We start from the raw sequence: 121,896 nt of genomic DNA, 5'->3' as shown, positions 1-121,896 counted from the left end.
CTTTGGAAATTGTGTGTCTGTGCCTTCCTTTGGCCATCCAGAATGGCTTGATGCTGGTCCCATTGGATGGTGTCATAATCACATGGAAAAATCATCTCTGATTGTTTTTGTCTGATTTTCCAGGACAAAGAAAATTCTCTCTCAGACTCTGAGATGGGAGATGATGAACAAGAGCTATCTCAGGAAATAAGATAATTTTAAACTATTCAGTAGGTTCTATTGAAACCCTACTAATCTCCTTATTTCTTGATACACAGGGGAAGCTAGTTCTTTGGCTTTCTCTGCTCCAGCCTGTAAAACCTTCTCCAAGTGAGATTTGTCCTCCTGGAGCCTCTTAATTTCATTCCTGATTGGTGCAAATTTCTGAATAACTGCCTCTGCCACTATCCCTTTGTAGTGAGCAGTGTCAAAACCAACACACTGGTGCACCACTTCCTTTATGCTGAGTCCTGTTACTGCAGCATGAATGGTCACTAGATTGGAGACACCAGGACGAGAGTCTGGGTCATAGGTCACCTCAGAGGTGAAGTCAGTCACAGCCTTGCGGAATTTCAGAACAATCTCCTCTGGACTGTCTGTGATGTTGAGTGTGCCTAACTTCTGAGGGTCTGACTTGGACATCTTGGCTGTTGGATCCCTGAGAGACTTTATCTTCTTTGTTGTACCTAAAAACACAAACAGATAATGGTTTTCTATTAATGCTTATTTGGCACTTTTCTTAGGTGAATACTACAACCTATGGCAGGTTGCCCTGGCTGTTTGCCCTGCTTTAACAATTACTTTCCCAAGCATTACAAAATACACTCATCCTTGATCTTCATTCTCTCCCACCAAAAGCACCCCAGCCATTCCCCTTTCCCCCCATAATCACCCAAAGAACCTGAACCTAGTTCCCCTTCTCCCCAGTTACCTACTGCTGCTGGGATGATTCCCTGCTATGGCTCTATGCTGATTTCCCTACCAATCCACCTCCTCCTTTAGGTACCTGGTATTGGCGAGGCGAGTAACCCAGGGAGCACAAACTAGAAGTGTGTGAGGGATCCCGTAACAATGGGGAGCTGGGTCAGATCAGACTCCAGATGAGAGTCTCAAAATGACCAGCCTCCTCACCATGAGAAGCTGTCCCACACAAGAAGCCCCTGAAACTCTCCTAGAGCTCCTTAGAAATAGCTCCCTCCCAGGTGTTATCTACTCAAAAACTAGGCAGGGAGAAAACATTGCTTAACTTTTGGCAGGGTGATAGGTGCCTTAGAAATAACTGAGACACATGCATGCATGCGAGACAAGATACCAGTATTATAAAGCACTTGGCAACATTCATCTAGTTACACCACTCCATTAATTCACAGTCTCTTCCCATTATTATTATTATACACAAAATGCAGTATGAGCCATTGATCTAATTACTAGAATCGCATAGCACAGAATCACAGTTGCACAGACATCACAGTATTTGTTCTCAAACTGCTCACAAGACACCGCACCAAGGTTTGTAACACCCAATATTCTCATGGGTGACCTTTCATTTTTAACTGGGGCTTTAAAGTGGAAAGAGGGCTACTAACGATATCCTGGCAGAGTAATCTTTTCTAAGGGGAGAACTCCCTGCTCCTGGGGGATGCACATTCCTCTAGATTATGAACTAATGCAAAGATACCACACTTTTTCTGTACTCAGCTGCTCATGTTTCCTGCCACATGTGCCATTTGCTCTACAGAAAGATTCAGAAATTTTTCATGGCCTCATAATGCAAAAAATGGCTGAACACATTTTCCTCAAAATCTCCTAAGCTTTAAGCTGTGACCAAGAATGGAAAGTTTAGCTCCAATGAAGAGCCTTCTTGAAATTTACAAGCATATGTCAAAGCACCTAATGAACTTTTGTGTGCTATGGCAATGAAGGTAATAAAATAGAAACTGCTTTGCAACTTCAATTACAGCATTTACTACAAGCAAACACTATAGCGTTATGCTGGATGGTGGTCTCTTATTCAACACCTTAACGGGCATCACAAATTGCTCCTTAATTGGCACCATCGAACATATTCTCTCCTCATGAGAGGCCCATGCCTGCAAGAGCAGGGGCTGTAACCAAGCAGGATTGAAAGCAGTAGCAGAGCATTGGGGGGGGGGGGGGGGGGCAGGACTGGAATAGCAGATACTGTACACATTCCTTTCTGGGGGTTTTCAAAGCCCCATATTCATTATATTCTATTAATCAACTTTGCCATCAGTTCAGGGCCGGCTCTAGGATTTTTGCCGCCCAAAGCAAACACAATTTTGGCCGCCCCCCCCCGCCCGTTTTTTAATTACCCCACCCCGCCCCGCCTCAACTCCGCCCCTTCCCCAAATCCCCAGCCCTGCCTCCTCCCCCCAGGCTCTCAAACCTGGGAGGGAGGGGGAGACTCTGAGTGGCTGCGGCGCGGGCGCCGCTTCTCCCCCTCCCTCCAGGCTCTCAAGGCTGGGAGGGAGGGGGAGCAGCGGCGCGCGAAATGGCCGCTCGGGATCTCCCCCTCCCTCCCAGGTTTGAGAGCCTGGGAGGGAGGGGGAGACTCCGAGTGGCCGCGGCGCGGGCGCCGCTTCTCCCCCTCCCTCCCAGGCTCTCAAGCCTGGGAGGGAGGGGGAGCAGCGGCGCGCGAAACAGCTGTTTTGCGGCCGCTTGGGATCTCCCCCTCCCTCCCAGGCAGCAGCAGTGGAGGTGAGCTAGGGCGGCCGCGGCACATTTTTAGGGGCGGCATTCTGGCGCCGGCCATGCCGTCCCTAAAAATGTGCCGCCCCAAGCACCAGCTTGTTTTGCTGGTGCCTAGAGCCGGCCCTGCATCAGTTTGCCCCCTTTCCACAATTGCTCCCACATAGATTTACCTTACCTGTAAGTCAAACCTCAACCCTTAATAACACACTACAATCTAGTATTTAACCACACGTCTCCCTACTCACTTAAAATGGCTTTGGGCACAGGAAAGAAGTTTCCATATTTCTTGTTAAAGTGTTGTGCTATATCTCGAGCCAGTTCCAGGTGCAGGACTTGATCTTCTCCAACAGGAACATGTGTTGACCTTTTAATAAAAGACAGATACAGGAAACTCAGCAAAATTCTCTGGTTCTATTGAAACGTTACCTGAGACTGTCACAGCTCCTGCCATAGTTGAGGGCCAGACGGAGCCAAATGTTCAATCACAGCTAACTCACTCTCTTCTGGGTGAACAAGATTCCATACGGCTCCTGTCTAATACGGTTCTGCTGTGTCTGATGGGATGAAATGCAGATTCAGCAGCAAAAGAACAGCCTTTTACCAAAGTTTGAACGTAAATGGGAAATATACCAGAAAGAGTAACAATACTGGCATGTACAATTGCATTCTGCAAGCATCTCCCACTTTCCATAAGATTTCTACTACCCACTGTCTTCTATTCATTCGTGGATTTTAAGGACAGAAGGGACCGTTTGATCATCTAGTCTGATCTCTTGTATAACACAGGTCATACAAATTTATTCAATTACTGCTGTGTTGAAGCCCAATAACTTGTGTTTGGCTAAAGCATATCTTCCATAATGACATCCAGTCTTGATTTGAAGACTTTAAGAGATGGAGAATCCATCACTTTCCCTGGTGTTATTTTCCAATGATTAATAGCCCTCACTGTTAATCTGTGATTTTTTAGATGAGATATAGACTTGAAATCATGTCCTCTTTTGTTTATTAAAGCTTCCACTGCACTTTTTAAAGAGTTGGTGTATGTTAAACCAAGTCCTGGCCAAATTCTAATTTACATTCTGCGTCTCTAAATACCCAGACAATTTCAATTCAATATGGTATTCTTTACTTATGATCCTAAACTACAGGGGGTCAATCTCTTCACCCCTCTACCCACCAAAGAGTAATCAGGACAAGCTAAAAACTGTTACAGTAGCCCATAGGAAATCACAGTGTCTTACAACACAGAAAAAACAGTTACCTTAATCAATACACTTAAGCAGCCCAAAAGGAACATTTCCATATGCCAAAATGGTTCCAGAATCACAAAGTTATCCCACTGACCCGAAAACATATTGTGTTTCTATAAATGCCTCTGCATGACTTCCTTTCTTTCTGATTTTCTTTTGTTAGTTTTCTTGCTGTCTTTGCTCCTGCTTCTCACATGCTATTTATTTACCTTCTATTAATTTACTTTTTTTTCTTCTCCCTAATCCTCTTTTTCCTCCTAGGTCACTTCAGTTGGTTTTGTTTCTCCCTCGCTTCCTCCCCCTAATTCATTTATTTTGTTTGTGGTATTTTATTTGCTGAATCTTTTCTGCCATTTTTATGTGTTCTTATTTCCGCAGTTAGTTTTGCTTTGTACCATTTCAGCGTCTGCTTTTCCTGCTCTTCCTTCTATGACTGCTGCTCCTTTCCTAATTATCCATTTTCTCTTGCCTCTTGTCCCATTTCCTATAATTTTGAATATAAAAGATCTCTCTTGATAAATATATATCTTTTAATATATGTGCTCTCTCTCTCACACCTCCTTATTTTGTCATCTATTTTCAGTCAGCCAGGACTTAACATGCAAAAATTGAGCTAAAATGAGCACTGATAATCAAAAGTACAGAATCTTATTACACACAGATGGGAAAGATCTAGGTAGTTCAGTCCATCCCAGGGCCCAGTGCAGAATGGTTTCTGATAGTGAAGTTGCCAGTGTTTTGTCCAGTGTTTTGTTTATTAAAATTACTTTAATTGATGGGGCTTCTATTATTCCCCTTGGGGAACTATTCAACTATCAAACAGATCTCAGTTAAGAAGTTTTTTCTAATATTCAAATTACATTTTCCCTTTACTTTTACCCCAATATTCCTAATTATGATACATATAAACTAGCAATATCATCCCTAAGTCTTTTGACATGACTGTTTTCCCTCCCACTGACTCTATGCTATGGATTATTTTACCCGAGATGTATTTTTCAGGCAGAAGCCTTGTTATTCCTGCCTACTCTATATTCCCAAACCCTCCATGCCCTTTTGTATCATTTCTTTGTCCTCACAGGAGTTGACGAACCCACACAACTCAATATAATCTGCAAACATAATGTACTATTTACTCTCCCTTGGAGATTCATTAAGATTTTACATATTACCCGACTTAACTATGCTTCATTCACAGATGCAACCTTCCTCCACATTACTAGCTCTTGATCTCAGTCTCATGAGTCAGCCTAGGAACTAAAATCTCAGCCGTGTATGGGGAGAATAGAGTGTAGAGTGGAACCATCAAGAAGCTGGAGTGAAGTGGTATAGGAGTCAGGCTGCTAGCACTGGGTAAGTGGGCAGGGAGAAGAAGAGGGATTAGGTTTACAAGAGATGTGCGGGAAGAACCAGGAAAAAAAGAATGAGTAACTGAAAGAAGGATATTGTCTACATTTCCTCAGTACAGTAAACTTCTCCTCAGGGATGTAAAAAAGAGTTAAAATGTGAAAAAAAAATGCTACTTCATAGTTTCCCAATTTGCAGAAGACTTCTTCAAATATTGTGCCATATGGCTACATGACATCCTGATGGTGCCAGGCATTACACCTCATGTCAAAGCTGGGACCTCTGCTAATCTTACATCGAAGATAATTGACTAGTATAGAACTATGCTTCTGTAATGGGTCTCAACTTTCTCATGAAGGCAACACATGAGGTTTAGCTTCCCCTTTGTGCAGAGAACTCCTCCCCCATCGACACAGCATAATCTACGCCACAACTTGAAAAAAATGTAAATGAATTTAATAGTGGTGTAAAGTGCCCAACTGAAAGGTCTGGACACTAAATCTCTCTAGCTTCATAGCAGGTCCATCATGGGAAGTAACAACATGAATCAGCCCTGATCTTGAGGATCCACAACTAGTTTAGTCTCTGTGGCCCATTCAGTCAATCAATCCAACGCAACAGCTAAATGGGTCAATTGGTGTTAGTTTTATTGGTGATTTCAGGGACATGCACTAAATTGTTCTGAGGTGACCAACTCTTCTTCTTAGACAATACCATCCAATGGCTTTCTAGTGGCCTGATATTTAACCACTATCAACCTGAGCAAGATTTTAATCAGTGACTGAAAGACTAAAAGGTTTCATCCATTCCCAATCCTCTCAGCTATTCACGCCCCTTGGTATTTAACACGTTGACCCAAAGAACTTTCATCTTACAGCAGTTGAACAGACGTTGCCTGTGGGCTCACATTCTGTCTCTTACTTGTACAGCAGAATATCTGCAGCTTGAAGCACAGGGTATGTGAACAGACCAACGGTTCCTTCATAATTCTGGCTGGCATTCTTTACCTGTTTGCAAAAGAAAGACATAGGGAAATCATCCATTTGGCTAATGATGTCAACGTCTGATTTTGATTTTTTTGGTTTTAAGTTTCAGTTAGTGAGTCTGCTTCATTCACTGACTGTGTCATTCTAGCAAAGAAGCATTCCTAACAGAATTCGTGCTTTTTCAATGCTCAGTGCTACTTACTGCTCATGGATCCATTATTTTCTAGATATATTTATAGATCTCGTCTCATAATATTTGTTCTGTTATTTTACTAGGGAGATATATTAGATGTGTGGGATGGTAACAGCCAAACTCACTCCTTTTTTGTTTTTGTTTGTTGGAAGACTGCTTTGCAGCACTTGTTTTTATACAAAGTCCTGGTACCCTCCAGATTAACCCACCTTTTTGTAAATAGTTATCAAAGGTTCAAAAGTTCAATACCTAATTCCTTTATCACCCTAGATGCATATCATCTGGACCAGCTGGTCTGTAGATGTTCAAGTATCTAGTTTCCTGCTTTTTGTTTTAACTGTAGCTACATTTAAAAAAATCCTTAAAATCTGTCCAGACTTCCTCATATTTTCCTATATCTTTTTCCTCTCCCCTTCGTCCAGATCATACTCTCCTGTCTCCATCTCCAGGCTCTTAAATATGGGGGACCTGATGCCAAGCACCTGCAGCTCCTATTTGTGGGTTTTAAAAGTCCAACCACTTATACTTAGATGCCTAAATATGGCTTTACAAGTCTAACTTGAGAAACTCAGGTTTGAAAAGCTTGGCTTTAATCTAAGTTTTGCATTAACACTATTTGTTGCATTTAAATTTGAATGAGTTTATTTAATTAAGAAGAAAAAACAGGAAGGGGGAAAAAACCACCCACAAACATCTGGAGGTATTTAGCCTGCTCCAGTTGTGAACTCTGCGAACCAAATTGCTCTGGATTATTTTTTTCTTCTCATTGTTTGTCTCTCTCCTGATTCCTTGTAAAACAGTCTTTCAGGTTCGGGGCCCCTTGCCACACCCCAATACAGGTAGCACCATAGGGTCGGCCCAGTCTAGGCCCCAGCCTCTTAGCCCCAACCCCACCCTTGCAGGCCTTCTTACTTGGTTTATGGGTGGGGAAAAGCAAAAGTTCAAACTCAACAGAGAAGCCCCTCCTGGGGTCAGGTCAGTGACACCACCTTACTTCAGGGGTGCCTAGAGAGCAGCTTTACTGGAGTTCTTCCAGCCAGGTAGCCCAATCACTCTCTTCCTGCCAGGCTTGCCTCTGGGGCTCATTGGATTCTTCCCAGAGAGGTGGTGATATCTAAACAGTCAAGTTAAGGCCTCTCTGACCCTCCTATAGTCCTGGGCTGCTGCCAAATCAAGTTCATGGCATTCAGTTTGAGCCGGTCCTGACAGATGGCACCAATAGCATGGCTCTGAGGACCACGCCATGGCAGATGCCACCTGCTCAAAAGTAGTGAAAAATGCCTTGGGGTCACTGGTGGTGCCCATCTTAGACAGCTTCACAGGGATGGGTGTTGAGTTGGGGGGCCCAGGGTTAGTGGCCACCACAGCCCTGGGTGACCCTAGAGGTTGGAGAACTGACAGCATCTGTTGCTCCAGGTTCTGTTGTTGAGGTTGGCGTGTGGCTAATTCCCTTATCAGCTATTGCTGCTGCTGCCCCAGCTGTTGCTGGATTGCAAGCTGTTGAAGCAGCTGCTGCTGTTTTTGTTGTAGGGTGGCCTGGTGCTGCTGGTTTTCTGTGGCGCATTTTAACAGCCATTCCAGATCCATTACAAGGTTGTTTCTGTCAGGATTTTCTCAACCTCAAACTCTCCTCTCCTTTTCCCCACTCCCTGCCCCCTTTTCCTCTCCCTTTCAGCAGAGCTGACCAAGTGCCCGCATTCTTCACCACTTGTAAGAGATTCTTTCTGGGGCACTTCTCTAGCTGGGTCGGGGCCCCTTGCCATGCCTAGTTACCGCCACAGGGTCAGCCCAGTCAAGACCTCAGCCTCTTAGCCCTTGCAGTGGGCCCCATCCTTGCAGACGTCTTACTTTGTTTATGGGTGAAGAAAAGCAAAAGTTCAAAGTCAACAAAGAAGCCCCTCCAGGGGTCAACAATAAAAAAAGGTCAGTGGCACCACCTTACTTCAGGGATGCCTGGGTAGCAGCTTTACTGGAGTCCTTTGGGCTAGATAGCCCAATCATGCTCTCCTTGCCAGGCTTGCTCCTGGGGCTCACTGGACTCTTCCCAGAGCTGGGGGTCTCGGGCATGGTGGAGGTTCCTCCTGCTGCATCAGGAGACTCTCCAGCCGCTCCATTCTCAGGGCTTCCCCCTTGCTGACTGCAGCTTCCTCCTCTGAACACTTTCCGCCCTACCATGCATGGTTGGAAGGGCCAGAGAGGTGGGGCTACCTTAGCACTGAACCTCCCTAGCACCTTCCCTGTCAGTGTGGGGTTTATACACCCCAGCACACTTCTGATTTCTCTTCTTGTTAAAGAAAACACACAGAAATTAAATGCAAAAAATAGTGTTGATGCAATACTAAGAAATTAAGCACATATGTCATGAATGGCAAAAGGGAAGATTTTTCAGAGCATCAATTCAGCCACAGTCATCTTTAGTAATGTTTATTTCTGTATCCCTTTTAAAATGTAAACCTTAATATATTCCATACCATACAACACACAGAATAGCTAACTAATGTTACAGAAGACTTACTTATGGAATTTCCTTACTTGTGACTGCTTGATTTTTTAGCCTTAATGTTGTGTTGTAGTTATTGCATTTTATTATTTTACTAGGCTTGAAATAAGAACTTTAAGCATTTTGATAAATGATTAAAAATACCAGTCTATAATTGAAAACCTTCTTTAACTGCCTCTGTATTCTCTGCTTATACAGGTATGCTACTTTGTAACCTCCCACAGCAGCAGCCTCACTGACTCACAATATACAGTTATGTCTCCTATAGTAATAGCATTGTACGGGGTTGTTTTCTTTCCTCTTCCTGAAGTGACTCCATCACCTTTTAGTAAGAATGACCGGCCCAGTGTTTATGGTCCACAGGCAACAGAAATTTTTACAAGAAGGACAATACTGTTGTTATTAAATTTCCTTAAATCTCCTTTTAGTTTAATATGCTGATCATACAAACCTTACCTTCCACTGCGGAAAGCTTTGTATACGTGGCATACTAGTTAAGCACCCAAGAATCCAACCGAGTTCTGCATGTTCAGGCACCTAAAAAAAAAAAGCCGTAAGAAATCAGAATAGGTTGAATGTATTTTCACCTGCACACATCATTTCAAGAGAAAGTACAGCCAGTAAAGGCTACCAAACCAGAGATTAGTAAGATTAGTTTATTTTTGGCTACCATTTTTTCAGTGAGTTTAGTGCTGGTGAGAAGTAACAGAGAGCCCTGGTGACTGAAGAACCTATATTGATCCATAGTACAAGTACAACTCCTGCAGCAGCAGTACAAGCTTCCCCACCCTACCTGGTCAGCCTGCCCTAACTGACCAAGAAAGAAAACTGTGGAGGTGAGACAGGTTTTTAATTTTCATGTTCATTCAGATCTTGGCCTTTATGCTGAGAATGCCAAGTACCTTGAGGCAGTGGGCTAGGGATTACAGCACAGGACTGTTAGTCAGATCCCCTTGCTTCTAGTCCTAGCTCCAACATTAATTTGCTGTGGGAGTCAAACACATCTCTGTGCTTCAGTTGTCCTGTCTGTAAAATGGGGACACCTAGACCTCTTAAGTATTCTGGATTTTTCTGGAATGTTCTACATTTTGGGTTAATCAGCCTGCCTGTTCTGCAGCACCAAAGGCAGGAGATGTTTTGCAAATGAAAGAGGAAGACTGACTCAAAATATCGATTGACTTAGGGAAGGATGCATGGGGCAGAGAGCCAGGATGCCATATCTAATGTGGGACTACAACCACCAAAATGCCTTCAGGAAATGAAACGATGCACACATTTTAGCATCTGTAAAACTAGATTAGATGATTTTTAGATATATTTTAGATTTTTTTCTTTCCTAATGGTGTGTCTCACTACAGGGCAGAGTTAAGGTTGTTTGGTGCCCTCACATTTCTACACCTTAACGTGTTAAACTTTAACAGGAATCCTAACCTTAATTCTGAATTTCCTGGGTTTATAATGCATGTTTTGGAAATAATTACAACATTGCTGTATTAAAACCCCCCACCATGAATCACTGATGTGTATTCTCAATCTTAACTCCATTTTAACAGTTTTTGTCTGGAGGTAATTTATGAGGTACAATGTGAGGTGCAACAAAGCACAGGTGTTCCACTTCTGGTCATTTGCCACACATTTCAGTTGCCTCTGTCACATGCTGGCAGGTCTGAAGGTTGAGAGGTATGATAATACCTAGGACAGAGGGGTTGAGAAACTTAATGCTTGTGTTTCGATCTAAGAGCTCAGATAAAAAGCATTAAAAAGTGCTTATTAACTAGTGGGACAATTACTAATATCATCTGCAGAAATCATTTTGATGTTGTACATAGACTTGGAAAAGGACCGATTCCATCACTGACTAAATTTAATATCCATCAAATAGCCCTAAGATTGTAATTACTTTTGGTCACTAATGTTATGGTCCACAGCTGAACTGATGACCTGAGGTGAATAGCTCAGGAACTGATTACAATGACATGAAGCCTCCCAGACCTTCTCTTTTTTGATTCCTTCATGTTCATTTGCCTGCCTGGCTTTAGTACACAAGGCAAAGGGTGACAAGATGGCACCAAATGTGTCCTCTATGCAATATGCAATGTAAACTGAGCTGGCTGGAACTGACTTAACCCATGCCTATTTCATTTAGGAGGAATCACCATCTGGTACAAAACAATTTATCGTTTCTTTCTTCTAGTCACAAAGAGGGGATGTTTTTCTGCTGCATTGGTGTTGACAAGGACTCTCTTCCAAAGCAACGGATTTCACGATATGCCTCTGTCATGCCTCCCTCCCACAACCAAGGCTGCATGTGCCTACTGTGCCAGTGGCTTTGACATCCCATGTGTTACTGGAACACTGAGCGATCAGCCATTCTGCAGCCCTAGCTCTAAGTAGTGAGTTACATTCACTTCTAGCCCCCAAAGCCAGATTCACATGAAGCATGGTCCATTATTAATACAAAGTGGTAAGAATACATGCTAGTGTAAAGAAGAAAGGCTGGGGGGGAGGAGGGAGGAAGCGCAAAGGAGCATGGAAGAAACAAAGAAAAACAATCACACAGGGTAAAATAAATAAAAGGCTCATTAACTCATTGTCCCAATACTGCTTAGTATGCTCAGCAGTGATGGATTACAAAGAGCCAGAGCTGCAATCAGTGAAGTCAAGTAGTATCCTTGGAGGAACTTGATTTGTATAAATGGAATTAAATTCATTTAAAATTTTGCAGGAAGTCCTTCTCTATGCTACTAAACAAGGGACCATGGAGTTAATTCATATACAGGAACTCCTCACTTAAAGTCATCCCGGTTAACGTTGTTTCGATGTTAAGTTGCTGATCAATTAGGGAACATGCTCGTTTAAAGTTGTGAAATGCTCCCTTCTAACGTCATTTGGCAGCCGCCTGTTTTGTCCACTGCTTGCAGGAAGAGCAGCCCCTTGCAGCTAGCTGGTGGGTGGTTGGAACCAGGGTGGACCAGCAGCCCCTATCAGCTCCCCGTATCAGCTCCCCACTCCCCTAAGTTCCCTGTGCAGCAGCTGTCCCTCCCCCCACTGCCATGTGCTGCTCCTGCCTTCTGCCTTGGAGCTGCTCCCAGAGACTCCTGCTTGCTGTACCAGGGGAGGGGGGAAGATGGGGGCTAATGTCAGGGTGTCCCCCCTGCTCCTGCACCCCGCTTACCCCATCTTCCATAGAGCAGGGGGGACACACGACCAAGGGAGGGAGCTTCTAGGCAGTAGCTGCGGGTCTCAGGTCTCAGCAAGCTGATTTAATTAACAAGGCAGTGTACTTAAGCCTGGGGTCAGCTACTTAAAGGGGAAATGCGCATTCTTTCTCTCACACACAGGGTGTGTGTCTCTGTCTGCCCTCCCTCCTTTCCTGCTGCCTTGTAGAGTGTTGTGAGAGTTAACCCTTGAGGGCTCAGTCAATTGCTAGTTCATTTAGCAGTAAGGCATTCCCTGGGAAATATCCCACCCTCTGACTCCTCCACCTCAACCAAGCTTCACAATCATCATCACTGTGTACCAGTATTAAATTGTTTGTTTAAAACTTATACTGTGTGTGTGTGTATATATATATATATAATATAGTCTTTTGTCTGGTGAAAAAAATGTCCCTGGAACCTAACCCCCTCATTTACATTAATTCTTATGGGGAAATTGGATTCACTTAACATCGTTTCGCTTAAAGTCACATTTTTCAGGAACATAACTACAACGTTAAGTGAGGAGTTCCTGTTATAGAAAGAAACAGTCAAAAGTAAAAAAGACATGCCCCATCTCTCTATCACTGTCAATTAATTTTCAGTAGCTTTGTATCAAATTTCATAACATTTATCATGCTAATATTAATGAAGAGCAAGACCTTTGACACACAAACAGCTCATTCCACAAAGGGCAATAGCTTCAAAAAACTCTTTGATGAAGGTCCTGTTCTTTCTGAAAGAAGTAACTGAAATGCTGAGGATCCTATCTAAAAACCTGGGAAACTAATACACAAAAACACAGTATTGTGTATCAGTTAAGGCTGTTCTATACATAAAATACTTCACATAAAATCTAGGGCTGTCAAGTGATTTAAAAAATTAATCACGATTAATTGCGCTGTTAATAATAGAATACCATTTATTTAAATATTTTTGGACGTTATCTACATTTTCAAATATATTGATTTCAATTACAACACAGATTGTACAGTGCTCACTTTATATTTATTTTTGATTACAAATATTTGCACTGTAAAAAACGAAATAGTATTTTTCAATTCACTTAATACAAGTACTGTAGTGCAATCTCTTTATCATGAAAGTTGAACTTACAAATGTAGAATTGTGTACAAAAAATAATTGCATTCAAAATAAAACAATGTAAAACTTTAGAGCCTACAAGTCCATTCAGTCCTACTTCTTGTTCACCCAATTGCTCAGACAAACAAGTTTGTTTACATTTGCAGGAGATAATGCTGCCCACTTCTTATTTACAATGTCACCTGAAAGTGAGAACAAGCGTTTGCATGGCACTGTTGTAGCTGGCGTCGCAAGATATTTACTTGCCAGATGCGCAAAAGACTCATATGTCCCTTCATGCTTCAACCACCATTCCAGAGGACATGCGTCCATGCTGAAATGGGTTCTGCTGGATAATGATCCAAAGCAGTGCAGACCGACACATGTTCATTTTAATAATCTGAGTCAGATGCCACCACCAGAAGGTTGATTTTCTTTTTTGGTGGTTCGGGATCTGTAGTTTCCGCATTGGAGTGGTACTCTTTTAAGACTTCTGAAAGCATGCTCAACACCTTGTCCCTCTCAGATTTTGGACGGCACTTCAGATACTTAAACCTTAGGTCAAGTGCGGTAGCTATCTTTAGAAATCTCACATTGGTACCTTCTTTGCATTTTGTCAAATCTGCAGTGAAAGTGTTCTTAAAACAAACAACACGCGCTGGGTCATCATCTGAGACTGCTAGAACATGAAATATATGGCAGAATGCAGGTAAAACAGAGCAGGAGACATACAAATTTTCCAAGGAGTTCAGTCACAAATTTAATTAACAATTTTTTTTTAACGAGCGTCATCACCATGAAAGCATGTCCTCTGGAATGGTGGCAGAAGCTTTAAGGGGTATACGAATGTTTAGCATATCTGGCACGTAAATACCTTGCAATGCTGGCTACAAAAGTGCCATGTGAATGCCTGTTCTCACTTTCAGATGACATTGTAAACAAGAAGCGGGCAGCGTTATCTCCCATAAATGTAAAGAAACCTGTTTGTCTTAGCGATTGGCTGAACAAGAAGTAGGACTGAGTGGATCTGTAGGCGCTAAAGTTTTACATTGTTTGGTTTTTGAATGCAGTTATGTAACAAAAAATAATCTACATCTGTAAATTGCACTTTCACGATAAAGAGATTGCACTACAGTACTTGTATGAGGTGAATTGAAAAATACGATTTCTTTTGTTTATCATTTTTACAGTGCAAATATTTGTAATAAAAATAATATAAAGTGAGCATTTTCTACTTTGTATTCTGTCTTGTAATTGAAATCAACATACTTGAAAATGTAGAAAAACATCCAAAAATATTTAAAAATTTCAATTGGTATTTTATTGTTTAACAGTGTGATTAAAACTACATTTAATCACAATTAACTTTTAAAATCGTGATTAATTTTTTCAGTTAATTGCGTGAGTTAACTGTGATTAATCAACAACGCTAATAAAATCTAAAAATAAAGTGACATGAAAAGTTAAGTCTATCATAACATACATAAGAACGGCCGTACTGGGTCAGACCAAAGGTCCATCTAGCCCAGTATCCTGTCTACCGACAGTGGCCAATGCCAGGTGCCCCCGAGGGAGTGAACCTAACAGGTAATGATCAAGTGATATCTCTTCCGCCATCCATCTCCACCCTCTGACAAACAGAGGCTAGGGACACCATTCCTTACCCATCTTGGCTAATAGCCATTAATGGACTTAACCTCCATGAATTTATCCAGTTCTCTTTTAAACGCTGTTATAGTCCTAGGGTACGTCTACACTACCCGCCGGATCGGTGGGTAGCGATCGATCTATCAGGGATTGATTTATCGCGTGTAGTGTAGACGCGATAAATCGATCCCCGATGCTCTCCCGTCGACTGCTGAACTCCAGCTCGGCGAGAGGCAGAAGCAAAGTCGACGGGGGAGCGGCGGCTGTCGATCCCGCGCCATGAGGACGCAAAGTAAGTGATTCTAAGTTGATTTAAGATACGTCGACTTCAGCTACGCTATTCTCGTAGCTGAAGTTGCGTATCTTAGATCGATCCCCCCCCAGTGTAGACCAGGTCCTAGCCTTCACAACCTCTTCAGGCAAGAAGTTCCACAAGTTGACTGTGCGCTGTGTGAAGAAGAACTTCCTTTTATTTGTTTTAAACCTGCTGCCCATTAATTTCATTTGGTGGCCCTAGTTCTTGTATTATGGGAACAAGTAAATAACTTTTTCTTCTTTACTTTCTCCACATCACTCATGATTTTATATACCTCTATCATATCCCCCCTTAGTCTCTTCTTTTCTAAGGTGAAAAGTCCTAGCCTCTTTAATCTCTCCTCATATGGGACCCTCTCCAAACCCCTAATCATTTTAGTTGCCCTTCTCTGAATCTTTTCTAATGCCATTACATCTTTTTTGAGATGAGGAGACCACATCTGTACGCAGTATTCAAGATGTGGGCGTACCATCGATTTATATAAGATACTCTCCGTCTTATTCTCTATCCCCTTTTTAATGATTTCTAACATCCTGTTTGCTTTTTTGACCGCCGCCGCACATTGCGTGGACATCTTCAGAGAACTATCCACGATGACTCCAAGATCTTTTTCCTGATTCGTTGTAGCTAAATTAGCCCCCATCATATTGTATGTATAGTTGGGGTTATTTTTTCCAATGTGCATTACTTTACATTTATCCACATTAAATTTCATTTGCCATTCTGTTGCCCAATCACTTAGTTTTGTGAGATCTTTTTGAAGTTCTTCACAGTCTGCTTTGGTCTTAACTATCTTGAGCAGTTTAGTATCATCTGCAAACTTTGCCACCTCAGTTTTTACCCATTTCTCCAGATCATTTATGAATAAGTTGAATAGGATTGGTCCTAGGACTGACCCTTGGGGAACACCACTAGTTACCCCTCTCCATTCTGAGAATTTACCTTTTATTCCTACCCTTTGTTCCCTGTCTTTTAACCAGTTCTCAATCCATGAAAAGACCTTCCCTTTCATCCCATGACAACTTAATTTACGTAAGAGCCTTTGGTGACGGACCTTGTCAAAGGCTTTCTGGAAATTTAAGTACACTATGTCCACTGGATTCTCCTCGTCCACATGTTTGTTGACCCCTTCAAAGAACTCTAATAGATTAGTAAAACACGATTTCCCTTTACAGAAACCATGTTGACTTTTGCCCAACAATTTATGTTCTTCTATATGTCTGACAAATTTATTCTTTACTATTGTTTCAACTAATTTGCCCGGTACTGACGTTAGACTTACCGGTCTGTAACTGCCGGGATCACCTCTAGAGCCCTTTTTAAATATTGGCGTTACATTAGCTATCTTCCAGTCATTGGGTACAGAAGCCGATTTAAAGGACAGGTTACAAACCACAGTTAAACATACAGCTTAAGAGAATGTACCACAACCTTAACTCTGCCCCAGCTTGGAAGTCAGATTTCCAGCACTGCCTTCTCCAAACACTTGAGTGAATGCAACTTTACAAAACTGCAGAAAAGGGATCGTGTAGGGACTGAGGGAGTATGGCCTGTTTGTGGTGGAGAGAAGATGGTGGAATTCGGGGAGGAGGTGATGGAAGGTTGGCATCCCATTCTCTGTCACATCATCACCTGACCTGAGCTACTGACAAGGCCCTGTCTATAACTGTAACAGTTAGACAATTTTAATTACAACCTAATTCTTCAAGTGTAAACTATGCATGAGTTAGTTTAACTCTTTCTAAATTTTAAGGAGACCTGGATTCACATCCCAGCTCTGCCACTTTTATTCCTAGGTAATCTCAGGCAAGTCACTTCCTTCCCTGTGCCTCAGTTTTGCCAACTGCAAAATGGGGATAGTAATACTGACCTCCTTTGTAAAATGCTTTGAGAGCCATGGACGAAGCACACTATATAAGAGCTAGGTACTATTATTATTTAAACTTTTTGGAACTCCTTAACCATTTGAAGTATTTCCCCACAATTCTAATTTTACTCTACAAATATGAGTGATTATCTGTTTTGCTTTTTTAAAAAAACAGGCCCGGGGTTGTTTTTTATTTTTGAATAGCAGGCAGCTTGATATGCCCCTTCAACAGAGGAATGGGTCTCTACCTTAACTATGGCTCCATTATTTTGGTAGGATCTGAGAGCAGAGGTCTAGAATCCAAGCCTGCAGGAGCCCTGGATCTCTGACATTGCCTCGTCATCACCAAGTGAGACAGCAAAGCACCATCTCCCTAAACTTGAAGGTTTGGCGCCACAGAATATTTTATCGGAGCACCCAAGGCCTGCGGCCGCCTGAATGGCTCACACCTGCTACTTAAGCCAGGAAGTGATGCGGGTGGGCTGTCCAAGCAACTGTGTAGACTTTCTGCTGCTGCTACACTGGACCCTGCTCTCACGTACCTCCTGCAGTCGTGATCCCAAGTTCCTGATTCATGCTCTGCTCCTGACCTGATCCTCTCGTTCCTAACTCCTGCCTTGCTCTTGCTCCTTGCCTCTCTCTGGTCCCTGTCCTTTCACTTTGCTCCTGACCATCGGCTGTCAGTCCTGGCTCTGCCTTGCAGTTCTGACGTCTGACTCAAACTCTGGCTCAATCCTTTGCTCTGGCATTTGGTATCTAACCCCAGCTCCACTCCTCAGCTTTGACTCCTGGTCCTGACTTTGGCTCAGCCCCCTGGCTTTGGTACTTAGCAGTTGACCCCAACTCTCCCCTGCACTTCTGTTCCCTGACCTGGATACCTGCTCTGCCCACTAGACATGACTCCTGCTCTGACTGCCCACGTCCTGGTTCCTGACACATTTTACATACATGAAACTGACTGGAAAAGCATATGTCTCATCTGCCTCTAGGAGTCAGTCCACATAGAGGACAGCAGCCTAATACTGCTACCAGTTACTCCATCAGTTCAAAGTGATACACATCTGTGCTGGTGATAGAGAGGTTCCTTACCAGTAACTGGCGTTCTTCAAGTGTATTGCACCTGCATATTTGCTATGGAATCTTTCTAGAGAGTAGTGTGTATTGGGGTCAACTGCCTCTCTCTGCCCTTCCCTTGTGGAGGATTCAGAAGTTATTAAAGGGGCAACCAAAGACCCTAACCACAGAATCATAGAATATCAGGGTTGGAAGGGACCTCAGCAGGTCATCTAGTCCAACCCCCTGCTCAAAGCAAGACTAATCCCCAAACAGATTTTTACCCCAATTCCCTAAATGGCCCCCTCAAGGATTGAACTCACAACCCTGGGTTTAACAGGTCAATGCTCAAACCACTGAGCTATCCCTTCCCCCCTTTCAGCTCCTGCCCCTAATTTTGGAATTATTTACCTTTGACTCTGAAGAAGTGAGGGTGGGGGGGAGGAGAGTGAATATAGAGAGGCAGTGCATTCAAAGACCAACAGTTAGTTGTAAGTAGCCTCTTTCCTTACAGTGGCTTCCACATATTCCCACCTGTTGGAGATTAATGAACACTACCCTTCCCCCCATGACCCTGGAATACAGGCTGAGGAGTTCTAAGTGAACAAGGACTCAGAATTGCCAAAGTGAGCATCAGTTCTGGATGGCAGGTCAAGATATATCAGAAGGGACCACAGCTCTGTTCTCCCAGATCAGAATGCAAGGTACAACATTTTATTTAGTTTATTTTTTTGGTGCTTTAAGTACATATAGCGCTTCAAGTACAGTAACTCTTCACTTAATGTTGTAGTTATGTTCCTGAAAAATGCGACTTTAAGCGAAACGATGTTAAGCGAATCCAATTTCCCAATAAGAATTAATGTAAATGGGGGGGGGTTAAGTTCCAGGGAAATTTTTTTTGCCAGACAAAAGGCATTATATACATTTTAAACAATTTTAAACAAGCAATTTAATACAGGTATAAGTTTTAAACAATTTTAAAGAAACAATTTAATACTACAATCATCACTGCTGAGTATGAAGCTTGGTTGAGGTGGTGGAGTCAGAGAGTGGAAGAGGATGGATTGTCCGGCTGCTTCTCTTGCTGTTCTTGCAAGCACAGGCACTGACTTTGCTGGGGGCAGGGGGCTCAACCCTTGGCTCATCCACTCCACCCCTTCCCCCAAGCCCCCACCCTTGACCCGCCTCTTCTCCCCCCGCACCTCCTCCCCCTTTACTTCGCACGCTGCGTCCTTGCTCCTCCCCCGTCCCTCCTGTCTGGGGCAATCAGCTGGCTTGCAGCGTTTAGGAGGCAGGAGGGAGGGGGGAAGAGCGAGGACTTGGCACGCAGGCTCTCCCTCCCTCCTCTCCCTGCCTCCTGCCTGGGGCAATCAGATGCTTTGCGGTGTTCAGGAGGCAGGGGAGGGAGGGGGAGCCTGCGCGCCGAGTCCTCGCTCCTCCCCCCTGCCTCCTAAATGCCGCAAGCCAGCTGATTGCCCCGGTCAGGAGGCGGGGGGAGGAGGGGGAAGGCGCTGATCCGCGGGATCTGCCGGCGGGCGGAAGGTGCTGTGGGGACGGCGGAGGGGGGCGGCATAGGGAGGCTGCCAGCTGTGGAGAAAGCAGGCAGCCAAACAACGTAAGAGTGGAGCATTGCACAACTTTAAATGAGCATGTTCCCTAATTGATCAGCAACGTAACAACGAAATAACGTTAACCGGGACGACTTTAAGTGAGGAGTTACTGTAACAGCTTTTCAAATTCTATGAAAACAGGGCGCCTACGTGGATGTTTCTTTGGATTAGTTGAATACTTTTTAATATATCCAGGTGAATAAACAGCTGACAAGTCTTAAGCATGGGTGTAAAAAAGATTGCAGAAACAGGCTGGTTAGCAGAAACGGAGATGACTTGAGACTGGAAATGGGGATGAGAACACCGACCATATCACACTTATCATATGGACTATTGTTTATAGAGGACTGGCCATTAGGCTGGTATCTCAAAGTCTAGCATGTAGCTACAACTATGAGGAATGTCTTCTTCCCTCCAACAAACTCAAACAAAGCAGACAAGAGCTTGGTGAAACAAGACTCCAACCCCAAATAAAAAGAAATATATGCACTAGAGAGAACACTCCCGGGGCAGCTAAGTGAATATGTCCCCCTTGTGGTATTCACAGCACAACCAAATGTGCTGCTGTAAAAGAAATTCTATAAAAAGATTCCTTGGACACAGGTGTGAAGGGCAAAGCAATTATCTCTAGAAATCTTAGTGGTGCACAGGGCAGCCTTTCCACAAAGTACGGTGTTGCAAGGTGTGTGAGGACTACTGCCCTAAGCATGTGTGGGTGGAAGCTGGAATCATAACCCAGAAAGCTTGATAGAACTCAAAACACAGTTCTGAATGTTCAGAGTATAATAGACAGCAATGTTAAAAGCAAGAGATTTGTTTGGTCAAAGTTTGCTGCTTTTTGATAAGAACCATTAAACTTCCAACAAACTCTCTCAAGCCTGTTGGCAATCCAGAAGTCCAGATGTCAGCCTGAGAAGATGCAGGGGTAGAAGATCCAGTACATTGTTAAGTAATGCTAACAACAGATGGCAGATTTGTCTTCAAACATCCTTCAAGACCTGGTTATGGATACTGACAACATCTTGGCTCTATCCCAAATGATCTGCAGACAGATTTCCTGAACCTATGGAAATCAGATTTCCTGAACCTATGGAAATCAGAGGAAATGCACAGAATTCCCGATTCCAGTCCAAAAAAGGGGACTCTGCTAATGACAATGGGTCTCACTCGACTCTGAAGCAGAACTGGAGATAACAGATGTTCACCCTGGTAATAAAGAGACCTGGTTGGGTCTCCACTTACATAACACATAATATCAGCCAGAGGTAAGACATTTATGCTGTTGTACAAAAATTGCGTTAAAAGAATTTGCCTGGGTATAGGTAAGTTCTGATCAAAAGAGAAAAAGATTCACTAGCTAAACAAACAGATTTCAACTCCAAACCCTTATGTGGAGCTTTTATCTCTTGCAGAATCCATAAACCTCACAAGGGCTGGGAAACAAGGTGAACATCCTATCTAGAAATATTACTGTAGATTGTAAGAAAGGAGGAAGGGAATTCCTTAATAAGCACGTTATCTTCACCTTCAGTATTTGGAATGACTTGATACATAAATAGCTCTGGTGTAATCAGTCTTATGGAGCTACAGGCATAGCCTGAGTAAATGTAGCACCCATTTACACTGTTATGGAACCTGTCTGTGGACCCAAGTCTAGATGAATGCCCTGTTGACTGAGACAGATCAAGTCATGATAGCAGGGTTCTCTCTCTCTCTGGCTCTCATTTATGTGCTTAAAAGGAAAGCATTTAATAGATACTTTCAACGAGGTGGTCTGGTATAGCAGGCTCTGGGTGTTTGTCCCATGAAGAGGCGATACAATGTCAATGTCACCTTATAAAGTAGCAGTTTTCATGTACTGTGTGGCCAAGGAATAGCACTAACAATTCTAAGCAAATTATGTTCTTAAACTCAGCTGAGAATCCCAGATTTATAAATTAAATTCTTTCCCACTGGGCATTGTTACTTACCTAAGCAGTCAGGTTCAGGTAAATTTAAAACAATGTAAGAACATTTCCGAGGCATGTGCACCTGAAACAGATTGTTTGCTAAGCCCAAACAGAGAATGAAAGTCCAAGCTCTTCCTGGCACTGCAGTTAGAATAGGTTCCAGAACAAAAGCACTAGAGATCTGGCATTGGAGGGCCCAATCTGATGATAAAGACCTTCTGTGCCAAAGCAGGAGGGGATGCCAAGATTTCCTTTAAAAAATTCTTTACAATTGTTATTCACTCAAAGACTTGGAAATGTCAATGTACACTTGCTTGTCAAGTTGGTCCAAACAAAGAGATTACCTCAGCCACTTTGTCTCTCTAGTATCCGGGGACTGACAGGGCTATAACAACACTGCATACATAAAAAGACAAGCATGCAGATCCAGTAATCCATCATTGGTAGATACGGAGTGGACTCCAGGACTCAGAAACGAAGCACTGATACAGGTGTTGGGAACTAGATGTCTCCAAGTAATCACAGCCCTGGATGTTTTCAAAGTCATTTTCAGAGCCCATATGTGGCACTGAATGGAGACTCAGGTACTGAAGCTACCTCAACCCAGGCCTGGGAACAGGTTTCCAAGGTTTCAGTGCTGAGGGCGTCTTGGCACTCAAGGGCGCCTCAGATAGGGAATCCAGCTGAAGGGTTTAGGAGCCAATGAAGGCCATTTCAGGTTGTATGCAGAAACCCAGCATGATATGTGAACAGTTAGACTGGTTTCCCCCGGAAGGACTCCCACAAAGGAATTCCTACAGTTTCAGCTTGCAAGCTCTGGGTGTAATGCCTACTTGAGACTAAGGATCTGGCTATGGAAAGACTATGATAGTAGATCCAGATTTAGGGGTGTTGACGCAGTAGGGCTCAAAGGATCAGGAGACTATGGTGCCACCTAGATAAACAGAGTCAATTTCACTCAGCACCAGACTCAGTCTACTGAGATAAGTTTGGGGGCTTGTGAGCCACTTATGCTAAATATAGAACATCACAGTATGTGATTCACCCTGAACCTGTGGTTCTGGATCCTCACCACCGATCTGCTAAACAGCATTGATGGAATCAAAAAAGTCAAAGGTGCGGGACCTTTGGCATCATACTCAGCTGACCGTGACAAATTAGGAACCTTGGTGACACTGACATACAATCTAATACTCTCCTAATAAATGTCACTTCAGAGACTTTCAGCATTAGACCCAGTTGACCTGAGCAAACCCAGGGTCCTGAGTATTGCAGACATGGGACAAACAACAATTTTGACTGGTGCCTTATCCAAGCTAATGGTGCTGAATCTTTGCCAACTATGTTGGTTCAGATGGATCCATGGATCCTATTGTCACCTGAGCTGGGTACAGAACCACTTCAACTAAGGTCGACCTTAGTGCCACTTACAGTGACCCATAAATTGGAACCAGGCCACTTCATTAAGTAGGTCACCAGGTCATGATTTTAGATCCTAAGCACTGAACTCAGTCAGCCTGGATGGATCCAGGGAAGTCTACAGTGTGGGAACCTCAGGAACACACTAGGTCAACCCATAAGGATCCAAGGACCTTACTGCTGGGAAGTCAGTGCCCAGTTAGGTCAACACAGAGTGATCCAGGGACCTTGGCATTGCATTGATGGTGCCAGGCTCACCCAGATAAGACCAGGGAGGCAGACACTGCTTAAGCTGGGCACGGTCACTTAGGCTAGCAATGTCCAGACGAAGTTGATACTGGATTTAGATACTGCCAGATTTAGTTGACTGGGCCTGAGACATACATGCCATGGGTAGGGGTGAGGAAGCCCTCTTGGTCCTGAAGGTGATTCAGATGATACCTGTGCCCAAGAGGTACCATTTTCAATGTGTTCTTCCAATATAAGAAAAACTGCATTAAGAGAAACAAAGAAACTGATGAGCAAAGTGTCACAGGCACTGCTCGATATCTGAGCTTGCTGTACCTTTGGTGGTTAAAAAAGGAAGTGAAGTATAGTTAGGGGCACTCCCCCTTTACAGACTCTGAATCCTCTTCGAACCAAGCGGAAGGAGGGGTAAAGTGGCCCCAATGGACAATGCTCTCTAGAAAGATTTCACAGCTCAACGCCAGGAGGTGATAATCCCAGAAGTGAGAACACACAGAAGTCACTCAGAGAACTAAAAGTTCCAACCTTGCTGACGACCCATGTGGGGGTCAGTAAAATTCCACATGGTGAATTTTTGTCAGTTTTCTCTTCTAAAATGTAACATTACATTTACACACACACGCACGCATGCACACACACACACTCACTAGCAGTTATGTAAGAGATAAGGTTGTAAAATCAAACACTCAAAGTTTAGGAAATGCTAGAATTAAGATTGCATACACGGAATGGGCCCAAATGAAGGCTACAGGGGCAACCTTAATTCTGGCATTTCCTATCCAGAAAATGAAGGAACATGCAGTAAGTGGCCACTTGTGAAAAGTCTGGTCTAAGTGACTTGCCCAGCATCACACAGGAACTCTGTAGCAGAGGTGGGGACAGAATCCAATTCTCCAAGGTGGCATTCAATTGCCTTAATCATGAAACCATCCTTTCTCTCCCTGGAATTCCCTGCCCCATCTAATACACACCTACCAACTTCTTCAACAGATGAAGTAGGGGGTCCCATAGATGCTAGCTTTACTAACTACACAGTTCTGATTCATTCCCCAAGCACCATCCATCCTGTGCTCAGAATGATGCAGGTGTGCTGCAGGCAAAATAGTAATTTAAAGACTATCATAATGCATATGCACAAAGGGGCTGAATTAATGTTGCACAGGCAACCTTAAAATTGGTATTTCCTAACTTCTGAGTGCTTAACTTTGCAATGTTAACTTTTTAAAATGTAGTTTTGTATGAAGTTTCTCAATTAAAAAAAAAAGCAAATTTAAAAACAGAAATTCCATCATGTAGAACTATACTGACTCCCATGTCTATTGACTGGCAGTGTTGGAATCTTTAGGTAAAGTCTACACTTTGAGCTGGGAGTGTGAAGCCCCGCTCAAGGAGACATATTTGGGCTAGCTCAATCAGATCAAGCCTGCTAAAAACAGAGTAGTCATGACCATGCGACTGGTGGGAGGGGCTAGCTGCCCTGAGTACATGCCTAAGGTCTTGAACAGGTACATAGCTGGAGCGGTTAGTCCCTCCTGCCGGTCATGCCGCTGCAGCTACACTCTATTTTTAGCATGCTAGCTGGATCAGAGATAGTGCAAGTATGTTTCCTTGAGCTGGGCATCATACCACCAGCTTGAAGTTTAGACATACCCTCAGATTCACATCACAGACCTCTACCACTCAAGCTCATTCATAGGGTTTAAGGCCATAAGGGACAATTACACCATCTAGTCTGACCCTCCTGTATATCATAGGCCAACAAACTTCACCTACTTAGCCCAATAACTTTTATTTGATGAAAATATAACTTGTATTTGACTAAAGCATATCTTTCAGAAAGGCATCCAGTCTTGATTTGAAGAGATCAGGATATGAGAATCTACCACTTCCCTTGGTAGTTTGTTCCAGTGGCTAATCACTATCACAGTTAAAAAATTATACTTAATTTCTAATTTGAATTTGTCTGGCTTCAGTTTCCAGCTATTGGTTCTTCTTATCTTGCCTTTTTCTGCTAGATGAGGAACCATTTTCTATAACAGAGTAACTGATAGCAGTTGTAGGCTGTTAACTACTATGGGGACCAGCTGGTTTCACAGCTATTTGCTGGACAAGAGAGGAAACATTGGGACTCTGGAATCCTAAATTCTATTCCAGGTTGTGGAGAGGAGTGTGCTCTAGTGACTCTATCCCCACAGCCTACCTCTCACTCCTCTGAATTTGAATCAGGCTGCTTCCTCCTCCACATTGCCTCAGCATCAGCATGGGAAGCCCTGATCACAGGCAAGACAATCTCCTTGCTCTCAGTTCCAGCACCAGGTATCACAGTGGGCCCCAGGAACCAAGAGATACAACCACAGGGAAAGTTCTGCTCAGCCTCTGCAGCAGTGGGCTGGAGCATGCTGAGTGCAGACAATCTTCAGATAGTTTAGATGCCAAACTAAACAAACCTCTATTGAGCATGTATAAATAGTGATTTTCCGAGACTTGTAACTTAGACAGATATGGATGGATTTTCATGGGAATAGCAAAAAGGCACTTCTCTCACCCTCAGTGACAACACCCATCTCCACCACCCCTCCGCCTCATACGCACCCCAAATTTCAAGACTCTGCTCTGAAGCATTAAGGAACTAGTTCTTCTCAACTAAATGGTTGTGAAATTTAACGTTTGCAAAACAACCTATTTTTCCCAAATTGTATTTTCAAGAATGACTGATGCTTAAAATAAAAATAAAAATAAAAATAAAAATCAGGCACCTGGAATGAAAAATTTCAACTCCAATGATTAAAGTTGTGCAAAGTTGTAAGCAACTGAAAAGAGGTTCTTATAAGAGAAAGTGTTTGGCAAAGTTAACTAGAGATGTAACTGTCAGCGCTGCTTATAGCAAAATTCATAAGAGATTACATACGCACAAGGTGATGTAAATTGATCAGAAATTATGGGAAGAGAATGGAGGTTCAAAGGGCATTCTTGCAAATTGCTAAATTTAATAGGAAAGAGAAAAATCTAAGAGTAAAATCTTCTCTAACCTTTCCACAAGTCTTGCAGACTATTTTAACTAGAGTTCAAGCAAGTGCCTGAAGGAGCAGTCAGCAGATGTGTCTGCTGGATGGAGATGAAGAAAAATCAGAAAAAGTCCATACATGGAGCAAAGCAAATGAACATCTTCCAACTCCCAAAGCAGCGCTCAAGGATTTCTTCTGCAATGAGCAAAACCGCAATTTAGGAGATGTCACTGACTGCATGTCAAGTCAACCTACTAGAACATCACTATTAGAAACCCTGACTAGCAGCTATCTAATCTAATCCATTAAATCCTGCATGTCAGCTCCAGCTGCTTTTGTGTCCTGAAGGATATAAATATCAAAAAATATTTCCTGCAGCTTGGCTCAAGAATTTTGAAGACTATCAGTCTTACAAATCCCCTATTTATTGTTTCCCTTAGGAAACTAGCTATCTCTCATTCAGTAGTTTTCACTAAAAAACTAACCACATCCACATGATGAATCCCTCTATTTGGCCACCGAGACCACGCCTTTGCTAAATACATCAAGTTTGTGCTGTCGATCTGTTCTGTATGTCTGTGTGCTCAAGTTCAAGTCTTCCCGTTTCTCTTCTCCCACTCCCACATCTTTCCAAATCTTTCACAAGCCAAAAAAACTTCTTAACACCTCTCAGCAGGTTGAGACTGTCGCCTTCCCCACTCCTAACAGTGATGTAGAGGTTTCATGTCCCCTCACCTTCAATCTTCATTGCATCAAATCAGCACAGCAACACAAGAGTATTTCCTGTTGATCACTGATAAAAGTTATTTCCAGTGCAAACTATTGGACCCTTTCCCTGTGGGGCTCACATTTGGTCTATGTTTAACCTGTTTTCAGACTTTTAAAAACTTCAGTGACATTTACAGCAAACATGGTTACATGTGGATGATCCAAGCACTTCCCTGGAAGTCCAGCATATGTTTCCCTTCTTTCATTCAAAGGAAACTTGTTCTGGTTTGCTGCCCAGTTTGTCCCTCCGTAAAGACAAATGGCTTTTCAGTTGTCTACTCTTCTCTCTACACCTTAGGATTCTGTGATCATTTGCAATTCCCATGCTGCTCTAATAAAGTCACAATACTATATAGGGCCAATTTCACCCTCTTCTTGACATTTGACTTTATTAATAAACTAACAACACTAACAAATTGAGACCCAAACCTTCTCCCAAAGCTTCACTGTTTCTAGAGCTTCTCCTGTGCGACAACTTCTCTCCTAGGGCACGTCTTCACTACCCGCCGAATCGGCGGGCAGCAATCGATCTATTGGGGATCGACTTATCGCGTCTAGTGAAGACGCGATAAAATCGATCCCTGATGGCTCTTCCGTCGACTCCGGAAATCCACCGCGGCAAGAGGCGGAAGCGGAGTCGACGGCGGTGCGGCAGCGGTCGACTCGCTGCTGTCCTCACAGCCAGGTAAGTCGACCTAAAATACGCAACTTCAGCTACGCTATTCACGTAGCTGAAGTTGCGTATCTTAGGTCGACCCCCCCTCTGTAGTGTAGACCTAGCCCTAGACTCTAGCTCTCTTCTACCAGCTGACTGCTACACTCCTCTGATCACTACCCTTGTGGTTTCAGTGGAATGTATGATTTTGTCAGTTAAACCTGGCCAGTTGGAAAATACCTGCCACCTGTGGTGTTGCAGAAGGGCCAACGTCTCCAGCTTTTGGATGGGTTTCAAACCCTTCCATATATCAAGGCTCTCCAGAGGGATTTCTTTCTTACTCTCCCAAATCAATTAAAGGGGCACTTAACGTTCCCTCATCAGCACAACAAATCATATTCACTCCCTTCTCCCTTTTATGGTAAGCCTTCATTCTAGCAACATGTACTGTTTGCACAGCTCCCCTGCCATGGGGGTTCCTTACATCGTAAGTGACCTCATTCACTCTATCAACTCAAAAGGTCCTTCCCAACAATCCTGCATTTTGTTCCTCCTCCCTGGAATCAACATCAATACCAAATCACCTATGTCAAAAGATCTCTCTTCAGCATGCCTGTCATACCGAGCTTTTTGAGTCACCTGATTTCTTTCAAGGTTTTGCTGCACTAAATCCATCATAGCCTTTAAATTCTCTTTAAAATGAATGACATACTCCCCTACAGGCTGTCTTGTCTCCTTTGTACTACCCTCCCAAGAGCCTCAAATCATCCCCTCACATGTCTTCCATAAAGGAGATCAAAGGGGGCAAAGCCCGTAGATTCTTGCGGTACACTTCCGTGTGCAAATAACACATAAGAAAGTAACAAATCCCAGTCTCTCGCTTACCTGATAACATACATCTTCAGCATAGCTTTCAAAGTCCCATTAACTCTTTCCATCAGACCATTCGTTTCTGGATGATGAGAGCAGCCTTTATGAGTCTTACTTCACACAATTTCCATAACTTAAAATTTGCACTGTGGTCTGACAAAATATCTCTGGGAAAACTTACTCTGCTAAAATGCTGAATAGGACAGTGGCCATGGTCTCAGCTTCTATATTAGATAGAGCTGTGCCTTCAGGGTACCTGGTGGCAGAATCCACCACAACAAGAATATATTTCTTTCCAATCCTGGACGCTTTGGACACAGGCCACACAATATCCAGAGACACACTGGCAAACACCACGTTAATGATGGGCAATGGCTGCAAAGGTGCCTTGCAAAGTCTTTTTAACTTCTCATGCTGCTGACATTAGTCACAGCTCTTACAGTAATTTTTTACTGTCTTACACATGTGAGGCCAATAGAAATTCTGTTTAAGTCTCTCACGGGTTCCTTTTACTCCTAAATGTCCAGCTTAAAAAAATCATGGCTTAACTGCAGAAATTCTGTCCTGTATTTATCAGGTACAAGCACCTGCTTGCAAACAGCACACCTCTTTTTTCCTATGGAATCCTCTTGGTACAACAAAACTCCTTAAAGAAAAAAAATCTACCCTTTTCTTTCTCACCTGGCGTATTATTCTGAGTCGCAACCCTCTCCTGGTTCAGGGAAGGATCAGTCTGTTACGCCTCAATAAAGTCCTTTGGAGTCTCCCTTAAATTCACAGCAGACTCTGGCAAAGCAGTGGAATTTTCAAATTCCTCCTCTGAAGACAAACTGCTACTCTCAGCTGACCAAGGACTGAGGGCATTTCCCTCCTGCTCACAGCCCCTCCTGCTGTCCACAGACAAAGCAGGTGTGGTAGAGCTATACTCTTTCTGGCTGCGAGTTATAACATCAACCTGCTTAGACATGGCTAAAATGTTATTACCTATTAAAATATCAGCAGGGAGCAGATTTCTAATACCCACAATATCATCACCCTTAAAATCCTCCCACTCAAGGTGGACCTTAGCCAGAGGCACAGCTACAGAGCATTCAGTCAAAGCTAATATATTTAAACTCTTACCAGAGTGTTTGTCTTTCTCTCTTACCAAACTTTCCTCAACCAAAGTGACTTGGGATGCTGTGTCCCTCCAGCCCTTATAATCTATGCTATTTACCTTAGCATCCCTAATAAATCTTCACTGCCTTCCCAAGACTCAGTCCTTACATAGTTCACTGGGTCATGCACCTTCTCTACTGCTGTCTCTGGTACCATTGTAGAGGCATCACAATAGGGGTTGTGGATCATAGGGTTACATTGAGTTTTGGGCAAGTTGATTTTATATGGCCAGGAGCCCCACAGTGATGGCAGACTACCTGCCTTCCCTTAGGGTAGGGGGTTTTAAAACCTGGGCTCCCCTGGGGTTTCTTATCAACACTGGGTTTGGGTTTACTTCCAATCCCCTCCTCCCTCTTAACTGGGGTGACAGGGAATTTCCCTTCCCCTGGGATTTGCATCCCCCATGGACTCTTGATTCAATATATTCATCAGGAATTTCTATAGTCTATGGAAGGTTTTTTTGTCACAGATGGCTGCCTTTACCTCATCTGTAACTACCCATAACAATTGTTCTTGGGCCATCAGATCGAACAGTTTTTCATAATCACCTTCAGCCCTTACTCCCATTATCCATTTTCTCATAAAATTACACATTTTGTGTATATATTCAACATGAGTGATACTGTCAAACATTTTTAAGATTTCTATACTTCAGTCAATAGGTCTCAGGGGTGATCTTTAATTTTTTCAATACATTTTCTTTAAAATTCTTATACACCATAGCATCCTCCTCTTCCATATAATTAAAAACTTGTCTCACTAGCCCAGTTAATCTGGTGAAGAGGATAGGCATCCACTTATCCTCTGGGATCTTGTGGATTCCACACAGTCTCTCAGAGGCAGGGCCGGCTCTAGGATTTTTGCCGCCCCAAGCAGAAACAATTTTGGCCCCCCCCCCCGTTTTTTTCTTATCCCACCCCCAGCCCCGCCTCAGCTCCGCCCCTTCCCCAAATCCCCAGCCCTGCCTCCTCCCCCCAGGCTCTCAAGCCTAGGAGGGAGGGGGAGAAGCGGCGCTCGCGCCGCGGCCACTCGGAGTCTCTCCCTCCCTCCCAGGCTCTCAAACCTGGGAGGGAGGGTGAGCAGCGGCGCGCGAATCAGCTGTTTCGCGCGCCGCGGCCGCTCAGGATCTCCCCCTCCCTCCCAGGTTATAGCTGTTATTGGGGCACTTACTGTAGTGGATTGAGGTATACCAAATGTTGTAATAGGCACATGTTGGACCCATAGCTCTTGAAAGGTGTGTTGTGGGGGGTGTTGATCATTGCAGGTCAGGGGTTGTTTGAAGGCCAGAAGTGCAGGTTCAGGGAAGATGTCTTTCAGGATGGGGTCCCCAATGAGTATGAGTTGTAATTAACATAAGAACGACCATACTGGGTCAGACCAAAGGTCCATCTAGCCTAGTATCCTGTCTTCCAATAGTGGCCAATGCCAGGTGCTTCAGGGGGAATGAACAGAACAGGTAATCATCAAGTGATCCATCCTATTCCCAATTTCTGGCAAACAGAGGCTAGGGACACCATCCCTGCCCATCCTGGCTAATAGCCATTGATGGATCTATCCTCCATGAATTTATTTGATGATACCCCATATGGATTCCAGTGTGGATGTCAGGGTGATAACTAGGGGTGTGTGGTCAGAGACTGTTTTATTTCTGTATTGAAGCAGATTCTCTCTGGGCATTTGGGTGGCCCGTTCCAGGATGCAATCTACTTTTCTGGTGGAGTGTCATAGGAACTCTTCTATGCAGTTAGTCTCTTTGCTACTGTGGAGGAGGAAGAGGGTGTAATCACTGGCTGAGGGAATTCCTTTTGCTGCTCCAGTACTTTGACCTGCAATGTGTAAGCTTTCATCTGTTTCTGGTATGCCCTCTCCTCAGCTTCTAGCTGTTCCACTTGTCTTCAGTGGGCTTTCTCCTTGACCTGTTTGTTAGCTATGCATCATTAGTAGGCTCTCTCCTCAAGGTAGCCTCCTTCTCACTGGCTTTGACTGATGCTTGGATTGCCTCAGTCTCCCTGATCCGCAACTCTGTCATCATTCTCTCGTGTTTACGTTCTTCCTGGGCTGCCAAGTACTACAATCAGGCCAGTTCCCCAACAATGTCTGGAGTAGCAGGGTCCTTGGATGCCTGGTCAAAACTTATGAGCAAAGCTCTCAGTTCCAGAGTTGGGGCTTTCCTTTTAAAAGATATTCCCCTCTCCATGCATGACTGTTCAAGGTCTTTTGTGACAAGACTATCATATAACAGAGGCCCACTTACTGTGTCTATTCTTTAATCCTTAAAACTCTCAATATCAAGCTTAAACTTTTAACAGCACTGGGTTATGATCTATAAATCCAACTGACCAGTGGCATGTGAATTGGGCCAAGATTACACCAATGTCACACTGTCTGGAGTGGCTCATGAGCGAGAATACGAATCTCAGGGCAGACTGTTAAGAAGCAAGCACAAACCCCAAACTTGTTGTGGGTTCTATACATAGATTTCACCAACCAAGTAACAAGTGCAAACTCGTCAGGCACTACACAGCTGTAGCATGGTGTCAGAGTCCCCTTGGGCATTCCAATCTATCTTGCCTCCCAGAGAAACTTGACTCTGACAGATGGTCACTTAACATCAAAGATCACAAAATAAAATGTGTCTGTGTGGGCAGTCTGGGGTATTTAGGGGTTGGAGTTGTGTAACTGAAGAGATACAAATAAAGTTTCAAAAAAGGGAAAGATTCGAGGGTTTATACATATTTCAGGAGCACCTGCCAGTGCTCCCAATACCCTCAAAAAATTCAAGAGACCTCTAAGAATGTTTTCCATTTTTAGGCTGAACTACAAAGAGGTGTAAGGTTCTGTCAAAGCCTAAAGCCTGAGGCAACATTGACAAAGTTGCTGATAATGCATCTCCATATAATAAACAAATAGAAGAGAAAAATCACTAGTGTATAAAGAAGAACAGAACCATGAACAATAAGCAGCAAGTCAGATTGCTTCTTTTGATTAATTCACAAAAGTTACTGGGTGAGAGGGAATCAATAGTAGTACTATCTGGATTTCAGGAAATTTGATATGGTCTCTCAAATTCTTGCTCTTGAAATTAATACAAGTTAGCTTGAATAAGATCATTGTTAGATGGACAGTAGACTAGCTGAAGGACCAAAAATAAAGAGCAATGTACTGAGTTGGGGAAGATGGCTTGTGGATTGCTACAGGGATTACTTGTTATTACTTAGAAGAGGAAAGAGAAAAAAATTTGCCTAACTTTATAATTTATGTTCATTTAATATTTAGGAGACGCTTGTAGCATTTAAACAAGTGAAAGATCAGAATAATCAGGTGCAGGTAGTGTTTTTTTCCTCGCTCCTCTTTTATAAAAATGCAATAGAATATTTAAAGGAGAAGAGAAGGTTACTCACCCTGTGCAGTAACTGCGGTTCTTTGAGATGGGTGTCCCTGTGGGTGCTTCACTTCAGGTGATGGCGCATCCTGTGCCTTTGATTGGAGAATTTCAGCAGCAGTGCCCATTTGGTCGTGCATGCGCTGTCCCCCTCTCGGGGACACACCATCACCTGAAGTGGAGCACCCACAAGGACATTCCTCGAAGAAGAACTATGAAATTACTCCAAACTGGAATGGCATTTGAATTAATATTGCAATGTGCCCAGGAAATTTGGGGGAGGGGGGGAGGGAGCTGGACTGACAGACATGGATAATAAGAGAAAAAAATCCCTCTCCAGTTTAACCACGACTCTCAGTTCCACCGTGTGGTATAAACTGCTGTGAATATCCTAGGGACGGACAATTATCCGAATTAAAATAACTATTCACATATTTCTTCTTATTAAATATAGTCTTTCTTGGTCATGCCAGTTGAGTATATTTTAATGGATTTAGAAGTTACAAGTTATGTTTCTGAAAATGATCTGTAGTGAAGTAGTTTGTGCTAACATTTAAACTGTCATCTTCTGGCTTCAGAATTGAGACCCCACTGAGATGAATGGGTAAATTCCCACCTTCAGAGTTCTGCTTCAATTTACCTGCGGATTGCAAGAGTGCGTCCAGTTACATTCAAAGGTCTATCACAACCAGAAGGGCTAGAAACTTAATTCTCTTTAGAAACTGCAGATTCAATTCTGCAGAAACTGATGGAGCTCTCAAAGAAGTGGTGCTACGACACCAGTCAGTACCTGCTGAATCCAATCTTTGGATAAAAGTTTTGATTGCTCTTTAGACATCAACCATGCATCCACTTCGACAGCTGGGTAGACAGATCTTTCAGTAGGATATCCTGAGATCTCCGAACAATATTTGGCTTGGGAATAAAGGCAGGATCAGTCCATATAATCATATTGTTTTTACTGTAAGTGCAACAATGGGACTACGTCTAGAGTCACTAGTTTTGAAATTCTTCTAACAAGTGATCACTGTGCAAAAAGGCTGCTTTAATGGAAAAAGAAAATAAGGAAATTGAGCTCAGGTGTCGAAATGATGAAAGGGTTAGGGCTGCAAGGGCAGAGTTAAGGCTCCAGACTTTGAACAAGTTATGAACTGTAGAGATGCTGCCTTTGACAATTTTCTTACAGGGGGAATAGAAAGATATGCCCTGGTCTGTCTCATCCAATTATACTAGCAATTATTAGACAAAGCCCTTCAAGGAACTAGGTTTTATCCCTAATAATCAATTTTGAATACATTATAATAAGTTATTATATTGCTATAATCTGCTCATTTGAACCCCAGTGTATTAATTTTAGTAGTAATTTTAGTAGCCTGGAAAGTAATATATTGGTTGAGTCCTCTTTGGGTGCCATAGCAGTTTCAATGGACATTTTGGAGTACCCTTGCTAGGTCAGTCTTCTCCCTTTAAGCTTTCAAGCTGCTAGACATGTCTTCCTGGCTCACGGAGAAAGATCAGATGCTGGATAAACAACTCTGATCTTATTAAATTCTCATTAGTTCTGATATTAGGACAATAAGGTTTGAAAAAACAGGGGCTCCTTGACTTGTGAGGTGCAATGAGAAGTATATTGGCTTCCTCCTTGATTTTCCAGACTACCATGTTTTGACAAAGCTGAGACATAGCTTTCCCTGGACCACCCTGTCCAGCCTTGTGATTGTTTCTTGGTGTAAAATGGTCTCTCAGCTGGATTCAACAGAACATTTGTAATTTTATTCCCTACTTCATTATTTACATAGCCCATGATGTTGTGTCATCTGACTAGAATGTGACAGGTTAATTGTGTCATCTCACTGGAACATAACAGGTTAATTGGGAATTCTGCATTTTAATGCAAACTAGGACAATGGTCATGAGTTCAAGGCAATTCATACTCATGATTCACTTGAGGGGCGATCATTGTTCTTGTGTAACTGGAGATGAAATGCAGACACAGGCCGGTCTGAGATGCTTGTTCCCATCCAAATAATTGGGAACAGTTTTGTTTTTCTGATTATCTGGGCCTCAAATTTCAGTGCTGAGCAACAACTTCAACTTCAACTTTGTAAGTCAATAAAATAAGTCTGAACAAATTCCATGCTTACACTAGACTGATTGAAAAATAGGTAGAAATTTTCATTAAAATTTTCAAAAATTTGTTTAATCAAAATTCAAAATTCTGATGAAAAATTTCATATAAATTGTGAATTCATAAGTATTTAACCAACTCTATGTGGCACTAAGGAGGGCTTTAGAGTGAGCAGTTGATCTCACATCCTATAGAACAGGAGTTCTCAAACTTTTTCATAGTGTGGACAACATTTTAATAGAGAGATTGTGATTATGGGGAGAGGTGGTCTGCACAGCCACAAAAAAACCTTGGAGCAAGTGTTGATATGGGAAAGTATTTAATATATTTTTAGCTTCTTTAATGCAGTTTAGCAGCTGGAAATAAGGACCAGGCAGCACCACACAATCGGTCACCTTTCTGAGCAAGTGCTCTGTGGATCACAGTTTGGAAACCTGCACTACAGATTTGATCTGTAAAGGAGGGATTAGGAAAGTAATCTTCATTGGCACTAACTTTTCTTGTTCCCCAAAGACAAATGAAGTCAGCTTAGCATTTTTGGTAGAATACCGGACTCTAAAGATTGTGGTAAAATCGCTGGCTGAAGAGCAAAAAAAGTGATGGAGCGGGGTAGACAGGGCAGCACAAAGCTGCAGGAAGGAAGCTGCAGTGGCAGCAGCCTGAAGTAACTGATGTCTTCCCTGAGCTCATCCAGACATCTGAATGCATTTCCTGGTGGGATTCAAAGCCATCCAGAGGAAGACGCTCACTTGCACAGAGTCTTTCAGATTAGGCCAAAGAGAATAAGGGACTGTGAAGAGTCCCGGCAGAGCCTGTCACAACTGGTAAGGAATCCACATTCCAAGAGGCAGTGATGGATTCTGTCCTGGCTTATCAAGAAAGGGCAAAACTGTCCCAGAACAGTCACTTGCTTAGATAGGGATAAATGTGAAAACGTTTCTTATCAAAATTTGGCAGCCACCTCCATGCAGACTTGGGGCTGAGATGAGATTAAAGGGATAGGTCATCCTATCAGCAGCAAGTTAAACACACCATGAACATGAAATTAGGTGTGTACGGGGGAGGAATCTAATGGTATGTGAAGATGGACCTCAGGAACTGAACACAGGAAATCTACCTGCAAAGAAGTGCAGTTTTCTAGGCAGAATCATACTCTCTGAACAGCCTGGGCATCAGCTGTCAAAGTTTGAGTGGAACCTTTCCCAACAGTTTCCCAGACCAGGAAGCAATGGGCGCAGAAGTTGTCTGATGAATGAAAAAAATGACCTGCTTATTATTGATTCAGACATTTGCAGGTCTAGGGTCTATCCTCTGTCAGAGAAGAAGCTAAAACGGAGAGGGACAAGGATGGGAACAGAATTCTATACAACAAACGTCGCTTCTACCCTAGTAAATTGAGGAATTGATCTAGCTCTCTGCAAAAAGTTATAATGGAGAAAGGAGGCGAGGAAAAAAGAGCAGAGACAGGGCTGATATTCTTCAAAAAGTATATGTCAATGGCCAAGAACTTATACTAGGAAAAAATGTTGACCTGAATGTTCCTGTTTGGACTGGGCTGCCCGAGATGGAGTCCATTCTCTAGAAGAGGAGACAGAGGAAAAGGAAGATATGGAAAAGCTCCTTCTGGAGAAGAATCAGGGCAGGGTTTTACAGCTGATTCGGTTGTTATGAGAGAGGGCATTTCTAGGAGTTAGAATTGCTTTACCCCTTAGACAGCTTCTCACCTTTATGAGGAGGGCAGAAATTTTTGTCCCATTAATGGTCTGGATATTCCAAAATCATAGCGAAAGGTAGCAATGCCCCAAGGTGGAAGTGTCTATAGCCCTAGTCACCAAGAATGCCCATCACAACAAGGCACAGAGAAAGCAGGCTCCATCCTTACAAACCGAAGGAGAAACTAGTCCTACAAAGAGCAAAGCGACGGACAGCCTCTTACCTCCCAATTCCTGGTGATAGTTATCTTCTTCCACTTTTATTCTAATGCAGAAAGAGGGGACAGTTGTCTTTCATTTCACGTATACCTCTCACTGGAAGCCCTAACAAAGTTATCAATGACAAAAAATCCATTTTCCACAATTATATTTAATTTAATCTTTCTTATGGCACTTCCATCATATGTGGTATGCATCATTACTACATTACATATCTTTTAGCCTAACAGGAGAAGAATGTTACTGAAAGCATATTTTGAGATGATTTGGTTTTAGGGTAAACAGCACATGACATATTGACACTAAAAGCACATATCAGGGACAACACCATCCTATCCCATACCTTAGACAATGATTCATTGTAATCTAGGGAAGTCATCCAGCCATTAATTTACACCTAGACTCCATGTCAAGACTTATTAACTTGTGTAAATTCTGAAATAAGCACTTTTGTTTTACAGGAATATTTATTACTCCTCTGTGACCTGTTGTTTTCTTATTAAATCCCTTAACTTGGCAAGGCTGTAATTCATAGTACTTGGTTTGTAAATAATGGTGGGACTTTTACTTCTTTCCTTCAGACTCTATTCTAGTGTCTAACAGATTTTATACTAGGAAGTTTTTCTAGATAGCCATCTTAAAAATTTCCTTTGCTTGATTTCAGTCTATCACAGCTAGTTATACCGAACCCCCTTGCACCACCCTAAATAATTATTTGGGATCCTAGATAATTATACATTTAAAATACTTGTAGATTATCATTATGGCTCCTTTTAAGTCACCACTTAGTCAGCCTACATAGATTTTGTTTTTATATAGCAATACCTATATTGGTATTAGGCATACTACCTAACATTCTTACATGCATAAAGCCTAATTTTTAAGTGTCTCAACCCAGCCTCCATTTGTACCCATGTCATTGACACACTATCACTTGTACATGCAAATGATAGAATCTTCATGCACAAAACCTGTTTTCACCAAACCTACCCTTGATTTTCATGTACAAATGAACTGCGTGTGTGTGTTTATGTGCACAAATGGAGCCCACATTTGTAGACCTTAATTTCCTCAAATTAAGCAACATATTTGCCTTAATTTCTTTATAAAAAATCTGTTCACTGCTACTGCACTGACATATTTGTTAATTTTACCCATTCTTGAATTTTATTTCTTCCTTGCTGAGTGAATTTAGTAGTTCAAGTTATCAGATTGAGAACACTAGAATCTGCACAGGTACAGAACGGGCTGTAATGATGATCTTGTCAGTACTATGAATTCTCCTTGTCTTTTTTTGTGACACACTTGTAGTACATCTTGTAACATACACAAAGGTATGACACTAGCTTTACATGACTGCCAAATGCCATTTGTTTTCAGCAAGTCTAAATATTGTTTCAGTTTAAACAATTTAGTGCCAATCTGGATAGCACAAACAACTCAAATACTCTTTCTCTTACTGTCCGTCAGTGTTCCGAAGGCATTTTAAAATCTCCCAGAATCCACTGCTTCTGAGAGCTGTGCTGGCAACTGTAGAATAGGTACTTCTCAAAGAGCACTGCAATCGAAACAGTTTTGAACATCAGTAGCATGGCCATAGGCAAAACTGCAATGGTTCAGAATGTGATTCAGCACGTCCAGATACAGCGAATCATTTGTGCTTCAACTGTCTGTCCCTCTACTTCCATTAGGAATTACTGAGATCACTAGCATAGACAAGCCCTAGATAACAGTGCATTGGTAACTTTGAACATTTTTCCATCAATGGATAATTGAAGCATATTAATACCAAAGGTCAAAGGTACCAGAGTCAATTTAATTGAGGCCAGTCTACTCACTGCATAATGTGAAGAGTCATCGCTGGCAGTAACTTTATGTTTGAGAATGCTTCCTTGTTAATGTTAAATGTTCTTGAAATCCAGAGGTTCCTATTAAGATGCTGACTCTGTACCATGGCTCTGTAATAACAATTAGAATTTTCTTGAATTTGATACCCAAAATGGATGCAAGCTGTTGTGTGTCATTTATAATTTGGCTTAATGATAAATGAAATATAATGGGTAGTTTGTAGTGTATAATCTCTATAGTTACTAAGGCCTGGTCTACACTAGGCGTTTATGTCGAATTTAGCACCGTTACATCGAATTAACCCTGCACCTGTCCACACCACAAAGCTATTTAGTTCGGCATAGAGGTCTCTTAAATTCGACTTCTGTACTCCTCCCCAACGAGGGGAGTAGCGCTAAATTCGACATGGCCATGTCGAATTAGGCTAGGTGTGGATGGAAATCGACGGTAATAGCTCCGGGAGCTATCCCACAGTGCACCACTCTGTTGACGCTCTGGACAGCAGTCCGAGCTCGGATGCTCTGACCAGCCACACAGGAAAAGTCCCGGGAAAATTTGAATTCCTTTTCCTGTCTGGGCAGTTTGAATCTCATTTCCTGTTTGGACATCGTGGCGAGCTCAGCAGCACTGGCAACGATGCAGAGCTCTCCAGCAGAGCTGACCATGCAATCTCAGAATAGAAAGAGGGCCCCAGCATGGACTGATCGGGAAGTCTTGGATCTGATCGCTGTGTGGGGCGATGAGTCCGTGCTTTCCGAGCTGCGATCAAAAAGACGGAATGCAAAGATCTACGAGAAGATCTCTAAAGCCATGGCAGAGAGAGGATACAGCCGGGATGCAACGCAGTGCCGCGTGAAAATCAAGGAGCTGAGACAAGGCTACCAGAAGACCAAAGTGGCAAACGGATGCTCCGGATCCCAGCCACAGACATCCCATTTCTACAAGGCACTGCATTCCATCCTAGGTTCGGCCGCCACCACTACCCCACCACTGACCGTGGACTCTGAGGATGGGATATTGTCAACGGCCGGTTCCTCGGACACGTTAGCGGACGGGGAAGATGAGGAAGGAGATGAGGAGGACGAGGCAGTTGACAGCGCTTACAACGCTGATTTCCCCAACAGCCAGGATCTCTTCATCACCCTTACAGAGATCCCCTACCAACCGTCCCCAGCCGTTAACCCAGACACAGAATCAGGGGAAGGATCAGCCAGTAAGTGTTTTAAACATCTAAACATTTATTTTTAACAGAACAGGAATATTAACAATAACAACAATGGGTTTCTCATGATTAGTGTGCCCTAGGCGCTTAACGTTTCAGTCCTGGGCAGTGCAACTATTGAAAAAAAATCTAACAATGTCCGGTTTTGCATGATTGTTCTGCCCAAGCCGCTCTACCGTTTAGTCCCTGCCAGTGCAGCTACAGTAAAATGCGGTCTATATGTCCGGGGATAGAGCTGAAATCCTCAATGGACATCTCCACGAAGCTCTCCTGGAGGTAATTGGAAAGCCTTTGCATCAGGTTCCTGGGGAGAGCGGCCTTATTGGGTCCTCCGTAATAGCAGACATTTCCGCGCCAGGAGACAAGCAAGTACTCCGGGATCATTGCCCTGCAGAGCATGGCAGCATACGGCCCTGGTCTTTGCAGGCTTTCCCGAAGCATTCTTTCTTTTTCCGTGTCTGAGATCCTCATCAGGGTGATGTCGCTCATGGTGACCTGCTTTGAATTAGGTAGGGGAATGTTAGTATTGGGACTGCTTGCCCGTTCCTTTACAGAACTGTAACCGGCGGTTTACAGCCACGTGGTGGAGGCGGGAGAGGGGCAGCATACAGGGATCTTTCCCTGGGACAGCCGCGAGGGGGTGGGACAGGGGCAGAGTTCATGCTTGCCGGATTGCTGGCAGCAGGGACTGGCATTGTTTTCAATGTGAAAGGAGGCCAGTGCAACTATTAAAGTTTTAAGCAGCCACAAGTCTACGGCTTACCATGTCGGCCTGCTACACAAATTCCGGTGTCCTGCCCCGCTTCTCTGATCTGCACTGCAAGACCCCAGGCACTGAATGCGAAGGCCGAAAATTCGACCTTGTCCTGAGTGCGCATGTGATAGGTGCTGTGCATGGTCTTCTTTACAGAGAAAGACTATGTTCTTTGTTCACAACTATATTTATCTTTCTGAGGAATTCACTCCCTTTTTCCCATTCCCACAGCTGCGACTGTCTCCCAACGTAGCCTGGCATCACACTCCCAGCGGCTAGCGCAGATTAGGCGTAGGAAGAAGAGGACACGGGAGGACATGTTCTCGGAACTTATGGGCTGCCCAGGCAGCACAGCAGACCCAGTGGAGGGAGAACTTGTCCCAAATGCACCGTTCACACATGGAACGGGAGGAGAGGTGGCGGCAGGAAGACCAGCAGGTGACTCAAACGCTGCTTGGACTAATGAGGGAGCAAACGGACACGCTCCGGCGCCTTGTGGATGTTCTGCAGGACCGGAGGCAGGAGGACAGAGCCCCGCTGCAGTCTATCTGTAACCGCCCTCACCCGCCACCAAGTCCCATACCGCCCTCACCCAAAGTCCAAAGAAGGAGGGGCGGCAGAGTCCGTGAAAACTCTCACTCCACCCCTGCAGACTGCTCTACTACTAGAAGGCTCTCATTCCCCAAAATTTGACAAGTCCTTTCCTTCCCGCCTCACCCAAGCCCCCGTCCAAGTTTCACCCCCCAGTTTCATGTGTAGTTGCTAATAAAAAATACGTTTCTGTTAATTACTGTTTCCATCATGTTCTTTAGAGGAGAGTCTGTCTGAAGGGGGGGAAGGGGCTTGGTAATTGGACAGGACAGTCACCTTTACCAGGGTACAGAGGCGGGGGCAGGTTCAGCAGCAGGGCACACACACACTGCAGTCACTAGTTACCCTGGTCAGTCTGGGAGGTGGTTTTAGTGTTCTGTGGGGGGTGGGGGGTGCTCTGTGACTTTGTGGCGGGGGAGGGCAGTTACAGATCTTATGCGGCGGTCCTTATCCTGGATCACAGAGCCACGCAGCAGGGGATCTGTAACCGTCCTACCCCTGCCACAAAGTCACATAGTCCCCCCCCACACAGAGTCCCGAACAGGAGGGGTGGCAGGGTCCGTTGAAACCACCAGTCCACCACTGCGGAGCCTGTCATTCCTGGAGTTTGGAAGCGTCATTTGCATCACTACACTACACCCGCTCCCCACCACAGTCTGCGTTCCAGGTTCAACACTTTCCCACGAAAACAGTAATAAAGAAAACGGTGTTCATTAACAAAATTCAAGTGATTTTATTTTTAAACTTGTGTTGGAAGGGGGGGAACGGGGTATGTAACTGGAGAGGATACTGAACATTTAGTGGGTAAAGAAACGGGGGCAGGTTCAGCTTCTCTGTACACAAACTGAAAAGTCACTGGTTACCCTGCTCACTCAGGAACCTAGCTTTCAAAGCCTCCCGGATGCACAGCGCGTCCCGCTGGGCTCTTCTAATCGCCCGGCTGTCTGGCTGGGCGTAATCAGAAGCCAGGCTACTTGCCTCAACCTCCCACCCCGCCATAAAGGTCTCCCCCTTGCTCTCACAGAGACTGTGGAGCACACAGCAAGCTGCAATAACAATGGGGATATTGGTTTTGCTGAGATCACAGCGAGTCAGTAAGCTTCTCCATCTCCCCTTGAGACGGCCAAAAGCACACTCCACCACCATTCTGCACTTGCTCAGCCGGTAGTTGAAGAGTTCTTTTTCAGTGTCCAGGGCGCCAGTATAGGGCTTCATGAGCCAGGGCATTAGCGGGTAGGCTGGGTCCCCGAGGATGACTATAGGCATCTCCACATCCCCAAGAGTTATTTTGTGGTCCGGGAAGTAAATACCTTCCTGCAGCCGTCTAAATAGACCTGAGTTCCTGAAAACACGAGCGTCATGAACCTTGCCCGGCCATCCGACGTTGATGTTTGTAAAACGTCCCCTATGGTCCACCAGTGCTTGCAGCACCATTGAAAAGTAGCCCTTTCGGTTGATGTACTGGCTGGCCTGGTGGTCCAGTCCCAGGATAGGGATGTGAGTTCCATCTATAGCCCCACCGCAGTTTGGGAATCCCATCGCGGCGAAGCCATCTATGATGGCCTGCGCGTTTCCCAGGGTCACTACCTTTGAGAGCAGTACCTCAACGATTGCATTGGCTACTTGCATCACAACAACCCCCACGGTAGATTTGCCCACGCCAAAGTGGTTCGCGACTGACCGGTAGCTGTCTGGCGTTGCAAGCTTCCAGAGGGCTATGGCCACTCGCTTCTGGACAGTCAGGGCTGCTCGCATCCGGGTGTCATTGTGCTTCAGGGCAGGGGACAGCAACTCACAAAGTTCAAGGAAAGTCCCCTTCCGCATACGAAAGTTTTGCAGCCACTGGGATTCATCCCAGACCTGCAGCACTATGCGGTCCCACCAGTCCGTGCTTGTTTCCCGTGCCCAGAATCGCCGTTCCACAACATCCACATGACCCATTGCCACCGTGATGTCCTCGGCGCTGGGTCCCGTGCTTTCTGACAGGTCTGTGCTACTCTCAGACTTCAGGCCCTCACCGCGGTGCCGTAGCCTCCTCGCCTGATTTATCTGCATCTGCCTCTGGAAAAGGTGGATGATAAGCTGCGAGGCGTTGACAACGGCCACAACTGCAGCGATGGTCGCAGCGGGCTCCATGCTCGCAGTGCTGTGGCGTCCACGCTGTCACTGACCAGAAAAGTGCGCGAACTGATTTCCCGCCGGCGCTTTCAGGGAGGGAGGGCGGGAGTGACGGTTGGATGACGACAGTTACCCAAAACCACCCTCGACACATTTTTTTCCCCAGAAGGCATTGGGGGCTCGACCCAGAATTCCAGTGGGCAGCGGGGACTGCGGTAACTGTGGGATAGCTGCCCACAGTGCACCGCTTCCAATGTCGACGCTTGCCCCGTTAGTGTGGACTCACAAAGTCGAATTACTGTCCTTAGTGTGGACACACACGTTCGACTTTGCAATATCGATTCCACATATTCGATTTAAGTAAAATCGAACTACTCTCGTAGTGTAGACATACCCTAAGAGAACACTAAATACTAAGGGCCTGATCCTGCAAGGTATGGAGCATCCTAAACCCCTAAGGATGGCAAAGGGAGCTCAGGATATTCAGTGTCTCACAGACTGTACTAAGAAATTGCCTTCTCAAGGGACTTTGAAAGAATCAACTTCTGTATTGCTTATGCTGTGCAAGACGCATAAAGCCTTCCACCATCAGCTAGACACTAGGAGCCTTATTCAGACACTCACTGAAGCCAAGGGAATCTTTCCATTACATTCTAAGGCTTGGTTCACATTAGCTCAGACTGGACCACATTAGCTCAGCTTTCAGACTTCTGTGATGTCGTCAACCCAATCCTCAAGTTGCTGCCCAAGTCTTCTAATAAAATGTTAGAAGACAGGACATAATATTCATTTTTAATGTAAATAATACAAACAACTCTAAAAATATTATGAAGTCATCTTTATTATAAAGGAGAAATAAGATAAAAAAAAATGTATCGGTTTAAAATTTCACCTTTATAGCTCTGTAGGTAACATTCTTACACCTGTTTCCAAATTTGGGAGTACGACACGGAGATTCATGTCAAAAATTCATACAATAAAAATGTGAAGGGGAATGTTTTGCAAACAAAATCCCAGTTGCTTTACATTTGAGATCAAGAGAACACTGAACCGGCTTCAAGTTTACACCTAAAGACTGAGAAAAAGGAATGTAAACTGGTGTAGCTTTACTGGCATAGTGTTATTCCTGGGTCACCTACTTATGTCAAGCCTCCTTTGGCCAGAGGCCTCATATGGCTAAGTTGAAATCTTACAGATCTTAGCCTGTATGCCTTGCATTACAGCCTTACCTAATACACACTCATCACTCAAAAATACTTGTCAATACATTGAATTGATAGTTGAATTCATAGTTCTGTGTTAAACCACAGTGTCCCCAGTGAGTGAGTCTGGTTCCTGTGTTGCTACAGTTTTAAAATCAACAGGGTGAAAATCATCCTTAGCAATTCTTTTAAGTTGGGGCACCCTAGGAGTACACGAAGAATGAATACAGTGACCACAAACATGAGGGGGAAAGGAGTCCAGGAGAGCTGGCTGTATTTTAAAGAATCCTTATTGAGGTTGCAGGAACAAACCATCCTGATGTGTAGAAAGAATAGTAAATATGGCAGGCGACCTGCTTGGCTTAACAGTGAAATCCTTGCTGATCTTAAACACAAAAAAGAAGCTTACAAGAAGTGGAAGATTGGACAAATGACCAGGGAGGAGTATAAAAATATTGCTCAGGCATGCAGGAGTGAAATCAGGAAGGCCAAATCACACTTGGAGTTGCAGCTAGCAAGAGATGTTAAGAGTAAGAAGAAGGGTTTCTTCAGGTATGTTAGCAACAAGAAGAAAGTCAAGGAAAGTGTGGGCCCCTTACTGAATGAGGGAGGCAACCTAGTGACAGAGGATGTGGAAAAAGCTAATGTACTCAATGCTTTTTTTGCCTCTGTCTTCACAAACAAGGTCAGCTCCCAGACTACTGCACTGGGCAGCACAGCATGGGGAGGAGTTGACCAGCCCTCTGTGGAGAAAGAAGTGGTTCAGGACTATTTAGAAAAGCTGGACGAGAACAAGTCCATGGGGCTGGATGCACATCATCCGAGGGTGCTAAAGGAGTTGGCAGATGTGATTGCAGAGCCAATGGCCATTATCTTTGAAAACTCCTGGCGATCGGGGGAGGTCCCAGATGACTGGAAAAAGGCTAATGTAGTGCCCATCTTTAAAAAAGGGAAGGAAGAGGATCCGGGGAACTACAGGCCAGTCAGCCTCACCTCAGTCCCTGGAAAAATCATGGAGAAGGTCCTCAAGGAATCAATTCTGAAGCACTTGGAGGAGAGGAAAGTGATCAGGAACAGTCAGCATGAATTCACCAAGGGCAAGTCATGCCTGACTAACCTAATTGCCTTCTATGACGAGATAACTGGCTCTGTGGATGAGGGGAAAGCAGTGGACGTGTTGTTCCTTGACTTTAGCAAAGCTTTTGATATGGTCTCCCACAGTATTCTTGCCAGAAAGTTAAAGAAGTATGGGCTGGATGAATGGACTATAAGGTGGATAGAAAGCTGGCTAGATCGTCGGGCTCAACGGGTAGTAATCAATGGCTCCATGTCTAGTTGGCAGCCGGTATCAAGCGGAGTGCCCCAAGGGTCGGTCCTGGGGCCAGTTTTGTTCAATATCTTCATTAATGATCTAGAGGATGGCGTGGACTGCACCCTCAGCAAGTTTGCAGATGACACTAAACTGGGAGGAGTGGTAGATACACTGGAGGATACAGATAGGATACAGAGGGACCTAGACAAATTAAAGGATTGGGTCAAAAGAAATCTGATGAGGTTCAACAAGGACAAGTGCAGAGTCCTGCACTTAGGACGGAAGAATCCCATGCACTGCTAGAGACTAGGGACCAAATGGCTAGGAAGCAGTTCTGCAGAAAAGGACCTAGGGGTTACAGTGGACGAGAAGCTGGATATGAGTCAGCAGTGTGCCCTTGTTGCCAAGAAGGCTAACGGCATTTGGGGCTGTATAAGTAGGAGCACTGCCAGCAGATCGAGGGATGTGATCATTCCCCTCTATTCGGCATTGGTGAGGCCTTATCTGGAGTACTGTGTCCAGTTTTGGGCCCCACACTACAACAAGGATGTGGAAAAATTTGAAAAAGTCCAGCGGAGGGCAACAAAAATGATTAGGGTCTGGAGCACATGACTTATGAGGAGAGGCTGAGGGAACTGGGATTATTTAGTCTGCAGAAGAGAAGAATGAGGGGGGATTTGATAGCTGCTTTCAATTACCTGAAAGGGGGTTCCGAAGAGGATGGATCTGGACTGTTCTCAGTGGTACCAGATGACAGAACAAGGAGTAACGGTCTCAAGTTGCAGTGGGGGAGGTTTAGGTTGAATATTAGGAAAAACTTTTTCACTAGGAAAAAGTGAAGCACTGGAATTGGTACCGAGAGAGGTGGTGGAATCTCCTTCCTTAGAGGTTTTTAAGGTCAGGCTTGACAAAGCCCTGGCTGGGATGATTTAGTTAGGGACTGGTCCTGCTTTAAGCAGGGAGTTGGACTAGATGACCTCCTGAGGTCTCTTCCAACCCTGATATTCTATGGTTCTATGAAACACAGTTACAATTAAGAAATCTTGTTTGTATTATAAGTTATAAAACTGTAGCTACACAGGAACTGGAATCACTCACTAGGGACACTGGGGTTTAACACAGAACTATCAATTCAATTTAATTAGAGGCTACACTGGCTTCCCAAAAGAACTCAGCTATGATGCATACAATCACTTGGGCAAAATGAAGGCTTGTGACAGACTGGTTTCTGGTCTGTCAACAATTCAAATTTCCTATAAAGGAGAAATACTGGTAAAAAGGAATTATGGGCAAAACATAATACCTGCCTCAAAAAAGAAAATGAGATATCTCTTGGTCAACACCTATGGTCAGGGACAGAAAACATCTGAAGCTATTTAGCATCCCAAACTTATTTCTGATAACAGTCATTCACCCAGGATAGGTCTACACTGGAGGAAATTTTAAACTTGACTTAATTGGCAAACATATACGTACATACTAATGACATTCCACAAAACTGCCTGTGGACTTGTCCAGACTCGCATGTACAAATGTGTTAGCTAACTTGAGCTAGTTAACAGTCAATTAATGAAAGTTAAAAAATGTGTGTAGACAAATTTCCAGAGGATGGTATGCTGTAAATGCGGGTTAAAAAGTTAACTAATAAAAAATAAACACACCAGAAAGAAGAAAAAAAGGAACCTCTGAACAGGTTTACCAAAAGAGGGTAACTAGAGCAGTGGTTCTCAACCAGAGTCCTGGAGGGCTGCGAGCAGGTTTCAGGGGGTCGACCAAGCAGGGACAGCCCCACTGCATGGGTCTGAAGCCTGGGGCCCTGAGCCCTGACACCCAGGGCTGAAGCTGAAGCCTTAGCAATGTAGCTTCGCGGGGACCCCTGTGGCATGGGGCCCCAGGCAACTGCCCTGCTTGCTATCCCCTAACGCTGGCCCTGGCTTTTACATGCAGAAAATAAGTTATTGTGGCACAGGTGGGCCATGGAGTTTTTATAGCTTGTTGGGGGGGATAAAGGGGGGTTCTCAGAAAGAAATAGGTTGAGAATCTCTGAACAAGAGAATGACTAACACACAATGGACATTTAATAGATGGACAATAGTCTCTCTAGGGAGGTGGTTATCTGCATAAATACCTTTGTGAGGGATGCCAGATATTATAAACAGGCAGGCTAGCATGTTTAGGATCAAAAGGACCACAGTTTATCCATATCTATATTAGAAAAGTTGCATCACCAATTTAAATCAATCTAGTTAACTTGGTGCCAGCCCCACTGCACTTAAGCCAGGGTTCAGGCAGATTAAACCATGAGATAATTTCTCAAATAGAAATAAATAGGTTTAGTCAAAAGTTGAACTGGTTTAAGTGCATCTACATTAGAAGTCTTCACTGGGTTACCTAGACAGATTTAAAATCCATTTAGTTAAGCCAGTAGAATTTTCTAATGTAGAGCAGGCCTTAGTAGTCATAGTAGTACTAGTGAAGGAAGGTTATATGAAATCTATCCTACTTGAGAATCTCACTCAAAAGGGCAGGGAATTAAGGAATCCTCTAAGGTTTGTCTTCTGCAGCACTTCTGTTTGACAGATGCTCAAGAAACTCCAGACAAACCATCGACAAGAACCAAGTTCAAGGAGGAGGATAATGAAACCTAGGACTTGTCTACAACTGGTAAAATTCAGACCCTCTATTCAGCACCTCTGTAGCTCCACTGGTGGTTGCAAGAGTGGACTCTGCCCTTCTACACAACAAGCTTCCACTATTGCTACCAAAACTCACTGTTTTTTAATAAGTTTGACTTAAGATCCACAAAGTCCTAGGCTGTTTGGGAAATATATGTATCCCAGGATGGACTTTGTGAACAAATCTTTGACCTTTGCAGAGAGTTAGTGAAGGCAGGAGTTTGGAATCTAACACCGCTAAGAATTTCTAGGACAGTCAGTACAAAAGAATAAAGGACTTGCACATTGCTATGTGTGCTCAGCAAAGTGCATGGGGAACACCAGATAGCCATGTCTGGGAATCAAGTTTTAAATAACTGGGACACTGACCTGTGACTGCTGAAAAAGGAGGCACTTCTCTGGATTGATACCACAGGCGAGGAGAGTGGCAGTGGTATCCAGGATGCTCTGACGGAAGTCTGCTGGCTCCCGTGGTACTGTGAGAGCGTGCAGATCTACAATGCTGTATAACACAGAGTTGTACTCTTCCTGAAGCCTCACCCAGTTCTGGATGGCTCCGAAGTAGTTGCCAAGGTGGAGCTTCCCAGTTGGTTGAATACCAGAGAAAATTCGATCCATGCCACTATTCTGTAATGAAAACATTTAATAATTTATACCATCATTGCTTTTTCACAGCTTCTTTCACTTGTGGCTGTCACTGTTTTTCATACATTGGTTATGCCTCACCTACTCCCCATTTCCTCCTACTCTTCATTTTACAGTGTTTGCTGTCAAACTGGAAGAATGTATGTGATGGAGACCTGCAGGGATCTGTCCTGGGTGTGGTATTATTAAATATTTTCATCACTGACTTCAATAATAGGAGTGGAGAGAACACTTATAAAATTTGCGGATGATACCTAGCTGGGAGGAGTTGCAAGCACTTTGGAGGACAGGATCAAAATTCAAAATGATCTTGACAAATTGGTTAGTTGATCTGAAATCACCAAGATAAAATTCAATAAAGACAATTAGGTACTACACTTATGAAGGAAAAAAATCAAATGCACAAATACAAAATAGGAAAAAAGCAGTAGTACTGCTGAAAAGGATCACTGTAGATCACAAATTGAAGACAAGTCAACAGTGTGATGCAACTGAGAAAAAGACACATAGTTCTGGAACTATAATAGGACTGTCATATGTAAGACATGGGAGGTAAGTGTTCTGCTGTAACTGGCATTAGTCCAGTTTTGGGCACCACACTTTAAGAAAGACATGGATAATAAGCACTGGAATAGTTTATCAAGGGAGGTTGTGGAATCCCCATCATTGTAGGTTTTTAAGAACAAGTTAAACAAACACCTGTCAGGGATGGCCTAGATATATTTGGTACTGCTCAGTGCAGGGGGCTAGCACGAATAGATAAGGTCTTGAGGTATATTTCCAGCCCTAGATGTCTATGATTCTATGATTTCCTCCTGCAAGGTAAGTATAATTGTTACATAAAAGAAAGATATCCTGGCTCATGATTGTCCAGAAACAGTTATTGTGATCAGTCATTAAAACTTCCTATTGTTTACCTCAAATAAATATTGAAATCTAGAATAATTTTAACCAGTCAAATTACATGTAAAACAAATGCACTGGCTGAAATTGAATTCTGAAATGACTACTTTTCAACAGAGGCAAGGGACTACATTTTTGCTCTGGATCTGTAACTTAAATTTTTCTTTTAGCATGTTAATCATATTGATACAGAAGCTTCCTATTGTTTACCTCAAATAAATATTGAAATCTAGAATAATTTTAACCAGTCAAATTACATGTAAAACAAATGCACTGGCTGAAATTGAATTCTGAAATGACTACTTTTCAACAGAGGCAAGGGACTACATTTTTGCTCTGGATCTGTAACTTAAATTTTTCTTTTAGCATGTTAATCATATTGATACAGAAGCTCAGGATGACAGTGAAGGGAATTTCAGACATTTCTCCTCAAAATGTTCAAAGTATCAAAAGAAATTGACTTCTCATTCCAATGAACATAAAAGGTTTATCCCTATTGATGGGAAAATATTGACAGTGGTGTTCTAATAGAAAGATTAAAAAGAGTTAATATATACAGTTTGGTTAAATGACAACTAACATTTTTGGAAAGTTCATTTTCCTCTGTCCCGGCTCTCAGGCTGATCATTCTCTCGGGTACATCTACACTGCAAAAAAACTCCCAGTGGCAGCAAGTCTTAGAGCCCAGGTCTACAGAGATGTTCCCACTCAGGCTGGAGCCTGGGCTCTGACACCCACCCCCATTGCTGAGTTTCAGAGACTGAGTTCCAGCCCAAGCAGAAACATCCACAGTACTATTTTTAGTGCTGTAACGCAAGTCCAAATCTGTAGTCCTGGGCTCTGTAACTTGCTACCACATTTTTTTTTTCTTTTGCACTATAGATGTACCCTCGGAAACTTAAGCTGGCAGGGTTCGATCAATTACCTCCAAACTTACCAGAAAAATTCCTGTGTACTTTGAAAATAATTAAACAATGTTATGTGAAAATACTTTTTGTAAAGTTAAGGGTGTGCAAGTGTAACCCTGCTTTCAATCTTAACTATGGAACTACTACAAAGTTTATTCATAACATAGGAAGTTTACATGTTAAAAGGACATCAACTTAAAAAAATATTTCAAATAGAAGTGTGATTATCTACTACTGTTACAAGTAACATCTAAGATTCCTATAACTAAGATAAGAAAAAAATTCTCCCAGTTTTACTTTGAGGATTTGATGGCATTTTGTTTATAACCGTTTTCATGACTAGTTAGATGGTGAGCTTCCCATTTATGGGAGGTCTTTTTTTTTTTTTTTTTAAATAGGAAAAAAATGTGATTGTAAAACCACAAAAAATAACGGGGATACTCTTGGGCAAGTGTAAAACCTGAAATTATTTTTTTAATTCACTAGCTTTCAAATTGCTGTGTCCCTTTAAAAACTCATTTCTAATCTAGATGGGCATAATGAAATACAAAATTGTAAGTAACATTTCAAATAGGTAGTGTTTTTTTTTTAAATGACCAGCAATTCAAAAGAACATTGTGATGCTGTATAAAGGGGAAGGTGACTATAATACTAATATGGTCACCACTTTTACAAAATTGTGATAATTTTATACAAAGTATGCTTTCTGAGGTATCACTGGAAAAGTTATAATTTGCTGTGTATAAGTATTTTGTTATAATGTGTGTATCAACACTGTGTATGTAGTTATGAAATTTTGGCTATGTGTTTGTAACTCAAACATGTGAGTCTAGGAAACGTCCACAGGTTAGCCCTTCAGGAATAATAAAGGAGCTATAAACAAAAGCCTCTACATGTCATTTCTAAAAACACCTTAAGCAGCACATACCACGCAGAAGGTGGAAGCAAAATTTGCAATTCATAGAAGAACTGTTGGCCCAGCAGGTAGACAGTGGAGCTGTCTGACCCAGCACATAAGCATTGGAGCCATCTGACTCCATGATACAGCCAGGATTTTTCCAGAAGAGGGGTCAAGATATAAAAGGCGAGGACAAAGGCTCCTGACCCCCTCTTTCCCACCACATCTCTGGACTGCTGAAGTCTGACAAAGGAAATTTTGAACAAAGGACTGAGGTCCCCTATGTTATTTGGGTAAACCAGAGACTTATAGGAAACTAGCACATATAACATCCCTGCTAGAATTTTGGATTGACAAACTAAACCCTCTGTAATGTATTTTACCTGATTTAAACCTCTGAAATAACTCTCTTTTCTTTTCTTAGCTAATAAAACTTTAGTTAATTTACTAAAGTAATTGGCTGGCAGCGTTGTCTTGACCTGGTGGTAAGTGACTAGTTCTTTGGAGCCAGAACTTGATGTGTGGTGATTATTCGTTTTAATAACCTTTCATCACAGTAGTCTAGTTTGTCTGTGTGGAGGCTTGAGAGCTAAGGGGACTGTCAGTGGCTTTATGATGAGCTAATAAAGGGAGGATTTGTCTTCACTAACGGGGTATGTCGACCTAAGTTACGTTACTCCAGCTACGTGAATAACGTAGCTGGAGTTGATGTAGCTTAGGTCGACTCACCCCGGTGTCTTCACTGTGCTGCGTCGATGAGAGACGCTCTCCCGTCGACTTACCTTACTCTTCTTGGGGGGCTGGAGTACCGGGGTTGACCAGAGGACACTGCAGTCAATTTAGTGGGTCTTCACTAGACCCAGGAGCAGGCATATGCTGCTGGTTTGGTTAAATCTAACTATAGAACCATTTTGGAAGTGTCTGCCAAGTTTTGACAGTCTGACCTAATATTGGCACTCACAGTTGTGACCCACACTAGACACCAGTGACAACCATAACCGATTTTCTTCCTACTTTGCTAAAAAGATTCTCCTTTGCCTTCAGAATAGACTACCACTCTTCAGGTCAAGTCAATTTTCTTACTTAAAGTTAGAGCAAGCAAATACAGGACTTCTAATGGAGCTTTGTCTGCAATCTTTAACACCTAGTCATAATTAAACTACTATGTACTAGCAGAATCTGTCCCAATTACCATTAAATCAGTTTCCTGGGAGACATGCCAGTAAAACAATTATTCTGATGTTACAGTACACTCTACCCAATTGCACCACTCTAATATTTTATGTTTACACAACACATTTCATCCCAAGACACTTTGCTAAAGCAAAAATAATGTATCAATGGCAAAAAACTATGTTCATGCAGAGTTAATGTTGTGTAGTGGTAAGTAGTCCCCTTGAGGAACGCTGAGCTGAGCAAGGGCAACCTTAACTGAGGTCAGACTAGATAATCATAAGGGTCCCTTCTGGCCTTAGAATCTATGAACTCTGCATTTCCTGGTTTTCCGAAGTTTGAATTTTGCTCAACTCAATGGTCTGCAAGGGGATGACATGCCACCAAGCAACACTGGATTTTTTGGCATTGAATTTCCTAGACATATAGTTGGTAGGAGTTAGTAGTCATTTAGACAGTTGTACATATCATGTCTTACAATTAGCATACTGAGTCAGCCTGTCCTCCCACCCCTCTGGCCCCATCAGCCATGCTTCTGCACACTTCTCCAGCCATGTCATTGACCCAGGCAATGTGTTCCCCCCTCTTACCTGGCCCCTCCCTGACTACTGTGCCATGGCCTCCCCAGCGCAAGCAGGAACCACATCTTCCTGAAGTCTTCACTCTGGGTATATAAATGCTTCTATTGCCCTTCCTTCACCTCTCTTATAACCCAACTCACATGCAATACTTGGAGCAAAGGACAACAGTGTTACAGTGGAATAGTGTTCCTGGTTGTGGCTATTTTTTGCAGGGCTTATATCTGTAGAAGCCCACAATCAAATGACCTCAAATGGGGATCATAAACATTATCTACTCTGCACCTTTGTGAGACACACCAAATTTCAAATAAATCCAAACGAGCATATTGATTTTAGAGGACTTTGAAAGGTTGACCCTTAAACCGATATCATGATGCAACCTTAACAATAGCAGCGATGTTGTACCACTATAATAATGTAGTAGTGCAACACTACTCAGGGGTACCCAGGGTTGTGGGGTTTTGCTACTACCTACCCTTAGCGTGAGGAAACCTTGTTTGAGCCTGCTGTGGGTCAGCTCCCCACCACCACTAGCCTCTGGTAACACAAGCACTGTTTCCATTATGGCCCTGTTTTCATTCATTCAGAAGTTGGCACAATTCTCAGCTATTGAGCTGAAGTTTTCCAGGACTGGTTTCTCTTAAAAGTTGAATTTTTGGTGGGGAATTTTTGTCTTGTAGACTCTTCCTCTCTTATCTGCCATCCCGCAGCTCACATCTCTTCTCCTATTATCAAATCATATGAAGTCCCTGGGGCAATGATCGACAAAGGAACAGGCAGTCTTAACTCTCCCCATGTTAACTAGTTATATTTCTATGTGTTTGGATCATTAATGCAGGACTGCTGTGGCTTTCTAAGTCATACTGTACATAGTTCTGTACCTGGTTTTGTACTGTGTGCATAAGCGAGAGAGAGATGGTATTAGGTTGTGAATGGTGTCCAAGAGACTTGTTTATCTATCTTGTTTAGGAAAGCCTGTATGAATAGGACCGTTAAAACACACATTAGTTACTGTCACAGTTTTTATTTATTAGACAAACATCCTGCCTCAGCGAGGGGAGATGGAGTAGATGACCTCTCAAGGTCCCTTCCAGTCATAAATTTCTGTGATTCTATGATTTTCTCCTGCGAGGCAAGTACAATTCTTACGTGAAATACCAGCTTATGATTGTCCAGAAATGTATGTGATGGAGTCATTAAATGAAATCTGTATGTGTGCACATTGGCATAGTGTGTTCACAGCTGAAGCTCCAGCTGCACTTGGTCTGTGGGCAGTGGAAGAGAGGTGGCTGAATCTGAAGTGGAGTCTAGAATGACTTAACTCCTAATTCCTTGGTTTTTGTGATTTGCACTGATAGATTATGTAGTCTTTACTTCATAGTTAAAGCTGTGTAGGAATTTCCCAGCTTTTTTTTTAAAAAAAGTAGGTCAGTATCAACAGGTATTTATGTTTTCATGTACCCTGGATTATCACTAGCATCACTGGTACATATTAACCTTCAGAGATCTAAAGCTGATATTTGAAGACTAGGAAAGCACCATGGGAGTGGGGATGTTGTTGGTGGAGGCCTGGATTGGTTAGCATGGGTGCACTAGGTAGAAATAGTGGAGGGAGCATGAGAAAAAAGTGGGGCTTGTGGGATGGAAAAGTGGAGGGGAGGGGAGAGAAGCTCTGCTCTGACAAGAAAAAAGAAAGCTGTAACTTGTAACTGGACTCTGCATATTCACACTCATGGGTTGTGCCAGATGCTGGAGCCTAGAGTATGGAACCTCCTCCAAGCAGTGCATGTTACAGCATTTATGTCCCCACTCCTACTTCTCTGCTCCCAAACATCCTGGGGGCAAAGTTATAGAGGGGAGTGTGATGACCTCCTCTGCCTCAGTTCCTTCCATTACTGCATCAGAGAAGGTGTTCATTAGACCTCTGAGGAAGAGGGGAAGATGGGTGGGGAGTGTGACTATGCAGCATTCATTTCTAAGAACTCTGGTTACAAGTTAGTAACCTCCATTTCTTTCAAGTGTCTCCTGCATATTCCTGCTTATGGGATAGTCTGGCAAGCAGCACTCCAACCAGGAGGAGGGACCCTGTTCTAATTAAATAAAGACTGATGTACAGTTCTAACAAACTGTGCATCAGTTCGAGATGTCAGATCTGACATGTAATGTTTTGTGAAACTATGTAGAGTTCCAAGTGGCAGTTTTACATGATTCCTGATCAGACACATCTAAAACACGGTATGGACATGCAATCTAATACCTAGAGGGGGGGGGAGAGTGCTGCTATATATAACTTTTCTGAATACATTGTTCAATCCATCTGGAAATGGTTGAAGATGATACTGCCTGATTCTGATGAGTGTCCACATATGAAATTAACAATTTACTAGATTTGTGAAATTCCTGAGTTCTATTAAGATAATAGGCCAGGGTTCTTTTAGCATCATAGAATCTCAGGGTTGGAAGGGACCTCAGGAGGTCATCTAGTCCAACCCCCTGCTCAAAGCAGGACCAGTCCCCAACTAAATCATCCCAGCCAGAGCTTTGTCAAGCCTGACCTTAAAAACCTCTAAGGAAGAAGATTCCATCACCTCCCTAGGTAACCCATTCCAGTGCTTCACCACCCTCCTAGTGAAAAAGTTTTTCCTAATATCCAACCTAAACCTCCCCACTGCAACTTGAGACCATTACTCCTTGTTCTGTCATCTGGTACCACTGAGAACAATCCAGATCCATCCTTTTCGGAACCCCCTTTCAGGTAACTGAAAGCAGTTATCAAATCCCCCCTCATTCTTCTCTTCTGCAGACTAAATAATCCCAGTTCCCTCAGCCTCTCCTCATAAGTCATGTGCTCCAGACCCTAATCATTTTTGTTGCTCTCCGCTGGACTCTTTCAAATTTTTCCACATCCTTCTTGTAGTGTGGGGCCCAAAACTGGACACAGTACTCCAGATGAGGCCTCACCAATGCCGAATAGAGGGGAATGATCACATCCCTCGATCTGCTGGCAGTGCTCCTACTTATACAGTCCCAAATGCCGTTAGCCTTCTTGGCAACAAGGGCACACTGCTGACTCATATCCAGCTTCTCGTCCACTGTAACCCCTAGGTCCTTTTCTGCAGAACTGCTTCCTAGCCATTTGGTCCCTAGTCTCTAGCAGTGCATGGGATTCTTCCGTCCTAAGTGCAGGACTCTGCACTTGTCCTTGTTGAACCTCATCAGATTTCTTTTGACCCAATCCTTTAATTTGTCTAGGTCCCTCTGTATCCTATCTGTATCCTCCAGTGTATCTACCACTCCTCCCAGTTTAGTGTCATCTGCAAACTTGCTGAGGGTGCAATCTACGCCATCCTCCAGATCATTAATGAAGATATTGAACAAAACCGGCCCCAAATCATGTAAAGTGGATTCCCTAGTTTGGGAAAGAAAACTGGTAGATTTACAGTTTGATTATCATGGAATAATAACACAATTTAGGGTAACAATCTAGGGTATACCCTGAGAACTACCTTGTTTCTATGAAAGATAGTGAAAGAAGGGTGTGCCATAAGGGCAGCAATCCACTAACTTATCTAGCTGAAACTCTAGCAATAACAAAGGCAACCTTAATAGACAAATGAAATAATGAACACGCCACCAAAGGTTCAAGTTTTATCATTACAAGTTTATTAGGCCAGGTCTACACTACAGACCTATATCGGTATAACTATGTTGCTCAGGATGTGAAAAATCCACACCCCTGAGCGATGTAGTTATACTGAAATAACCACACACCACCCCCTGCCGCCCCCGTGTAGACTGCGCTATGTAGACGGGAGAACTTCTCCTGTTGATATAACTATCACCTCTCGGGGAGATGGATTCACTACAGTGAAGGGAGAAGCTCTCTCGCCAGCATAGTAGCGTCTTACTGAAGTGCTACAGGGGCGCAGCTGCACCGGTAGAGCTGTGCCGCTGTAGCACTGTACGTGAGGAGAAGCCCTTAGTTGTGCCAGCCCTAAACTGAGGTCCCATACAGGTACTGGATCTTTCACTGGTAGATATAGATTTGCAAGTCCCTTCAGGAATCTTTTAACTGAACCATGTGTAAATACCAATTTTTTATGTAATTATGGTCTGTCAATATAGCCACTGAAAGACCCTCAGAGGCTTCAAATGTAATAAATACTGTAAAATATATTGAAGAGAAGCCAGTTCTGGTTGCTCTGGTTTGATGCGCATCCAAGTCATAAATCTCAACCATTTAAACTGCTAACATCTACTGATCAATTGTCTTTAAGGATGCAGGGCCAGGAGCCTTGCAGAGAAGGCGGGGGCAAAGCTCCCCGTCACCCAACCATCTGGGGATGAGCTGGAAGAAGGAGACCAGACTAAATACTGCCTCCTCCATCATAGCAGGGCAGAAACCAGTAGAATGTTGCCCTACTGAACCTTCTCAGCCTGAGGATTAATTGAGGGAGAAGCTGGCTAAGGCCCTCCAGAGGATTAAATTACACCCCAGCTCCAAGGAGGAGAGCTTGGGGACTCCTGGCCTAAGGAGAAAAGTAATAACTGCCTGAATTATCCAGCTCCAGGAGGAGGGCTGGTGCTCCTGTTTAAGGAAAAACAAAGCGATTGAAAGGTAACCCAGGAGGGACTGGGAACAGGGCCCAGATCGCTGACTTCAGAGAAGTCCTAAAGGCCAGAATAACCTTTTGTTTATTTGGGACTTTTGTTTGGACTTATTACGCCAAAAATTAATTGAACTCAGAGTGACCCAGCCAGAGGGCCCATGTGAACCATGGGAGAACCAGAAAACCTTGGGGAGGAGGAAACTGAGGCAGGGAGTGCCTGGAGTGCCACATTCAGCCAACAGGGCCGGCATACCCCGTGATACAATGGAAGGGGAGGAAAGCATACACCAGGCCTTTTCTCAAGTGCAGAAGAAACACATTTAATATGGAGTTTCAGGTACTTCCTGACCTGGAAAAGAAGAGTCTATACTTTGTGTTGCGACTTGTTACAACCAGGTCTATATCTGGACAACCCCATATTTTGAAGATCTCATGTATCACTTCCTTCTCTATAGACCAATCATGCAGCTGTACAGCCTCTCTGCTCAGTGGGTCCACCAGGTTGTTTTCCTCTCCTTCAAGGTGCAGGGCTAATGGATAAATCTTGTGCTAAATGCACCAGTCCCCTAGCTTGATTGCTTGACTGCATAATTAAGATGAATGAGCCCCTCTCCCTGCTTGTTCACAAAGTACATGGCAGTTGTATTGTCAGTCACCACCTGAACCAGTTTTCCTTTGATAGAAGCCAGTTAAATTGCCCTCAGCTCCAGTAGATTTATAGGCAGTCTCTTCTCCTGATAGCTCCAATGTCCTTGAACTATCAGGGAATTTAAATAAGCTCCCTAACCATTGCTGGATGCATCCAAAGTGCTTGTCATTTATGAGGTTGCAGGATTGAATAAAATTTCTCTTAGAATATTTATTCCAAGTTCACCATGTCAAGAAATTTAATACATTCGGTGGTATCGCTGGAAATTTCTGCATGCTATCTGAACTGGGTCAGTACTTTAGAGATAGCCACTGCTATAGATTCCTCATTATAAGACAAGCACATGGTGTGTGACACATATCCCCAATGCCTTTAGGCCGATAAGTATTAGGACAAAACAACTGCCTTCTGAGAACACTGTCAAGGTTTAAGTCTGAGAAATCTGTCATCTGGCACAAAAGCCCTACCCTACAGAGAATTTAGGATTGCACCTATGATGGAGTCCTCTGTGTGGTGCATAACTGAGATTTCTTTATATTTATGAAGAGACCCAGGTTCTTTAGTAGAAACATGATATACTGAATTTCTCTGAGGAGTCCCTCGCATGATATTGACTTCAGAAGCCAGTTGTTTAGGTATGGGTAGACAAACAAGCCTTGTATTCTCAAGTGAGCTGCCACAGCAGAGAGGCGTTTCATAAAGACTCTGGGGGCCATAAACAGCCCAAGAGGGAGGACCCTATATTGAAAGTGTCTTTGACCCACCATAAACCAGAGGTACTTGAGGTGAGTTGATCTTATAGCTATGTGAAAATAAGCATCCTTGAGGTAGAGAGCTGCAAACCAATCTAGGAAATAAAAGGGATGTACACAGGTGTCAACAAACAGAAGCAAAATTTTTTGATAAAGGTATTGATCTTAAATCCAGAATAGGTCAAAGTTCACTATCCTTCTTTGGTATGAGAAAGTAATTTGATTAAAAATCCAGGCCCCAGAATTGTTTTGGAAAACTCCTCGATAGCACCTGAGAGCAGTAGAGATTGTACCACCCATAACATCATGTGCTTATGAGAGGAGTCCCAGAACAAGGAAAGGGGATGAGGGGGCCGGATGGAGGCACAGTATTGAATTGAATTGTATACTCTTCTTCTATAATTTCCCATATCCTTTTGGCAAATGTTATTGACATCCATTTGTTGATAAAGCGAGACAGTCCATTTTCTGAATAAGGGGTGGCAAAGAGAATAACAGCTAAAATTGACGGTGGTATCTAAGTCTAGACACAGAAGGACTTAATCCCAGGGACCAAGCAGTAGATTTTGGATCTTCTAGTTTTTCTAGCAGCTCGTTTGTTTATTGCTAAATCGACCATCCCCTTCAAAGAGGAGATCCTCTACTTATACCCTTGTTTCAGCAGGAAGAGTAGATGATTTTAACTAGGCAGGCATTCCTATAATAATAGCCAAGGCTACTGCTCTGGCCAACAAATCAGAAGCATCAAAAAACGCTCTTAGCATATGTTTAGCCATATTCTGTCCCTCTGTCAAAATGGTATAAGCCAACTTAAGTTGGCCCTCAGGAAGTTCAAGGTGGCCACCAGGCCGCACTTAAATAAAGATAACCATCTTTTCCCACAAGTGAAATTGGTAACGGGACATTACTGCCTGATAGTTCACTACTCTAATCCCCAAGAAAGGTGAAGAAAAAAAAACAACAACAAAAAAAGTTCCCTTCCCAAAACATCCAATTAAAACCCTTTTTATCATATGGTGGGAAATGTCCATGTCTACTTCTTCACCTGCTGATAGCCGTTGCTTCCACAAGAAGCAGGACGTGAATGAAAATAAGACAATCCTTCATAGGGAAAGTGGTACAATTTAGCAGCCTTTCTGGAAATTGGTCTACACCAGCTTCTCAGCCCAACATATTTGGCAGGCTGTAGTAACCCATCCAAAATGGGTAAAGAAAACTTGCTCTTTGATGGTGCACTCCATATGTCAAAAACTGGATGTGAAGAGAAAATTAGCACAGCAGGCGGTTTTAGAATTCCTACCATTCTATCCACCAGTCATGAAATTGTACAGCAGTCTCTGAGGGAAAGGAAGCTGAAGTTATTCCCATGTTTTTATCAAATAATCTGCCCCTAATTCTATGTCAAGATGCTGAAAGTTCATCTGTGGGGCTAAGTGTTCCTCCTCCTCAGAGTGTCTGGTACTACCAACTGGGATTGTTCCTTGAAGGCAGGGGAGGTAGACTGATCTTGGAAACTTGAAACCATTCCACAGTCTCCTCCTGGATCCTTATTAGAAGGGAGGTTCTTCTACCACACCGAGGTGATGGCATAAATTCCCTTGCTGAATGCCATGAGGGCCCTGCAGCTCAAGGAGGCCAATCTTACCAATATCCTCCCATCCAGTACTATCTTACAACTAGGAAGTTAGGGAAGTCTAAAGGCATCATATCCTGGATTATATTCCATTCCTGTAGAATAGAAGCTAGGCAGTGCCTCAGGTTGTTTAAGTCTTTCCTGCTTTTTTTCTCTCAATGTGGACGCAACCTTGGATCTGTAGCTGAGACAATTGGAGGCACTATCAAAACTGGAACATCCATATATTCAGGGAATCTGAGGGTGTCTTGGGAAGAGGTAGAGAAGACTTTGGATAAAAGCAAGATATTTCCTCCACTCTACCTCACTTATCAGAGGAACTGATCCCAACAGACATCTCTGAAGAAGCTTTTCTCTTCCTTTCCCTGAAGATAGATCTTGCAGATCAGTAGACCATTCCAGTTGGGGATCCATGTAGCACAGCGGTTCTCAAACTGTGGGTCATGACTCCAAAGTGGGTCGTGACCCCATTTTAATGGGGTTGCCAGGGCTGGCTTAGACTTGTTGGGGTCCGGGGCCGAAGCCAAAGCCCAAGGACTTCAGCCATGGGCAGCAAGGCTCAGATTGGGCTTTGGTCCCCCCGCCTGAGGCAGTGAGGCTCGGGCTTTGGCTTTGCCCCCCCCCACCCCCAGGGCGGCAGGGCTTGGGCGGACTCATGCTTCGGTCCCCTTTCCTGGGGTCGTGTATTAATTTTTATTGTTAGAAGGGGGTCACAGTGCAATGAAGTTTGAGAACCGCTAATGTAGTAAATTTCAGCTACAATCCTAGTTCCAAAGACAGCACTGTTATCTGTTCTGGTCGTGCCTTTGCCATAACCTTCGGATCCATATGAATCACAGGTTCCAGTAACAGAATGTCTTGTTTAATTTTCAGTCTGGGAACTAATACTAATGGCCTGACTGATCTGAAGAGTCTCTCATCTGGGATCTGGCCCTGCTAACAGTGGCTGTTCTTTCCTTAGCCACCTTCCTTGGAATCAGACCACATGGATCTGATGGTCTTACACATGGCCCACCCTTTGATGGATCCAAGGCAGGTGGGTGCTGATGGGACCTGAGGAGCTTTCAGTTTTAACAGATCCCACATCTTGTGTGCCATGCATTCAGCAGGTTCTAGAGTTAGCTCCTATGCCGATTCCTAGTCCACGTAGTCTTAGAGCTGAACCTGAAGCTAACAGCAGTCTCTTCTCTGTGTTCCATGCTCTGAGATGAGTCAGACCCTATAGGCTGTACTGCCAAAGCCTCTCGAATCAAGGGTGCCTGTAGCCTATTTCATCTACACACTCTTTAGAATAAATGTGTAGCAGATGGAACATCTGGATGGACAATATCCTTCATCAAGCTACGAGAGGCACCTTAGATGAGAGTCTGATGCCAGGAACACTGCCAGACACGAGGGATGTCTCTTGAAGCCTGCTCTTCTGTTCTTCAGCTCCGCCATTACAGCTCTGGTGGAACTAAAATTAAAATCACTTTTCTAACAGTAACTAAATTTACTAACATATCAGCCAATAATAACTAGCTTCTAATACACTTTACTACTAACCTAACTAATGGCACTACAAAAAAGCGAGGCTCTGGATCTAGGAGATCCAGAGAAGTTTGCTTCTGTCCCCAGGAGCCGTAGAGCACAGAGAAGCAGAAGTGGCAATAGCATCAGAAAAGCTCCATTGCCAATGCCTTAGCATAAAGACACTGGGCTCACCTCCACAGACTCAGTGCCCTACACCCACAAATCTCTTCACTCCCAGGTTTCCCACTCTTCCCTGCTAACCCCCACTCAACACTTCATGCCTCTCCATGCTACGGTCACTTTGCCTGCTCCCTAGCCCCCCCATCCTCTCGAGCAATGCAGTTAAACTGACCTAACCCCCCTACACTGAAGCACTACAATGGTGCAGCTCCTGTGGCATAGATGACCACTATAGCATTTTAAGTGTAGACATACCCTAAATTAAATACACTTCTACCCCAATATAATGCGACCCGATATAACACGAATTCGGATATAACGCGGTAAAGCAGTGCTCTGGGGGGGCAGGGCTGCGCACTCCGGCGGATCAAAGCAAGTTCAATATAACGCGGTTTCACCTATAATGCGGTAAGATTTTTTGGCTCCCAAGGACAGCGTTATATCAGGGTAGAGGTGTAATTAAAGCATGCAATCGATGCATATCAACCTAGACTTAACTATGGAGTCGCTATTGACCCCTTCATACCACAAATAAATGTGACAGGTCCTTGTGGTATAGATCCTGGAAAATATTGAGATCTTAAAGGGTATATTCCCCATTCAAATACAGATCCTGTGCTATTCATTGGTATAAATATTTGGAGTAAGATTACAGATGAGCTCAAAATTAAATATGGGCTTAATGTTCTAATACACAGCGTAGCACGGGAATAGGCAGCATATGCTTCAAGGAAAAGCCTAAGCATAGCACAATACGGATTGTGGATAGAGTTCATGGATTCATGGCAAATAGCAACACATCTGTGAATGGACAAGATATTGAAAATGGGCTAAAAGTGTAAAAAAAAGTGTTTTTAATTTTGTTTGTATGTACAAATGGTAAATAGCTAATGATACAAGGTTTGCTTAGTACATGAACAATGGTGGAGTCAATGAGAAGATTAAATGGTAGCAACACTATACTGGTTCTGAGTTCAGCAATTATCCAACATAAAATGGGGAAGTTGCAAAAAAGATGCCACAAAGCCAAGCAAGCAGAATAATAAGAATTACACTAGACTGGAACTGGATACAGCACTAGAGAATACATTGCAAGGAACAATCTTACATTGGCTTCCAGCTGAGGGACCAGTTTACTAGAAACCTTTCTTCTTTAACTCCCATGTTCTATCCATTAAGAAAGAAATGTTTCACAAGTAGGGGAAGTATAAAATATTCCATTGTGTTAGCAAATGTCTGTATAAAAACCTTTAAATGCATCCTGGATTCATTGCTACTTCTAAAAAATATACAGAAAACATTGCTTCTTTGGACAGAGTTTATGTTCCTCGTTTGAACACCCTATGTGCAGCTCCTGCCCGAGTCACACTGAACATTGTTGGTAGCTATGTAGGTAGCATAGCAGCATGGCAGGGGAGTCCTGCCTGGTAGTATAAAATCATGGGACTGGAATGTGCTTCAATGGAGTTGTGAGATCAGGGGATAGGAGTTGTGTATTCTAAAGTATAGGGGTGAGAAAATGACAAAACTGAGAGGAGTGAAGACTTCCCAATGGAGCAGAGTGAAAGCCACAAGACACGTGTCCTCAGCCCAGAGGCTCTCTCTCAGGCATCTGTAGTATGTGCAGTGTGAAAGTCTGTTATGTATGCGTTTAAGTCTACATGGTGAGCATGTAAGTCCATAAAGGTTGTGTGTGGCAGATTAATCTATATACAAGTCTACAGAGTGTGTCAGAGGAAAGGGGAACCTGTCAGACAGTTCATTTGCTTTATCACATTTTCCTTCAATAAGGCTTCTGCATTCCATACTACTTATTACTCCATGGCATTCCCAAAGGAAAAAATTCCAAACCTCAGACTTTGGAACTTGCTACTCAACCCAGGTATGGTGATATGTCTCTCCATTTAAATAGAACTGGCACAGAAATGTGGCAAGGTTCAGCTATTCCCTCACCAAATCCTATCTTTCATGAGAAGATGAACAGCTACCCCTCCTGACAAATGCAAAAGCGTATGCCACTGACTTCCATATTTCTTGCTAATAAATTATCATAAGCAGGCTTGCTTTTGATTTCCCCCCCCCAATCTTGATAATTAATATTGATTTTTATTTTTTAATCTTTAACTATTTTTACAGTTGCAGGAATTTAAGGGGGGGTAGGAGTGGGGCAGTGCTGACAGCAGTGCTGCAGGGGGTTCCCAGCACAGTGCAGGGGCTCAAGATCCCAGGGTGCAAGGTGCGGGGAAGGATGCAGTCCTGGCCTGCAGGAACAGAGGCCCTCAGCTAGGCTTGCAAGGAGGAGAAGCCACTGGTCATGGGGGAGGCCACCACACTGCTGAACAGTTCCTGCCTGGGGATGGCCTTCGCACTCCAGGCTGGTGAGTGAGAATGTGGGTCCATGACAGTGAAGCTGTAGAGAGCTCCCTGCATGGCTGAGGGGCCAATGACACCCCATCCCTTCAAGGAGCCATTCAGCAGTGCAGTGGCCTCCCCCGTGGCCAGGGGGTTCCTCCTCCTCCTGGCTGCCCTGGCTGGGGGGTACTCTGCCAGGACTGCAGGCGCCTCCGCGACTTGTGCCTGCAGGGATCAGGTGTCACCGACCATGTAGCTGTGCAGGGAGCCCTCTACAGCCCTGCTGTTACAGCCCCGCTCGCTCACTCCCATGACAGCAGGGCAGCAGAAGGCTCCCTGCATGGCCACAGGGCCAGTGCCACCTGCAAGGTGCGAGGGGCAGGCTTCACTCGGAACAACTATTATCAATGGGTTTTGTTGTTGTTGATTTCAGTGCGTCATCTGAAAATGACATTTACCGACACCTATTGATTTAAATTGAATCCTGCCAAGTCTAATCATAACTAAAACATCTGTGCTTACCTTATTGCTAGGGCCCTACCAAATTCACAGCCATGAAAAATGCAGCATGGACCGTGAAATCTGTTCTCCCCCATGAAATCTGGTGTGGCGTGTGCTTTTACCCTATACTATACAGATTTCATAGGGGGAGACCAGCGTTTCTCAAACTGGGGGTCCTGACCAAAAAGGGAGTTGCAGAGGGGACACAAGATTATTTTAGGGGGATTGCGGTATTACCACCCTTACTTCTGCGTTGCCTTCAGAGTTGGGCGGCCTGAGAGCGGCAGCTGTTGGCCAGGCACCTAGCTCTGAAGGCAGCGCCCCGTCAGCAGTAGTGCAGAAGTACCATAAACTGCCACCCTTACTTCTGTGCTGCTGCCTTCAGAACTGGGCAGCCAGAGAGTGGCAGCTGCTGACAGAAGGCCCAGCTCTGCAGGCAGCAGCACAGAAGCAAGGGTGGCAATACCATACCATGCCATCCATACTTCTGTGCTGCTGCCTTTAGAGCTGGGTGTCTGGAGAGTGGCAGCTGCTGACTGAGGACCCATACCATACCATGCCATCCTTCCTTCTGCGCTGCTGCTGGCAGCAGCTCTGCCTTCAGAGCTGGGCTCCTGGCCAGCAGCTGCCACTCTCCAGCTGCCCAGCTCTGGAGGTTGCACCACCGCCAGCAGTGCAGAAGTAAGGGTAGCAGTACTGCAACCTCTTCCCCCCCACAACTCCTTTTTGGGTCAGGACCCCTACAATTATAACACTGTGACATTTCAGATTTAAATAGCTGAAATCATGAAATTTACAATTTTTAAAATCCTCTGACTGTGAAATTGACCAAGATGGACTGTGAATTTGGTAGGGCCCTACTTATTGCAGGACAACCAAAGCATGGCCCACACCAAATTCTACCGTGTGACTCGTTTTTAGAGTGTTCTTTAGAGACCACCGGCCCCTGCATGTTGCCTTCTTTTTGGCATCGAGACAGAGAACTGCATGTTTCAAGCGGAGTGCCCCAAGGGTCGGTCCTGGGGCCGGTTTTGTTTAATATCTTTATTAATGATCTGGAGGATGGCATGGACTGCACTCTCAGCAAGTTTGCAGATGACACTAAACTGGGAGGCGTGGTAGATACACTAGACTGTAGGGATCGGATACAGAGGGACCTAGACAAATTAGAGGATTGGGCCAAAAAAAACCTGATGGAGGTTCAACAAGGACAAGTGCAGAGTCCTGCACTTAGGACGGAAGAATCCCATGCACTGCTACAGACTAGGGACCGAATGGCTAGTAAGCAGTTCTGCAGAAAAGGACCTAGGGATCACAGTGGACGAGAAGCTGGATATGAGTCAACAGTGTGCTCTTGTTGCCAAGAAGGCTAATGGCATTTTGGGCTGTATAAGTAGGGGCATTGCCAGCAGATTGAGGAACGTGATCGTTCCCCTTTATTCGACATTGGTGAGGCCTCATCTGGAGTACTGTGTCCAGTTTTGGGCCCCACACCACAAGAAGGATGTGGAAAAATTGGAAAGAGTCCAGCGGAGGGCAACAAAAATGATTAGGGGTCTGGAGCACATGACTTATGAGGAGAGGCTGAGGGAACTGGGATTGTTTAGTCTCCAGAATAGAAGAATGAGGGGGGATTTGATAGCTGCTTTCAACTACCTGAAGGGGGGTTCCAAAGAGGATGGAGCTCGGCTGTTCTCAGTGGTGGCAGATGACAGAACAAGGAGTAATGGTCTCATGTTGCAGTGGGGGAGGTCTAGGTTGGATATTAGGAAACACTATTTCACTAGGAGGGTGGTGAAGCACTGGAATGTGTTACCTAGGGAGGTGGTGGAATCTCCTTCCTTGGTGGTTTTTAAGGCCCGGCTTGACAAAGCCCTGGCTGGGATGATTTAGTTGGGAATTGGTCCTGCTTTGAGCACTGGGTTGGACTAGATGACCTCCTGAGGTCCCTTCCAACCCTGATATTCTATGATTCTATGTAGAGACCCAGCTTCTCAAGCGGCTACACGTCCATATTAGAGATGAGGATGCATACAATATCTGGACCTCCTCCTCAGCTACCAAACTTGGTTTCCATAAGAAATCCATCTGTTGAAACTGGAGAATGTAGTGTAATTGCTGGATATGAGGACATAAAATCTGAGTGTCCCCTGCACTATTGCCATAAACTGCGTTTTTTAAACCACAATGGCACTAGCAGTTTGCTTATATTGCTCATTTAGAAGGGTACATTTATATTTACTTCTGCTGGGAGTGTATAAACACACACACTATATATATAGATTCTTCATACCATTATCAAGCTGATTTTGAACACCCACTGCACACCAGGCACTTCAAAGGGCCACTTAATCTGCCTGAACATTTGCAAACAGAGCCCTCTGCCAGAAAAAAAAATTCTGAAAAGGTTGAAGCAAATAAGGCAAGACATTTCCAAGATTTGGGAGTGACGAAAATGAATGGAGTGTTTGACTATGAAAAGTTTCCTCATTTGTTTTTGTCCCTTCATAGATCAAAAGTGGTTTGACCTAGGAAATGGCCAGCCAGCCCCCGCCCACCCCCTATATGTTTTCCTGAGCTGTCCTTAGACATCAAGGAAGAGGGCCTTTTGCTATTTCCAAGGAGTCTGGAGATGGATTATCTATTATAGGGACTAAAACAATTACTTCAAGATAAGGCATGGTCCCCACGTGCCATTCATAATGCACATGAAGAAACTTCCAAGCTCTTGACCAGTGTGGCTGCCTGAAATCCTCATCTAAGTGGCTATGCCATTCAAACTTTAGGATGCTGGCAGACATATGTGCTATGTTCCATGTTCTCTCTAATGCTCCATGCACCATTCAAAATAGCGTGTCATATGCTCCATTAGACGTAAACAGCTGCAGCCAAAGTTTCACAATAAAGTTTCTCTATTGCATTCTATGACTTGCAACTAACTCAAGTTTATTTCAGCAAACTGAAGAAGAGCCCTGTGTAAGCTTGAAAGCTTGTCTCTTTCACCAACAGAAGTTGGTCCAATAAAGAATATTACCTCACCCATCTTGTCTCTCTAATATCTTGGGACTAAAAAGGCTACAACAACACTGCAAACAAGTTTATTTTGTTAATGTCTCTCCAAACTGTACAGATGTCCAAATTAGTATACACAACTTTTAGACATCCCTAACAGATGTCTAAGTGACAGAAACTGCAATAAAATGCATTCAAAAACTAAGAAAACTCTCAGGCAAAAACTTTAATCTTTAAATAAGTTTGTAAATATCTATCTTGTAAGGAAAAGGCTTGACAACATTGTAGTTTTCTCAAATTACAGTAACATTATTAATTTGGAACTTCCGAGTTCAGGTTCCATAAAAAACCCCAAAAAGCAAACAGCAGAAAGCACGGCCATGAAAAGCTAACCATAACTCTGACCTGTATCTCAACCCAGAGAACAACTGAAAGGCAGTAGATAATCCCATCTTCAAAAGCACATTTAATCATTGTCAGTGACTAAAGTTACTGTACTGTTGTTGATTAACTGAGCACTATTGCTGTAGCATATAAACCGAAGTACACCTGTCTTTACATCACTACAGCAAAATACTTCTGCCTTCTTTAAGGCCATGAGCAGTCAGTCACTGGGAAAAAAAATACAGATTTAAATCTTTTGACCAGAGGTGAACACTTTTTAGGAATTATTCTGAATGATATTCTATGTAATTTCAAATATGAGTGCTGTCATACTGCAAAAGTTAGCATAGACACATGGACCAGAGATTTTCAAAGGTGACTATTGATTTGGGGTGCCTCAGTTTGTATGTGCTCATTAAGACACCTTTTCGGGATCTGATTTTCAGCAAGTGCTGTGGATACACCTTCTGACAAATATCAGGCCAATTCATACACCTTCAATGAGCACCCACAAATCGAGGGACCCAAAAATCACTACTCACCTTCGCAACATTTTGACCATGGCTACCATATTTAGGGTTATGAACTTCATAAAGGCGAACCCCAAATGAAGTAGTTTTACACATCGAGATCATAGGGGGATCACATGTATCAAACATGTATTACTGTTCCTCTGCTCCTCAGACAACTTAAGCTATGCACATAAAGTGGATTTAAAGCTCAGTTCCTATCAAAAACCCTCCAGAAATCTATAAGAATATCACCATTATACACTCAACAGAAGGGTGGCAGCAGATAAGAGCAGAGTTAGGGTTATCTGGATGCCCTTAACTGGACATTTCCATTCTTTCCAAATATTTTGTTGTTTTTAGCAAAATCTTAGCTTTGAACAGACAGGCCAACACCTGCTGGGGTTTTGTAAAAACTACCAACGTTCCTGTAAGAGTTTTCTTCTTAAATAATTGAGAAGCATATTGCTTACAACCTTAACTCTACCAAGGCCATAAACAATTTTTTTTTTTGCCTAGAAAGTTTATTTATATACAAGCTTGTAGCCCAGTGGGCCAGCTTACCTCTATTATATTCACTGCTTTGCATTATATTCTGCTTTTTATATTCAGCAATAATGCAAGGAACCTACAGGCTTGTGTCCTGTAAGTCACTGGCTTCAGCAATTAGCATGAGGCTTGAGGCCTATGAACTTTGGCATAGATAAACTTAGGTAACTCATAAGTTTTGGGGAACTGGAAGTAGAGTGTAGGGGGGTATTTTGTCTATAAGGACATCAGCCAAGCACAGCATATGAACTCACACCAGCTTCTGGAAGGTTTTGGACGGAACATCCGACCGCAAGAGTGCCAAGGTAATGAATTGACATATATGTTAATGAGGTGAATTCATAAATACACTAACCCGTAGAAGAAGGACATCTTAACATTGGTAAGGGGAGGAAATACATATAACGAAGAGGGGGAAAACCCCTACTGAATATGCATTAGACATGGTAACGTCAGTGTAACATATTATAAAAGTGGCATCCCAGGGCAGTAGGGGGGAGAGATGTAGCCCTTGGGAGGGGCCAGAATGATGGTCACTGGTGAAGATAAGGAGGGTGACGGTGATGAGGAAGATAATGGCTAACATTTCAGGTTGTCCTGGAAGGGATGGTGTGAGTGTGGATGTTCAGATGTATTTCTGTATTATCTCTATCTATCTTACTGAGTTAAAGTATGGGAGACTTTGCTAAATGTATTATTAAATTATTTATTTGTAAATATAAAAAAGTTCCTACATTGTAAGTGTATCTGTGCACATCGGGGTTCTCAGCTATACAATAATTTTAAAAATACTGGGCCTGATCTTGGGACAAGAACCTGTCAACCCTCAAAGTGATAGCTGGGAATTTTATTCATAATCTAGATTAGGCTACAAACTACATGACAGTGAGAATAAAGGTTTTACTTGGCCACATTATTCGACAGAGACAAACTGATGAGATTATGAAGTTGAACCTGGAGGCTCCAAGTTATTAGTAGCCAAAAGAGGAGGGGATGGGACTTCTAATTTTCAAAACACCTACTAGTGAGATGCAGATATCAAGACCAAGCCCCAAACAGCGTACAAAAGCTTTCTGATAAGAACCCTCCCAGCAGCTGAGCATAAAGACTGGGCTTCTAACCCAACTGCTGCCTGTGGACTTATTTTGCAGGCTGCCTCCAACCCTCATCCATTCACCTGCTATATCTGCCTCTAGCTAGTTTAGTCCTCTCACGAGAAAGTGCATAGTATATATTTCAATCCCTGCAAATAATACAAATGGCTAACTAGAGTTTTTTAAAACTCTCCCAAAAGTTCATCACTGGGCTGAAGTGAAAGCAAGCAGAGTTTCAGCCCTAAGAATGAATGTTACAGAAAATGGAGAGAGTCACAACAGATTGTTATAAGGGAAATTATTTTACAATCCAAACTCAAGTGGATTCTACTCACAAATACTATAGCAGTATGACAATTTGCTATCTTCTCGGAGCAGATCAGGTAAGGATGAGAGTGAGATTAGTAGAATCAGAGCTAATTCTAAACACAGGTGGTGAGCAAGACAGAGAGAACAGGAAGTGGAGAGGGGAATCACTGTTGGCATGTGGTGACGGGAAAGATTGATGGCTTCCCTCTCTAGTTTTCCCCACTGTGTAGGCACGCAGGGGGTGGGGGAAAGGGACTGAGGAGCTGCTGTGCTGGCGACATAACACACCACACAGCCTCCACAGCACTAGCACTGATTAATGGGGCTGGAATGACTCAGGAAACAGAGAAGAATCACTCACAGACTTTTCTCCTTTTTATCGTTATTTTATCCAAGGCAGTTCACATAGCCCTAGTTGTTTCCAACTGAAACATCTTGAAATTTGTCAAAAGAAGAGAAACACATAAGACTGAAAACCAGAGTGTCAGAAGGAAGAAAGAACAATACATAAGTGAATACAGTCAAAAGAAAAGTGCCTGACATTGTAAGTGTCTGATCAAACATAAGTAAGATCTTCCCGAGGGGGTTGGAGAAGAAAAAACAAAACAAAAACTTGCCTCATCTTCAGGGACAGGAGAAATTCTCTGGCTGTAAATATGAACTCTTGTATCTTTAGGGGCTGCACATAATTTTTACTTCCCTTATTAATATTTTGCAAATAAAAAGCTTTTGTTTTCTAAATGATATGCTAGCCTGTTAACCTAGACTTACAACAAAAAAAAAGTCTGAAGCAGTAAGAAAGGTAGGAACTTACCCTACCTCATTAAACCCCTGCAACTGAGGTATACATTTTAAAGCCTAATTGGGACCACTGAAGTGCTATCATCATCAGGTATAGGCATTTCTTTCACTTTCTTTTTAAAAGAAACAGGGAAACCAAGGGCTGGTTTAGACATCAATTTTTTGTGCTGATGTAACTAAATCAATTTAATTACATCAGTGTACACTCCTAATGTAAATATACTTAAACTGGTTTAGCTTAATCTGGTAATCAAAATAAGATAAACTGGTATAAATGCAGTTTAAACTGATTTAAGTGCATTTAGAGTTAGGGGTTTGCATTGATGTAATTAAAGTAAAGACTTATTCCATGCAAGTTTTTGGATATAGACATGCACTAAGAAACTATATTAATGCACTGTCCAAAAACTTAGTTAATGTAGAGGTAAGGTTGTCCAGCAGTGCCTTGTACCCTTCCAAAATGCCAAATGCACCTATACTTGAAACTCTGAAAACCTGGAAAGAAAGATTTAAGATACACAACAGCCCCGCCCCAAACCTGGAGCTGGCAAGTACTGAATGTATGAAGTAAATGGGCCATTTTAAGTGATGTGCTGCGTCACACAGAACTGCATTCTCTTATTCATCTACATACACTGCAACTGCACTTCACTTTGTTACAGACAGCAGTATTGATTAGTGCAGGGATTATTTGCAGAAGGTTGACACAACTAACACTGCAGTAGCAGGAGAGAGAAGTGCCCCCAAAAGGGATCACAGACCCCTCATTTCTGTGCTAATTTATGCGGGTTGTGCAAGCATAGGAGCATAAAATCTATTGTTGCCATGCGGTTCTGTAGCAGTCTGGTAGCATATGTAATAATGCAGACGTTGGTGCAGGTATGTTGCAGAGAGAGCCCTTAGGACAAGGGTCAAAGGATGGTAACCTCTACTAATTTTTGAATGGTTTGTGAAAAGCAGGTGACAGAGTTGAGCAAAAGACAGACGTAGCCTGCTGGTGCCACTAAGCTTGCCCCAGGGGTGAAAGTAAGTCCAGTGACTTACCGGTACGCTGGGGCCAGCTCTGGGTGCCGGAAGGGGCGGAGCCTAGGGTGGAAGGGGCGTGGCTGAGGGAGTCAGAGCCAGAGGCAGCCCCAGCCCCAGCCCCAGCCCACCCTGTAAGGTAAGTGTCCCCACCACCGGGGTAGCAGCAGCAGCCCAGGGCTCTGGGGGCTATTTAAAGGGCCCGGGTCTCCAGCTGTCTCTCCTGCCCCGGTCCTTTAAATAGCTGCAGGAGCCCTGGGGAAGCAGTGGGGCTCCCGCGGCTATTTAAAGGACCGGGGCGGCAGAGACAGCTGGAGACCCGGGCCCTTTAAATAGCCCCTGGAGCCCCCCGCTACCTCTGGGCTCCGGGGGCTATTTAAACGGCCCGGGGCTCCCCTGCTTCTACCACCCCAGCCCTTTAAATAGCTGCGGGAGCCCTGCGGAAGCAGCGGGGCTCCCGCAGCTATTTAAAGGACCGGGGCAGGAGAGACAGCTGGAGACCCGGGCCCTTTAAATAGCCCCTGGAGCCCCCCGCTACCCCTGGGCTCCGGGGGCTATTTAAAGGGCCCAGGGCTCCCCTGCTTCTACCACCCCGGCCCTTTAAATAACCGCCGGAGCCCTGGAGTAGTGGCGGTGGGGCTCCGGCGGCTATTTAAAGGGCCAGGGCAGTAGAAGCAGCAGGAGCCCCGGACTTTTTAAATAGCCCCCAGAGCCCCGCAGCCCTACCCCAGGGCTCCAGCAGTGGGGGTCTAGTGACAATTTAAAGGGCCTAGGGCTCCAGCCCCTGCTGGGAGCCCCAGGCCCTTTAAATTGCCCCCTGGGGAAGCTGGGCCGCCCCGGTACGGCGTACCGGCTTACTTTCACCTCTGGCCTGCCCTAAACACAACTTTTCCCTTAGTGAGGACACGCTCTGACAGTTCCTCCTATCACACTCCCGTGCTGTGTCCTCACAGATATCTGTTAAAGGGGCCGCACTGGGGCATCACACAGAGAATGCACAGTTACTGTTACAGGGCAGGGATGGTACGTACATTAACTCTACATTTCCTGGTTTTCAGAGGTTTAAATATAGGTTCATTTGACATTCTGGAGGGGTACGATGCGCTGGTGGTCAAACTTAACTCTGCACTAAGTTTTTAGTCAGTGAATTCCTCTTGTGTTTTGAAGAAGTGGTGGCAATGAGGGGGATAGAAGGTGGAGTCCTCGGAACACCTCACTGCCACTCAGCTACTGCTCCTAGTCCCTCCAGGGGCCAGGATGAAGGTGGTAACCAATGGGCTTTGAGGAACACATCCACTAACTGAAGACAGAAAGGCAGCGTCAGGGGGAGCCATAATACACTTCAAATACTACAGCAGGGAAATTTTTCCCTTTCCACACGGGAATAATTATACTGATATAGAGCACTTTTACACTAGTATAATTATGTCCACACTATAGGGTTGTACTGTTTTAAACTATACCAATCAATTGAAAACTGCAACTTTCCAGTGTAGACAAAGCCAAAAAAAAAAAAAAAAAGCATTGCTGTGCAAGAAATGAAAATGAGGCTCAATAGATCATGTGATCCGATCCTGTCTTATTCTATCAAGTTTTGGGGAAGAGATTATAAAAACCCATTATAGATAAGAATTGAACACTGACAATTCTGCAACCATTCTGTGTTCTACCTAGACAGAGATGTTCTGGAAGGACATGTGGCTTAGTATTTAGTACTTACAGCCTTGTGCGTACTATCGTTCAGAAATAGAAGAAACCTCCATTTATTTGCACCACATAAGACTGCTGGAAAGAAGTCTGATTTGTTTCCAAAAAGAAAAGTGATTTTAGAAATGAGGAGTAAGCAATACAGAGGCAAGTCTTATTTTCAGAATATGAAAAGACAGTATGTATTTATTACCTTTTAAGAATAATGACCATTGGACATACAAAGGGCAAGTAGCTAATTTATTGGATGCCTCCTTTTTCTGATCTCTGAATTATGTCAAAAATTATTTCATTTATTTGTAAGAAGACTTCCCAGTCTCTTTTTAGGAGAGGGCAACCAAATTCCCAACTGCCTGCTTCCCTCTCAGTGAACTAGCTAGCTAAGTTTTTATATTGCAATCATCACAGTAATATCTAAGTGCCTTACAAACATACAATCTCAATGTCTCCTTCTCTGACCTTCAGATGAAGGGGACTTTTTTTATTTTATAGCACTTTTGGTTCAAGTGTGCAGTTGTATGCTAGCAAGACTGGCCCAAAGGAACACAAACAAGGACAAACAGTATCAAGTCACATTTAGAGTGGCTTTTTAAAAACATGTGTTTTGTGTTTTAACTATTCAATTGTTCATAATACATCTTAAAAACAGACAATAATTTTTTCTATTGGTTATTTTGTTTGGCAATTGCCTGAAGGCTGGAAAGGTTAGCTACTTTTTATATGGCGCCAAAATTAACACAGCTGTTTAAAAACTTTCACTTTGTGGTCTCTGGCTCAAATCTAGCTCAGGTGGAAATGAAAGTTTACACCACCTGATGGCACTCTGAAGTCTGTGTGAGTTGGGAGTCTCAGTGCATTCCCTAGTGGGCAAATGTGCACATCACAAAAAACATAATTGGCCCTTCTTTTCCATATTAGAAAAGTTAAATCAATTTAAATGGATTTAGAATGGAACTAATTAAACCAGTGTGAACCCCTCACATAGACATATTTAAACTGTTTTAACCTTTACTTAATCAACATAGTTTGTGTTGCAACATTACTGAACTAAGATTTAAAAATCTTTTCTAAAGTTGACCAGGCCTAAATACCAACAAACACACCAAAGACTCAAGAAGCTCAATCTAGGTTGGGGTTGAAGCTCCCTAGTGGAGATCAGGCAGATAGGAGGCTTTCACCTTCATTTTCTGTGTTGGACCTATTCTTCAGATAGACAATTCTTCAATCTCTACTTCTGTATATCCAAGAATTTTCACTAATGCTGCATTCACTTAAAACATGGTAAGAAACTACCAATTCAACCTAGCACCCTCTCACATCTAGACACTTAATGTATCAGCATATTTAACAGACACCAACACAACTAACAGTTGGTTTTATGGCTGCTGCAAAAGTGGAAGCCATATTTTCCTTAATGTCGCAGTGACTAAGGGTAGACTTAAAAGAAAACTATTAGTTTACAGGTGAAAATGTGAATTCCATCCTTACCGAGTGCCAGGGTATTTAGCAGTGTGCCACTTAATAGAGTTCTAAGATATTTAAAATCCAGAGGACTCTTCCCATAAGACTAGGGTGGCCAAAGTGCCTCTCATGAAAGCACAGTCTTATTTGTTATTTATCTTAAGCCAAGCAGCATCACATTGTTGGTGTCACTAGGCATAGCTACCAAGTAACTCGGGAGAGTGGAAGGCCAGAAGTGCCGATGAAGCTCTTCTGCTTTGGGTCTAAGTGAGCCACGGTGACTCCATTTTGTGAACTTTCACCTACTTCTATGCTAACTGCTTACATGTTGAAGCAGAAATGTACTGGTCAGCTTTTCTCTAGCAGACAGCTGCTGTTTTGCTCGCACTAACAGAAACGTAATGATAAGACGGGGGAAGACTGCTGCACAGGCCTTGCAAGGTCAAAGATAAGCATGCTAATGGGAAAGTTTCTAACATGCACAATGTGTACCTGCTGTACCTGTTGTCTGGAAGGGAGGGGTAGGAGGGGTAAGAGGGAGTATCAGAACAAAGGCTTGCACAGAAACTGCTTGGAGTATAAAAAGGGAACATTTGCTGGTATGTGCTGCACTTGATTTGAGACATGTGTGCCTATTCAGAGCTCTTGAATAAAGTGGGTTTTGCTTCTCCACACCTGGTGTGATTATTGGCGTGAAGCACACCGGGCAACGAACCTCGCTGTTTGCCTCCTCGGGCCCTTTTGGGCTGGCAACAGTTTTGGCGTCCCTGGGTGGGCTCGAGGCTGAAATTTAGCCTTGCCCGGATCCCTCCTGGCGGCCGATGGATTACGACGACGACCGACACCCAGAGCTCACCGGTGACGTCATCGGGGGCCTCGGCGGAGACGTGGTTTGCTCGACCCCGGAGGGCACAACGGTGCAACGCACTCGGACAGTGGAGAAGCAGCTGCGGGCGACGGTGGGGAACCAGTCCCGTGGATAGGGCGACGGTGCAGAACCAGACCCTTGGATAAGGTAGGAACAGTCCAGTGGGGACTTTACCTGTTTTGACCTGGGGACGCCCAGTGTCTCCCTAGAGTATGGGGCAGGAACAGAGTACAGCTGGCAGGGTACAGTGTACACCCTTAGAATGCATTCTGGGGAACTGGAAAGTGTTTGGATCTGACCAGTTGATTAAAAGTAAATTGAAAAGGTTCTGTACAGTTGATTGGCCTCAGTATCAGCTAGAGTGCCAAGAAAGGTGGCCACCGGAAGGATCACTCAATTACAACACGATCCTTCAGTTGCTTTTGTTTTGTCAGAGAACAGGTAAATGGAATGAACATCTCTATGCGTATACGTTTATGGTGTTAGGAAATAGGACTGATATTTTGCACAAGTGCCATTTGACTCCGACAGACTCGGTAGTAACGGCTGCTAAACCCCAGAACCCTCCTACAGTTGTAATGGCAGAATCGGTGTCCCCTTCGGCTCCTCCACCCCCACAGGCTCCAGAGAGTACCCCCTCGGTGGGATTGTATCCGTTGATTACTGAGAATGTGGTAGCCCGTCCAGGAACACAGGATCGTGCAGCCCAGATTGTGTCAGTGTATTCTCATGTTCCTTTTAACCCTGTACACCTAGCTGCTTTTAAGGCAGAGGCAGGGGAGTTCTCGACGAATCCAAGCAGGTTTATTTCAATCTTTGAAGGGTGTCTGGCTAGCCATAAGCCTGACTGGGATGATTGCAATATACTTATGAGAACCTTGTTGTCTGAAGTGGAGCGGAATCAGGTTATAGCTAAGGCTAGGGAGGAGGCACAGAGAAGGCATTTAAGGTTTAAAAAGGAAAGCTATTGGATACCAGAGGTTGTACCGAGTGGAATCCTCAAAAGTGAGTGTGCTCGTCCTGGTTTGTTGCTTCAAAGCTCTGTATAGAAGTTATGTTACTGGAACGGTGTATGATGGCAATGTGTATGTGTTAATGGTTGGGAAAAGGTGTATGAGTGAAGAGTGGAAGGTTCCTTTGTAAGTTAGAAGAAGCCGAGAAAGGGAGAAGGAAAAAGAACAGAATGAGTTAACAGGAAAATATAGCTCGCAAGCTCAGTCATGCTGGCCCTATCCAAGGACATTGTTCACAGCCAAGACTTGGCTGACAACCAAGAGAAAGGGGGGCCTGAATGTGCCCAAGCAACTATGAGATCTGCAAAATACTGCCAGGCATAATGAGGACCACAGAAGGGTTAAGAAGCAGCTTTGCTGGACAGTATTGGCCCAGGGATTTAAAAATTCCCCCACTCTGTTCGGCCAGGCTCTGGCCAGAGACTTGGAGGAGTGGGACAATGAGGACAAAGCCCTCCTTCTGCAATATGTAGATGATTTGCTAATTGCTGCTGTGGGTCTAATCCCTTGTTTTAAAGCCACTGTGAGTCTCCTGAACTTTATTGGACTCCGAGGATACAGGGTAGCTCGAAGCAAAGCTCAAATTGCACTCCCTGAAGTTCAGTATCTGGGATTTCACATCAGACAGGGAGAAAGCCTCCTTTCTGTCATTTAAGAGGCTATCTGCCAAGTTCCTATCCCTAGTAACCGTAAACGTCTTAGATCATTTTTGGGCATGGCAGGTTTTTTTAGAATATGGATCCCAGAGTTTGGACTGAGGGCTAAACCTCTGTATGAATGTGTTAAGGGAGCGGATCATGACCCCTTTCACTGGTCCCCAGAAGCAGACAGGGCATTTAAAATCTTGAAAAGGAAGCTGATGGAAGCACCAGCTGATGGAAGCAGGTCTGCCAGATCTCTCTAAGCCATTCCAACTGTATGTGCATGAAAGGAAAGGAATAGCCCTGGGAGTGCTTACTCAGTTACTAGGTGCCTGGAAACGTCCCATGGCATATTTCTCTAAGCAACTGGATCAAGTTTCAAAGGGTTGGCCGGCATGTTTGAGGGCGGTCGCAACCACTGCCCTAGTGCTTGGGGAAGCTGAAAAACTGACACTGGGAGGAACTGTGCAAGTGTATATTCCCCATATGGTCCAAGCCCTGCTGGATACTAAGGGTGGTCTCTGGCTCACACAGGCTCGGGTTGCTCGGTACCAAGCGAAACTGTTAGAGAATCCTGAAGTTACCCTGCAAACCTGTCCCTCCCTTAATCCAGCTACCCTGCTACCAGAGACAGAAAAGCAGGAACATGACTGTCTGGAAATCATAGATGCCCACTACTCTAGCCGCCCAGATTTAAAAGATCAGCCACTCCCAAATGCTGACTTGGAATGTATATGGATGGCAGTAGTATTGTTGTGGATGGGCAAAGGAGGGCGGGTTATGCTATTGTGACACTTCATGATACCGTGGAAGCTGAAAGTTTACCTGCTGGGACATCTGCCCAACTTGCTGAACTAGTGGCCCTGACTCGTGCACTCGAGCTGGCAAAAGACAAACGGGTTAATATCTTTACTGACTCAAAGTATGCTTTTGGGGTATTGCATGCTCACGCTGGTTTGTGGAAGCAAAGGGGAATGCTAACAGCCCAAGGTTCTCCGGTTAAGCATGGGTCTCAAATTCTCCAGCTGTTAGAAGCGGTACAACTCCCCTCAGCAGTAGCAGTGGTACATTGCAAAGCCCATCAAAAGGAAGATCAAGATGTAACCAAGGGCAATGCCAGAGCAGACAGGGAAGCCAAGCGTGCTGCTACCCTGAAGTCACCAACAGAGGAGAATGCCCAAATGCATGCCCTCATCCCATCAGTAGGTGAGCTTGCAGCCCCTCAGTACTCCCATGATGACAGAAACCTGGCTGACAGGCTCGGTCTCCAGGAAAAGGAGGGATGGCTTTATTCCACAGAGGGAAAAATCCTCCTGCCCAAGGGCCTGATTCGACCACTGTTGCAGAAACTGCATCAAACCACACACGCAGGCAGAGAGGCTCTTACCCAGCTTATGAATAAATATTTTCTAACCTCTGGACTTAAACCCCTAGTTTGCAGGCATTAGTAGGTGTAGATTTTATATTGGTCCTGGTATAAGTCTCACTGTTCCTTTACTAAATGCCACCGGTTGGCAAACCGGCGCTGCATTCTTTGCCCTTTCCCCACAAGCCACCCTACGGGACCTACAAGGTAACAATGGAAAGGCTAGTTATGGTGAAGCATTCTGGATTTGTGGTAATAGTGCCTATAAATGGCTCCCTCATGGTTGGCATGGTAGCTGTTACAAAGGCTATCTCGCTCCTCCCCTCCGTGTTCTCACCAAGGCTCCCTCAGGTCGCCCTAGGTACTATCGGTCCCTGAGAGCTACCATTGAACCCATCGGAGAAGGAGACAGGTTTGGGATGATATTCCTCCCTTCCTATGGGGTAGGACGGCTAACCCAACTCTACAGAAGACTTTCTAAATTTCTCACTCAGTTTGCCAATGATACCCTGGCCATAGAGAAACACATAAGTTCTGAGCTGTACCAGCTTCGACTGCTGGCTTTGCAGAACCGCCAGGCCCTAGATTATGTGTTAGCTTCACGGGGCAGAGTATGTGCCCTGATTGGAGAAGAATGTTGTACCTATGTCCCGGAGTTTTCACAGGATATTAACAAGCATATCTTGTCAGCCGAACAGGCCTTGAATCAGTGGAAGGCCCAGGAAGGGGACCCCACTATTTTTGATTCCCTTTGGGGTTGGTTACCTAGTCTAGGAGGACTAGGGGGAGGCATTGTTCGCATCTTGCTCACAGGTGTTGTGATATGTTTTGTCCTTTTCCTTTTGCTCGCTTGCTGTAAAGTGCTCATATGTAAGATTTGTACCTCCCATACCCCAAAAGTTCCTTTATATTCTCTCATTGATAATCCTGATTGCATGGAGCTTAATCGCATTTTGTCTTTAGAGTATGAGAAAACTCTGACAAAGGTTTGTTGAGTGTTCTCAAAGGAGGGATTGTTGGTGTCACTAGGCATAGCTACCAGGTAACTCGGGAGAGTGGAAGGCCAGAAGTGCCAATGAAGCTCTTCTGCTCTGGGTCTAAGTGAGCCACGGTGACTCCATTTTGTGAACTTTCACCTACTTCTATGCTAACTGCTTACATGTTGAAGCAGAAATGTACTGGTCAGCTTTTCTCTAGCAGACAGCTGCTGTTTTGCTCGCACTAACAGAAACGTAGTGATAAGACGGGGGAAGACTGCTGCACAGGCCTTGCAAGGTCAAAGATAAGCATGCTAATGGGAAAGTTTCTAACATGTACAATGTGTACCTGCTGTAACTGTTGTCTGGAAGGGAGGGGTAGGAGGGGTAAGAGGGAGTATCAGAACAAAGGCTTGCACAGAAACTGCTTGGAGTATAAAAAGGGAACATTTGCTGGTATGTGCTGCACTTGATTTGAGACATGTTGGTCTCCTAGTGCCTATTCAGAGCTCTTGAATAAAGTGGGTTTTGCTTCTCCACACCTGGTGTGATTATTGGCGTGAAGCACACCGGGCAACGAACCTCGCTGTTTGCCTCCTCGGGCCCTTTTGGGCTGGCAACAACATGATTGGGTCTGTAGTCTTCATGAACCATTCCTCTGCAAGAAAGATGAGAGGCCATTTGCGATCTGCCCTGTTTTATGTAAGTCTGGTGTGGATGGCCTGTAGCAGTAGTGGGCAACCCGCCCGCAGCTCCCGGTGGCCGCGGTTCGCCGTTCCTGGCCAATGGGAGCTGCGGGAAGCGGCAGCCAGCACGTCCCTGCGGCCCACACCACTTCCTGCAGCTCCCATTGGCCGGGAACAGCAAACCGCAGCCACTGGGAGCTGCGGGCGGCCATGCCTGTGGACCAAGACTTTGGAGTGGAGCCCGGAGCTGGAGTGCGGAGCAGCTCTGGAGCAGGGGAGCTGCAGGTTTTTGCCAGGAGCTGGAGTGGAGCCAGAGCACAGCTCCATAGCCCTGCTGCAAACAATGTAAACAAACTGTCTCGCAGCCCACCAGTGGATTACCCTGACGGGCCACAGGTGGCCCGCAGGCTGCCCACCACTGGCCTATAGGTTCATTACAAATTACCAACACAATACTCAGTATGGCAAAGTTTGGGCATCCATCATTAGACTATACCAAGTTTAAGGCCCCAGAGATATTCACAGCCTTCTGTTTAAATGCATGGTTCACTGCAGGAGTCAGGGGGTGGCAGAAGTAGAAGGACAGGAGGGGGCGTGAGGGGAGGTACTAAGACTTGGCAGGCATGGAGGTGGCCCCAAGTTGGGAAGGAGGGTCCCAGGGTTTTCTACCTGCCCCTGGTCCCATTCTAGCCCCTCCATTTCCCGCTCCCTGCAATGATCCCAGGCCCTAGAGCAGCTGGTCCCGCTCTCACCTCTGGTCCCCACCCTTGCTGTGCATGAGTTTACAAGGAGACAAAGCTGACCCCCCACTCCCATCCCTGTTGGTTCTGCTACCCAGGCAGGAATGATCTCATTTAGAGACAATGAGGTTTAACTCCAAGATACGCTTGAATGCGTACGTGAATATTTAGGGGTGGCAAAAGAGAAAAATCATAAATTTTGGCAACTTTGATCTCATTCCAGGATGTCTCATAACCATGTTTTAAAAAAAATTCAATCCCAAAGGGTAGGCACCACTTCTGATTAGCTCTTTGATGCCCAAGACATGTTATTTTCTGGATAGTATCCAGTAAGCCAATGCAAAAATATCATCCCTTCTACTGTATCCAGATGGTAAAAGAGCAAATTCATCAGTTCAAGGTCTACACTTGACTGATGTGAAATGCTGGCTTCTCAGACAACTCTCGGGGTTGGGCAACAAGCAAAATCCTTTGAACAAGTCAAGAAATCACTTGAAGCTTTTTTCTTCTTAACTGAACATGGTAATCAGCTTGTTTAAATCAGTCCTCAGAGGGGATGCAAAACTGAGAATCTGACCACACTGGGTTATTAAAGAGCCTATGGCACTTTTTGTATGGGCCATTAACAACAGCATCCTGGTGAAATTTCAACTCATATTACATCCTGCCTCACTAAATTCCCCCTGCAGTTTCAGCTGGATTCAAAATTCTGCTTCTCTTCATGTCCTAAACTGTTGCACAGTTTTGCTGTGCACTAAAGAATTGATGCCCAATTACATCTCAAGCATGGCAATGATGTTTATGTAGAATAATTACAGGAAGATGCTCAGGCCCCACAGTGATAGACACACCTTTTCAATAGCATCTTAAGGACTACAAGTCCCATTGAAAGTCAGTGGGACTATGGGCTGGTCTGCACAACTTTTGTACAACTATAACAACATGAGTTTAGAAAACAATAATCAAAGCAATGCAACCCCCTAGTTTGGACAGTTACACCAGCAGAAAGGTGCTTTAAGCTCCGTTGTGTAGGCCAGGCCCTAGTTCCATCGACTTTCAATGAGAGTTAGGTTCCTAAGTGACTATGTCACTTTTGAAAATGGGACTTGGGCACTTTTGAAAATTTAAAGTCTAAGAATCTAAGCAGTACATTACAGTTTAAGGTCACAAGGTGCTTTTGGAATTCTTCAGGTTAAAAGGAGCTATACAGAAATATAGGATATTACACAGGAAATCCTCATTTCCTGAATACAGCCTCTCTAGCATGAATTGCTGCATATAAGCAAGATCTCTTCATTAAAACAGATGTCCCCTGAACTGCTAACTTTCCAGTAATGCATCCTTGAGACAGGCTGATAGAGTAATGGCAAAGGTGTATCCCAAATGCCAGCTGTAATTTTCTCTAACTTCCTGGAGGAAAAGACAATGCAACACAGCAATGTGGCATGTTCTCCTGGATTCAAGAAAGCATCTTAAACCCCCCCCCAAATAATAAATGTTCCAAAATTTTCACTTTCTCCTGATTATTAAGTATCTTATAGCCACATTTTTATCCTGAAGAATCCCAAAGTTATCTACAAGCTTAATGTTATACACAAAATATACACAGGAATCACTATGATTCAGCAACCTCTGAAGTGGAACATGGCAGCAGTTTAACTGCTTGGGAAGTAAGTGAACACCAAATCCATATAAGGACCTAAGTTTTGTCTTATTTAGTAGATAGCACCTCCAGCAGCACAGTGTCCTTCCTTCCCCAGTATCACTCCAGCATTGGCTCAATATTGACTCACAAAGTAAGATGGTACTTATCATAAATACCATATGAGGCAGGACATACATATTCTCTGGACTTCTCCAGTCCAATTGCTGACCCATCCCAACAAAGCACATCTTAAAATATGTGATTGGAGCATGGCTTGAGGTGGAGGTACAGCTGCTTATACAGAGTCACATGTTAAAAGGAGTTACAATGAACTGCGTTAGCTCTGGGACAGTCATATGTCAGAAGCTGAAAGTAAGAGTTTCCAGATCATTTGAACTGGAAAATGTGGCAGATTTTGGAGTGCAGACAGACAAGTGCACCAGCCTCTGGAGAGGAGAGTTCAAATCCTATATTAGGCCTGGCGCTCTCACCTTAGATCTTACTGGACAATGGTCCACATCACAAAAGACACTACACTCTCAGAAACCTCCCAGTGCAAATCCTTATGTATGCCAGAATGCATTTGCTGGAACAAGAGGTGTGTACATGGGAAGGGTGCTGAGTATGACAATTATAGATCTTAGTGTCAATTCTAAAATAGTGGGATCTCTGTTTTACGAGGGACACTAAGTGCTACCACTGGACCAGATTAGGCTTGGCAAGCCAGTCAATTGACTGTCCAGTTGAGCATCTATTATTTGACCACAGCCAAATATTGTCAAATACTCCATCAAGAATATCCTGATATAAGCAGTTGCCTCCCTTTTTGATTGCATCATTCTTTCATTTTTTAATCTTAATTTCATTGTGTTACACATTTTTCTGTGTTAAAATAACTCTGTTTCATAAATGTTTTTTGTTACTAGGCATAAGTACACAAGGCTAATCCTACTGGAGACCATAAAGTCTCACTCTTTTTTTGTTACTGTCGTTATTGTTCTAATAAATTAATGCTTTAAAATATTTGACCATTTTTGACATTATTTGACAATATGTGACCAATATGTGATTGGTCAAATGACTAGCTATTTTTGGACTGGTCAAATGCCCAAACCTAGATAGTAGGAGACTCTTCGGGGTGGCAGAAAAAGCCCAGTGTGAAGATTGCATAAAAAGCAAATCATTACCCTCAGTGCGTGAAAACTCCACTCCTGCAAACTGTATAGCCTTTATAGTCTAAACACAAAATGTTGTAACTGATGTGGTTCTACCTCTGCTGCTAATCACCAGGTGCAACAGCATGAAAACTGACCAGAGTACTGTAAGCTGTCCCTGCTGCTATTCTAAGTCCTGTGGGGATCAGTGAAACTAATAAGAATCTGGTCAACTTCATTCTTCTGCTTAGAAAAGCTCAGAGAAACAGCAGCAAGCCTTCGAAGAACTCACAGAAATAGAAGCTGGGGGCTAAGAATAACAGAGAACCCCCCCTCCCCCACCCTTGTGGCAGCCAGTCGGTAATAGTGTGGGACTGGTCAAAGACAGAAAATATTCCTTCTTGCAGCAGAGATTGGGGAGTACTTTCAATCTGGACACCTGTGGTGAATCAAGTATTGATTCTAACAGGTATTAGGTAAATCTTTTAAACTCAACAGAAACAAATGAGGCTCCTGAAGGCTGTTCATTGGCCTGTCTGAAAAGAGGGGAAAGGTGTCAGCCCATTTCCTAGCGAACAGATGCTCAAGTCACTAAAAACCACCATGATCAGCCCTCTTATATGCAACTTCAGCTGAGGTCAAGGGCTAAATGGTCCAAGGAGACTTAACTGACCTCAATCTTCAGGTTTGTCTGAACTTGAGTTACAATAGGAGAACAAAGTCAATTCCACAAGTGTTTGTTCATCTAACCTTGGAGTCCGAGGGTAAACCAACAATTTTGGTGTCCTGCAACAAAGAGCTGTGGAGTGTCTCAACTTGCATTTATAATCATATTTTAGTTAACTTGAGTTAACTAAATTGTCAATTAAATTCAGTGAATACAGGACTACACACTCTACTCTTGACATATCCCAAGAGATGGCTCTCTGAGGGTAGGCCAGTTTGGAGGAAGTTTTCCACTGCCCCATTGTATTTGTCACAGGTCTGGACAAGCTCCCCCTACGGCAGACTTGCCAGAAAGCTGTGAGGAGATCTAAACGCTGAAGCCACATAACATGGGCTCAGGTCCGGCAAGATGAGTTTAGGCACTGTCCCTGCCTTTGGGCCTCTATGCATGCATTCCAGGTGCAGACCTTGCATCTGATGCCATTCTTGGCAATGAGGACCCCACGGTCCAGTTGTTAGGTCCTGAAACTAGTGCCATCTTCCCCAAGGCTCCCCAGCAGCTCTTGCACGTTCCCCAGAATACCTTGTGAGCCTTCTGGTTGTGGGAAGCAAATAGCAAAACACAGTCTTTCTAACTCAGTCACTCTTTACTAAAGAGAAAGCACAATTCATTTAGAAAACAAGCATCCTGAATGAAACGCCCCTTACTCCAGCTCACCCAACCCTTGAGTGTCTCTCTGTTCAGACAACCAGGTCTCTCTCCCCTGCCTCATCTAGGCTCCTGCAGCAGCAGCTCTCTTCAGCTTGGTCTGGTGAAAATAGCTGGAGATGCAGAATAGAGCAGCTCCTGCCCTTTTATAACCTTCCAGTCTCCTGTTGTGTGATGACTCCCCCACCCACATACACTGATCAGCTTCAACAGGTGACCACAGACCTTTATCAGGTGACTTTATTGTCAGGCAACCTCCCCCTGATAAACCAGTTCTCCTGGGTAGCAGCCAGTCTTTTGTGTAGGGTACTTCTATTTGAATAGAAGACCATCAAGGTTTAACCATCCTTCATTGACAGCCTGGGCAACTATCCCTTGAATTCCAGCCCAAGATGGAAGTAAAAGGACAACAGAGAAGGCAAACAAGTTGCACATTCGAAATGGAGTTTGCAGTTTGATAAAGATACATACAGAGAGTTCATAATCTCACACACATCACGCTGATAGATATTGCAACCCCAGGCAGTATCTCTGGGGACCAGTGTTCTAAATGTATGCATGGTTTATGTATGACTACATACTACTCCATGGGGAGGGTTACCACAGCTCCTTCAGGAACTAAAAACGGTGGGGGGGGGGGGAGGGGAGGGGGTGACTAAGGTGAGTCACTGAGACTAAACTACTCTACAGCAGTATCACCCCCTGGAGAGGTTTGCATATATTGGTTCACACTGTGTTTTCCAGAGACTCAAAACAAATAAAGGGCTTTTGGTATAAACAGGCTGAGTTTATACCAAAAGCCTGGGACACAGGGCCTTCTTTCTGACCCAGTAAACAGACAGGACCCTCTGTCCAAGAAGGAGGATCCCCAATCCTTGCGGAAGGGTTGGAAGGACTGTGGCTTACTAGGATTCCGTAAGATTAATGGGATAAACTTTTAGCATGCGTATAGGAACTTCTATTGTTGTTTTATATGTTTTCTCCATAATACTTTTATTCTAAGAATGAATGTATTTGGCTCTGTGAAGGCTGCGTATACACTGCTGTAGCCCCTGGAGAAAGGTTAACGCCAGGTGCTGGAACCCGGTCACATCTGCTGAGAAAATCACAGTGAGGTGCAGAGGGACTGCAAATCTAACTTCCCAGTCTGGAGGGAAAGAGACACAGGTCTCTGTCCATGAGAGGTGACTACTGGAAGCCTGAAACTTTAAATGGATGTCCTCAAGGATGACGGGGTGGAGGGAGTCAGAAGGAGCAGTTAACCTTGAAACGGTGACAATCACAACCTGCTCTGGGGATATTTACAGAGAAATTCAGCATCCGGGACTGTCAGTTTAACATCAGGCTCAACAAAGAGATTCAATTATGGGCTAGAGAGGGAACGAGTGGTAGGACTCTAACCAAGCCCTGCCAAGACACCAGAATGAAGGGGTGTTTCCTATTAAAATGGTCACTAGAGAAGTTAACACTGATCATATGTCATTCTTCATTGTTAACATGCCACTGAGATGAACAGGGTTAGTACATACCTCAAAGACCTTTCATTTCTATGATTCTATAATTTGTCTGAAAAACGAGGCTAGTTCTTGTAACTTACTATTATATGAAAGCTTAAATGCCACAGAACTCAATGAGGCTCTCAGAAGTGTACATTGTACTGCTACATACTGGCTCACTCTGACCTCTGAAAGTGAGAAAAGAGCAGATGTTTAATTCTGGCCTAGACAATGTCCCTAATGCAGTGGTGGGCAACCTGCGGCCCATCAGGGTAATCCGCTGGCAACCCGCCAGTTTGTTTACATTTGCACGGCTGCCCATAGCTCCCATTGGCCGGGAAAGGCGAACCGTGGCCACTGGGAGCTGCGGGCGGCTGTGCAAATGTAAACAAACTGTCTTGTGGCCCCCCAGCGGATTACACTGATGGGCCGCGTGCAGCCCACGGGCCGCAGGCTGCCCACCATTGTCCTAAGGGATATCTGAACGGGATATTCAATCCTTAGAGCAAATGACTGTGAAGCTATCCAATACGCTATATCAGAACAGAAGACTGGTAAGAGAGGCCTAGGAGCAAACCCAGCACTAACAGTTCAAAGGCATAAAATTAGGAGAAGGATAATAGTAATAAAAACGAAAACTGAGGTAGAATATCATGTACAAGCTCTTCTGTGTACAGTCTTTTAAGGAAGCAATGGAAGCCACATTTCAAGTAATTTAAAACTGGACTAGAAAAAAAACATGACAATTACACTGTACTAAACAATCCTGCACTGGCCCCCATGGGATGGTCTGGGATCAAATAGATCTTTGCCACTTCCAACTTCCACCTCACCCAGAAACACTGCATTATCTTCATGTCTCTTCACTCTCAAGAAGAATGAGATAGGCCCCAGTGTAGCGTCCACTACAAATCAACCTTAACTCCACCGTATCACATTCTTCAAACTTTCCATATAATTAAAACTCAGTGCAGTCCTAGGTATAGCCTACATTTTTATTTTTATTTATTTTTAGGATTAGTGGCCTTTTATCTAACATTATTCCTCAGAGGTGAAAAATTCTTGTTCAGCAAGAATCACCCTCTACCGACATAATGCAAATCCACATGGTTTTGATTAAGACATGTTAACATCAATTCTGTTGTTACCAATCTATTTAGCACTGTCACATAACCATGCTCAATCAAGGTCTGACAGTGTTAACGATCCCAGCAGCAGCCACTGACCCATCTACACTAGGGTTCTCAATTTTGCGAATACAAACAGAGCTAAACCAGTATTAGCAATTGTTATAACTATAAAGAGAAGGGTAACAGCCCTCCTGTGTACAATACTATAAAATCCCTCCTGGCCAGAGACACCAAAATCCTTTTACCTGTAAAGGGTTAAGAAGCTCAGGTAACCTGGCTGACACCTGACCCAAAGAACCAATAAGGGGACAAGATACTTTCAAATCTTGGTGGGGGGAAGGCTTTTGTTTGTGCTCTTTGTTTTGGGGGTTGTTCGCTCTTGGAACTAAAAGGGACCAGACATCAATCCATGCTCTCCAAATCTTTCTGAACAAGTCTCTCATATTTCAAACTTGTAACAGCCAGGCAAGGCGTGTTAGGTTTATCTTTGTTTTCTCAACTTGTAAATGTTCCTTTTGCTAGAGTGTTTATCTCTGTTTGCTGTAACTTTGAACTTACAAAGAGCCTCTGGGCTCTTTGAATCTGATTATCCTGTAAAGTTATTTTCCATCCTGATTTTACAGAGATGATTTTTACCTTTCTTTCTTTAATTAAAAGCCTTCTTTTTAAAAACCTGATTGATTTTTCCTTGTTTTAAGTTCCAAGGGGGTTGGATCTGGACTCACCAGGAATTGGTGGGGGGAAAGGAGGGGGAATGGTTAATTTCTCCTTGTTTTAAGATCTAAGGGTTTGGATCGGTGTTCACCAGGCAATTGGTGAAGAAGTCTCTCAAGGCTACCCAGGGAAGGGAGTTAGCACTTGGGAGTGGTGGCAGCAAAACCAGATCTAAGATGATAATTCAGTTTAGAGGTGATCATGCAGGTCCCCCACATCTGTACCCTAAAGTTCAGAGTGGGGAAGGAACCTTGACATGGTGGTAACGGTGGGATTTTAAAGGAACCAAAAGCCAGTAAGATTTTTTTTTCTCCTGTGTAGCTGCTTAGAACGCAGAGCTGGGAAGGTAGATAAATATCTTATCTCTTAGCCTGAAGGCAGAGGTGTTAAGTTTTTTTTAACAAGGGTCTTTGTTAAGAGAAGGTTTCAAGCTGTGAGCAAGCAGCCCGCAAAAGGAATTTACAAGCTGAATTGTTTTTTTTTCTTTCTACCTCTCAGGTATAGCTAGTTAGAAAGTCTCTGTTAGCTAAGCAGCTCTGAGCTGAGTGCACCCCAGTTTCAGTGAACTGCAGAGGGGGTGTGACCCAGCACAGGGAAGCAGGAAAATGACTACCAGTGAGGCTGCAACTAAACTAGAGCTGACCAGACTAGAAGCAGAAGAAAATGAAAAGAAACATCAGAGACTGCTCAAATTAAAAAAACTCGAGAAAGAAGCTGCTGAGAGAGCTATGGAGCAGAAAGGAAAAGAGACGGAGGAGAGGGAAAGAGAGACGGAGGAGAGGGAAAGAGAAAGGAAGCATGAACTGGAGTTGGTAAGGGCTAGGCAGGAAATACCAGCCAACCCTAGCAACCCCTCTCCAGGTACCGCTTCCCATCCCAGAAAATTCCCCACCTACAAGGCAGGCGATGATACTGAGGCCTTCTTAAAATTTTTTGAAAGGGCCTGCCTTGGGTACAGCATCTCTACAGACCAGTACATGGGAGAGCTGAGGCCGCAGCTCAGTGGACCCTTAGCAGAGGTGGCGGCTGAAATGCCTAAAGAACACATGAACAGTTATGAACTTTTTAAAAACAAGGCCAGAATCAGAATAGGGCTAACACCCGAGCATGCCCGTCGGCGGTTCAGAGCCCTAAGGTGGAAACCAGACGTGTCATTTACCCGACATGCCTACGACATTGGGAAAAATTGGGATGCCTGGATATCAGGAGCAAGTGTTAAATCTGCAGAAGAGTTGCCCTTCCTAATGCAAATGGAGCAGTTTTTAGAGGGTGTTCCTGAGGAAATAAAAAGGTACATCCTAGATGGGAAGCCCAAAACTGTAACCGAGGCAGGGGAGAGTGGAGCCAAATGGGTGGAGGTGGCAGAAAAGAAAAAAAACTAGTAGCAGTTGGAGCGAATATCAGAAGGGGCAACCCGAAACAAAACCCTATCACCGGGGGCAACCCAAGGCCCCACCCCAAACGCCTTCTCACCCCACCACACCTGTCTACACCAACCAACCTCGCCCTGGTAATACCTTAGCAGGGCGATGTTTTAAATGTAATGAACTGGAACATATAAAGGCCCACTGCCCCAAGAACCCCAACCGATTACAGTTAATTACACCACAATCACACCAAAGATCCCCAGGCCCAGATGCCTCTCAAATATCCTCGGAGCAAAGGGAAACCTTGAGAGTGGGCGGAAAGAAGGTTATTGCGTGGAGGGACACTGGGGCACAAGTGTCGACTATCCACCAATCCCTAGTGGACCCCAAACTCATCAACCCAGAGGCTCCGGTTACAATTCAACCCTTCATGTCACACTCTTTAACCTTGCCTACAGCCAAGTTGCCTGTCCTATACAAGGGCTGGTCAGGAAAGTGGACTTCTGCAGTCTATGACAATTATCCCATCCACATGCTACTGGGGGAAGACTTGGCCAACCATGTGAAGCTAGCCAAAAGGGTGGGAATGGTCACCCGCAGCCAGGCTAAGCAAGCTTTCACACCCATCCCTGTTCCTGAGCCGTCCACCAGGGCCCCGTCTGTGTTACCAGAGACCCAGACAGAGGTGGTGGAACCGGATCCCCTGCCAACGACTGCAACAGCCGTAGTGGATCCAATCCCAGAAACCCAGCCAAAGCCAGTCCCAGAACCAGAACTGGCAAAGCAACCAGCACCAGAACCATTGCCAGCACTGAGTCCAGCGCTTGCAACCCCATCTACAATTCCAATGCCAGAGGGCACCAGCGAGCCTAAACTGGCAAAAACAGTAGATAATCCTACCCAAGAGGCTCAGCCAGAGCCTGAAATACCACATAGTGCACCAGCGGAGAGCGGTTCACAGTTGACGGAAACAACCCCAGCACCTGCATCGCTTCCAGAGGGACCAAGTCCAAGTCCACAGTCCAAGGAGGAACTGATGTCTCCAGCATCAAGGAAACAGTTCCAGGCCGAGCAGGAAGCAGATAGCCTTCAGAAAGCTTGGGTGGCGGCATGGAGCACCCCACCGCCTCTCAGCTCTTCTAACCGATCCTGGTTGTGATGTAGAACAAGGACTTTTATACAAGGAAACTCTTTCTGGTGGACACCAGGAAGACTGGCATCCTCAAAAACAGTTGGTAGTTCCAACTAAATACCGGGTAAAGCTCTTGAGCTTAGCCCATGATCATCCCGGTGGCCATTCTGGGGTGAAGAGAACCAAAGACCGGTTGGGGAAGTCCTTCAACTGGGAGGGAATGGGCAAGGACATTGATAATTATGTCCGGTCTTGTGAGGTGTGCCAATGAGTGGGAAAGCCCCAAGAGCAGGTCAAAGCCCCTCTCCAGCCACTACCCATAATTGAGATCCCATTTCAGCGAGTAGCTGTGGATATTCTGGGTCCTTTCCCAAAGGAAAGCAGTACATACTGACTTCCATGGATTTTGCTACCCGATGGCCGGAAGCAGTAGCTCTAAGCAACACCAGGGCTAAAAGTGTGTGCCAGGCATTAGCAGACATTTTTGCCAGGGTAGGTTGGCCCTCCGACATCCTTACAGATTCGGGAACTAATTTCCTGAGGGAAGCTCATGGGGTGAATCACTTGGTTGCCACCCCTTACCACCATCAAACCAATGGCCTGGTGGAGAGGTTTAATGGAACTTTGGGGGCCATGATACGTAAATTCATAAATAAACACTCCAATGATTGGGACCTAGTGTTGCAGCAGTTGCTTTTTGCCTACAGGGCTGTACCACATCCCAGTTTAGGGTTTTCACCATTTGAACTTGTGTATGGCCGCGAGGTTAAGGGGCCATTACAGTTGGTGAAGCAGCAATGGGAGGGGTTTACGCCTTCTCCAGGAACTAACATTCTAGACTTTGTAAGCAACCTACAAAGCACCCTCCGACACTCTTTAGCCCTTGCTAAAGAAAACCTAAAGGATGCTCAGGAAGAGCAAAAGGCCTGGTATGATAAACATTCCAGAGAACGGTCCTTCAAAGGAGGAGACCAAGTCATGGTCTTAAAGGCGCTCCAGGCCCATAAAATGAAAGCGTCATGGAAAGGACCATTCACGGTCCAGGAGCGCCTAGAAGCTGTTAACTATCTCATAGCATCCCCCACCTCCAACATAAAGCCTAAGGTATACCATGTTAATTCTCTTAAGCCCTTTTATTCCAGAGAATTAAAGGTTTCCCACTTTACAGCCCAGGGAACAGATGACACGAAGTGGCCTAAAGGTGTCTACTACTGAAGAAAAAAGTGATGGTGGCGTGAAAGAGGTGAACCTCTCCGCGACCCTTGGACGTCTGCAGCAACAGCAGATCAAGGAGCTGTGCACTAGCTTTGCGCCAATGTTCTCAGCCACCCCAGGACGGACCGAACTGGCATACCACTCCATTGACACAGGTAATGCTCACCCAATTAGAACCCCACCCTAACGGGAGTCACCTCATGCCCAAACTGCTATAAAACGGGAGATCCAGGACATGCTACAGATGGGTATAATCCACCCCTCTAAGAGTGCATGGGCATCTCCAGTGGTTCTAGTTCCCAAACCAGATGGGGAAATACGCTGTTGCGTGGACTACCATAAACTAAATGCTGTAACTCGTCCCAACAACTATCCAATGCCACGCACAAATGAGCTATTGGATAAATTGGGACATGCCCAATTCATCTCTACCTTAGACTTAACCAAGGGGTACTGGCAAGTACCACTAGATAAACCCGCCAAAAAAAGGTCAGCCTTCGTCACCCAGGCAGGGGTGTATGAATTTAATGTGCTCCCTTTCGGGCTGCGAAATGCACCTGCCACCTTCCGAAGACTTGTAGATGGTCTCCTAGCAGGATTGGGAGAATCTGCAGTTGCCTACCTCGATGATGTGGCCATTTTTTCTGATTCATGGGCAGAACACCTGGAGCACCTAAGAAAAGTCTTTGAGCGCATAAGGCAGGCAGGACTAACTGTTAAGGCAAAAAAGTGTCAAATAGGCCTAAACAAAGTGACTTACCTTGGACACCAGGTGGGTCAAGAAACTATCAACCCCCTACAGGCCAAAGTGGATGCTATCCAAAAGTGGCCTGTCCCAAAGTCAAAGAAACAGGTCCAATCCTTCTTAGGTTTGGCCGAATATTATAGGCGATTTGTACCACACTACAGCCAAATCGCCGCCCCACTGACAGACCTAACCAAAAAGAAACAGTCAAATGCAGTTCAGTGGACTGATGAGTGTCAAAAGGCCTTTAACCAGCTTAAGGCGACACTCATGTCTGACCCTGTGCTAAGGGCCCCAGACTTTGATCAACCGTTCCTAGTAACCACAGATGCGTCCGAGCGTGATGTGGGAGCAGTTTTAATGCAGGAAAGACCGGATCAAAAATTCCATCCTGTCGTGTTTCTCAGCAAGAAACTGTCTGAGAGGGAAAGCCACTGGTCAATCAGCAAAAGGGAATGCTACGCCATTGTGTACGCGCTGGAAAAGGTACGCCCATACGTTTGGGGACGGCATTTCCAACTACAAACCAACCATGCTGCGCTACAGTGGCTCCATACCACCAAGGGGAATAACAAAAAACTTCTTCGGTGAAGTTTAGCTCTCCAAAATTTTGATTTTGAAATACAACACATTTCAATAGCTTCTAACAAAGTGGCTAATGCACTCTCCCGTGAAAGTTTCCCAAAATCAACTGGTTAAAAATTGTTCTTGGAATGTGGGACATATTGTTAGTTTTTATATAATCAGTAGGATGTCTAAAGGTGCGTGTGTCTTATTAACTCTGTTTTCTCCTAGAGCTCCAGGAAGAAATCACAGCCAGTGTGGAACCGGCTGTCCAACACTATCTATGATTTGGGGGGCGTGTCATGATTGATTTTTCCTTGTTTTAAGATCCAAGGGGGTTGGATCTGGACTCACCAGGAATTGGTGGGGGGAAGGGAGGGGTAATGGTTAATTTCTCCTTGTTTTAAGATCCACGGGTTTGGATCGGTGTTCACCAGGCAATTGGTGAAGAAGTCTCTCAAGGCTACCCAGGGAAGGGAGTTAGCACTTGGGAGTGGTGGCAGCAAAACCAGATCTAAGCTGGTAATTCAGTTTAGAGGTTCTCATGCAGGTCCCCCACATCTGTACCCTAAAGTTCAGAGTGGGGAAGGAACCTTGACAGCAATGGTTGAAATTTTCTAAAAATGTTCCCTAATGTAGAGATATATGAAGTGTAGTTGTGTCTGTCCCAGGATATTAGAGAGACAAGGTGGGTGAGGAAATATCTTTTATTGAACCGACTTCTGTTGGTGAGAGAGACAAGCTTTTGAGCTTACACAGAGCTGTTCTTCAGGTATGGGAAACTTACTCAGGTCTGGTCTACACTACAGACCTATACCTCAAAACAGGGGGTTAGGTCAGTATAACTATGTTGTGAAAAATGCACACCCCTGAGCAACATAGTTATACCAGCCTAATCCACCATGTAAACAGCGCTCTATCAGTGGGAGAAAGGTATCGCATCTTAGGGAGGTGGATTAACTATGTTGACAGAAGAGTGCTCTCCCGTCAGTGTAGGAGTGTCTTCGCTTAAGCCAGCGGTCCCCAAACTTTTGAGAGTCATGCCCCCCTTACCCCTGTCTGCACTCCCTCTGCTCCCCCAGAGCAGGAAGCAGGGCTGCAACTTGAAGGTGTGGGGGGAGAAAGCAGCTGGGGGTGGGGCTGGGAGCAGGGCCGTGGCCAGGGGCGAAGGCTGGGGGCAGGAGCAGAGCCAGAGCCAGGCTGAGGTGGGACCAGAGCAAACCTGGGGGCAGGGAGGGGCTGGGTGGCACTCCCTCCCCCCGTCCCCAGGCCAGCTGTGCCCCACGCATGTTCCTCTCCCCACTTTGGGGACCTCTCACTTAAGCGCTACAGTAATGCAGCTGCGCTGATGCATTTTAAGTGTAGACCTTCCGTCAGAGTGTCTCAGCTAAATACAAGATGTAACAGAGTGTTTAGCATAAGTAGGGCTCAGTGTTTGTCACAGCGGTTGCGGAAGTTACGGATTCCCTGACTTCCTGTGACCTCCGTGACTTCTGCAGCAGCCAGTGTGGCTGATCCCAGGGCCGCCCAAGCAGCTGGCACCGGGACCAGCTGCTCAGGCAGCCCTGGGGACAGCCACACCAATCGGCCGATGCGGCTGGCCCCAGGGACCTATTTCTTCATAACATTTGTAAGCTCTGTCCTGAAAAAGATTTCTTCTACAAGAGGAAGACTGGTAAAACCTTTTAATATTCGTAAAAAAAACCCTCTTATTACACTACATACTTCTGGATAAACTGAATTATTCCCATCCACCCTGATTCACATAACTTTGATGTAAACAGTTTACCAGTTTTCCAACTATTCCATGTCTGGGCTGAGAAGAGGGTTTGCTTTGAAAAGTTCTAAAACTCACATATAAATACAGCAAACTATGGAAAAAAGGTTAGAAAGTCAGGCTCTGGCTCCCCATCACCCTGAGAAAAACTATTACCAAATACTGTCTAGACTAGGATTTCATGGTGTGATGTTAGTGAACATATTTTAAGAGTCTCATTGAGACAAAGTAGTCTTCCTTTAACGTGCTAAATTGGACTAGCTCTCCCTAGTCCGGACAAGGCCAAAGGCTTTGTCTTGACTACGGACAGTGGATGAGTGTAAAGTAGGGTTTAGCTCACACATGTGCCAGCTAAACCTAACTTAAATTTGACTTTTTTTTTCCTTACAGTAAATACAAGGCAACATGACCCTACAGTCGTGCATTGTTGTGATCTGGTAAAGTGGTGCAGGCAGGAGATGCAGAGCAAGGATGCAGTGTAGAGGGCAGGGTAGAGATGTGGCACAATGCTGCAGAAAGGTAGGGCAATACACAGGGGAGGTGCGCTGATGTGGTGCAGAGCAAACAGCAAGGCCGCGATGTGGTGCAGAGGATGGGGCAGTGCAGGGTGGGAACGTGGTGCAGCAGGGCAGAGGGGCAGCGTGGTGCAGAAGGCTGACACGGCGATGCAATGCAGAGGGGCAGAGCTGTGATGAGAGGCTGAGGAAGGACGGAGGGAGTGATGCGGCTCGGTGATGCGCTGGGGGGCGGAGCCCGGGGACAGACGAGGGGTGATGCGCGGCAGAGAGCGGCGGCGCAGGGCAGAGCTGGGAAACGCACCGGCGCCCCTGGCTCCGGCTCCCCGCTCGGGGCGGCTCCAGGGCAGGGAGAGGCCGGGGCGCAGCATGGGGCCGGTGCCCGGGTGGGGTCCCCAGGGCGGGGCGGGGGACGCGCGGGCCCCGCCCAGGAGGGTCAGGGGAGGGGCCCCGGCCCATTACCTGGGTGAGGGTCCCGCGGTGCAGGGCCCGGATCACGCCGCGCGGCGCCGCCATGGCTGGGGGGAGGGGAATAGCGAGCCGGGAGCCTGCGCCTGCGCACGTGGCCTGGCTGACTGCTAGCGCCTGCGCGCCTGGCACCCGCTTCAAGGGGCGGGGCCCGAATATAATCTACCGCCCTGCCCAGGGGCGGGGCCGGCAGCTTCGTCAGAGTCCCCCCACCTCCCAGTGATGCTGCCGCCGGCGCGTGTTGCCTACTCTCTCATTACGTCATCCCAACGTCCCCCAGCCAGGCCCTTCACGCCCCTGCCCGCGGCCCCTGCCAGCGCCTCCCCCAGCAGCGCCCGAGCTCCCCAAGGCATCTGCCCACCCCGTCGCGTGCATAGCTCCTCGTCCCGTCCCACACAGACTCCTGCACGGGGCCATGTCCCTGCACAGAGATGCCGGCTCTCCTCGCGGCTCCAGCCCCAGCCCAAGGGTCAGACCCGCCTGCACAGAGCACCGCCAGAAGCCTGTCACTTCTCCCCCAGCCCCACTGAGAAGGCCACCACCTCTCCCTAACCATCCAGCACGATCTTGCACCCCAGTCCCCTCGCCATGCTCAGGATAACAGAACCAAGAGCAATAAACATCACTGGGGTTATAAATAATAGGTGACTTGTTCCCTGATAGCTTTGTGATCAGATAGCTCAAGATTCATAGATTCTAGGACTGGCAGGGACCTCGAGAGGTCATCAAGTCCAGTCCCCTGCCCTCATGGCAGGACCAAATACTGTCTAGACCATCCCTGATAGACATTTATCTAACCTACTCTTAAATATCTCCAGAGATGGAGATTCCACAACCTCCCTAGGCAATTTATTCCAGTGTTTAACCACCCTGACAGGAACTTTTTCCTAATGTCCAACCTAAACCTCCCTTGCTGCAGTTTAAGCCCATTGCTTCTTGTTCTATCCTTAGAGACTAAGGTGAACAAGTTTTCTCCCTCCTCCTTATGACACCCTTTTAGATACCTGAAAACTGCTATCATGTCCCCTCTCAGTCTTCTCTTTTCCAAACTAAACAAACCCAATTCTTTCAGCCTTCCTTCATAGGTCATGTTCTCAAGACCTTTAATCATTCTTGTTGCTCTTCTCTGGACCCTCTCCAATTTCTCCACATCTTTCTTGAAATGCGGTGCCCAGAACTGGACACAATATTCCAGTTGAGGCCTAACCAGCGCAGAGTAGAGCGGAAGAATGACTTCTCGTGTCTTGCTCACAACACACCTGTTAATACATCCCAGAATCATGTTTGCTTTTTTTGCAACAGCATCACACTGTTGACTCATATTTAGCTTGTGGTCCACTATAACCCCTAGATCCCTTTCTGCTGTACTCCTTCCTAGACAGTCTCTTCCCATTCTGTATGTGTGAAACTGATTTTTCCTTCCTAAGTGGAGCACTTTGCATTTGTCTTTGTTAAACTTCATCCTGTTTACCTCAGACCATTTCTCCAATTTGTCCAGATCATTTTGCATTATGACCCTGTCCTGCAAAGGAGTTGCAATCCCTCCCAGTTTGGTATCATCTGCAAACTTAATAAGCATACTTTCTATGCCAATATCTAAGTCGTTAATGAAGATATTAAACAGAGCCGGTCCCAAAACAGACCCCTGCAGAACCCCACTTGTTATGCCTTTCCAGCAGGATTGGGAACCATTAATAACAACTCTCTGAGTACGGTTATCCAGCCAGTTATGCACCCACCTTATAGTAGCCCCATCTAAATTGTATTTGCCTAGTTTATCAATAATAATATCATGTGAGACCGTATCAAATGCCTTACTAAAGTCTAGGTATACCACATCCACAGCTTCTCCCTTATCCACAAGACTCGTTATCCTATCAAAGAAAGCTATCAGATTGGTTTGACACGATTTGTTCTTTACAAATCCATGCTGGCTATTCCTGCAGATGATTTCCTTAATTACTTGCTCCATTATCTTCCCTGGCACAGAAGTTAAACTAACTGGTCTGTAGTTTCCTGGGTTGTTTTTATTTCCCTTTTTATAGATGGGCACTATATTTGCCCTTTTCCAGTCTTCTGGAATCTCTCCCGTCTCCCATGATTTTCCAAAGATAATAGCTAGAGGCTCAGATACCTCCTCTATTAGCTCCTTGAGTATTCTAGGATGCATTTAATCAGGCCCTGGTGACTTGCAGGCATCTAACTTTTCTAAGTGATTTTTAACTTGTTCTTTTTTTATTTTATCTGCTAATTCTACCCCCTTCCCATTAGCATTCACTATGTTAGGCATTCCTTCAGACTTCTCGGTGAAGACCGAAACAAAGAAGTCATTAAGCATCTCTGCCATTTCCAAGTTTCCTGTTACTGTTTCTCCCTCTTCACTGAGCAGTGGGCCTACCCTGTCTTTGGTCTTCCTCTTGCTTCTAATGTATTGATAAAAAGTCTTCTTGTTTCCCTTTATTCCCGTAGATAGTTTGAGCTCATTTTGTGCCTTTGCCTTTCTAATCTTGCCCCTGCATTCCTGTGTTGTTTGCCTATATTCATCCTTTGTAATCTGTCCTAGATTCCATTTTTTATATGACTCCTTTTTATTTTTTAGATCATGCAAGATCTCGTGGTTAAGCCAAGGTGGTCTTTTGCCACATTTTCTATCTTTCCTAACCAGCGGAATAGCTTGCTTTTGGGCCCTTAATAGTGTCCCTTTGAAAAACTGCGAACTCTCCTCAGTTGTTTTTCCCCTCAGTCTTGATTTCCATGGGACCTTACCTATCAGCTCTCTGAGCTTACCAAAATCCGCCTTCCTGCAATCCATTGTCTCTATTTTGCTGTACTCCCTTCTACCCTTCCTTAGAATTGCAAACTCTATGATTTCATGATCACTTTCACCCAAGCTGCCTTCTACTTTCAAATTCTCAATGAGTTCCTCCCTATTTGTTAAAATCAAGTCTAGAACAGCTTCCCCCCAGTAGCTTTTTCAACCTTCTGAAATAAAAAGTTGTCTGCAATGCAGTCCAAGAATTTGTTGGATAGTCTGTGCCCCACTGTGTTATTTTCCCAACATATATCTGGATAGTTGAAGTCCCCCATCACCACCAAATCTTGGGCTTTGGATGATTTTGTTAGTTGTTTAAAAAAAGCCTCATCCACCTCTTCCACCTGGTTAGGTGGCCTGTAGTAGACTCCTAGCATGACATCACCCTTGTTTTTTACCCCTTTTAGCCTAACCCAGAGACTCTCAACACTTCCGTCTCCTATGTCCATCTCCACCTCAGTCCAATTGTGTACATTTTTAATATATAAGGCAACATCTCCTCCCTTTTCCCCCTGTCTATCCTTCCTGAGCAAGCTGTACCCATCCACACCAACATTCCAATCGTGTATTATCCCACCAAGTTTCAGTGATGCCAACAATGTCATAGTTGTATTTATTTATTAGCACTTCCAGCTCTTCCTGATGAACAGAGATGGCCAGGCTCAGATCCAGGATTGGGAGCCTGCACGGTGCTAAAAGCAGGGGTGGATTATTGCAGGATTTGTGTAATTCAGGCCCAACAATTAGGAAGAGCCAGATGCAACAGTGGATCAATGGCAGAGCAGAAGATGACAGTGTGTAGCACACAGGTGATTCTTCCAGCTGCCTGTCAATTTTTGAGCAAGAAGACTAGCCTACGAGGGTCTCCCAGCATTTTGGTGGCTCCAGCTACTGTTTAGTCCACTTCTGGCTGCAGGAAGTGAATGGCATCACTAATTCAGGAGGGGGCACTCTTCTCTGAGTCAGTACTAACCCCAACGTCCTACTGCAGTACGGTGGGTAATATATTCCAGGCTGTACTAGTATGGGTGGCAGTGGGGGCCTTTGTCAATCCATAATATGCTCCCACAGATGCGAAATATGAAGCATTTCTGCCATTTGATGGAGTTTATAAAGAAACATTAGGTGGAAGCTCAGCTCTTATTTTCAGCCTCAGGTCATCTGCACACATTATGTTTTAGTGCAGGTTAGATCAGATTAGTAGCCTGACCTTAGAACAGAGACATTCAACACACATACAATACTGCTTAAAAGTTAATTTTCACAGAAATACTTCAATTTAGTGTCAAATTGTTGAAAAAATTAATAAATCCTTATGCAGTCTACTTAATTAAAACATTCATGTAATGAAGAGAACAGGTCACTGATGCAGAGTACTCTGGATCACTTGGTAAACTAGGCACAAGCAAATAATATGTGTTTTAATACAGCTAAATGTATACACCTAGGAACAAAGAATGTAGGCTGTATTTACTGCATGGGGGACTCTAGCCTGAGAAGCAGTGACTGAAAAAAAAATGGGGGCATTGGTAACTGAATGTCAGCTCCCAGTGTGATGCTGTGGCCAAAATGGTTATTGCAATCCTTGAATGCATAGACAAGGGAATTTCAAGGAGTAGAGAGGTTATTTTACTCTGTATTTGGCAATGCTACCACCGTTGCAAGGAATACTGTGTCCAGTTCTGGTGTCTACAGTTAAAAAAAAATGTTGATAAATTGGAGAGGGTTCAAAGAAGAGACACGGGAATGGTTAAAGGATTAGAAAACATGCCTTCTAGTGAAAGACTTGAGTTCAAGCTATTTAGCTTAACAAACAGAAGGTTAAGGGGTGACTTGATTACATTCTGTAAGTACCTAAATGGGGAACAAATATTTAATAATGGGCTCTTCAATCTAGCTGAGAACAATATAACATGATCCAATAGCTTGAAGTTGAAGCTAAACAGCTTCAGGCTGGAAATAAGGTGTACATTTTAAAACAGGGACAATAATTAACCATTGGGCTGGCTGGCTAGCCCCACTGGCCCCACACCGCCCAGCTGGAGCGGGGCCAGCCGCACTGCCCGACCAGAGCAGCCCTGGCTAGAGCAGCCCCAGCCGTGCCGGCCGGCCGGCAGGATCAGCCTCAGCTGCTTAATTGGTTAACCATTTAAAAGAAATATTTTTTAATTGTTTAAACAGTTAACTTTTTAAACAGTATTTACATGCCTAATTTGAATAGGGATCTGCCACCTCTGCAATGAGTGCTCTTAGAGTCACTCATTCTTTCTCTGCCCAAATTAATATTTAATTATTCATATAAAGTGGAACAACTTCAGTAGGAGATTGAAGGCACCTATGCTGATGTGGTTGTCCGACTCTGTGGGTTCACCAGTTATCAGTGGCTCACAATCGAGCTGGAAGGGCATATTGAGTGGGGTCCTGCAGGGATCAGTTCTGGGTCCGGTTCTGTTCAATATCTTCATCAATGATTTAGATAATGGCATAGAGAGTATGCTTATAAATTTTGTGGACGATACCAAGCTGGGAGGGGTTGCAAGTGCTTTGGTGAATAGGATTAAAATTCAAAATGATCTGGAGAAATGGTCTGAAGTCCCAACTCGACATATAAAATGATGGAGTCTAAATTAGCTGTTGCCACTCAAAAAAGAGATCTTGGAGTCATTGTGGATAGTTCTCTGAAAACATCCACTCAGTGTGCAGCGGCAGCCAAAAAAGCTATCAGAATGTTGGGAATCATTAAGAAAGGGATAGATAATAAGACAGAAAATATCATTTTGCCTCTATATAAATCCATGGTATGCCCACTTCTTGAATACTGCGTGCAGATGTGGTCGCCCCATCTCAAAAATGGTATATTGGAATTGGAAAAGGTTCAAAAAAGGGCAACGAAAATGATTAGGGGTATGGAACGGCTGCCATATGAGGAGAGATTAATAAGACTGGGACTTTTCAACTTGGAAAAGAGACGACTAAGGGGGGATATGCTAGAGGTCTATAAAATCATGACTAGTGTGGAGAAAGTAAATAAGGAAGTGTTATTTACTCCTTCTCATAACACAAAAACTAGGGGTCACCAAATGAAATTAATAGGGAGCAAGTTTAAAACAAACAAAAGGAAGTATTTTTTCATACAATGCACAGTCAACCTGTGGAACTCCTTGCCAGAGCATGTTGTGAAGGCCAAGACTATAGCAGGGTTCTAAAAAGAACTAGACAAATTCATGGAGGATAGTGTGACGGGTTGGATCACAGAACCCCCCTTGGGAGCTGCCACCCCATGTGCCAAGACTACCTCTACCCCTGCTTTCCCTGCCAGCTCGGGACCCCAGCACCCTGTCTTGCTGAGCCAGACACTCTGTCTGCTCCAACAAAGACCCAGGGTCTGAATTACTTGCCCCAAGGCTGCAGGTTTACCTGAAAGCAGCTAACAGAAGTGTTCTTGTCTTTAACACTCAGATGCCCAACTCCCAATGGGGTCTAAACCCAAATAAATCTGTTTTACCCTGTATAAAGCTTATACAGGGTAAACTCATAAATTGTTCGCCCTCTATAACACAGTTGTTTGTTCCCCCAGGTATTAATACATACTCTGAATTAATTAATAAGTAAAAAGTGATTTTATTAAATACAGAAAGTAGGATTTAAGTGGTTCCATGGCGAAACAGACAGTAATTCACCAAGCAAAATAAAATAAAATATGCAAATCTATGTCTAATCAAACTGAATACAGATAATTTCACCCTCAGAGATGCTTCAGTAAGTTTTTTCCTCAGACTGGACACCTTCCAGGCCTGGGCACAATTCTTTCCCCACTACAGCTCTTGTTCCAGCTCAGGTCGTAGCTAGGGGATTCTTCATGATGGCTCCTCCATTTCCTTTGTTCTCTTCCACCCCTTTATATATCTTTTGCATAAGGCGGGGATCCTTTGTCCCTCTCTGGGTTCCCACCCCCTCCTTCTCAATGGAAAGACACCAGGTTAAAGATGGATTCCAGTTCAGGTGACATGATCACATGTCACTGCAAGACTTCATTGCCCACTTGCCAGCACACATGTATACAGGAAGATTTACAGGTAAAACACACCCATCTGCAGACAATTGTCCTGGTTAATGGGAGTCATCAAGATTCCAAACCACCATTAATGGCCCACACTTTGCATAATTACAATAGGCCCTCAGAGTTATATTTCATATTTCTAGTTTCAGATACAAGAGTGGTACATTTATACAAATAGGATGATCCCACTCAGTAGATTTCAGAGTAGCAGCCGTGTTAGTCTGTATCCGCAAAAATAACAGGAGTACTTGTGGCACCTTAGAGACTAACAAATTTATTAGAGCATAAGCTTTCGTGGGCTACAACCCACTTCTCAGTAGATTATAAGCTTTGTAATGATACCTTACAAGAGACCTTTTGCATGAAGCATATTCCAGTTACATTATATTCACTCATTAGCATATTTTTATAAAACCATATAGACTGCAACGTCACAGATAGGTCCATCAATGGCTATTAGCCAGGATGGGCAGGGATGGTGTCCCTAGCCTCTGTTTGCCAGAAGCTGGGAATGGGCAACGGGATGGATCACTTGATGATTACCTGTTCTGTTCATTCCCTCTGGGGCACTTGGCATTGACTACTGTCGGGAGACAGGATACTGGGCTAGATGGACCTTTGGTCTGACCCAATATGGCCTTTGTTCTTCTTAAGTAAATAGAATGAAATTCAATAAGGACAAATGCAAAGTAAATAGGAGTCTGGTGGCACCTTAAAGACTAGCAGATTTATTTGGGCATAAGCTTTCGTGGGTAAAAAACCACTTCTTCAAATGCAAAGTACTTCTCTTAGGAAGGAACAATTAGTTGCACACATACAAAATGGGAAATGACTGCCTCGGGAGGAGTACTGTGGAAAGGGATCTGGGGTTTATAGTGAATCACAAGCTAAATATGAGTCAGCAGCGTAACACTGTTGCAAAAAAATGAACATCATTCTGAGATGTATCAGCAGGAGTGTTGTGAGCAAGACATGAGAAGTAACACTGCTCTACAGCCAAAATGCTTCTGAAATAAATGTAGTCAAACTTTACTAATTCTGGGTCACTGAGAACGAAAATGATGCTTAAAATTGTTGATTGGCTCTAGTTTTCAAGATATGCTATTGGGTCAGTATATACGACCCTTGACTTGGGAATGGCGGAGGATAAGTGAGTTATAAAGGGAAGGGATCTCAATTTAAACCAGAAATGACTAAAATACATCTTTGACTGGATCTATGAATAAATCTATGACTGGGTTTGGACAGTACTTGCTTTTTAGGCAAAACAATGAATGATGCAATCTGAAGCTGGTATTGCGTCATACATGATATGAATTGCATCATGTTATTCCTAGAAGTCATGGATGATGCAATCATAACGAAGCTTACATCACTCTGCTGAACAAATTGCCCTATATCAGCTCTAGAAATCATACAGTGTCGTGCTCTCTTATTTGTCAGTGTTTGATTTTGTAAAGGGACACATTTCTGTTTAGCCAAAGTGAGCAGAGATGTCTCGTACTTGTGTGACCAGTGCAGATAACTTCTGCTATGTTTGTGGTGAAGTGACTTTTGCATCACAAAAGCGCAGTATAACCACTATGGTTAAGAAAGCCTATCACGTTTATTTTGGCTGCAAAATTGGAGATCAGGACAAGAGGTGGGCCCCACACATATGCTGCAACACTTGTGCAACAAATCTTCGCCAGTGGTTGAACAGGAAAAGGAAATCTATGCCTTTTGCAGTGCCAATGATTTGGAGAGAGCCAACAGATCATACCAGCAATTGTTACTTCTGCATGGTGCCTCCAGTTGGGAAAGGTGTGTCAAAGAAGAAAAAGTGGACTGTGCATTATCCAAATATTCCATCAGCTATACGCCCAGTACCCCACGGAGAAGGACTGCCAGTTCCTGATGCACCAGAATCATTCTCACTTGAGTCAGACGAGGAAGAGGAAGAGGATGAAACTTCTGGTCCTGAACCATCAATGTCACAGGACCCACATTTTCTCCCATCCTCCTCCTCTGAACCACACCTCATAACACAAGGTGAACTGAATGACCTTGTCAGGGATTTGGAACTACCCAAGAGTAAGGCAGAGCTGTTGGGCTCCAGACTACAGCAGTGGAATCTCCTGGCAGGTGATGTTAGGGTTTCCATGTTCCGTGACCGTCAAAAGGATCTTGTCCCATTCTTCTTCATGGAAGGTGATCTTGTAGCCTGCAACAACATCGATGGTGTGATGGCAGCCCTCAACATCGTTCACGATCCAGATGAGTGGAGACTGTTCATTGATTCATCGAAGACGAGTCTTAAAGCTGTTTTACTGCATAATGGCAATGTTTTGCCATCAATTCCAGTTGGTCATGGAGTCCATATGAAGGAAACCTATGACAACATGAAACAACTTTTGAGGTGCATAAACTATGACCAACATCAGTGGCAGCTTTGTGGCGATTTGAAGGTTGTTGCTCTCTTGCTTGGTCTGCAGACTGGATACACAAAGTACTGCTGTTTTCTCTGCGAATGGGATAGTCGTGCAAGAGATTCCCACTACATCAAGAAAGATTGGCCACTCCGACAGTCATTGGAGCCTGGGAGGAAAAGTGTTCAGCATCCACCACTTGTTGAATCAAGGAAGATTTTGTTACCACCCTTACACATCAAGCTGGGTCTGATGAAGAACTTTGTCAAGGCCATTGACAAAACACAAGCAGCTTTCAAGTACCTCCGTGGAAAATTTTCAAGGTTAAGTGAAGCTAAGATAAAGGAAGGTGTCTTTGTTGGTCCTCAGATTCGTGAACTTCTTCGAGATGATGCATTTGACCATGCACTGCGTGGCAAGGAAAAGACGGCCTGGAAAGCCTTCCAGTTAGTGGCAATAAATTTTCTCGGAAACAACAAGGCAGACAACTACAGGTTGTTGGTGGAAAACCTCCTCAAGGCATACAAAAGCCTTGGTTGCAACATGTCACTAAAGATACATTTTTTTGCACTCTCATCTAGATTTTTTTCCACCGAACTGCGGAGCAGTGAGCGACGAGCACGGCGAGCGATTTCACCAGGACATTGCAACAATGGAGAAACGCTATCAGGGCAAATAGAGCCCATCAGTGCTTGCAGACTGTTGCTGGACAGTGACAAGAGATGCTCCATTTAATGAATACAAGAGACAAGCCAAGAAGCGCCGAGTAGACACTGAATAGGACTAAACTATGTACATAATAGTTTTTTGCCTTTTGTTTCATAATAAATTTTATTTATATACAACCCTTTTGCTGATTTTTAAAGTGTTACATAAACAGGACAGGTGAAATATTATCATGTAAAGCAACCATAAACACATGAAAAGACCTAGGTTTACAATTTATGATTAAAACTCTACTATCTACACAATATACATAGACATAAAATGTAAAAACTTAAATAGCTTAGAAACAGTAGCCAATCAGTTGTTTTAATTGTCATATTTGAATTCAGCACATCAAAATACATAATAAATAGCACATTTTATCTCTGAAGCAGACGACTTCTCAAAAATTGTAGACCAGTGTAATTCTTCCGCTCTGCTCCGCGCTGATATGGCCTCAGCTGGAGCATTGTGTCCAGTTCTGGGTGCCACATTTCAGGAAAGATGTGGACAAACTGGAGAAAGTCCAGAGGACAGCAACAAAAAATGATTAAAGGTCTAGAAAACATGACCTATGAGGGAAGTTTGAAAAAATTGGGTTTGTTTGGTCTGGAGAAGAGAAGACTGAGGGGGGACTTGATAACAGTTTTCAAGTACATAAAAGGTGGTTACAAGCAGGAGGGTGAAAAATAGTTCTCCTTAACCTCTGAGGATAGGACAAGAAGCAATGGGCTTAATTGCAGCAAGGGAGATTTAGGTTAGACATTAGGGAAAACTTCCTGTCAGGATAATTAAGCACTGGAATAAATTGCCTAGGAAGGTTGTGGAATCTCCATCATTGGAGGTTTTTAAGAACAGTTTAGACAAACATCTGTCAGAAATGGTCTAGTCTAGTTATTACTTAGTCTTACCTTGAGTGCAGGGGACTGGACTAGATGACCTATTGAAGTCCCTTCCAGTCTACACTTCTATTATCTTTGTACATGTGAATGTTTGAATATGTATTTGAGAGGTATATGTTGAAATAGTTTGCATGTCTTTGGGGGTACAGAGCTTGGGAGCAGGCCTGACCTAAGGAGTTAGGCCTGGTCTACACTAGGCGTTTATGTCGAATTTAGTGCCGTTACATCGAATTAACCCTGCACCCGTCCACACCACGAGGCTATTTAGTTCGACATAGAGGTCTCTTAAATTCGACTTCTGTACTCCTCCCCAACGAGGGGAGTAGCGCTAAATTCGACATGGCCATATCGAATTAGGCTTGGTGTGGATGGAAATCGACGGTAATAGCTCCAGGAGCTATCCCACAGTGCACCACTCTGTTGACGCTCTGGACAGCAGTCCGAGCTCGGATGCTCTGACCAGCCACACAGGAAAAGCCCCGGGAAAATTTGAATTCCTTTTCCTGTCTGGGCAGTTTGAATCTCATTTCCTGTTTGGACATCGTGGCGAGCTCAGCAGCACTGGCAACGATGCAGAGCTCTCCAGCAGAGATGGCCGTGCAATCCCAGAATAGAAAGAGGGCCCCAGCATGGACTGATCGGGAAGTCTTGGATCTCATCGCTGTGTGGGGCGATGAGTCCGTGCTTTCCGAGCTGCGCTCCAAAAGACGGAAGGCAAAGATCTATGAGAAGATCTCTAAAGCCATGGCAGAGAGAGGATACAGCCGGGATGCAACACAGTGCTCTACTACTAGAAGGCTCTCATTCCCCAAAATTTGACAAGTCCTTTCCTGCCCGCCTCACCCAAGCCCCCGTCCAAGTTTCACCCCCCAGTTTCATGTGTGGTTGTTAATAAAAAATACGTTTCTGTTCATTACTGTTTCAGTCATGTTTTTTTGAGGGAGAGTCTGTCTGAAGGGGGGGAAGGGGCTTGGTAATTGGACAGGACAGTCACCTTTAGCAGGGTACAGAGGCGGGGGCAGGTCCAGCAGCAGGGCACATACACAGTGCAGTGACTAGTTACCCTGGTCAGTCTGGGAGGTGGTTTTCATGTTCTGTGCGTGGGGGGGGGGGGGTTGCACTGTGACTTTGTTGCGGGGGAGGGCAGTTACAAATCTTATGCAGCGGTCCTTGTCCTGGATCACAGAGCCACGCAGCAGGGGATCTGTAACCCTCCTCCCCCTGCCATAAAGTCACATAGCCCCCACATACACGCAGTCCCGCTCAGGAGGGCTGGCAGGCTCCGTTGAAACAACCAGTCCGCCACTGCGAATCCTGTCATTCCTGGAGTTTAGAAGGATCATTTGCATCAGTACACTACACCCGCTCCCCACCACAGTCTGTGTCCCAGGTTTCAAACATTCCCACGAAAACAGTAATAAAGACAACGGTGTTCATTAACAAAATAAAACTGATTTTATTTTTTTGGAAGGGGGGGAGGGGGTCTGTAACTGGAGAGGATAGTCAACATTAACTGGGTAAAGAAACGGTCGCAGGTTCAGCTTCTCTGTACAGAAACTTAAAAGTCACTGGTTACCCTGCTCACTGTGGAACCTAGCTTTCAAAGCCTCCCAGATGCACAGCGCGTCCCGCTGGGCTCTTCTAATCGCCCGGCTGTCTGGCTGTGCGTAATCAGATGCCAGGCTATTTGCCTCAACCTCCCACCCCGCCATAAAGGTCTCCCCCTTGCTCTCACAGAGATTGTGGAGCACACAGCAAGCTGCTATAACAATGGGGATATTGGTTTCGCTGAGATCACAGCGAGTCAGTAAGCTTCTCCATCTCCCCTTGAGACGGCCAAAAGCACACTCCACCACCATTCTGCACTTGCTCAGCCGGTAGTTGAAGAGTTCTTTTTCAGTGTCCAGGGCGCCAGTGTAGGGCTTCATGAGCCAGGGCATTAGCGGGTACGCTGGGTCCCCAAGGATCACTGTAGGCATCTCCACATCCCCAAGAGTTATTTTGTGGTCCGGGAAGTAAATACCTTCCTGCAGCCGTCTAAACAGACCAGAGTTCCTGAAGACGCGAGCGTCATGAACCTTGCCCAGCCATCCGACGTTGATGTTTGTAAAACGTCCCCGATGGTCCACCAGTGCTTGCAGCACCATTGAAAAGTAGCCCTTTCTGTTAATGTACTGGCTGGCCTGGTGCTCCGGTCCCAGGATAGGGATGTGAGTTCCATCTATAGCCCCACCGCAGTTTGGGAATCCCATCGCGGCGAAGCCATCTATGATGACCTCCACGTTTCCCAGGGTCACTACCTTTGAGAGCAGTACCTTAACGATTGCGTTGGCTACTTGCATCACAACAACCCCCACGGTAGATTTGCCCACGCCAAACTGGTTCGCGACAGACCGGTAGCTGTCCGGCGTTGCAAGCTTCCAGAGGGCTATGGCCACTCGCTTCTGGACAGTCAGGGCTGCTCGCATCCGGGTGTCATTGCGCTTCAGGGCAGGGGACAGCAACTCACAAAGTTCAAGGAAAGTCCCCTTCCGCATGCGAAAGTTTCGCAGCCACTGGGATTCATCCCAGACCTGCAGCACTATGCGGTCCCACCAGTCCGTGCTTGTTTCCCGTGCCCAGAATCGCCGTTCCACAACATCCACATGACCCATTGTCGCCGTGATGTCCTCGGCGCTGGGTCCCGTGCTTTCTGACAGGCCTGTGCTACTCTCAGACTTCAGGCCCTCACCGCGGTGCCGTAGCCTCCTCGCCTGGTTTATCTGCATCTGCCTCTGGTAAAGGTGGATGATAACCTGCGAGGCGTTGACAACGGCCACAACTGCAGCGATGGTTGCAGCGGGATCCATGCTCACAGTGCTGTGGCGTCCGCGCTGTGACTGACCAGAAAAGTGCGCGAACTGATTTCCCGCCGGCGCTTTCAGGGAGGGAGGGAGGGCGGTAGTGACGGACGGATGACGACAGTTACCCAAAAGCACCCTCGACACATTTTTTTACCCAGAAGGCATTGGCGGCTCGACCCAGAATTCCAATGGGCAGCGGGGACTGCGGGAACTGTGGGATAGCTGCCCACAGTGCACTGCTTCCAATGTCGATGCTTTCCCCGTTAGTGTGGACTCACAAAGTCGAATTACTGTCCTTAGTGTGGACACACACGTTCGACTTTGCAATATCGATTCTACATTTTCGATTTAAGAGAAATCGAACTACCCTCGTAGTGTAGACATACCCTTAGAGCAGGGCTGGAGACTGGCTGAGGAGCTAGGGAGTGGATCAAATAATCATAGCTGTTCCATTAAAAACTTTACACACATAAGAAGAGGAAGCTTTAACAACTGACATTTCTGTTTTGTGCTCAGAGCCTTTCACATGAAGCAGCTTAGTGGTTTGAAAAGAGCTGAGTATCTTGCAGAGACAGTAAATGTGTATTGTGCACAGAAACCAGAGATATTTGCACAGTACTATATGGCACAGTTTGGTAAGGATTATTTTCTCTGAAGTACATGAAAAACAATTGCATTGATAACATAGCAGAAATACATACACCTAAAATCTACTGGAATTTTCTCTCTCTACTATTTTGGGGGAAGGAGATCTTTCCTATAAGTTCTTTTGTATTATCACCCGTTGTGGTGACTCTATTCTTACATTCATTTTGAATCTGTTTTTCCTGTCATGGGTAGATTAAAAACAGAGGAGTGCAGGGTGAAAGTTTTCTATTGCAAACATCTGTGTCTGAAAAAGGATTGTGTTTCCACGTCCTGGAACATCAAGGGGAAAAGCTCTCCCTCCCCAGACACACACCTTTAGTTTGCAGCAATAAGGAGTTTCTAGACCAGGTTGCTTTACTATGGTAAATAAAAAAGCTGAAGTCTGCTATTATTTCCAGTAGTTTGTCCACTCTGAATGTCTGAAGACAGCTCCAATCATATTCAGGGCAGGGCCATGTCTTATTCCATGTCTGCAAAGTGCCTAGCACATTTTTGGATGCCACATAAATAATAATTAATACTTACATTTTCATTTCTCCTGCTTCCCAAATTCAGTTTGTAGCACTATTGCTATTTAGATGTTGATAATATGAATTAGTAATAAGGGGGACAGTGGAAATACCTATCCACTTAAAAATGACATGAAATCCCCAGGCTGAAAAAAAAGGATGCATCAATATCCAAATCAGACAACATGAAGAAAAGTTTTAGTGCTGATCTGATACCTACTTTTATATGCATTTCCAGAATACAAGAGAGGGATGGGAAGGGAAGAAGAGTGTGTGTATATGAGAGAGAACTATCGGGAGGGGAAGCAGATATATACAGTATTTCCTCATGTTATACAGCAGTCTTACAAGAACATGACCCAGAAGTGAAGGGGGGGGGGAATTTAATGGCTGGGATGTCACCTCAACTGCTCTCCCCCTCCCTCCCACACACTTCTTCCTTTTAAAACTTCCAGGTACCAATGTAGCTTAACAAATACAAATATTATCCAAAATAGTTTTCACCAGAGTCACAGACTCCTTCCCACACTGATCCACCGAGATCAAGCAGGCTTTATAATAAATCATTACAGTTCTGACAGCAGACATTTAAACATCATCCTCTCCACATGATCCCCAGTCATCATTCTCTTCTTGGGTGCTGAGAAGGTTCTGTCATGTGGAATGACAATTTCTTTTCTATATGTGCAAAACATCTGCAATGGGCCCTATATTATTTTCTTGGATTAAATTAATATACTCTGCACCATCTGCTTAAATAACTATTCATGGAGTAGAGTTGAAGGATTTTACTCTGAAGAGAGTTACTAGACCTTATCTCCTTTGCTGTTCCTCTTATCTATGGAACCTGTCTCCAGAGCGTCCAAACTGACAGTGATATTCCCAAACAAAAAATATGCTAAAATAGTGCTAAGATTGTAATATATATTTATAACGTAAGAGAAAAATATCTGTCTAAGGTAGTTAGATGAACCCATAGGTGCTGGAATTGGGGGTGCTGGGGGAGGCCTGCTGCACCCCCTGGCTTGAGGTGGGTTCCACCATATACAGAGTTTATTACAGTTTGGTTCAATGGCTCTCAGCACCCCCACTATAAAAATTGTTCCAGCGCCCCTGGGTGAAGCCCCCCCCCCCCCCCCACGTGAATGAATAATTTACTCTCACAACACACCTGGGAGGTGGAGAAGTATTATCCCCATTTTACAGATGTGAGATTGAGGCACAGAGATATTAAGCGATTTATTCAATGTCACACAGGAGTTTGTGATGGGCCCAAGAATTCAACCCAGATCTCTTTACTCCCAGTACAGTGCCCTTACCACACAGCCATCTGTCCTCCCTGGAGTATTTTCCATCAATGTGATCATAGACTATTCTCAGATTCATCCTTCATTGACAAGACAGCAACATCTCACCATATACACACCAACAACGTATCCAACACCCATCCTATCTTCCCCATATATTTCCCTCACACCAGCTATTGGACATTTTACAACCATTTTAACCTTTAGTCTGGCTCCCTAAACTGAGGACATCTTAAATCCTGTGTATGCTCATGGTTTGGCTATGTTCAGCCTACTATGAAACATATTGAGGATGTTATTAAATACATCCATATATGTGTGAACATGTAGTCATAGATTTTAGCCCAGAAGTGACCATTATGATCCTCTAGACTGACACCCTATATAGCACAGATCACCAAACCGGACAGTCTCTATGTAAAAGAATAAATGAACACAAATCAGACGTCAAGAATTATAACATTCAAAAACCAGTTGGAGAACACTTCAATCTCCCTGGCCACTCAATTACAGACCTAAAAGTTGCAATATTACAACAAAAAAACTTCAAAAACAGACTCCAACGAGAGACTGCTGAATTGGAATTAATTTGCAAATTGGACACCATTAAATTAGGCTTGAATAAAGACTGGGAGTGGATGGGCCATTACACAAAGTAAAACTATTTCCCCATGCTTATTCCTCCCCCCGCCCCCAGTTCCTCATATCTCCTTGTCAATTGCTGGAAATGGGCCATTTTCATTACCACTACAAACAGTTCTTTTTCTCTCCTGCTGATAAAAGCTCACCTTAACTGATCACTCTCCTTATAGTGTGTATGGTAACACCCATTGTTTCATGTTCTCTGTAAATATATATATCTTCCTACTGTATTTTCCACTACATGCATCTGATGAAGTGGGCTGTAGCCCACGAAAGCTTATGCTCAAATAAATGTATTAGTCTCTAAGGTGCCACAAGTACTCCTGTTCTTTTTGCGGATACAGACTAACATGGCTGCTACTCTGAAAATAATTCACCCAATGATTCCTGCTAAAGCCCATAACTTCTGGTTGAGCTAGAGGATATCTTTTAGAAAGATATTCAGTCTTGATTTAAATACTTCAAGTGATAGAGAATCCTCCCCACCCCACCCCTTTGGCAAATTATTCCAGTTATTCTCACTGTTAAAAATTGTGCCTCGTTTCCAGTCTGAACTAGTCTCACTCCAACGTCGAGCCATTGTATCTTATTAAGCCATTGTCCAATAGACTAAGGAATCATAGAATCATAGAAGATTAGGATTGGAAGAGACCTCAGGAGGTCATCTAGTCTAACCCCCTGCTCAAAGCAGGACCAACCCCAACTAAATCATCTCAGCAAGAGCCCTCTGTTCTCAGAAATCTTCTCTCCAAATAATAAAGTAAGTTCTTTATCTTGTCTTTGATAAATAAATAGATTTTTCTTATGTCTCTCACTCTAAATCAGGATTTTCAGACCTTAAATAATTCTTGTAGCTCTTTTCTGAACATTTTCTAATTTTTCAACATCCTTTTTGAAGCAGGGACCTCAGGACTGGGCAGAGTATTCCAGTAACAGTCTCACTTAATGCAACCTGCTTATTCAATATTCCTCTGTTTATACATCCAAGTATAGCATTAGCCACCATATAGCAGTGGGAGATCATGTTCAATTGCTTATTCACCATGATCTCCAAATTATTTTCAGTCACTGCTTTCCAAGTTACAGTGTTCCATCCTGTAAGTATGACCCACATTCTTTGTTCCTAGATGTATGACCTTGCATTTATTTGTATTAAAAGACATGTTGTTTGACTGAGTCTTTCTTACCAAGCAATCCTGATCACTTGGTATAACAGTCTGGTCCTCAACATTATTTACTAATCCACCAACCTTAGTCATCTGCAAACTCTACCAGCAATAATCTTCTTCCAGATTGTTGATAAAGACATTCAAGAGCATTAGAGCAAGATCAGATCTCTAAAGAAAACCCATAAAAACACCCTTATCTGATGACTCCCCAATCACAATTATTTTTGGAAATCTGTCAGTTTTTAATCTATTTAATATATGCTTCGTTGATTTTATATGTACAAAATACATTACAGGTATATTGTAATTATCTGAAAGCCAAGTATTGAGGTCCCAGGAAATTCAGTTAAAATTAAATTTTAAAGAAGTACAAACCTGTTAAAGTAAGGAAATGCACAGTTAGGACACTCAAATAACCTTAACTCAATCCTGTAGTAAACTATGAGGAGAAAATAATGAAGAAAATCTAATGAGTTTTAAAAAAGAATTTAATCTAATCTGGGACTACAAATACTAAAATGCCTTAATCATAAATCATATGGTTTTGTCCTACAGGGCAGAGTTAAGGTATTTACAGATCAAGAAACTTTTAGGTATGAAGACTTGTGGGGGAAAATGACCGTTAATTCTAAAGAAATATATATTCAAATGTAGCCTATGAATAAAATTTCACTGAGTTCTAACTATATGAGAAATTTTGAAGAGTCTGTGACAAGGCAGATTTAAGATTGTTTCAGTGCCCTAGTTTGTGTCTCTCCATACCTTAACATGCTTGGATTTCTTTTCATCTTAAACTTAACTGTGAAGTTCCTCAGATTACAAGAGTTTGGGTTTTTTGTTTGTTTGTTTGTTTATTTGATATATAATTACAACATGGATTTTACCTTAAATACTGAAATCTATTCTAACCTTTAAAACCATTTTAACATAGTTATTGTCTGGGAATTTCCTTTCTTTTTTAAATGAAAATTTAATAGAAGAACACTAAATAAGAAACTCTAAGAGAATGTTGCATTTGATATTTTTAACGATTTGAAGATATGTAGTATCAGCCTTAAATCTGTTTTTTTAATTTTAACTTTTACGACCAGATTCACTGGTACATTCTGGCTGCTTTACCCCACTCTGGAGCAGCAAAAAACAGCCAGAGTTTATGGGTCATATAAACTGGATTTATGGCTGCTTTGTTTCAGAGCCCTGCCTTCCATACTCCAAATTTCTCCTGCCTCTTGTACCTCCCAGCATTATCCTTGGCAAAAATTCCACTTCTCTCTTGCACCTCCCTATGTTCCACTATTCAGAACCCTCAGATTACCCCTGTTGTTCCACCTCCCAGCATTACCTTGTGTGCACACAAAATTCCCCTGCTTCTTGCACCTTCTTACATTACCCTGTGCTAGGTTTGCCAATCCTCCAGGAATTAAAGATTAATCTTTAATTAGAGATTATGTCATGTGATGAAACCTCCAGGAATACATCCTACCAAAACTGGCAAACCTACCCTGTGCACACACACTCCAAATTCCCTCTTCCTCTGGCACCTGTCTACATGACCCTGCACCCACATGTCTGTTTCTTCTTTCCTCCTGTACCCTCTTACATTCCCCTGCATGCACACACACACATTCCAGTTTCCCCATCTCTCATGGCCTACCTGATGCAATGGGTGGCTTTGAAAAAATATATATTTAGGATGAATAATCATATGTGCCATTCTTTTTCATAACTGAAAATTTATCTGTCATGAATTGCTCCCTTTCAAAATGCCCACCATCTCGCATTGTTCTCAATGGAACTGAAATCTGACAGCTGCCCTCAGGGAAGATGGCGAGTGACTATATTGTGAAGAGTCAGAGAAATTCAGACCCGTTGAGAACAATGAGAGAGATAGTGCGCCTTCTCAAAATGGCCGCCAACAGGGGTCCACTGTGGTTTCCATCCCACTGAGAGCAATGGAACATGGCAGCCATTTGAAAGAGGGCAATTCTTTATGGAATTCTTTGCAGTAGGCCATTCTATCCTTCAGCCACTGCTGAAGGAAAAAAAATTCAGTTATGAAGAAAAACTTGAAAAATGATCTAAACCAGGGTGGGTAAACCACCAGCCATTTTAATCCACGTGACTCCCAGAAGAAGCAGCATGCCCCCCCTCTGGCTCCTATGCATAGGAGCAACCAGGGGGCTCCGCTCTGCATGCTGCCAACACCCCAAGCGCCCCCCCCCCCCGCAGCTCCCATTGGCCGGGAACCACAGCCAATGGGAGCTTCAGGGGTGGCACCTGCAGACGGGGTAGTGCGTAGCAGCCAGAGGGGGAACATGTCGCTGTTTCCGGGAGCCACTTGAGGTAAGCACTGCCCGAATCCTGCACCACAAGCCACTCCCCTGTGCCCCAACCCCAATTTTATGAGTATTCATGGCCCGCCATACAATTTCTATACCCAGATGTGGCCCTCAGTCCAAAAAGTTTGCCCACCCCTGATCTGAACAATGATTCTAAACAAAAACAAAACTGAAATGTAGTATATGCATAAGATTTCAGTGATTTTTAACTATGTGGGAAGTTTGAAGAGTCTGTTATTCTGCTACTGAGATTATTAGAGGCAAAAATGAGATATGACAGTGGATGATATATTTCTTAAAGGACCTATTTTTCATTAATTTTTATTCCTAAACTAATTAACTAATGCATTACAAATTCTCAGAAAATTCATTCTATACTTAAAAAGTAAAGTGTTGCAATTTTGGGGAGGACAATGTATTTTTTTCATACATTACAAAGAGGTTGAATCCCCTGCTTAAAGTGCAGAACTCAACTCAGCCTTAACTATGGAATTTCTAACAATGCCTCCATAGTCTATATTCCCAAACAAATATACTTCAAAATTAAGTTTAGGCTGAGAGCTCACATCAACTGTAATTTAGGGTAAACTACATCTAAGGTAATTATCTTGAAACCAAGCATTACAAATCCAGGAAATTTAAAGTTAAGTTAAAAGAAATTCTAACATATTAAGGTATACAAATGCACAGTTAGGGCTGCCAAACAACTTTAATTCTGCCCTGTCACGGACTTGTCAAACTTCCCATATAGTTAAAACTCAGTGAACTCTCGTCGATAGGCTACACTTGCATATTTTTCTATGATTAACAGTAATTTTTCCCATTATTCTTCATAACTGAACATTTTTTTCCTTCAGCAAAATCCTTAATTCTGCCCTAGAATGACACCATTCGAAAACCATACAGTTATGATTAAGGCACTTTAGTGTTTGTGGACCCAAATTAGATTAAACTGATGTTTAAAGACTCATTAGATTTTTCTCCTCATGGAGTCAGGGCAGGGAATGCCTCTTACCATGTTTGTACAGAGTCTAAAACAATAGAGCTGTATTCTCAATTGAGGCTTTAGGCGTGACTGTAATACTAATAACAACAGCAATAATAGAACAATGAGAAGGACATAGAGATTATAGAAAAAAATAAATGGAAAAATTCAACAAGAAATTAAAATAGTAGAAAATGGGTCTGAGGAAAAGTACAGACAATGAAAAAGAATTAAGTAAAGACAGATTCTTCAGCATCATGTCACTTGTGAGGTGTTGGGGGCTCTGCAAAAGAACAATCCCAAAACGGAACCCATATATGCAGCATTGACAAGAGAGAAACCCCCATCCCTCCAGTACTATTGCCATTTGAGAAATGTAGCCCTTTTGTAACATGCAGCAAGGCACCAAGAAGGAGAGTTAAAATCCAAATAGGCAGCAGCTTCATGTAACACACTCCAGCTCTTTTCACATCTGCAGAACATTTAGCTGCTTGCATCTGGTTGTGTTTGTGCAAATATAATTCCATATTCACTAATAATTCCCGAGGCTAAAGGCCCCTCTTCTGTAACCTTGTTAATATTCTCACAAGGCCTGGTGTGAACGCCTCACAGCATTTGGATTAGAATTCAATCTGGTGGATTTTTTTCCTCCTGTCTCTTACACTTTCTTTCTCTCTCGTACTTTTCTGGCCTCCAATTTCCTGGCCACCCACATGAGGAGACACTTTCCCTCCCGCTCTCTCTCCATTCTCAGTTTCAAGGAATTTCCTTTTGTCAAAGGCAAAGTGTGATTGACATATTTTCCCCTTCTTAAGTGCAGTCTTCTTAATATTTGATTTAACTATGTCCTTATGGGGCTCATATAATCATTACCTAGGTGAGAAACAGACCCCCTGCTCACTCTCCACCATCAATCCCTGGGCTCCAAACTATCAATCGCTGGCTACTTAGCACTTTTAACATGTTTTTTATTCACTTTTTAAAGACATTTTTATTAATTTGGTTCTCGTGAAAGGTTTCAGATTGACAGCCTTAGAAACTGAAGTCCTTTATTGTTCCACAAAACAGGTACAGCCTGGGCACAGCTACTGCGCTTCCTCACCAAAGCACCTCACCCATGCCCCAGGCACACCCCCACCCCCTTCTGAGGAGAGGGGAATTCAGTTTCCATGGTCTAGACAGTCCTCGGGTTCTCTGCTGAGAGTCTGAGACTGACAATTAGTACTGATTTTGATCACAGAAAAATAAGACAGAGAGTTGGGACAAGGCAGAATTGTTCCCTGCAATGTATTATCTAGTACTTTGTCCAGTCCAGTTTTAAAGATTACAAATACTGGGGCTTCTACCACTTCTCCAAGGAGAGAGTTCGGCAGCTATTTGATCTTTACTGTCAAGATATTTTCCCCACATTTCCATCCCATTATTCCATGAACAACTTTAAACAATTCTTCATATTGCTTGGTGTTTACTTAGTTCAAATTGAAGACAATTATCAAGTTCCTCCTTAGTCAGCTCTTAACTAGGGATGGATTTGGCCCATTTAGTTAATTTAAAAAATGATCAATTTTTCTTGCAAGTTTTGAAGTTTTCTCTCTTCTCACGTATTCATATGACTTATCTATTGCCTGAGTCCTCCCCTGCATTGTCAGACTATTAATGTGGCAATTTCCTAGCAACCTGATAATTGTTATTTTTATTTTTTCTGAACATTCTAATTCATTCTGTTTTGTAATTAGCTGTGGTGTTTAGATGGCCTTTTGTATTTCATTGACGTGTTCCTTTAATGAGCCTTGGCACTTCACTAAGTCAACTAATTGCTTGGATGAGGTAGCTCCATTCCTCATGGTGGTCAAATGC

General features: G+C 44.0%; 1 protein-coding gene across 1 annotated transcript; it reads right to left on the bottom strand.

The window, feature by feature from the left end:
* Nucleotides 1–216: 216 nt before the first annotated feature.
* Nucleotides 217–98,758, bottom strand: WARS2 (tryptophanyl tRNA synthetase 2, mitochondrial). The gene is made up of 6 exons (XM_065423555.1): nt 98,705–98,758; nt 49,346–49,603; nt 9,427–9,507; nt 6,213–6,298; nt 2,937–3,055; nt 217–665 (listed from the first exon to the last, which is right to left on the bottom strand). The coding sequence occupies exons 1-6, from the start codon at nt 98,756–98,758 to the stop codon at nt 217–219; spliced, it is 1,047 nt and encodes a 348-aa protein (XP_065279627.1).
* Nucleotides 98,759–121,896: the final 23,138 nt, after the last annotated feature.

Source organism: Emys orbicularis, chromosome 1 (assembly GCF_028017835.1).
Source record: "Emys orbicularis isolate rEmyOrb1 chromosome 1, rEmyOrb1.hap1, whole genome shotgun sequence".
Classification (NCBI taxonomy): Eukaryota; Metazoa; Chordata; order Testudines; family Emydidae; genus Emys; species Emys orbicularis.
This window is presented reverse-complemented; position numbering and strand designations above follow the sequence as displayed.

Bases quoted from the DNA above. Each gene is read 5' to 3' on its own strand.
- WARS2 (XM_065423555.1), bottom strand. From the start codon at position 98,758: ATGGCGGCGCCGCGCGGCGTGATCCGGGCCCTGCACCGCGGGACCCTC. The intron at 49,604-98,704 runs GTAATGGGCCGG...TTTTCATTACAG, and splicing joins ACCGCGGGACCCTCACCCAG to AATAGTGGCATGGATCGAAT. The intron at 3,056-6,212 runs GTAAGAGACAGA...TTTTATTAAAAG, and splicing joins GCAGATATTCTGCTGTACAA to GTCAACACATGTTCCTGTTG.